The sequence below is a fragment of the Sturnira hondurensis genome, unplaced genomic scaffold (genome assembly GCF_014824575.4).
Source record: "Sturnira hondurensis isolate 20B ecotype Veracruz unplaced genomic scaffold, ASM1482457v3 Scaffold0011391, whole genome shotgun sequence".
Classification (NCBI taxonomy): Eukaryota; Metazoa; Chordata; class Mammalia; order Chiroptera; family Phyllostomidae; genus Sturnira; species Sturnira hondurensis.
In genome coordinates this window covers 1,150,460-1,284,370 of record NW_028084022.1, presented here as the reverse complement: position 1 = coordinate 1,284,370, position 133,911 = coordinate 1,150,460, and the positions used below count along the sequence as shown (strand labels likewise).

The window sequence follows — 133,911 nt, the reverse complement described above, 5'->3', positions numbered from 1 at the left end:
ACACACACACACACACACATATATATATATATATGAAATGATTATATATATACATATATTATATATATATATAGTGAAATGATTACCATATAGTGAAATGATTACCATAAGGTTAGCTAACATATTTATCACCTCACATGAATTACCTTTTTGTGGTAAGAATATGTAAGATCTACTCTTAGTAATTTTCAAGTATGTAATACAATATTATTAACTACATTCACCATAATGTACATTAGATCTTCAGGAGTTATTCATATTCTAACCAGAAGTTTGTACCCTCAGCCCATGGCATCCACCATTCTACTTTGTTACAATGAGTTTGGCATTTTAAGACTACACAAATAAGTGATATCATACAGTATTTCTCTGACTCATTTCACTTAGCATAATGCCCTATAGTTTCATCCATGTTATCACAAATGGCAGGATTTCCTTCTTTCTCATGTCTGAATAATATTCCAGTATATATAATAGTCTATTATATGTATATTTCATTATATATAGTTTATTCACCTGCTAATGGATACTTAGGTTGTTTCCATATCTTGACTATTATAATTAATGTTGTATGGGGGTACAAATATCGCTTCAAGATAGTAATTTCACTTCCTTCAGGTATGTACCCAGAAGTACGGTTACTGGATCATATTGTAGTTTTATTTTTAAATTTTTGAGGAAACCCCATACTATTTTCCATAGTTGCTGCACCAACTTACATTCCCACCAACAGTGCACAAGGGATCCCTTTTCTCCACATCTTTACCAATACTTGTTACACTTTATCATTTTTATGATAGCCATTCTGATAGGCATGAAGTGATATTTAATTGTGGTTTTGATTTGCATTTTCCTGATAATTAGTGATGTTGAGCATCTTTTCCTGTACCTGTGGGCCATATATAAGTCTGACTCAGTGGTCTTTAATATCCCTGCCAACTCTGATCTCCTGTGAGTCTGGAGGTCTATAGATGAACTGGATAGACCCAGAAGTTTTTTTCTAGTTCTGAAATTCTGTCCATCTGTTGCTTTTGAAATAGAGTAGAGTATAATTTCATTCTCTCTCTCCCCATCTTGTCCCTGTCCCTCTCCCTCTTGACAGTTTGAATACAACTAGACCAAGAACTCTGGAATGACCTATGCTCATTCCTAGTCTATCTCTATAAGGGGGACAGACATAGAATCTCAGATGTTTAGTTTTCCAACCCTATGCCTATCATGGGTCATATTAAGATGGGTCATATTTCCAACCCTATGCTAACCCTTACCCCTGCCAAAGACAGCAGTAGTCATGCTGAGGCATTCGTTGCTTCTTCCCTGGGTGTCTTGCTGCTGATTGTTGCTAATGGTAGTGGAAAAGAGGGATATTTTCTTGTCAGCTAATGCAGGGCTCTGGTATCTCCACTGAACTCAGTGACATTTTTCTAGGAAGAGTTGAAATCATGTACTCTAGCTCTCTTTTCACCCCACCTGCTGGCAATTAAGTCATGTTTCAATGCTACCTACTGTTGCACCTGAGGGAAATACTTTGACATGGGAGAAAGCTGGGAGTTGGGGGTAGGTGAGTTGTGGGGAGATAGCCTGAATAGGACCTATACCATCTCACACATCTGGAGTCATGGCCAAGCATTCTGAATATTAACTGCTGCTTTAGGATCCTCTGGTGATGGATCTTCACAATTTGGAACTGGATCCAGTTGAATCCTGATAGCAGGCAACCTGATTCCAAAAGTACCTGGATATGTTTAAGTGGTAAAGACCACCAAATAGATTAAATTCCACTTCTTGCACCTATATCCTCTATGGTTCAGCAGTGAATTAAATTTTTTGGAGGGGCTTGATGTGAGGGGAAGGTTACATGAAGGGAAACCACTAAAGACAAATCTCTTACTTCAAAAGGTATCACAGGTTGTGTCTAAGTAGAAACTAAATTGTCAATATGCTCCACTGTGAATCTTCTCAGTGCATACTCTAGGACAGAGCTCAAGAATACCAAGTCATAGCAGTCCCTTGAAGGGTTGAGCTCTTTATCAATACTTCTGTGTAGAATGCAGAGCTGCTAATGGAGTGGATATATGACAATTCATATTTCTATGCCAGAATAGGTTTCATTATGCTAGTAGATAGAGTCAGCCTTAAGATATGGAACAGCAGAGATTACTCCAGGCCTATGCTCTATGGTCCCAGCCAAAATTAGCAGGTGAAGCTGGCCATATTATATATAATCTCCCTCAAGCTGCTTATTTTCCTCTGTGACATTTCATTCACATGTCCAGCTTGTCATTGCCATTCCTGATGTGTATACTCCCAGTTCCATCAAGTGAAGCTTCCCCAATGCCATTTTAATAAAATTTACCTACATAAAAATATTAGTGGAGAGACAGACCAGTCCCAAATGTTCATTGACCTTAGGCCCTATTCCTACCCCCAGCTCACCCATAAGGAGTATCTCTATTACCTGAGGTTGCTCTTCCCTCAACATGGGTCTCAAGATCATCTGTTGTAGAACCTCACTCATCAAATTAATAAGAACCCTCAGTTTCTTAGGCTGATGTAGAGTATTCACTGTATTGCTGAGAGTAAGTAAATTGAACTTGCCTTCCTGAGCAACACAAGCTGGATGGCTTGGGGAGAGCCAAATACATAGCATTGTTATCCCCCTTAGCGTGGCAACCTTTTGAGGACCAGATGATGGATGGACTCCCCAACTGCAGAAGACAGCCATGCAAATGAAGACATTCATCAGAACAAACTCAGCACTATAAAGTGCTGGAAGGGGCCACTGCACACCATCAGAGTGCCAAGGAGGGAAGGTGGTCTTCCCACCCTAACCCAGTTATCTGGGACCAATCTCAGCCTCTCAAAACAAAGAGAAGAAGGCAGCACTTCACACATTACACCATAGGTGGCAAACACAAGGTCCATGGGTCGAATCCAGCCCTCCACCTTGTTTTATCCAGCCCAGCACCTTGTTTCTAACCAGTGGCAGCACTGAGCTCCTTGACCCAAGTTAAGAAGTAGTTATATTTATAGAGTCTTAAAATTACATTCTGCCCTTTGAACGCAACCATGAGGCTGATGTGGCCCCTGGTGAAAATGCGTTTGACACCCCTGCACTACACAATGATTTGTAACTCTCTAACCAGGCAGATAACCAAGTGCTATGCACTGATAGGGTTCCCACTTGTTAAAATAGTAAAATATTTTCAAACCAGTTGGTAAGTGGTTGCCACTTCAGATTTTCTCTTTGGGATGTCCCCAGACCACCCCAAACTCCAGAAAGTGAAGGGTAATAAGGGAACTGCAGATATTTGCCATACCCCTGCTCCAGTGCTACTGCTGGCATACATTCTTATGGGTCAGTTTCTTAAACAATATGAATACCACTATGGTAAGCAGAATCCTAAAATGCTCTCCTAAGATTTACCACCCCAACTGTCAGGACTATGAATATGATGAGCTAGCATGCTTGTGATTATGTTGGATTTTGTAGATCTAATTAAGGTTAGTTACTAATCAAGGAAATTATCCAGGTGGGCCTAGTCTAATAACATGAGTCCTTTAAAAGCAGAGTTTTCTCGAGCTGGGAGCAGAAGAGACTGTCAGAGGTACCAAGCACAAGGAGGATTTGACATGCCATTGCGGGCTTCAAGATAGAGCCATAAAATCCCAAAGCATAATTAATGTAAAACTCCATTTACATAAAAATAATAATAATAAAGAACTAGATAACTTAAAAATGCATGCTGCCTTTAGGTCATGAGAGTATCCCCAGCAGACAGCCTGCAAGGAAGTATGGGTCTCAGTCCTCCTACCACAAAGAAGTGAATTCTGTCAACAATAGAAATGAACTTGAAAGCATATTCTTCTCCAGAACCCTTAGACACAAGCTCAGTAATGCTGATACCTTACCTTCAACCTCAAAAAGGACACTGACTGAAGTAGAGTAAACAAAGGGACAGAAGTAAGAGTTTAGGTTGGAGAGGTAATGGGGTGAAGGACAGATCAAGTAGGGAATGATAAACCTTTGTAAAGACTTCAGCTTGTACTCTGAGTGAAATGGAGAGCCATGGCAGTGTTTTGAACAGAGGAGGTACATGACTTAACTTTCATTTAAATAAGATTGCTGTGGCTGACTGAGAAAAAAATGAAAATGATTCAGGGGCAAAGACAGATAGACAAATTATAAGATTGTTGCATTAACTGGACAAGAGCTAATGGTAGATTAGACTAGGGTAGTCATAATGGATGTGATGAAAAGTGGTGAAATTCTAGGTATATTTCAAAGATAGATTCAATTTGCCAAGGGATCAGATGTGTAATTTGAACAAAAGAGAAGAGGTAAGGATAACACCAAGATTTTGGGCCTGAGTAGCTGGATGCTTGGAGTTATCCCTTACTGAGTTAGGAGTGTGGAGGAAGCAGGATGTGGGGAAAGCAGAGATCTAAAGTTGACTTTTACACATGTTATGTTGGAAATGCCTATTACATATCTGAGCACAGCTGTGGATTAGGCAGTGGTCCTACAGGTCTAGAGGGGAGGTCCAGACTAGAGCTAGAGATTTGGAAGCCACCAGCATAGTGTTTGAAGCCATAAGACTAGGTGAGATCACTAAGGGAGTGAGTGTGTATAGGAAAAAGAATATGTCCAAAAATGAGACTCAGGGCACTTTAATGTGTAGAAGTTGGGAAAACAGGATAGACTGACCAAAGGGACTGAGAAATAAAAACCAGACAGGTAGAAGAAAAGCCAGAGTAATGTACTATATTACAGCACTCTATTTAAACTCCATTTCACTGATAAGGTTATATGCTAGAGAGTGGTGGAACCTGGGTTTGAACTGAGATCGTTTAAACCCAAGACTCATGCACAGAACCACAGTATTTATCACATAGACACTCTGAAGCCAAGAAACATCTGATATGCACTTCACTACAAGGTCCCTAGCATACCTTCTTTTTTTTCCTGAGCTGAGATTCTCCTCCACCACCACCACCACCCCCCCCCACACATGCCCACTAGCCTTCTTTTTATCCTTAGTGTGCCCTCTAGACTTCCAATTTAAGGTATCTCCTCAGCTCTGCCCCTTATACTCCCAGCCTCCCCAAAGGAACAGACAATCCACCTGAAATCACTACACCCACAGAGAGTACAAAGTCCAGAGCTACCAAACTCATTTGTGTGACAAGAACTCCTTATTCAATTTACTCATCCTGCTTTGGGACCTCTTATCTCTCTGTTCCTTCTCAGAAAGTTTCCACTTGCTCAAAGCCTCTCTTGAAATTGTATCTTCACCAGCAAATTAATATTCACCCCCCACTTTTGGCAGAGGACTGATGAGCATTTTCTCTGCAAAGGCTGCAGGGGACACCAAAGGCTGACTCTTCAGAGCCTCCGCACCCTGCCTGGTCCTGGTCTGGCCCTCCCTCTGGTGGTCTGACACAAAAAGTGATTCTTTTTGTCATTGTGAATCGATGCTAACTCATGGGTTTGTAGGCAAGCTGTCCGAGAGCCTGCCTCTGCTAGGGATGAAAGCTCAAAATGCTGAGGATATACTTTGGTAGCTCTCAGCTGACCAGCAGCCTCTGCTTCCAACAGTAGCAGCAGCAGCCTTTGATGACTTTGGTCACTGACAAAGATGCAAGTGGGAAATGGGAAGAAGACAAATGCAAGGAAGTAGGTTTTCTTTCCCTGTGCCAAATGGCAACCAAACAGAGCAGATAGATATCTATGCTGCTTCTCTGAATTTCCAGTTCACCTGTCCTGGATGGGCATTAGGAACATCAGTAGTTGCCATGGAAACTCTACCTTGGGTAACTCAAACAGAAACAGGACCAACTATGCAAGTGAGCAGAAGGCCTAATGCCCAATGAATACTTCTGCCCATCTGCTGGTGGATGCCCTTTATTCTTCCATCCATTCACTTAACAATAAATATCTCTTGGACAGATGACTGAGTTTAACACATACAGAGGTGGACAACAGTAGGTTTAATGTTGTCAGTATGTGTAACAGAGTTTATTCTTGTATTATTATTTATTAACTATTGTATTATGTTCCATATGAACAACTGTAAACCTATTTTCAATCACGCTGTATTTATTGAGAGACTGCTCTATACCACACATCTTGTTCTTGGCACTGGAGATGCAATAGCTGACAGATGAACAAGATTCGGTCCTTGTTCTCACAGGGTCAATAGTCATGGAACTACAGTTTCAAATATCGCTATTTTCATTTCATTTCTTTACCTTAAGACTGTCCTTAACCTTTTGGGTTTCTTATTGCTTTGATAATCTGATGATTACAAACAAAAAGTGCGTATGTGAGCAAACACACATAAAATTTAGTATAAAATCTCTTAAGATTTATAAAGATCCTCCCATGGTCCCAGAAATCCCTTACCTTAAGACATTGTTCCCAGTTATAATACAAATATGTTTTGAGCTGTTAGTAGCTCACTTATGACTAGATATAAATGAGCCCAATAGCCTACTGATCACATTTTCCTATGAGGCCAAACAAGTAAAGAGATACCATGAAGAAAGTGGAGTTGGAGAAGACTGGAGAGGCAACACCAACAAGAAAAATGTGTCCCAGACTCTGTCCAGCAGTCCGCTTGTTGTGGTTGATGACGAGAATCAATGCATAGGCGACAACAATCCTGTGTGGAAAAGGGGAATAGGCACGACTACTCTCAAGGGGAGAGTGCCTATGGTGCCTCGGCCACTCCCTCAAGAGGGGAGCGCCCCGACCCTTGCCTAGACTGGCTTTGATTGTTTTCCTGGGATCTTACATCAGAGAATGATTTATTATCTATCACATAGAATATTATTGTCTACATTCATTCTAGGCACAATCAAGGAAGTAAAAATAACATGCAGAGGGGGATGGCAATGAGCTGATTAGCTCTGTCCTTGGGAGAGCGCTCACAGGCTTTGGAAATTACCTTGAAGATAGATAATACACGTTTGTTGCTTTAGACCAGAGTGAAGAAGTTTTACCAAGAGCAAGCCATAACAATGTGTAACCATTTTCTAGGCCTGATTCTTACGGGAAAACTCGGTTTGCAAGTTCTGCCCACCACTTTGCATCTATAGGTTTTCCATACAGAGCTGAGTCACATTTGTCAGGTCAAGACAAACCAGTCCCCTACAATCCCCCTGGCCTTTTTTGTTGTTGTTAAGGCTGTTGTGGTGACACATCCTGTAAGACTTGCTACTTGCTAGTCTGTTTTGCGACCCTGGACAAATAATTTGTAAATGCATTGTGATATGCAAAACATTATTAAAATCAGTAAAAAACCAATGGCTCCAGTGACCCACAGTTTTAGGTTGAGTCCATCAAACCAGTGTTTTGGGTTTAATGAGCCAAGATTATCACTAAGGGTTTGAAGAATCTCCTGCTTAGTTAAGCATTGAATGTCCTGAAACTGTTTGTGTAACTCTAGATGCAATTAATTGATTTGCCCCATTTAAATTAGTAGGAAAAGCTTCTCTTAGGTGATGTTGAGTATCACTCTAGGAGTATTGGCTGGAGTTCCATTGTAGTGGGGTGACACACAGTTTGGAGAAACCAGGCTCACAGGTCAGCTGCTGACAGATCACTAGTGCATCCTGGCCTTCACCGATCCAGTTGAGCGCTGATTCAACTGCAGAAAGCCGGATCAGGATTTCTTGATCAATCTGGTCCTGTTGAAGCATTTCTAAAGTGGAATTGGTTAAGAGAATATCAACAGTATGAGTAGTTTGAACTGACTCAATGAGGGCGGCGGTTGCGATGGCTGCAGTAGCTGTGACAACTATACCATAGACAATAAATGCAATCGAAATGCCAACAAACCGTCAGACTCTTAACGAGGCCAGTGCATTGTTAAGCGCTATTATGCCATGGGGATCTTCCCATTCTCTGGTTACATTAACTGGCATCCATATCTGAGTTTGTCTTCTAACTATATAAACTGTAGTGAGACTTAACTAATATTGAGACGAGTAAGACAGCTGGCATATATGGAGACTGCAGGAACAGGCAAAGAATCAATTCTTACTGATTTATTGTAAAAGACTTGAGCTGTCCTTGGAGTTGCCCAAAACAAGTAAGGGTGAGAGGTACAAACTGTGACCCAATCTTGTTTTAAAGGGCCATCCTGATAGAGGTTTTTAAATTTTTTTTATACAGGCATTTTCTAGTAATAAAAGGCAAGCCCATTTTCCATGAGTTGTAATGCCAAGGGCTAGTTTGGTTGGGAGAAACAATTCTGATTATAGGTGCCCCAGTACCAGGCCCCTCCCACCACACATTAGTATATAAGATTTCAGGCAGAGCTGAAACTGCTTTGTCAAACTTAGCCAGTACTTTCCAATTAGCTCCCCAGTTCTCTACTATAAAAGGACTTTTGGGGAGAAAAGCAATGGTAGCATTCAGTCCTCTGCACAAAGACCAAGAGACTGAGTCTCTGTGGCTTATGTCTAAAGTACAAGGTGGAACTGGAGGGGGATTGAGAGTATGATAAACCCTCTCCTGGGTATGCAGGCCAATTACAGTTACTATGGAAAACTGATAGTAATTATTATATTGCTCTTTGCTTGCAGCATAAAATTGTCCCTTTAAAGGAAAACACAAAGTGTCAATAAGAACAGAAAAATAAATTAGTAAATATTTAGCAACATAAACTGTATTTTTTGGCACCAGAACCCAGATTTTGTTTTCTTCTAGTTGGCCAGCGTCAGCTGGGCCACCTGGTCTGGTAGCTGATCGGTTTTCATCTCCAGGTAGCAGAGCTTGATGTCTGTTTTGTTATAAAGCTTCACCCTTTTAGCTGGAAGCCAGACAGGACCTGTAAGGATGGAAACACATGCATATCCACTTCCCAATGTCAGGAGATCTACAGGACTCTGACAAGTACTATCTCCCAGCAGATCTCTGTATTAAACTTGAGGATAAGATGACTTTGGCTTTTGCTTCTGAAAATGTTTCTAAATTGGAGTACAGAGTGATTCATCACAGTTTAGAAAATTATAGGTAAACATAGTTAACATAATCAAATTTCGGGGGTAGACTCCTGACTCCCCCTTTTTTGTTTTTTAAGAAGATTTTTAAAGGTATGATGTGCTCATTTGACAATTGCCTGACTGGTTGTATTATAAGATATTCCTGATTTTTGATGGATATTCCAACACTGAAAGAAAGCTTGAATAGAATAGGCAAGATACCTTGGGCCATTACTTTTTTATTTTTATTTTACTTTATTTATTTTTTAGAGAGAGGGGAAGGGAAGGAGAAAGAGTGGGAGAGAAACATGGACAAAACACATGGACAAAAACTAAGGTGGGCGGGGGGAATGGGAGGGAGGTGGGGAGCACTGAGGAGGGTGGCTGGATGGGAGTAAAAAAAACAGAAAGCTGTACTTGAACAATAATTTTTAAAAATTCCCCAAAAATAAAAATATAAAATTTTAGAGCTAAAAGAGAACTTTAGAGAGGATCTATTTCTTCTATTCCAAACTCTTATTTTACAAATAGAAAGGGGAAAAAAAACAGAGGTCCCAAGAAGGATAATGAGTTACTCAAGGTCACAGAGCAAATCAATAAACTCAAATCTTCTAGATCATAAAAATAAGATATTTATTATTAAGCATATGTATGTGTATGTGTATAACATAGATGTGAAACTGGAATGGCCACTATAGATACCTTTTTGTTCATTTGCTTAAAATGCTGTGAACTCCACAAATCTCAGACTGACATATTTAAATGCAGTTAAAAATGTAGTGGGAAGAAAATATATGTATAAATAGTACAAGAATCATTTACTATTTGTCTAAATATCTATATCATGGTTCACCTCCATTACTGTTGGCTTTCTTAACACTTCTAGATACATGCATTCATTTCTTTAATTAAAGTCCTCCTGATAATTAGTAAGGGCAATACTGTCATGAATAAAATATCTGAATTATACTATACTACAAAATGACCATTGTTGATGTTTCTCTTTCACTTCTAGCTCGAAGTACATTTGAGTGCAAAGACAGGAAAAATTCAAATTCAGAATCATCACTTTGCAAAGATGCCAAATTTTACAGGGATATGAATGCTTCAAGTTATACTTCTGTCCACTCACATGGGAATATTGGAACATTTTCAGTCCTTTCTGCCTTCCAGTCATTTTTCAGTCTACTCTAACCTAATGTAGACTATTTTGGCTAAGTTCAAAACACCTAAATATCTGTCTGCGATTAAAGAATGTAAAAAAAAATGTTCTCTATCTTTTGAATGCCTTAATTAATAAATACCTTTCCAGTAATAACTTTATAGTTCTTATGGCAGTGAAAACACTCCCCTGAAAATTTCAGTGAAAAATATGAGTTGATATTGGCCAGAAAAATATGAATAACCATTTGATATTCCTATTACATTGTGGTTGAGACTCAACTGGTGTTTTGACTAAGTTTAAATTGCCCAGACCTTAATTTGTTGAACCACCAGGTAAAAGAAAGGTACTTGAAGTTAGGCAGACATTCTTTTCTGCTTACAACTACATAAGAAAGATTGATATTATTTTGGTAATCAAGTTTCCAAAACATTGCTAATAAACAGATTGCTTGTATAGACATAGCTAATATTAAGTTCAGGTAATTGTATAATTTAAATAAACTCTTCATAACTACTTTTCAGCTCCCTCCAACTCCAGCCCCGGCAGCTTTATATCAAATCTATGGGTATTTTAGATTGTCTCTTTGGCTTGCTTTATGTAGATAATTGTTCCAAATATCCACTTTGTTGGTATAGAACTAGCCACTGGGAACCAAGTACCCCAATTCAATGTGAGCATTTGTTTAGTAGACAGAAGTGTTATTTTACTATATTTCTAGTGTCCCTTTACATCACTTTTTTCAACAAACGTGGGTTTCGGCTTATATTGCTTCTGAGGAAGTGTTTGTAAAAGTGACAACCTTGTCTGTATATACAAGCAGAAGCACAGGCACACACAAACATACACACATACAATGAAACGTAATACTATTTGATTGCTCTGGCTTTGGCTCTTCATCCCTTTGGTAATTATTAAATCATTTTCAAAGGAAGGCAAGCAGAATAGCTGCAATTTAGAAACAATTCCTGAAAAGAAATTTCCTGAGGTGTGGTAAGGAATTTTTAAAATGAACTGTCACCAAAGCATCCACTATGGTACCAGTTAATATTTGAGCTCCTAGGATTTGAGGCCTCTGGTTTGAAGAAAAAATAGCTTTCAGGTCAGAAGGAAAAAACCACTTTGTAAAAATACTATACATTCTTGTGAATTACAATTAAGTCTGTATACTTCAGATTTACTGTACACTTGAGATATTATTAGTCATATGCTGATATGTGGCCTAGGATTTCCATCCACATGCTGCAAGGTTGGTCCTTCAAGAAGCTACTGGTAAGTAGTTTTGAGAGCTTTATAAGTTGGACTGTCTATTAAGAAAAAAGGAGTTAGTTGATGGAATGACACAGGCAGCAGAGTACAAGGGTGCTCTGGCATTTTAAAATTCATTATCTATTTAATTTCCACTGTACAGTGTATTTTGTATCTCACATATACTTGCTAGTTGATGGATCTGAGTTGTGGTCTTACTTTTTCTAAAGAAATATGTACCATCAGTGTTTGTGGTACTGGAGAGACATGGACATATTAAGAATTACAATGTCTAAATATAAATTTAAGTGGAATGCCCTTATGCCAACAGCTAGTTTCCTTATCAGATGTGAGAAGTTGTGAAAGCTCTGTAAAAACTGCTTGTTACTACACAAATAAAAGGCGAACGATTCCTGAAGTTAACAGAAAGCCTGCTACTTTTGACCATTGCAATCAACCTTCGTAAGTCCATGATTGCAGTACACATCTGCTCTACCTTTATCCCTCAACCCTCAAAAAAGAAGAGCCACATTTACAACTCCAAATGACCAAAAAAGACTAAATGAAGAAGTAGGCAAGAAAGGCCTGCAATGTGAAGGTCATTTTCACCAATTTACAGCCTATTTTTGTCCTTTGACTTTATCTATAAACAGGTTTCAGGGCAACCTAACATCTCAGGAGTTGCACCTCAACATAAGCACAAAAACATACCAAAGCACCATCTTCCATGGCACTTGAATGGGTAGGAAGAAGTATGCCTTTTATTTTTGCCTAAGGTGGCCAACCATTTGCAAGTAGTTAGGCTGGGCTGGGCCATTTTGTTTATTCCCATCAAGTTCAAAACATCCCCCCCCCAAATTCATTGCCAATTACCTTCCAACCTAGAAACCTTCTTGATAGTTCTCTGGTCTAATACAACCACTAAAACTGACCCTTGGAAAACAGGATAAAAGAGAGACTTTACTTTTAGTTCTTACTCATTTTTTTTTTATCTTTTAAATTAGAATTTTTTTCAAAGATTTTATTTATGTATCTTTTGAGGGGAAGGGAAGGAGAGAGGGAGAGAAATATCAATGTATGGTTACCTCTCATCAGTCCCCTGCTGGGAACTGGCCTGCAACCCAGGCATGAGCCCTGACTGGGAATCGAACCGCGATCGTGTGGTTCGCAGGCCCGCGCTCAATCCACTGAGTTACACCAGCCAGAGCAGTTCTTACTCATTTTTAATATTCTTTTATTATTTATGCTATTACATTGTCCCCAGTTTTTTATCCTTTGCCCATCTCCACCCAGCTGTTCCCCCTCTTTCAGGCAATCCTCTTAACATTATCTGTGCCCATGGGTCACAAATATATTTGTATATATGTACACACACATAAATACATTCTTTGGCTAACCCTTTACGTTTTCATCCAGTCCCCCCGCCCCGATACTTGACAGCTGTCAGTCTGTTCCCCATGTATTCATGCCTCTGTTTCTATTTTGTTCATTAGATTTCACATATCATTGAGATCATTTGGTATTTGTTTTTCACTGACTGGCTCATTGTACTTAGCATAATATTCTCCAGGTCCATCCATGCTGTCACAAAAGGTAAGATTTCCTTCTCTTCTTCTACTGCTGCATAGTACTCCATTGTGTAAATGTACCACAGCTTTTTAACCTATCATCTATTGATGGGCCCTTAGGCTTTAGATTTTTGTGGGAGTGCTTGAGGAACTTAGATGGTGGTAGTACAGGGACAGATGGAAAATCTCTGAAAGTAAGGACAAGTATAGATAAAGCACTTTAAAACATAAGGCTAAACCACCAAATTGTCCAACTTTTTGGAAGTCCACATGGAGACGGAGTTGGATTTTTAAAATGCGTAAAATTTTAACATCAACATTTTCTCCTTCAACAAAATCCAGAAGTGCAACAGTATATGAAAATTAGCTCTGAACAACCTATAAACCACTTTTGAAAGGTTGGGTCATATTCAGGCCGAATTTCAAATAGTAGCAAGTTCTCACATGTGATCACTCTATTCCTAAGTTCATATGAGACCCACAGTAAGGTTCCATTTTAAAATGGGACGGGGAGATGGCGGTGGAGTAGGACGAGAAGATTCTACCTCCCCACAACACATGAAAGAAAAACCTGGCCGATCTGTGGAGGAACACAGCAAATAGACAGCAGTGCCCCAGCATACAGGAAAATAGGAGACCAGAAATTTTAACGGATGCTGAAAGACCAGACAGTGAAGAGACAGCTGTAGGCCAATAAGGTCCGAGAGACCAGCTCGGAGGCAGCAAGCCAAGGCTGCTGCCTCCACCATGCCAGGTGCCGGGGGCCTGGCACAGGGTCTGCCACAGACCTGAGAGCAGAGGGCTGGGAGCAGAGTCCTTGGGAGAGAGCCGGGTCATCAGCTCCCTCCCTAACCAGCCGGGCATGGTTTGAACCGGGAGAGACCTGTTTGCTTTAAGTATCAGAGAAGGGAATGGGCCCAAGGAGGTTCACACAGGGACCTTGATCACCCTTGGAGTCTGTGGTCACCGGCTCGCGAGAATTGAGAGTTGCAGTGTCGGGCTCTGACACCAACTGTCACCGGTCTGGCTGGAGAATTGGGCTGAGCTGTGTGGCAGGATTGAGTGGGAGAAATTTCTTGAAAAGTAAACTGCTTGGGGGATCCTCCTGCGACAGCCGCTCAACATACTACCCACCCAGCCTGGCAGCAATCCAGAGGTTGGGCAGAATGCCTTGCACTACCCCAAAGCACTGGGAAAGGTTTGCACCCAAGCCTGTGGGACCGGGGAAGCCTGGCCAGGCCCGTGCACTGGCACCCAAGCCCACAGTGGTGACTACCAGGGAAAGAGTGCTCTGAAGAGGACATGGATTTCCTGAGTGCCACACCAATCGACCCTCAGCCTGCTGTAGCCAGTGAGACCAGAAAAACCGGTTTGGCCAGCTATAAACCAGCAAGAGGCGTTTTTTTTTGTTTATTTAAGTAATCTTTTAGTTTTTTAACTTTATTATTGTTTTATCTTTCAATACCATTTTCCTCTCTTTGCTTCTTTCTTGTTTTATTCCTTCTTCCTTCCTTAACAAACTTACTGCTTTTTCCTCCCTTCTGCTGCCTTTTTTTCCTCCCACAAGTGAGACAAAAAACTTGGAACTGCGAAAAGACCAGAGTTGCACCCAAAGAGGAGGCATCCCAACAGTAGAGACAGAGAGACAAATTTCACTTTGCTATAGCAGAGAAGCCACAAGGTGCTGCATACTGATGTATTATTATTTTTTCATTATTCCCACAACTTTTATATTTTAATAGTATCTTTGTATTCCTCCTCTTTCTGTATAGTCTTCTTTGCCTTGGCTGGATATATTGTATCATTTGACAGGTTTCCCCTGTCCCCTCATTCATAGTATATTGCTAAGTTACTGTCCCTCACTTCACCTGTGCTCCATTTGCACATTATTGAAGGTCCAATACTCCCTATTTCTGGTATCTCATAGATTCTATCATATGACTGTTGATCTAATATTATTGTAAGTAACAGCTGTTCCATATTATTGTAAATATTATACAACACCCCTCCCAGATCTTAGCCCTTGTCATTGTTTCCTGAACTATATTACTGTAGTGGTACACCCTATTCTCTCTTACACAACACTTATTCACTACACCTTTTATTATGACCTTACCTCAGAATCTGACCTCCCACAACCTCACTGCTTTCTAGACCCAACTCACAAACCTTCCCTCCCCAACAAGAGTCTTATCTTCTTTCCATCCTTTCTAAAAGTGGCTAGTGGGGTTGAAGATTATGGTTATTACTATACATAGCCAAAGGGTCTCCTATCTCTTCTCTACCGGCTGTTACTGTAAATATCATTGAATACGCTGCTACTGTCATAGACCATTTTCCCTTCCCCTCCAACTGATCACAAAAATAAAAGAGTAGGTGGAGGGGGTGAACACCAGGATACTTACTGGAAGAGGAAACCCAACAACAAAGGAACCACCAACAGATAACAACATAAAGTGGTGAAGGAGGGAGTGGAAACCATGCAAAGCTCAATCCAGGACCTATCTGAAAATATAATTAAACAGTGGAGAAACTACGCAGTGCAAACAACTGAACAAGAGCAAAAGAGAATCCTGAAAACCCTGTACACACAGAAGAACTAGCTTCAACACAACCTACCCTCACCACCACAACAAACTACAATGGGTGGTGAACAGAGGGACCATCAGTTCACCAGCCAGTGGGAAGGACCCACAAAAGAAAGACCCCAAAACAACCAAAATCCAAAGAAAAACTCAGAGCCAAGGTAAAGGAGAGCCCAAGACCAGTGAGCTGGGGAGATCAAGGAAACTACACCACTGAATCTCACAGGTATTCTACCACAGAAGATCACACAATAAACTGAGGAAGCCAGAACAAATCAATATAAGAAGCTGAAGCTAACAAGAAGAGTTTCACAATGGGAAGACAAAGAAACAGCCCCCCAATGAAAGGAAAGAAGGAAGCCTCAGAAAGAATGCTAGATGAAATAGAGGCAAGTCAGCTCTCACATAGTGAATTCAAAACACTGGTTATCAGGAAATTCAAAGAGCTCACAATGAGCTACCAGAAATTACGGGGGAATTACAATTAACTCACTTCAAATTATATCAACATGAAAAAGGAAATAGAAACCATTAGCAAGGGCAAAGAGGAAATGAAGAATACAATTTCTGAACTGAAGAACATAGTGGAAGGAAGCAAAAGCAGGATCGATGAAGCAGAAGAATGTATCAGCAAGCTGGAGGACAAAAGACAAAAAAATTCTAGAAAGAGAAAGAAAAGGAAAAGAGGCTCAGAAAGAAACAAGAGGAATTAAGAGAAATGCAAGACAATATGAAATGTAATAATATCTGTATAATAGGCATACCAAAAGTAGAAGAAGAAGAGCAAGGGATAGAAAATCCGTTTGAAAAAGTAATGATGGAAAACTTCCCTAATTTGATGAGAGAAACAGTCACACGAATCAAGGAAATACAGAGAGTCCCAATCAAGAAGAACCCAAAGAGGCCTGATTCTAAACACATCATAATTAAAATGGCAAAATTCCAAGATAAAGGGAGAATCTTAAAGGCAGCAAGAGAGGAAAAAGAAATACCATACAAAGGAGCCCCAATAAAGTTAGCTGCTCACTTCACAATGGAAATGCTGCAAGCAAGAAGAGAATGGCCAGATATATTCCAAGAAATGAGAACCAGAGGCCTGCAACAAAAACTACTTTAAGCAGCAAAGCTCTCAATCAAGATATAAGGCCAAATAAAGATCTTCCAAGACAAAAGAAGTCTAAAAGAATACACCTTCACCAAACCAGTTCTGAAAGAAATACTAAAAGGACTGCTTTAAGGAAAGGAAGAAAAAGAGAGAGACAAAGAGAAACCCAGGTATAAAAATGGCAATGAATAAGTACCTATCAATAATAACATTAAATGTAAATGGATTAAATGCTCCAAATCAAAAGACACAGAATAGCTGAATGGATAAGAAAGCATGACCCACACAAAGGCTGCCTACAAGAGACACACCTCAGGACAAAAGACCTACACAGACTGAAAGTGAAGGGCTGGAAACAAATTTTCCAAGCAAACAGACAGAAAAAAAAAAGCCAGGTTAGCAATACTCGTATCAGACAAAATAGACTTCAAAACAAAGGGCCACAAAGATAGACCCAGAAGGTCACCTCATAATACTCAAGGAAAGAATCCACTGAGAAGACATAAACATTGTAAAAATATATGCACCCAATATAGGCTGACCCAAATATATAAAAAAAATCTTAGAGGACTTCAAGAAAGATATTGACAGCAACACAATTATAGTTGGAGATTTTAACACCCCACTGTCAAAAATGGACAGATCTTCCAAAGAAAATATCAACAAAGATATTGTGGCACTGAACAATGTCCTAGATGAAATGGACTTAACTAATAGATATAGAGCCCTTCATCCCATAGAAGCTAAATACACATTCTTTTCAAATGCACATGGAACATGTTCAAAGATAGACCACATGATAGGACACGAAAAAAGCCACAACAAACTTAAGAAAATTGAAATTATACCAAACATTTTCTGCAACCATAAGGGAATGAAACTGGAAACCAACCCCAAAGAAAAAGACCCAAAACACTAAAAATCATCAACATTGAATGGCATGCTATTAAACAATGAATGGGTCAAGAGGAAAATTAGGGAAGAAATTAGAAAGTTTCTGGGAAAAAAATAAAAATGAACTCACAACCACCCAAAACTTAAGGGACACAGCAACGGCAGTCCTCAGAGGGAAGTTCATAGCAATACAGACCTACCTAAAAAAAAAAAAAAACAGAAACATTTCAAACAAACAACCTAACCCCACGCCTATAAGAACTCAAGCAACAACAACAAAGACAGCCCAGAGCAAGTAGAAGAAAGGAAATAACCAAGATAAGAGCAGAATTAAATGACATAAAGACTAAAAGCACAACTCTACGGATCAATGAATCCAGAAGTTGGTTTTTTGAAAAGATAAACAAAATAGACAAACCTTTAAGCAAGCTCATCAAGAAAAAAGATAGAGGACCCAAATAAACACAATCAGGATTGAAGGAGGAGAGATTACAACTAACACCACAGAAATAGAAGGGATTGTAAGAAATTACTATGCAGAACTGTATGCCAAGAAATTTGAAAACCTAGGTGAAATGGACAAATTTTTAGAAAAATATAATCTTCCAAAACTCAATAAAGAAGAAGCAGAAAGCCTGAACAGACCAATAACAGCAGAAGAAATCAAGCGGTAATCAAAATACTCCTGACACACAAAAGGCCTGGACCAGATGGTTTTACAGGAGAATTCTACAAAGCATTTGAGGAAGAGCTAACACTTATTCTTCACAGACTATTCCAAAGAATCCAAAATGATGGAAGACTCCCAAACACTTTTTATCAAGCCAGCATCATCCTAATTCTAAAACCAGACAGAAACACAACAAAGAAAGAAAATTTCAGGCCAATATCACTGATGAACATCGACGATAAAATCCTCAACAAAATATTGGGAAATCACATCCAACAATACATTAAAAAGATCATTCACCACGACCAAGTAGGATTCATCCCAGGGATGCAAGGATGGTTCAATATTCCAAAATTAGTAAATGTCATACATCATTATAAACAAAAGCAAAGACAAAAATCACATGATCATATCAATAGATGTGGAAAAAGCTTTTGATAAGGTACAACAGGCATTTATGACAAAAACACTCAGCAAAGTGGGAATAGAGAGAGCATTCCTCAATATAATAAAGGCCATATGTGAAAGACCTACAGTCAACATCATACTTAATGGGAAAAGAATAAAATCGTTTCTAGTAAGATCAGGAAGAAGACAAGGTTGTCCACTTTCACTACTTCTATTCAATATAGGATTGGAAGTTTTAGCCACAGCAATCACACAAGGAAAAAAAAAGTCATCCAAATTGGAAAGGAGGAAACAAAACTGTCACTGTTTACAGATGACATGATTGTGTACATGGAAAATCCTATACACTCTACTCAATAACTGCTTGACCTAATAAATGAATTTGGCAAAAGAGCAGGATACAAAGTCAATATCCAGAAATCAAAGGCAATTTGTATACCAACAATGAAAGAGCCGAAGCAGAAATCAAGAAAAAAATCCCATTCAATATAGCAAAAAGAAAAATAAAGTACCTAGGAATAAACCTAGCCCAGGAAGTAAAAGACATGTACTCAGAAAACTACACAAAACTGAAGAAAGAAATCAAGGAACACACAAACAAATGGAAACATATACCATGTTCATGGATGGGAAGAATTAACATCCTCAAAATGTCCATACTATCCAAAGCAATTCACAGATTCAATGCAATACCTATTAAAGTACCAATGACATACTTCACAGACACAGAACAAACACTTCAAAAATTTATATGGAACCATAAATGACCCCAAATACCTGCTGCAATTTTGAGAAAGAAGAGCGAAGTCGGAGGGATAGCAATACCTGAAACCAAACTGGATTACAAGGCCAGTATAATGATCAAAACGGCCTGGTACTGGCATAAAAACACGCACATAGACCAATGGAACAGAACTGAGAGCCCGGAAATAAACCCAAGTCTCTACAGTCAATTAATATTCAACAAAGGGGGCAGCAATATAAAATGGAGTAAAAACAGTCTCTTCAACAAATGATGTTGGGAAAACTGGACAGCTACCTGCAAGAAAATGAAACTCGAGCAACAACTTACACCCTACACCAAAATAAATTCAAGGTGGATAAAAGACTTAAATATAAGCCGTGAAACCATTAAAGCCCTAGAGGAGAGCACTGGCAGGAAAATCTCAGATATTCCATGCAGCAATATTTTTACTGGCATGTCGCCTACAGCAAGGGACATAAAGGAAAGGATAAACAAATGGGATCTCATCAAAATAAAGATTCTGCATGGCTAAAAAACAGTATTAAAATAAAAAGACAACCAACTATATGGGAAAACATATTTACCAATGATACCTCAGAGAAGGGTTTAATCTCCAAAATATACAAAGAACTCACACGACTTCACTCTAAGAAGACAACTAACCTGATTAAAAAATGGGGAAAGGACTTGAACAGACACTTCTGCAAGGAGGACATACAGAGGATCCAGAGATACATGAAGAGATGCTCAATATCGCTTGCTATCAGAGAGATGCAAATTAAAACCACAATGAGATACCACTTTACACCGGTGAAAATGGCTATCCTAAACAAAGCAATAAACAACAAATGTTGGAGAGGGTGTGGGGAAAAGGGAACTCTGGTCCACTGTTGGTGGGATTGTAGACTGTTACAACCATTATGGAAAACAGTATGGAATTTTCTGAGAAAACTGAAACTGGACCTGCCTTTTCACCCAGCAATTCCACTGCTAGGATTGTAACCTAAGAACCCTAAACACCAATCCCAAAGAACCTATGCACCCCAATGTTCATAGCAGCACAATTTACAATAGCCAAGAGTTGGAAGCAACCTAGGTGCCCGTCCATTTTGATCCAAATGAATGTATCAAAAACTATGGTACATTTACACAATGGAATTCTATGCAGCAGAAAGAAAGAAGGAGCTCCTACCTTTTTCAACTTCATGGATGGAAATGGAAAACATTATCTTGAGTAAAATAAGCCAGGCGTTGAAAGACAAATAACATATGAGCTCACCTTTAAGAAGAAGCTAAATGACAAAGCAAAGAAGCAAGCAAAATATAACTAAAGACACTGAAATAGAGAACAGGCTGACAGTGACCAGAGAGGAGAGGGAAGGAAATTTCAGGGTATTAAGGACACATAGACAACAACTAAGCGGGATGGAAATGGGAGGGAGGTGGGGGGTGTCAGCTGGGATGGCAGTAAAAAATAGAAAACTGTACTTGAACAATTAAATAAATTAAAATAAAGTAGAAGACAGCTAGATTCTCACACCTGCCTTGCATTCAATATGTTGCAACATCACATGCCATTTAACTTTGCAAAACTCTACTGTAAATTCAGGAGAGAGGGAGAATAAAAAAAATAAGTAACATCTTAAAAAAGTAACCCTGGTTGGTGTAGCTCAGTGGATTGAGCGCGGGCCTGCAAACCATACGATCGTAGTTCGATTCCCAGTCAGGGCACATGCCTGGGTTGCAGGCTAGTTCCTGGTTCCCAGTAGGGAATGCACGAGAGGCAACCCTACATTAATATTTCTCTCCCTCCCTCCTTCCCTTCCCCTCTACAGATAAATAAAAAATCTTTAAAAAATAATAAAGTAAAATAAAATGGGTATCATTGATTGGCTTTTATAAATATGTACACTTGACCAATTATTGGAAGGATAGATTTCTCCAAATTTTATCTAAGAAACTGATTTTTTCAAAACTGTATATGAAAGAAAAATAGAAGGTTAAATTGGGGAAGAGTCTATGGAAGAAAGCTAGAGTATCTGTTATATTTCAACCCAATGAATTTAGAATATATAAAGTACAATTATAAAATACTGAAAGTGATTATTTTCATAAACATACCAGAATTTAAGCTCCCAAAGAAATATTGCTCTTCAAAGTAATCACCATAAGCTGCACCCATATTTGAATGCTGTCATTATTCCAACCTTTGTGGACCTCTGCTTTGGGGAGGATTTTCAAAATCCACAATAAAATCTCTTAATATCTTCAATGGTAAAAATTCACGATCCTATAATTTAATTGTTAGAAAGTGAAAACTAACTTTGGATTCATATTTGGTATAAAAAACTGGGTGATCAAGCTGACTTCTACTTTTTCTAGTAACAAACATTTTCAAGTACTGTTACCCAAGAGGCACTTTATTAGGCACAATTATAAAATAATGACAGTATTTATAACTTGTAAAGTGACCTGAAACTGCTTTTTGGAATCTAGTTTGTTTGTTTCTGTACTTACCAATTTTATTGAAGAATAATTTTTATACAATTACCTGTACCCATTTAAAGTGTACAATTCAGTGAGTTTCACAATTGTATGAGGCCCTGGAACCACCACCAAAACCAAGATACAAAACATTTCCTCCATCCCAGAAAGATTCCTTGTTCCCTTTGCCATCTAGAATCCAGTTTCAAACATGTTTGGGATAGTGGCAGACTAACTGGCTTAAGTTTATAGCTAACCAATGAGTATGCTTTAAAGAACATCATACATATGTATAAAACCTCCACTGATAAAGGAATAACCACACTGAGTTAATCATTGAAATACTTGTGTTTAAAAGTGCAAAGCACATTCCAAATTCCAATGTCTTATGCTGTATGTAAACTCAGAACTGGATTCCCAAACCTTATTTAATCCATAAGAAATGACACTTTATAATATACAGGCTGTTAGCAGGAAGACTGGAAAGTAAGGAAAAGTTCCAGCTTTTATAGAAAAATGGATGGGAGGGATTTGGACTCAGAAGGAAGTCTGGCAGCATTAAGTATGAGGTAGCAACTACCTGAATTTTTAGGTCATTTTAAAATCATCAGTTTAGACTAGGTATTTCCTGTATAAGATTTAATCATATTATTTAAAGTACAGATTCATTATTTGAGTAAAGAAAACACTGAGTTAAGAAAAAGAACTAGGGTTAACGAAAGCCAGATCTATACCATACTTCAAAACAACTAAGATGAAAACTTCTTGGGTAGTTGAAACTGTTTCAGCATATCTAAAGCAATGAAAGTAAAGTCCAACTACTGAAGCAAGCAAAACAACTGAATATAAAAGTGGGGTTTTTTGGTAGGGCTATACATATGTTTTTTATTTTATTGTGGTAAGAACACTTACCATGATATCCACCCTTTTAAGATTTTTAAGTATATAACACACTACTGTTGTCTGCAGGCGTGACCTTGTACAGCAGAGCTCTACAATTGGTCATCTTGCACAACTGAGATTTATCAAGATAAAAATAGTCATTTTGATCTGGCTAATATACCAGCAAGGAAATAAAACATTCTTTAAGTCTGTAACTTTAGTATCCCAGTACTAGGGTAAAATTTCTTTTCTATAATTTCACAAAAGATTTTAAAAACCTGTATTATATAGTTTAAGTTTTGCAAGAAAAGCTTTACTGGATGATTAGGTGAAGGTACTAACCACCCACTTAACACCAGTAAATCACTACTACTAATCAATAATGTTTGGCAAAAATGGATCTTAACATCTTTATTCATTGACTGGCCTGAATTAATAAGAATGGACTCAGTTTAATCTCAGTATTGTTGAGTCACCAACCCCCCCCCCCCAATGTTTAGCCAGTGGCAAGAGCCACCAACCAGAAAAAAAAAACCAACAAAAAGCAAATAATTGTTTGACAGTAATTTCTTTGTTTCTAACCTTCCCTCTGGCAGCCATATAAAGAAAAGTGAGCTCAAAAGTGGTGGTGATTATTAGGGAAACAGTGAAGAAGTAAAATCTGAAATGGTTCACTTAATTAGTTCCAACTACAAATAAATGTCATGGTTAGTAACATTTAGTTTTACTTTTACTGTATATTCTTGAGAATTACAGAATTTTAATAATCAGCCCCCTATATTATAGGCTTCCTAAACACCCAGATATCTTTTTTAAAAGATTTAAAAAAATTATTTTTAGAGAGAGGGGGAGGGAGGGAGAGAGGGAGAGAAAAATTAGTGTGTGGTTGCCTCTTGCATGCTCCCTACTGGGGACCCAGCCTGCAAACCCAGGATATGCCCCAAATGGGAGTCGAACTGGCAACCCTTCAGTTCGCAGGCTGGCACTCAATCCACTGAGCCACAACAGCCAGGGCTAACCCCCAAGATATCATAACAAGATACCTGTGGACCTTATGCAACAGGCTCTCCAAAGTCTTATGTTTAATTCTTTTCACGATTCAAGATGACATTTTCATTTTTTAAAAAGATTTTACTTATTTATTTTTAGATGGAGGGGAAAGAAAGGAGAAAGAGGGACAGAAACATCAACGTGTGGTTGCCTCTAGCACACCCCCTACTGGAGACCTGGCTTGTGACCCAGGCATGTGGCCAGACTGGAAATCAAACTGGCGACCCTTTGTTTCCCAATCTGGCTCTCAATCCACTGAGCCATAACAGGCAGGGCACAAGACTACATGTTTAAAAACCTGAACTCATTTCATAAATGAACCCTGACTCTCCAGATTGCCAGTTACAATGGGAGTTTCGTTTATCATAAAAAATTTCAAACACAAAAATAGAGGGAATAGCATAATGAACCCAAGCTTCAGCAGTAATAATTAAAGTTATTAACATGGAGCTAATCTTTCATTTATAAACCCCCAGATTATTTTGAGGCAATACCCAGACTTGTTACTCTAATGCAGTTGTATTACAACTGCAGTAAAGTTCCCTCAACTCAGGTCCACCTGATGTTCATCTTCTCACACATCCCTGAAAGTGCCTTTGATAATTGAGGTAAGAGAGAAGACAAGTGTTCTAAATCAACGTGATCTGAACAAAACTTATTCTAGGTAAGATGGGGAGAAACAAGAGATTATCTTTTGCTGTTCCCCTGAATTCTTAGTTATTATAAATGGAAATATAAAGGGCTGCAAAAGGCTTCATGTAAGATCAACCAAATCTGTCCCAGAGTTATCTAGATTAAGCACATGGATCACTCACCCCCAATTGGATTATTTCATTATTCATGGAGATTTGTCTGAATTAAGTTCTGAATGTCTGGTGTTCACATAAAAATCATGGTTTGTTTGTACTTTTATTTCCAAAGCTAATTAAAAGGTTATGCCTTGATTATAGGGCCCAAAGAAATAAAAGATGTTTTAAATTCACAGGTCTTGAATTTCAACAGTAAAACAGATTCAATATTTTCATCTGTTCTTAATCAAGGAAGAAAAAACCCAATTAGCTATGAGAATAAATATACACAGCATAAAAATGAATTCTAATAGTTCTCACTATGGAAATGATTCAGCTTTCTACCTCTGATGTGACCGTATTTATCTCAGGAAGGGGGTGAAAATAAAGGGTCCAGAACAAACCACAGTACCTTTATATCTCCTTGCCCCCACAATTCTAAATGGATGAAATATGGTTATAACATGAGAAGGAAGGATGTTTTTTGCAACATCAAGGGCAACTGAAGAGGTAATACGTAAAAAGAAGTTTACCATTATGTTCACACTACAGGTTGATTAAACATTTTAAAGTCTTAAGATTTTTTTTATTACCAGAAAAACCACTTCCTTTTTTATGGGGAAGATGCCTTCAAAAGACAATGTAAACTTCTGCACCAGAACAGGTTGCCTTCATCAGCCCAACCCCTCAAACAATAGCAGGGTTAGGGTACACTACTTGATTATATCTTACAGAAGATTGATAATAATACAGAAATAAGTGGATTACACGCAAATGTTTTAAATAGACCACTATTACTGTTGACTTTAACACTGGTGACAGTAACAATTAGGTTGATCATTACTCTCTAGTTTAAATTAATAATGAGCATCTCATTACATTGCATTAATTAGTAATGGAACTCAAGTGAAGGCAGCAACCTACAAGTTTAAAATAAAAACAAATCAACTAGAAGTCTAAGGCAAATGTGCTTGTCTCGAAACCAAACAATTTCCAGACTCACATTCTCAAGACAGACCCCAATCTTCTAAAACACTCCTTAGAAGCTAATCAGTGAACCATTGACAGTTAAGATACAGAGCAATCACTTGCTGTGAGTTATGTATATTTCAGAAATGTTAGCATGTTTGAAAAATGCTGAAGATGCTCCATATTTTAAGCCTGACTAAAATAAATGTTTACTTTTAAAACATAAAACAATTTGTAGGCTGCACAAATTGAGAACTCAGAGGAGATTAGCAGAGAAAACATTAACACATAGAGTTAGGTTGTTAAAAAGATCAGCAGTTTTTATCTTTTCTTTTTTACCAAAGTTGTCACATGCCAACTTGTAGAGCAAGCAAGCACTTAGAAAACCAGTTCTGTGTCTACTATGAGGCAGAAGCCTGAAATAGCATACTAATTTGGAACTCATTAACATCAAACTGATTTGAAACTCATTAATATCAATCACTGCGAAACAGTATATTGAAGATACAGTATGTTTTTTGCAATGGAGTCCACTGCAGTTCTTTCAACTGCCCAAGCACCTTGAGTTCTGAGGTATTAAATCATTCTTTTGGCATGGGATATAGCTGCAAGTGGAAAGGACAGAGTGATTCACAAGTACCAATAAACATTTAAAAAGGCAATGTAATAGGCTTTGTAACAATGAAAGAACTCTTAAAAAATAGCTGTTTGCCTGGCTGGTGTAGCGCAGTGTATCAAGCACGTGCCTATGAACCAAAGGATCACCAGTTCAATTCCCAGTCAGGGCACATGCCAGGATTGTGGGACAGGTCCCCTGTGGGGGGCATGGGAGAGGCAAACACACACTGATCTTTCTCTCCCTCTCTTTCTCTCTTACCTTCTCTCTGAAAAACAAAATAGCTGTTTGTTGGTTGAGATACAGCAAAGCACTGGTGATGAATTACCCCTCACAGGAGAACTGGTGAGTTCAGAAAATCTTGTGTTCTTTGGGTAGATGAAAGGGAGAAGACAGAAAGGCTGATGAAACATGTCCCACAGAAAGTTAGAGACAAGGCAGGCTGAGAGATACAAGATAGGTCTAAAAACAAAAAGTGAAAGACTTGACAATTATTGGAAGTATAGAACAATAAGAACGTAAGTCTAAAGTTCCATAAGAGAATGAACAAATTTTAAAAAACAGAAATATAACCTAAAAAGGAACATTCTCAAGAAAAAAAGAACGAATATGTAGTATGCATTGCAATGTCTTGAGATTAAATAACATTTCAACTGGCCCCACCAGTTCTATAAATTCATGTGCTTTTGCAACCAAAATACCAGGGTAAGAACATATTAAAACAATCAAATGTTTGGTACTCTTTGTTGCCATGAAAAAGCAAAATGAAGAAAATCCCACTCATTTTAGCAATTTTAAATGCTAATTTTTATTTACTGCTAACTGTGCAAAGGACACCAATTCAATACTGTGCAGTAAATCAGTTACATAAGTCCAATATTAAGCAATATAGCAAGCACATGGGATAAATCTAAAGCTGAGCACCATGTGCCTTCGAAACTGATATAACATCACAGAATGCAAGTCAGTTTAGACAATTCTTAAGAAACCTGAAGAGATCATTTAATATTGTTAGTTATCTAGAAACAAATACTCTTAGTTTTATTTTCTAGAGAAAAGTGGAAGTTAATCGAATTTTGTTGTTTAATATGATGTCTGACAACAAAACCAAGGAAACTATTTGTATAACTTATTCCTTTTATCAATTGGTACCATAAATAATGTAACATTGACAGGCTGGCTGACAGGCAGACAGCTGAATACAACAAAGAATGCTCAGCATGGGGCTAGTTGTACATTCATCTCGATTTCCTTATTCATAGCCCAAAATAGTATTTCTTTATTGTAAAGTACTATTTTAAATCAAAAGATAATCTTAAAGACAGATAATAGTAACCACTCTAAACACCTAAATCACTTAAACACTAACATAAATGTTTTTAAAAAATCAAAACAGCAAGAAAAAAAAGCAGTGCAAGAACAAATCACACTGCAGAATCTTACATATTCTGAGGTACATAATGACAAGCTGAGGAAGGTGAAGTAATATAGCCAACTGGCCCAGGATTCATAGCACCATGAATCTGAGGAGAACCACCATATGCTGCACCAATGGGATTCCAGGGGGCAACATAGGAATAATCTGGCACAATGGGAAGGCAGGAATCAAAACCAGGCAAAGGTGGTTGCCCACAGGGTTCTGACATCACTGGAAAATACACTGCTCCATGAGGGACAGGCACAGGGTCACCATTTGGAAAAGTACCTGAAACAAAGAATACATGTAATACATTTTATATACAAAGATTCATTAAACACCAATATAAATGGATGTTCTTATAGGTAAAAATGAAATTTAGCCTTAACTCTGGGAAAGATCACAGCAATTGCACCAGGAGCACTTTAGATACAAAATGTGATTAAAACAGGCTACTGATACGACAAGATGGCTGTAGAGTAGATGGAAGCTACATTAACTTCCCAGGACCAAACTGGAATTACAAATAAATTAAAGAAAAATTACCCTGAATAACCAACTGAACACTAGCTGAACAGACTCCTTATAACCAAGGACATATGGAAGAAACCATTTCACCACAATGAGACTAGTAGGGAGAGCAGAGGAGGCATGAGAGACTTGGCTGGAATCCCACAACTGGCAACTGAAGTTCTGGAGGGATGTTTCAGAGCGCTGGGGGGGGGGGGGGGTCCCACTAAGCACAGTGGAGTCTAAACTCCAAACTGGGCTCCCCAGCCTATAGCACCAGAGCCAGGAAGGAACCCAGATAACAAGTCAGCTGTGAAAAGCAGCAGGGTTTCTGCCTTCCAGAGAGAGATGGATGGAGATGAAGAGAGTCTCTTAAAGGGCCAACACAAACTTTCACTTGCAGCCACTTACCCTGGGCTGTGGCAGAGGGAGGGCAGAGTGAACTAGACACACTTAAGAAGAGTCTGGGGTTGTTGGCTCTGGGGAGAGAACTAAAAGAATGGCTGCCAGGATCCCAGTGCTGAGTCATTCCCCATACTACGGAAGACATCTTTCTCAGGCAGAGCACTCCTCTCCAAGTAGCATCAGCTGGAGAGGAAGCAGTAGCCCCATCCACAGGAATTATTCTGACCCACCTTGTGAAGTTCAACCAGGCCCAAGTACAGCTGTAGGTTACTATCTCCATGATGACGTTTAAGACCAAAGGCAGGCAGATCTCTGGGAACTTTAGCTGACCCTCCATCAGGCCCAGTTGTTGGTAAAGCAGGCCTGTGTGCACAGTCTGGTTCTTTCTGCACATATCCAGGCCCAACAGAGGGAGCCACAAGCTTTGGGTCACTGATAGCTCCAAACAGGCTTCCCAGGGCCAATCACAGGCAGTGTCTGACATAGGTCTGCACCAGAGTTTGCAGCTCTACCAAGTTTATAAAAAACAAATACAAAGAAGCAGCCAAAACAGGAAGACAAAGAAACAGGCCCCAAATAAAAGAACAAGATAATTGTCCTGAAGACAAGCTAAACAAAATGGAGTCTAGCAATTTATCAGATATAGAATTTAAAGTAATGATTATAAAGAAGTTCAACAGTATGAAAAAAGACACAGAAACCATAAAAAAGACCAATCAGAATTAAAGAACACAATATCTGAAATAAATAATACACTGGAAGGAATAAATAGTAGGGTAGAAGAAGCACATAACTGCATCAAGGACTTCGAAGACAAGGTAGAAAAAAACACCCAAGCAGGGTAGCAAAAAGAGACTTAAAAAATGAAGAGTTTAAGAAACCTTTTAAACAGTATGAAGCCTAGCAGCATCCACATCATGAGAATACCAGAAGGAGAACAGAACAAGAAAAGGATCAAGAACCTATTTGAAGAAATAATGACCGAAAACTTCCTTAACCTGGTAAAGGGAAAAGACACACAAGTCCAGGAAACAGAGAGAGTCCCAAACAAGTTGGACCCAAAGAGGCCAACGTCAATATATATCATAATTAAAATGATAAAGCTTAAAGACAAGAAGAGAATCCTAAAACCCACACGAGAAAAGCAGGTAGTTACTTACAAGGGGGCAACACTTAGAGTGGCATCTGATTTCTCAACAGAAACATTTCAGGCCACAAAGGAGTAGTGTGAAATATTCAAGGTGATGAAAAGCAAGGACTTACAACCAAAGCTACTTTACCCAGCAAGGCAATCCATTTAAAAATGAAGGAAATTCCAAGACAAGAAAAAGGAGTTCATTAACATCAAATGAGTACTGCAACAAATATTAAAGGGCTTGCTAGAAGAAGAAAAGAGAAAGGGAAAAAAGAGGAAAACAGCCTAACAATAAAATGGCACTAAATACATTTCTATCAATAATTACCTTAAATGTAAATGGCTTAAATGCTCCAACCAAAAGACATAGGGTAGCTGAATGAATAAGAAAACAAGATCCATATACACGCTGCCTCTAAGAGACCTACCTCAGATAGAAAGATACACAAGACTAAAAGTAAAGGGATGGAAAAGATGTTTCGTGCAAATGGAAAGAAAAAAAACTGCACTGGCAATACTTGTATTCAACAAATAGACTTTTAAAAAATATTTTATTTATTTATTTTTAGAGAAGAGGGGACAAGAAGGAGAAAGATCAGGAGAGAAACATCCATGTGTGATTGCCTCTCCTGAGTCCCATGCTGGGAACTGGCCCGCAACCCAGGCATGTGCCCTGACTGCGAATCGAACTGGTGACCCTTTGCTTCATAGGCCCGTGCTCAATCCACCGAGCTACACCAGTCAGGGTCAAAAAATAGACTTTAAAACCAAGGATACAGTAAGAGACAAAGACACTATGTAATGATAAAGGGAACAATCCAACAAGAGGATATAACCCTAGTAAACACTTCTGTACCTAAAATAAGAGCACCCAGATATGTAAAACACATCTTGATGGACATAAAGGGAAAGATAGAAATATAATCATAATTAGGGATTTTAATATCTCATTGACTTCAGGCAGGAAAATCAACAAGGAGGCAGCTGCCTTGAATAACAGGCTAGATAAAATGGATTATAATTGATATTTTCAGGGCTATTCACCCCATAGCAGCACAATATACATAATTTTCAGATGCACATGGAACATTTTCTAGGATAGACCACGTAGTAAGACACAAAACAAGTCTTAAAAAATTTCAAGAAGATTGAAATGGTATCAAGCATCTTTTCTGACTACAATGCTACAAAACTAGAAATCAATCACAAGAAAAACACTGAAAAAATACAGAGAGACATGGAAGCTAAGTAACATGGCATTACACAATGAATTGGACAACAACAGTATCAAGGAAGAAATCAAAAGATACCTTGAAACAAATGAAAATAAGGACACCACAATCCAAAATCTATGGGACACTGAGAAAGCAATCCTAAGATGGAAATTTAAAGCATTATAAGTCTATTAAAAACAACAAAAACAACAAGAAAAAGCTCAATAAATAATATAACCTCACACTTAAAGGGACTTGAAAAAGAACAAGCAAAGCCCAAAGTGAGTAAGATGAAGGAAATAACAAAGGTCAGAGCAGAAATAAACAAAATAGGTTATACAAAATGATTTAAAAAATCAATGAATACACAAGTTGGTTCTTTGAAAAGATAAACAGAGAAGATAAACTTTTAACCAGACTCATCAAGAAAAACAGAGAAAGGATGCAAATAAAAAAATCAGAAATGAAAGAGACAAAATAACTGACACCAAAGAAATACAAAAGATTTTAAGAAAATACTATGAACAATTATATGCCAACAAACTGGACAACCTGGATGAAATGGATAAATTCCTAGAAACATACAATCTTCCAAAAATAAATCAGGAAGAATCAGAGACTCTAAATAGATAGATACACCTAATGAAATTGAAGCAGTAACTCCCAACAAACAAAAGCCCTGAACCAGATGGCTTCACAGTTGAAGTTTACCAAACATTCTAAGAAAAACTAACACCTCTCCTTCTCAAACTATTTCATAAAATTCAAGAGGAGGAAAGGCTCCCTAGCTCATTTTATAAGGCCAGCATTATTCTAATTCCAAAAACAGATAAAGACACTACAAAGAAAGAAAATGACAGGCCAATATCCCTAATGAAGATAGATGCTAAAATTGTCAAAAAAAAATTAACAAACCAAATATAGGAATGCATCAAAAAGATCATACACCACAATTACAGTGGGATTTATTCTGGGATTGCAAGGTTGGTACAACATTTGCAAAATAAATAAATGTGATTCACCACATAAAATGAAGAACAGAATCCACATGATCATATCAATAGATGCAGAAAATGCATCTGATAAAATCCAACAGCCATTTATGACAAAAACTCTTAGCACAGTGGGAATCGAGGGAACAAACATTAACATAATAAAGGCAATATAAGACAAACACTACCAGCATCATACTCAACAAGAAAAAACTACAAATGTTCCTTTTAATACCAGGAACAAGCCAGTGATGTCTGCTTTCACCTCTCTTATTCAACATAGTACTGTAAGCCCCAACCATAGGAACAGACAATAAGAAGAAATAAAAGACATCCAAATTGAGAATGAAGAAAACTGTCTTTATTTGCAGATGAACCACTATGTATTTGAGGTACAGAGAGAACCCCAAAATTCCACCAAGAAGCTACTAGAACTGATAAATGAATTTAGCAAAGTAGCAGGATACAAAATTAATATCCAGAAATCAGTTGCATTTTTACGTACAAATAACCAACAAAACTGGAAACTAGGGGGAAAATCCCATCTACAATTGCTTCAAAAAGTAAAATACCTAGGAATAAATCTAACCAAGGATGTAAAAGACCTGAACTCTGAAAATTATAAGACACTGAAGAAGGAAAATGAAGAAATTGCAAATAAGCAGAAGCTCATACCATAGTCATGAATAGGAAGAATTAGCATCATTAAGATGTCCACACTACCTAATACCATCCACAGATACAACACAATTCCTAACAAGATTCCAATGATGTGTTTCACTGAACTAGAACAAGTATTTCAAAAATTTACATTGGACCACAAAGGACCCTGCATAGCAACTGCAATACTGAGAAAGAAGAAGAAAGTTGGAGGAATCATGCTACCTACCTACTTGCAAACTATAAGGCCACAGTAATCAAAACAGCATGGTTCTGGCATAAAGGCACACATGTAGATCAACAGAACAGAATACAGAGCCCAGAAATAAACCCACACTTTTAGAGTCAGTTAATATTCAACAGAGAAAGCAAAAACAAAAAAATGAGCTAAAGATCGTCTATTCAATAAATGGTACTTGGAAAATTGGACAGGTATGTGCAGAAAAAATGAAACTAGACCACCTTCTTACATCACACACAAGAATAAATTCAAAATATATTAAAGACTTAAATATTGGAGTGAAGACCATAACAATCCTAGAAGAAAATACAGGCAGTTCCTGGCTGCTGTGGCTCAGTGAATTAAGTACCAGCCTGCGAACCAAAGGGTCACTGGTTTGATTCCCAGTCAGGGCACATGCCTGGGTTGCAGGCCATGTCCCTCTACTTGGGGGCGCACAAGAGGCAATCACACATTGATATTTTTCTCCATTTTTTCTCCCTCCCTTCCCCACTGTCTAAAAATAAAATAAAAAATCTTTAAAATTTCAGACATTGCTCATTGCAATATTTTTACTGATATATCTCCTAGGGCAAGGGTAATGAAAAAAAAAACAAACAAATGGGACTACATCAAAATAAAAAGGTTTTGCAGAGCAAAGGAAACCATCAACAAATAAAAAGACAAACAGCAGAATGAGGAACATAGTCTCCAATACATCTGACAAGGGGTACTATCCAAAATTTATAAAAAACTTTCAAAAATCAAGCCCCAAAAGAAAACAAAAAATCCAATTAAAAAGTTGGCATAGGACCTGAGTAGGCACTTTTCCAAAGAGGACATACGGGTGGCCAATGCTCAACGTCACCAATCATCAGAGAAATACAAATTAAAACCATAATGAAATATCACCTCACACCTGTCTGAATGTCTATCATCAATTAATCATCAAACAAGTGCTGGTGAGAATGTGGACAAAGGGGAACCCACTTGCACATTCACTGGAAAGGTAGATTGGTTCAAACACTGTGGAATGCAATATGGAGATACCTCAAAAAATTAAAAATGGATCTGTCTTTTGACGACCCAATAATCCTTCTTGGAATTTATCCAAAGAAACCCAAAACACTAATTTGAAAGAACATAAGTGCCCCTATGTTCACTGCAGCGTTATTTACCATCACCAAGATATGGAAGCAGACCAAGTGTCCATTACTAGATAAGTGGATAAAACAATTATGGGACATTTACCCAATGGAATACTACTTGGCCATAAAAAAGAAAATTACCCTCTGCAACAGCATAGATAGATCTGGAAAACATTGTGCTAAGTGAAACAAGTCAATGAGAGAAAGACAAATACCACATGGCTCTACTCACACATGGAATGTCATGAACAAACTGAACAAGCAAAATAGAGACAGACTCATACATAGCAGGATGACAGCTATGGGGGGTGTTTATGGCACAGAGGGATCAAGTAAAATGATAAGAGGTCTCATTGGCATGGACAACAATCTGGTGACTGCATGGGTGAATGGGGTATAAGGGTGCTAAGTGGCAATGGAAAAATACAATAAAAGCTTAAAAAATAGGCTACTGACAGATTATATGAACATTTCCTAATTTAAAAAATTTATACCCCCACACATATACATGCATGTGTATAAAGTATCAAATGTGTTCTATATATAGTGAGAGATATATTTCTGAGATGATTTTTACATCAAGAGACTAAATACATATAAAAACATTTGCTAGAGTCCTCCTAGTCAATTAAGTTCTAATAAGAGTTGGTCACAATTAAATCATCTAACAGTTTTCCAGCATAACACATATCATCCAAATAATTATTTTGTATTACTGTAGCAATTAAAAACTCAGGTATGCGTACAGTCCAGTCTATACTTTAAGGTATAGTTTTGAGGAACAGTTAAACATTTAAGTGTCATTTCCTACCATCATTTTCTTTTTTTTATTAAAAAAAGATTTTTTTTTTATTTCGAGAGAAAGGGGAAGGGGGAAAGAGAGGGAGAGAAACATCGACATGTGAGAGAAACATGGACTGATGATGGCCTCTTGTATGTCTCTAACTGGGGATCTGACCTGTAACCTACGCATGAGCCCTGTCTGTGGTTTGAACCTGAGATCTTTCATTTTGTGGGATGATGCCCAACTTGCTGAGACAAACCAAATGAGGCAGTCCTGGCATGACTGTAATTTAAACACAGTTTGCTACCATGGTATAATTTCACTGGAAATAGATGCTGTTGTAATCTTCCTACAGTAACTATATAAATATTAAGCAAAAAGGAGTACTTCATTACTTGGGATAACTTACATTAGCTCATTCTGTGAAATTAAGACTATCACTGTTTCATGGTTCACTAAAAACAAAAATAGCTGTATAAAAGGTATCTGGTACAGACTTTCAGCCAAGATGGAGGCATTGACAGATATGCTTTGCTTTCTTACACAACCAAAAGAAGGATGACAATCAATTTAAAAACAAAAACCACCCAGAACTTTCAGAAAATCAAAGTGTACGGAAGTCCAACAACCAAGAGTTAAACAAGAAACATTCATCCAGACTGGTAGGAGGGACAGAGACAGAGGGCCAGGGTGGAGATGGACAGCTGAGGTGTGGTCCCACATTCCTGTGTGGATAAACGAGGAGGAACAAGTGGGGAACAAGACAGACCACGCAAACCGCAACCCAAGGTTCCACTGCCAGAAAAGCAAGCCTCAAAACCTCTGGCTCTAAAAATGTGTCAGGGGGTGGAGTTCGGCAGTGAGAGAAACTGCCAGTCTCACAGGACAGTATATCGGAGGGGTCTATGGGGTCCTGGAACACACACAAGCCCACCCACCTGGAAATCAGCATAACAGCAGCACCTGGAAGGGCGCAATTCACTTGTGGGAAGTGGGGGAAATGAATGAAAGCAGGGAGAGCGCCAAGCAAATGGCACTGTTCCCTCTCTGACCCCTCCCCCATATTCAGCACTATAATGCAGCTTAGTGGGTTGCCCCACCCTGGCGAATACCTAAGGCTCTGCCCTTTACAATGTAACAGGTACGCTGAGACAAAGATATATAGACTAAATGAAAGAATGGATCAAAACTCCAGAAAAAGAACTAAGTGATGAGGAGATAGCCAACCCATCAGAGGCAGAGTTCAAAACAATGGTAATTGGGATGCTCAGAGAAATGATTGAATACAGCCGCAAATAGAAGGAAAAAAGTGAAGGCTCTACAAAGTGAAATAAAGAAAAATATACAGGGAACCAACAGTGAAGGGAAGAAAACCAGGATTCAAATCAACAATTTGGAACAAAAGGAAGAAATAACCATTCAACCCAAAGAGAAAGAAAAACAAGAATTCAAAAAAGTGCGGACAGGCTTAGGAACCTCTGAGACAACTTTAAACATTTCAACATCCAAATCATAGAAATGCCAGAAGGAGAGGAGGAAGAGCAACTAACTGAAAACTTATTTGAAAAACTAATGAAAGAAAATGCTCCCAATCTCGTGAAGGAAATAGGCATACAAGTCCAGGAAGCTCAGAGAGTCCCAAACAATTTGGAACTAAAGAGGACCACACAAAGCCACATCATAATTAAATTGCCCGAGATTAAAGGAGAGAATGTTAAAAGCAGCAAGACAAAAGGAGAGAGTTACCTACAAAGGAGTGCCTATAAGACTATCAGCTGATTTCTCAAAAGAAATCTTACAGGCAAGAAGGGGCTGGAAAGAAGTATTCCAAGTCATGAAAGGCAAGGACCAAGTAATCCAAGACCACTCTATCCGGCAAAGCTATCATTTGGAATGAAAGGGCAGATAAAGTGCTTCCCAGATAAGGTCAAGTTAAAGGAGTTCATCATCACCAAGCCCTCATTATATGAAATGTTAAAGGGATTTGTCTAAGAAAAAGAAGAACAAAATTATGAAGAGTACAATGACAACAAACTCATAACTATCAACGAATGAACCTAAAAACAACAACAAAAAAGAAAAACAACAAAAACACAAACTAAGCAAACAACTAGAACAGGAACAGAATCACCGAACTGGAGATCACAAGGAGGGTTATGAGCAGGGAGAGGTAGTGGGGAGAATGGGGGAAAATGTACAGGTAATAAGTAACATAAATGGTAGGGACAAAATAAACAGGGGGAGGTTAAGAATAGTATAGGAAATGGAGAAGCCAAAGAACTTATTTGTTTGATCCATGAACATGAACCAAGGGGGAGAATGATGGAGGGAATGGGGGTACAGGGTAGAGACGGATAAAGGGGAGAAAAAAATGGAACTGTAATTAGCATAATCAATAAAGTATACTTTAAAAAATATATCTGGTATAAAAGTGCAATAAAGATTGGTACTTTAATTTTTACTACCATGCACATCACACAACCATACTAAGAGTAAGATTCTATAGTGCTAATATTTGAAAACCATTAATATGCTTTTAAAAAGGAAGTAAGGAGAGAAGGGAAATTTACATTCCTCACTTGCACCAGGTACAGTATACTTATACATGAGGTCTCATTTAGTTCTTATAACAACCTGGCAAGTTCTTATAAATTCCCCGGCAAGTCAGGTATTTCCCACTTTATATACAATCAGGCTTAGGGAGGCCAAGTAATTTAGCCAACATCATAACTATCAAGTAGCACCACTGGAATGGAAACAGAATTGGTTAGGTTAGTCCACACCATTTCTTCTTAGCTCCTGCTGATTCTTTCCAAGAAGGGTCACCCAAAGATCCTATTCTAATTCCTTCAAAGTTCCTCACCATCTAATTACACTGTGAGCTTTTTACACCATTACATCATTTTTAATGCTCTTCTACTTTTTGGTATTTTGATCTGTTTACACTCTTAAAGACTGAGGATCCCAAATAACTGTATGGTTTATATCTATCAATATTCACTATGTTAAGAATCAAACTGAGAGTGTGAAAAAATACTAATTTGTGTAAAATAAAATCTTTATGTTAACACAACATCTAGGCAAAATGAGTTTATTTTCCCAAACAAAAGAGAATTTTGACACAAGTGGCATTGTTTCACACTTGCGCATGTCTCTAATGTATGGCTTAATATACAAGAGCTGGATTCTCATATCTGCTTCTGCATTTAATCTATTATGATATACTGTTTTGGTTGAAGTATATGAAGAAAATCTGGCATGATACAGTTATATACTTGGAAAAGAGAGAAGTCTTTTAATAATTAGCCTCTCCAGATAATTGTAGATCTTCTTTGATGCTACACCAAAACTAGGTAAGTAGTAGTTTCTCAAATATCAATATAAATGTGAATTTTTCATACTCCGTTAATAATAAAATCTACTGTTTAATCTTGCATTTTGGATAGATCTTCTATTAAATCATGCACACCATGCACTGGTAAATGGGAAAATATTATTTCCCTAAGTTACACAGTTTGAGACTATAAGAATGGTTGCTTTGCCTATAATTTCCCAAATGCTGACATATTTCATTACATGAGGTAAAAAAACACATTCATTAATAGCCCTAAGAAGCTGTCAAGGTCATGGTGGCGGATGCTAATCTTCCAAAATTTCAATGTTTATTTGAAAGCTAAAGTTTTTATCTATGACAACAAATATTTATCAGTTCTTTTTCTTGAAGTGGCAGGCTCTTATTGTTCATTTGAGAAAATGTCTGCCAGATCCCTCAGGTTGAATAACCATTATCTATTATCCTTTTAAGCAAAAATAATGTTCCATGTAAAAAGTTAGCTAGTTCATCTCCCAACTCAAAACCTCACAAATCCTTTTTTAAAAAGATTTTATTTATTTATCTTTAGAGGGGAAGGGAAGGAGAGGGATAGAAATATCAATGTATGGTTGCCCCTCATGCATCCCCTGCTGGGAACTGGCCTGCAACCCAGGCATGTACCAAATCCTTTTCTTTAAGTCAATCATCATATTCAGTATGCAGAGTGCCTGATGATTACTTGCCAATTTTGTCAGGAAGACTATTAAGTGCAATTACCCAGAGATAAATATTTAGCAAAAATAAGAGTATCTTTGATGAAACAAAAATAAGTAAAACTGTCACTTTTATATAATGAGTGTGTGGCAGTGAGGAAGTCTTGATTACTAACACAGTTTTTGGTGGCCCTGCCTTAATATGTGCTTAGGCGCCAGCAGTTTTACCCACCTCTGATTACTGCACCCTTAATACAAATATAACACAGCAAAAGGGACAAAGAAAATCTGTCTAATATGAATAGTTCTGGCCTCCTGGATCCCTTCAGAGGGTCTGAAGGACCCAGGACCCAATGGACCATCCTTTGAGAAACACTGAGTCAGTATTTAGACTTAATACAATATACAAAGGCCACTATTAAATTGCACACAATAAAATCAAATTGTCTTTCTTGCAGGTAATCTCATCACATACCATTTGCTGATGCTTCCACTTGGGTGTCATCTTGCCTCCCCACCTCATTGTACAACAGAGGGACGGTCTGATCTACCAGAGTATGTGTCTCAGTACAGACTGGATAATTCTCTACAGTTAGATGGTGTTGCTGCATCTGTGGCACACAGACCATGGAGTGCCAGTAGTTCTGGTGATAGCACTTGGACAAGAAAGGAAAAAAAAACAAGTAAACACTTTAAAACAATGGACAGTTTCCCTCTAATGTCCATTTCTTAAATTCCTCTCTAAAAAAAACAACAATAAAAAAAAAAACTTGGGCCATGATTTTCAAGTGGGGTAGCAATGATTTTTTTGATCTAAAAGATACGACATTTAGAAAATTTATTCTCTATTACAAGTTTAAGATCTTTTGCACTGTCTGTATTTATTTGGACCTAGGAATTCTCTAAGGAAAGTACTTGAAGGAAATTAGAGATATACACAATGATAGAGATGCCTTTTATATAATTATCTTTAGAAGCAAAACACAATGAACCACCTGAAAATTCAACAATAGGGAACTAGATTAATGAATTATGATATACCTATGATGGAACACAATACAGGCAAGAAAAATCATGCTGTTGAATATTTAAAGGAAAAATGCTCATACTATTAACTGAAGTTTACATAATATAGCATAGTACATATTTTGTAAAATATACTGAAAAAATCTATCAACATATACAGAGGTTATACAGGTGATTTTGATTTTCTTTATACTTTAGTATTTTCCAGATGTAATACAATGAATGCTATTACTTTTAATATGCAAATGTATTTAAATAATTTTCTTCATTTCCTTGTATTCTCATGATATTAAATGCAGGAGGGATATTTAAAAATGCCTTCGCCCTGTGGAATGAGTTACCATGTTTCCACATGTGACTATAATAAACTAATATAACTGAAGAGGCAGGTTTATTTTTCAATTCTTGAACTTGCTTTTATAAAATATAACCTCAAAAAACAAAAACCCACTTTACTAATCTTAATTTATAGATGTGTGGCAGTTGAGGAAGATAATTTTCTGGAAATGATATGTCCAACGTTTTAAGGAAATCAGTGTCTGGGAATATGAACTACTCTGAGTACTATTCAGGAGACAGGTTCTAGCTGCTAAATATTAAGATGCATCATTACTTTTCAGTAAATACATCATCTTGTTGTACCAGAAGACAAGAATATTTCAGGGAGGAAATGATCCCTGAAAGAATAAAATAAAAGAGCTCTTACCTGAAATCAGAGACACCTTTCTGTGGTATTAAGGTATTTGTCAGTACCAATCTTTTACAACTCAGGGGAGTGGTGAAAATCAAGTGTTTGGCAAATATCTATGAATACGTGAGTGCTTAAAAATAATACAGTTCTTTAAATGTCTAAATTATTGTTCACATGAAATGCAGAAATAGTCCTAGAAGTGTTTTAAGCAGGATAAATTACCCACTTATTATTTTGAGACAGAAAAACATAGTGAAGTGCTGGCACATGATGTTAAATATGGAGGCCAATATGTGCTAAAGTTGTACTGCTTAGAGTCTCCACCTACCACAATTTAACCACTATTTTTTAAGAGAAGCTGAAGCACTGGGAGGCTAAAGTAGAAAAGTGACCTATACCATCTTCAGAGATATTTTATAAAGATAGAAATGAAACCTCTGGCCTCCTTACAATGTTCTGGATTCTTAAAGTTCAAGACACTGATTATCGGTATAGCTTATATTTCTAATATACAGTTTATCAAGCAATTTTAACAGGATTCTTACCTGCAATCCCAGGTTGAAATAGTACTGCAAAACTTTTGTATCTAGAATTAAAATGTTTAATTTTAGTGATTAGGTGATGTAAACAATTAGATTACTACTTAAAAGCTTTTCTGTTTAAGTATTAAGGTAGATACTAATGTAGTCTTCCCACATCAACACCATGCTCAATTCTCCCTTATAGTAAATGACCATTTACCTACAGGTAAGATCACTTTTTGATCCAAGGTTTAATCACCAAATACATATTTTATTAATATTAGCAAGTGTTATAGGAATTCCACTCTACTAATATTTAAGAAGAATCTAGTATTTTCTTGCTCATCTCAAGACTAAAATTTTACATCAATACAAATCTACGATATAAGCAGTGGTACTGGTTCATGTACTGGTTATACATGGCTGAAAACCAAGGCACATCAGACCCCTAATTCCAAAAAAAACAAAAAACCCCAAAAACCCCAAAACTAACACTACAAAAAACCTTTCAAGTCTTCAAAATTCACCTGGAATCCTAAATATTAAATATTTACAGTAGGAATTTAAGAAAATAGAGAAAATTTTGTATTGACTCCTGCTTTTTAAGAAAATAGTTGAGAGTGCAAAGATACCTAGTTGAGAATCTTCTCCAAGGCAGACATGTAGATACCAAGAAGCAGCAGCAAGAGTAAGCTCAACCATCCACCTCTTCATCATGTAGAAGATACTCTTAGCTTTCAGTTGTTCCCTTCCCTAGTCACTTACTTAGCATTAGACTCTCAAGTCAATTTCCATTTGGCCCCCTACCCTACTCCTATTGGCTAACAAGAGATATGCTCTACAATTTAAAAAAATCCCAAACCTAAATAATCCTCACTCAAGACTCAAAATCCACTTACCTTGAGGCAGATCGCTGCCACTTGGATCACAGGAATAAGGTGGAGGTGGTGGTGGTAAATTTGAAGCCTCCCCCACCTCAGCAGGAAGAAGTGGAGGTGGTGGAGGAGGAGGTGGTGGTGGAGGAGGAGGAGGAGGAGGAGGTGGCAGCGGTGGTGGCAAAGAGGCAGCAACGGCAGGCAGGGGAGCAGAAAGGTATGGATAGGATGGTGAAACAATCACTAAAAAAGAAACAAAACATATAGTAACAACACAAAAGTAAGTAATTCATCTCCTACTACTTTTGTGCCCCAAACATGGTCAAATAACTCAAATTCTTATGGTTTGACTTAACAAAAACTTGGAAGATGAATTGCTCCACATTGTCTTACACATGCAAGTTGAAAACTGGTCCATTATAGGTTACTTTGAGTTAAGCAAAGTACTTTAATTTAGAAGGAAACACTGGAAGCTTCAGAGCTCTACCAAGATTGTGAACATCAGCTAGCAGGTACATAAATAATGTATCATTAAAGCAAAAGTTTTACTTAGCTTAATACACAGTTAAAGATGTTTTCAGCCATCTGAAACAGTCAAATCACAAAATGCAGAAGCTAATAAGAGAGACTAATTTGCATAGATTACAGGTTTAGGTAATCTTTGAAGGTTTCTACTTCATAGCATCAAAGGAATATCAGGAAACTCTAAGTCATGACAGTTCCATTTCTAAGAACATACAGAATGTAAAACAAATAAGCTAAATAAAATGTTATCCCTTTAACTTTCCATAACTATTAATATAGTTTAAAAATAATACTGAGGAGTTTCAGTTTTTGACATAAGAAATTCAAATATAATTATGTTTAAATATTCCTTTTTATCATTCCTCTATAATAAAAATGTGCTTCCAACCTAATAAAAATATATACACAGTAACGACTTATACCATATAAGTTGTTAAATTTCTTACAAAAGAAGAATGAAATAACCATTCAGATTTAACTGAACATTTTAGCAGGCTTAGAAATTCAAGTACTTCCTTCCATGCATCTTTAAAAAAGACACAAACACAGAAATTAGGATCACTGCTGACTTTATTTATTCTCTAAACTATCAAAACTGTAGCCACTTGAGAAGCCTAATATTGATTTGCATGTAAATTATTTTCCAATTGATCCCTATGTAGAATTTTAAAACTGGAAAACTTCCAGACTTAACCAGCTTACAAATAACGTACTTATTTAGACTAGGTTCCCTAAACACTAACCGGAGGTATTTTTTTTTTTTGCAACAACTGATTCATTTTTTGAGAGCCTGAAGCACCAATGATTTTTCCCTCTACTTCTGTTAATTAGTGTCACAAGAAGAAAAAAGTACTGTTGTGAAAACTCTTTATTCTTGAGGAGGTTACTAATAGCAGAATAGCATTATATGAGGTTACCTACAGCCATGTAATGTTCCTACACTGTAACCATTGTTACTTTACCCAATACAAATGCAATTTTATTATAGCTTAAGTATTGGGTTGGCTAAAAAGTTCATTTAGTTTTTTCTGTATGATAGCTCTAGTACTGCTTAGTTGTCTTTAACTTCATTCAAAATAATTTTTTAGATTATATTGTGATGGCTGTCATATCAATGTGCATTTAAAAAAACTTCTCGAAATTGGTGAATTTTTCTACAGCCATTTTAATACTGAAAATGGAAGATGACGCACATTTTCACCATAGTATGCCCTATTATTTCAAGAATAGTAAAAACAAAACTGAAATGCAAAAAAAAAAAGAGAAAGATTTGTGCAGTGTATGGAGAAGGTGTTGTGACTGATCAAACATGTCAAAAGTGGTTTGTAAAGTTTCTTGGTATTACTGACATTTTGGCCAAATAGGGTCTTATGAAATGGAAGATGTTTAGCAGTACCCCTGGCCCCCATGCACTAGAAGCCAATAGCGGAAGACAACTGACATACTCAAAATATCCAAATCAATAAGGTTTTTGGTAAAAATAATAAATGTGTCTTTTATTTTATAGAATAAAACTAAATGAACTTTCTGGCCAACCCAATAGAACTGTATATCTCCAACTCATGTAATGTTAACAAACAATGTTACCCCAATAAATTTAATTTTTTAAAAAGCTAATGGAGTAAGTTTAATTAGCTAAAGATACTAGAGTGAAATCATGATCAGTAGGTAAAAAACCAACTACTAGGCAAGAGATAGTAAATAACTATTCACGGACATGAGAGAATAAAGGGCAGAAAAATTTGGAGGTTACTTTGTCTTACTTCACCTTTCTTACAAATGCATATTACAATAAGCCCCATAAAAAGGTTTTATAATTTCCAGCTCCTCTAGAGATGTATGAGCACCTCATTCACAGGCTTAAAAGGGATAGTTCAAGCCATGGCTCTGGGACAATGGAAGCAAACTTTTCCAAAGTGTTAACAGAAACCAACATAATGCACTCAAAATGCTTATTTCTCCCTGTCTATATATGTGCAGTCTGCTTCAGGACATTTTAGAAGAAAATGTGAATGTATATATAGCAAGACTTGGCTTCTTTAGAGATCAAAGGGCATGGCCAAGACTAAGGTACAGTGAGGTACAAAATTTCAGCAGCCACAAAATTAATGCCAAAAAAATTCCATGATGAATATCAAAATTCTAAGAAATGGGATACAAGCCTGCACTTGCATTACATAAGCCTGCACTTACATTCCACACAGTAATATACTCACTGATACATCCCTTAGAGCAAGGGACATAAAAGGAAAGAATAAACAAATGGGACCTCATCAAAATAAAAAGTTTCTGCATGACTAAAGAAAACAGCACTAAAATTAAAAGAGAACCAACCATATGGGAAAACATATTTGCAAATGATACCTCGGACAAGGGTTTGATCTCCAAAATATATACGAACACACAGGACTCTACTCCAGGAAGAAAACCCAGTTAAAAAATGGGCAAAGGACCTGAACAGACACTTGTCTAAGGAGGACACAAAGAGGGCCCGGAGACATATAAAAAGATGCTCAGCATTACTAGCCATCAGAGAGATGCAAATTAAAACCACAATGAGATACAATCTCACACAGGTCAGAATGCCCATCATAAACAAATCAACAAACAAGTGTTGGAGAGGATGTGGAGAAAAGGGAACCCTAGTGCACTGTTGGTGGGAATGCAGACTGGTGCAGCCACTGTGGAAAACAGTATGGAATTTCCTCAGAAAACTAAAGATGAAACTGAGTTTTGACCCAGCAATTCCACTGTTGGGATTATACCCTAAGGATCCTGAAACACCAATTTAAAAGAACCTAAGCACCCCAATGTTCATAGCAGCACAATTTACAATAGCCAAGTGCTGGAAGCAACTTAAGTGCCCATCAGTAAATGAGTGGATCGGAAAACTGTGGTACATTTACACAATGGAATACTAAGCAGCAGAAAGAAAGGAACTCCTATCCTTTGCAACAATATGTATGGAACTGGAAAGCATTATGCTAAGTGAAACAAGCCAGGCAGTTAGAGACAAATACCACATAATCTCACCTATAAGTGGAACCTAATCAACAAAACAAACAGGCAAGCAAAATACAATCACAGACAATGAAATAAAGAACAATCTCACAGTAATCAAAGAGGAGTGGGGAGAGAGATAATAGGGGTTAATAGGGGAAGGACCATCAAGGAACATGTATGAAGGACACATGGACAAACCCAAAGCAGGTGGGTTCAAGGGTGGAAGGCAGGGGTAGGGTGTGGTGGGGTGAAAATGGAGACAATTGTACTTGAACAATAATACATATATGAAAATTTAAAAAATTTAAAAACATAAAAAAAAGAGTGAATACCTTCCTTAACTCACCCTAAACCTGGCCCATAGAAGCTCTCTTTAGGGGAAGTGAGTCACTAGTCCTAGCTCTGGCAAAAGCCTTGAGAACAGTTACCAAAACTCAGTTATAACAAGTTTTGATACCTATGAGGAGTCTCGTCTTAAAGGCAATTATGGCATATAGTTACCTGGAAGATAGGAAGTGACTCACAGGAGGATGGGATGAGGCTGCCAGATAGTCACATGAATAACAACAGAAAACCTAAGTTGTTTCATCTAGAGGACAGATAAAGAGCAACTAAAAAGCAGCCATGGCCAGGTAGAGTTATAGCTGAATCTCATATGTGACTCAAAACACAAAAAGTAAAATAAATGACAGCAGTAAACATTTTTAGAAATACCTATATGTAAACATGCTTAGCATTTAAAGGGTAAGTGTTCAACGATTCCACATAAATGAGGCCATTACAATGCTTGATTCACCTGTCACTTGATTTTCTAAAGCTTAGATGTTTGCTTGAAGTAGACAGTAAAAACTTTCCCCTACTGTTAGTCCCAAAGTAGTAAAACCAGGATCTATATTAATATTCAAAATGAAAATTTTCTATGGTAATTAATTAATATTTATTGCATGTTTTTGTTCCAGGCACTGTGCTAGTATTTAATTTTTAAATTATAAGTAAAACAGATACAGAAAATAAATGAATTATTTTAAGGTAGGCATTATCCATGTCAATAAATAAAACTTAACCAGGCACTCCAGAAAACTTCCATGTTGCCTATCCAATTACACATCTTGTTCCTCCCATGATAATTAACCATTACCCTGACTTTCACAGTAATTACTTCCTGTGGTTTTCTTTTTAAGAGTTTTGTTATCCAAATGTGCATCCCCAGACACTTTTTTAAAGTTGATGTCTTGAATCTTTTTTTAATGTATTGGTGCTGTCTCCATCCCTGTCATTTTCTTTCGGTTTTTCTTTGAAAGAATCTGGACCCTGAGACTTCCGCCAAGATGGAGGCATAGGTGGAAACACTGTGCCTTCTCCCACAGCCAAGTTTGAATACAACAAAGGTTTGGAGAACAAAGACACACCCAAAGACCAGAAAAATTGAATTATATGGAAGTCCGACAACCACGAACCGTTCAACAGGGACGGTAAGAGGGGCAGGGCCAGCAGTGGAGCAGAGTCAGGCAGGACAGATCCCCCAACCTAGATGCGCAGGCAGCCCAGAACCAGTCGGGGTGTGGGGCAGACTGACCGCAGCCGCACATTTGCGCACAGTGAGATGGACCGCACAGGCCCCAGGGAGCGAACCCAGTGGTTGGGGGCTGACAGTGGTGGCACACTCGCGTGCAGTGGGACGAACGCGTGGGCTTGGTGACTGTGGTGGCTGCGGCGCCGGTGGGGGGCCGCGGCGGCAGGCAGCAGATGGGCCACAATTGTTCCTCTTTGACCCCGCTCCCACATACAACGTCACAACCCAGCGACTTAGTTGTCCTGCTCTAGTGAACACCTTAGGGCTCCGATCCTGCTACCGAACAGGCACGAACAGCCCAAAGGATGGTGCAAGAAGACCTCAAAGTCCCAGAGCCAATAATTCTCAGCAACTGAGAAATTGCCAGCCTCTCAGAAGCACAATTCAAAACACTGGTCATAAGGATGCTCACAGAACTGGTTGATTATACTCACAAATTAGATGAACATATGAAGGCTAAACTAATTGAAATGAAGGGAGATGTCCAGGAAACCAGTAGCAATGGAAAGGAAACTGGGACTCAAATCAATGGAATGGACCAGAAGGAAGAACGAAACATCCAACCAGAAAGGAAAGAAGAAATGAGAATTCAAAAAAACGAGGAGAGGCTTAGGAACCTCCAGGACATCTTTAAACTTTCCAACATCCGGATTATAGGGGTACCAGAAGGGGGAAAGAAACAGCCGCGAGTGGAAAACATATTTGAACAAATAATAAAGGAGAACTTCCCCAGTCTGGCAAAGGAAATAGACTTCCAGAAAATCCAGGAAGCTCAGAGAGTCCCAAAGAAGTTGGACCCAAGAAGGAACACACCAAGGCACATCATAATTACATTAGCCAAGACTAAAAGGAGAGAATCCTAAAAGCAGGAAGAGATAAGGGGACAGTCACCTACAAAGGAGTACCCATCAGATTGTCAGCAGATTTCTCAAAAGAGACCTTACAGGCAAGAAGGGGCTGGAAAGAAGTATTCCGAGTCATGAAATCCAAAGACCTATAGCCAAGATTGCTTTATCCAGCAAAACTTTCATTTAGAATGGAAAGACAGATAAAGTGCTTCTCAGATAAGGTCAAATTCAAGGAGTTCATCATCACCAAGCCCTTATTATATGAAATGCTAAAGGGACTTATATAAGAAAAAGAAGATGAAAAATATCAACAGTGAAAGGACAGCAAACACACAGTTATTAACAACCACACCTAAAACAAAAGCAAACCAAGAGGACAGCTAGATCAGGAGTGGAACCATAGAAATGAAGAACACATGGAAGGTTAGAAACCGGGGGGTGGGAGGAGAAGCGGGGAGAAGGCACAGAAAATAGCATAGATGGTAGGTAGAAAATAGATAGGGGGAGGGTGAGAATAGTGGGGGAAATATAGAATCTAAAGAACTTGAGACACGTGGTTATAAACTAAGGTGGGGGAGAATGGTGGGGGAGCGAGTGTGCGGGTGGAGGGGAATGAAGGGGGGTAATAGAACAACTGTAATGGTATAATCAATAAGATATATTTTTTTAAAAAAAGAAAGAATCTGGACCCTTAGACCTGTTGAGTTTCCCACAGTCTGATTTTACTGTATATTCATGTAAACATATATTCAAATATATATTTCAAAGAATTACACATTGTATTGCTCTTCTATATTTCCTGCATATAGGTAGCTCGATCCAGGAGGCTTGATCAAACTCAGGATTAATTCCTTTGACACATATATGGGTAATGTCTTACTGTCCCTTGCAATCTTAGCAGCTCTTGCTGTGTAATACCCATCCATTCAGTAAGGACTGCAAAATGATTATATTCTACCACTTCTTTTTGGATGATTAGTTAGAATAGTAACATATAGAAACATTTTTCCCTCATCTATTTGGTTTCCTAGTAATACAGTTCATATAAGAAAGGAAGGATAAATGATCCTTTCACTCTTGTTTTCCAATTTTCGAGAAAAGTTTCTTATTCCTTTAAGGTGACCAATTTTTAAGTTATCATTAGAAACCTTCAAATTTAACATATTTGATATGTTCTTGCAATTATCACTGTTGAGGCTCAAACTGTTCCATCTTCTGGCCACCGGGAACCTCTTCAAGATGGCTCCTGAGTCCTTTTCACATGACCCTAGTAGTCTCTGGCAGTTTCCTTGCTATCTGGCATGACAAGATGGTCCAGGCTCACCTGAACACTTCATGCCCAGGCCTCCAGACCTAGAATCAGCAATTTCTCCACAAACCTGCTGCTTTTTTTTTTTTTTAGAGAAATGTTATTTCATGTCCACAAACTGAGTGCTAAGGATACTCACTGTAGGCCTTTCCAGTGAACAGAGCTAAGTAAAATACAAATATATCTAAAGATAAAAATACCTCAAGCTCATACTGATACTTCTAGTTCAAAATTGAGACCATAAAAGCTTTTACTTAGCCATTTTATCACATCTGTATTATTTTCCTTCCATACTGAGACTACTGGTTTGTAAGAACATGGGATAAAATTAGAATAGCCAATACTCACTTATGTGTTTTAGCCAACATTACACAGTCTTAGAATAATAATCTGAATATCTAGATAAAAGAACTTAAAGTATGATTGAGAGCATAAAAAATGCTTGACAAGTTGTATCTCAATTTTGTTGTTTTTAAAAATAGCTACGTTATATCCACATTGTCCAAACATAGGGGTGCATTACATAGCAGTCTCAACCTCCCAGCCTTTGTTTTGCCTTAATTCTGCAGGTAAATATATATTTAATGCTTACCATTGGGTCTTATGTTGATGTCTCTAATTATTTTAGTAGTCTAAAGGTCAATTCATTCTCTAATACAACATTGTCCATCCAATACAATTTCTTGTGATGACAGAAATACCATATTTTGCTGTGTATAATGCACTTTTTTGCCCAAATGTTTGAGGGAAAAATAAGGATGTACATTATACACGGGTATGATTACATACCATGGGTATAATAACCCCAGGTATAACAGGCACAAAAATATAGGTACCCATTATACATGGGAGCATGTTACACACAGCAAAATATGGTATCTGTACTTTCCAATACTGTAGCCACCAGCCACATGTGACTTTCAGCATTAGGCATGACTTTAGTGTGACTGAGCAACTGAAGGTTTTTTTAAAAAATATTTTATTTATTTATCTTTAGAGGGAAAGGGAAGGAGAGAAGGAAAGAAATATCAATGTATGGTTGCCTGTTGTGCATCCCCCACTGGGAACTGGCCTGCAACCCAGGCATGTGCCCTGACTGGGAATCGAACCGCGATCCTTTGGTTTGCAGGCCTGCACTTAATCCACTGAGATACACCAACCAAGGCAAACTGAAGGTTTAATTAATTTAGTTATAATTAATATCAATTTAAATAGTTGCATGTCACTAGTGATGACCTCACTTGACCGTATAACTTCAGTAGATTCTTCAGGAAGGGCTCATGTGAATAATACATTTTAAATTCTTATATATTGCCCATTAGGCTTGAAAATGTTTGGCTGAATATAAAATCTTTGGTTCACACATTCTTTCATTATCTTAAATGTTATTATATTTTCTTCTATTAAGAAGCATTGCTGCAAAAGTATGACAGTTATTTTACTTCTTTTATACCCCATAGGCTCTTATATATAGGTAATCAAAGGACTTTCTATTTATTTAAATTCTGGTCTAGAATATCCTGGTTTTGGTTGTTCTAGGTCAACAGTCTCATGTATGCAGAGTAGTAATATTTTAGTAGGTACTTTTAAAGCTTTTTTACTTTTGGGCAAGTCTTCTGAATTATAATTTTTAGTATTTATTCTCTTCCCTTACTTTGGTTTTCTTCTTCAGGGGCTTGTCAGTCTTTGATCTCCTTTATCTAACTTCAGTATGTCACTTTTGAATCTTTCTTTTTTCTCTTCACTTTAGATACCCCCTTTTCTTAACATCTTCCTCTTACAGCATTTTCTGTTGTATAATATACAGTCATGTTCTTTAGTCTTGAAATGACTTGCTTCCATTTCTATTGCTTTCTTAAGTTCTATCACCTCATCTGAGTTTTTCTGATTCTGACTTGTTATTCTTTTTTACCTAACAAAAAAGTATCAAATTTATTTCAGTATCTACTTTCACTTTTAAATTAAAGCTCTTGGGCAATTTCTGTAATTTAAAATTCATAACCAGAGATGAAGAAAATATTAATAAGCTATTAAATACTGACAAGTAAAATTATTGGACCACGCATTTATAAAGCCTATATTTCATGGTAAAAAGTTCCAGTTATAGCCCTGGCTGGTGTGGCTCAGTGGATGAGTACTGGCCTGCGAGCCAGGGGGTCCCTTGTTCAATTCTCAGTCAGGGCACATGCCTGGGTTGCAGGCCAGGTTCTCAGGGTGTGGTACTCAGGAGGCAGCCATGCATTGATGCTTCTCTCCTGATCTTTCTCCCTCCCATCCCCTCTCTAAAAGTAAATAAATAAAATCTTTTTTAAAAAAAAGGTCCAGTTACACTTAACTAAAGGAAGTATCCCTTAGTTTTTTTTATTTCTAATTATAACACATTCTTATTTTGACATAATTTATCTTTTTAACCCAATTACTACTATTCCAAAAAAAATTTTCAAATGTTAAGCCTTTCTTTACCAGTTATGAAATGACTTACTCTTTTTTTACTTACTCTTTAAGAATTCCTTAAAATGAATTTGAAATTTTAATTTTTAGTATGAACTTGTTTGATCAAAAATTATAGGAAATCAGGAGTTAAAACAAATGGAATAAAAAGTCAAAGTGGTATCCATATAACCAGCAAATTATCAGATACGACATTTTAACTACTTCACATTTCTACTTAGCACAAGTAAGACTAAATTGGTTCCAAATTACTACAAGGTTTGGGTTTTTTTATTGTAAGCTTTAAATCATAGTGTTACTCTATTCAACAAGTTATCTCTATGTAATGGCAGCATTCATAAGCAATGAAATTTTTATATCCAATAGGTGGTATTCTATATCGTCAAGATGATAGGAGAATTTGTTTTAAAATTAGCTTTTAAAAAGGCAGAATATCTGGTAATTACCAGTATCTCAAAAAGCTAAAATTAGAAAAATGCAGAAAATTGAAGTACTCATTGATTAATACTATTCTGCTTTGAGAAAACCAGAAATGGTTCTAAGACATAAGCAGTAATGATAAAAGATAGAATTAATATACTGGATCTCTTTTAAGTCAAAGTGCACCTTCACCTTAGGGCAATTCTCATTTTTACATTCTTAGTTTGCTTCATCCAGAACAGGACCCCATTTTGAGCCAGTATTTGAATACAGTTCACAATCTAAAGTCATTTTCCCCCCACAGGATGTTTCTATCTCAGTACATAAGCTGCAAAATGACAAATGACTAAGTCAGTTATAAAGATTTTATAATAACTGTCAACAGACTTCTTATACCAAAGCCTAAAAGTTGCTATAGTAGAGGTCAGAACTAAAATGAATTTTCCAATGCTCAGACTTCATTTACTAATCATAAATCCAAAAATAAACTTTAGAGCAGGGGTCTCAAACTCATTTTCACCAGGGGCCACATCAGCCCCATGGTTGCCTTCAAAGGGCTGAAATAATTTTAGGACTGTAAAAATGTAACCACTCCTTAACTGTTAAGGAGTTGAAATTACATTCTGCCCTTTGAAGGCAATCACAAGGCTAAAGTGGCCCCCAGTGACAATGAGTTTGACACCCCCCCCCTTAGAGGGTCCTTCAAAAGCTGCATAATTTCCCAAATAAGTTTTCTATGGTAGCAGAGCCTGTGCATTCTTTTAATACTTGCTTTTGCAATATCTTCTTGACATTTTGGGGTTTATTTTTTGTCCTTCCTTTTCCCTGGCCTCAATCATCTTGGCCAATTTCCAGTACAATACAGCATTTGCTAGAAATAGAGTAAAGGCCAAAATAACTGTTGTAAGAAAGCCACTCACCCAAGCCTTTGTATCAAACATCTTTGTAGTGGTCTTAGGAAAGGCAGGCTTAGGCCTGAGTTGTGATCTCTAACTTTGTCCTGGGATTATTAGTGAGCCAATTACAATTTCAGATGGATGGCCTTGGGTTGACTGTCGTCTTCTTTAGCTCTACTACACACTTTCAAGAGGTTTATATTTTATAGGCTGACAATGTTGGCCCCAGTGAGTGCAGACTCTATGGGACTCAGAGTGGCCATCCCGGGAAACACAGGGTAGACCCTGCCAAACCTTGTGTCTCTGGTGCCATGGCTGCCTCTGCTAGGCAAAACCCCAACCCATCATTCACCCTGATTTGTCATTCTTTAATGTCTTATTTTATTAATGTCTTTATCTCATTCTGAAATAGTTATTAGTTTACTTTTAGTTTAGTTCCTTTTATTTTTTTAAAGATTTTATTTATTTTTAGAGAAAGGGGGAGGGAAAGAAACATTGATCAGTTGACTCTCATATGCACCCTGACCAGGGACCAAACTTGCAACCCAGGCACGTGACCTGACTGGGACTCAAACCAGTGACCCTTCACTTTGTGGGATGACACCTATCCAACTGAGCCACACCAGTAAGGGATGTTTAGTTCTTTTTAGTGAGCACATTTCTGACATGCTTTTACTGTCTATAAGGATGTTATTTTTAAAAAACATCTTTGCAGCCCTGGCTGGTGTAGCTCAGTGGACTGAGCACGGACCTGTAAATCAGAGGATCGCGGTTCGATTCCCAGTCAGGGCACATGCCTGGGTTGCAGGCCAGTTGCCAGCAGGGGACTCACAAGAGGCAACCATACATTGATATTTCTCTCCCTCTCTCCTTCCCTTCCCCTCTAAAGATAAAGACAAGTCTTGCCAGTCTTAGCTGCTCCTTCCTTCCAAATTGGCATGCAGGTCTTATAACTGGTGGTGTGTCCTTACCTGCTTACATTTTTGTCACCTAGTTTTGTTGTAAATATTTTCTATGGGTCTTGGTTTTATTATTTCCATTTTTATTTGGAGACTCAGATTGAAAAGCTATGCTACTGTTGCCAAAAGCTATGCTATAGTTGCCACCACCTTCCCAGAGTTCTGAAAAATTTTAATTAAATTATCTCATTGAAATTCCACAACCACTTCATAAATTGGTACTATCAGTACCCATTAGCTCATAAAAAAGACAGGGTCAATAACCTGTCCAAATTACATAGCTAGTTAAGTTGTAAAACCAAGATTCTAACCTAGCTCTCTTAAATTTTAGCACCTATACTCTTTACAACATTCATGAAAAAATGGTTCGTTTTATGTAGAAATGTATTTAATAGCCAATTTGTCAGGAGTTAATTCTGTAAAGTATGAAAGCACCTCTATCTTAATTCCTGTATAATAAAGCTTAACTTAAAGTTAGAGAAAATAATACAGTCCTTTACATTTTCAGTAAGTGAAATAAGCTAGTCAGAGAAAGACAGATTTCACTCATACGTGGAATCTAACAAACAAAATGAACTAACAAGCAAAACAAAATGAACTAACAAGCAAAACAGAGAGGTGTTCAATAAATAGAGACTCATAGAGAGCAGGCTGACAGCTTTTAGGGGTGGGGGTCAATGGTTGGCAGTTAAGGGTGAAGGAGTCAGCCAAAAAAGAAAACAAATAGAGAAAGAACTCATGGAAAAGGACAACAGTATGGTGACAGCTGGGGTGGGATAGAGAGTTAGAGCAGGATATGGGGATAAACAGTGATGGATGGAGATTTGACTTGAGGTAGTGAAAACGCAATATAGTATACAGGTGATATGCTATGGAATTGTGTACTTGAACCCTGTATAATTAATTTTGTTAACTAATGTCATCCTAATAAATTCAATAAAAAGGAAAAATAAATAATTTTCAGAGGGGTAGCAAAATGACAGCTAAAAATCACATCAAAGCCGCATTTGTAAAAAAAAAAAAGAAAGAAAGAAAAGAAAAGAAGAAAAAAATACTGGCTCTCTCAAATCTCATAGATTGGTTATTTATAGAAGATATTTTGTTAAGTAGGTTAAACAAATGTAATCCTGAAAATTAAAGTAATCCTATCTAATCACTAAAATTGTTGTATGTGCATGTTCATGAATAGGAGAAGAGGCTTCCAAAGTAAGGAACCACTAACAACCTACCTGGCCTGCCTTGTGTAGGTGAAGATACATATAGAGGCTGTATAGCATTCTGTGAGGAAACTGAAGTGGCACTACTAGCTTGATTAGCTGCTGCACAGTTAGATAAGACTGGAGCTGGAACATTATTGGCACAGGAAGTTGCAATTGCTGCAGAATTTACCATCACCTGTAAGTGTGGAAGAAAGTTTAGAATTCTAAGTTTGGTTTCTCAAACATTATTAGTCTCTTCCCTGATCCAAAATTTCAGGAAATAGTATTTTGATAACTAAAACATGGGGAAGTCAATCTTTATGTAAACCCTGTATACGCAGGTTATTTATTTTAGAAGACCCCAGATTACTTTGAAAGCTTTAATTTTTCAATTATTTTTCTAGAAAGGTAATATATTACTATGATTCAAAAATCAAGTATAAAATTGTGTAACAATGAAATTTACCTCCAGCCCCTACCGGCTATCTACCTTGTTCTCCTCTGCCCCAGCAGGTAACCTGTACGTTTCCTGCGTATTATGCAGAAATTTATACACACTTTTTTAAAAACAGAAAATGATTTTTGAATGTTTAAAACTTTTCGGACTCTAAATTCTGTTTCTGATTAGGGCACAGGACCCAATAAAGGGCTATGCAGAGAGAGGTGTTCAATAAATAGTAGCAGACTCTTCTTGAATACATTATCCTCACTGCAGTCTCCATTTCCTTACAACCCACTGAAGTATTGCTACTACCTACTCTGGTCCTCAGAAACTGTATTCAAAGTCACTAGTGGTCCCCATGGCAAAAAATTCTAATATACTCTTGTTAGATCTTATGTTGTTTGACCTCTTGGAACAACTGACACTTGACTGCTTCTTCAAACAGTCTCCTCCTGGGCTTTCCAAAATATGCTCTCCTGCTTTTCCCCCATCCCTGGCTGTCCCTTCTCTACTCATCTTCTAAAATTTAGTGATCCACAGACTCTACTCTAGGTGTTCTCAATGTCTTCCTTTTCCCACAATGATGGTATTCACTCTTATGGTTTTAGCTACATTTTTATGCCAATTCCCCATTCTATAAGAGAGCTTTACATTTGTGACACTGACTTGACAGGTGATTTATATTAACTCACTCATTACATAAGAAGTTCAGAGTCGATTGGCTGTGAGTAGTTTAATGCCAGCACATAGAGCAGTGTCTGAAACACGACAGATAGTTTGTTGACTGAATTCACCAATCACTGTGCAAGGCACCACAAGGTATAATACTACTTAAGATAGGAACATAAGCAGCTTCTTTGAAGTATGATGAGTGAAGAGAAAATCATTTTCCTCTGTTCAGACCACTGCAACTGACCATTTAATAACACTATAAAGATTACCTCCTGAGGGTAGTTGTATGAGGTAACTGTGTCCTGAGGAGACATAGAACATGGTCCTCTGTCCTGAAGAGACTTTAGTGAATACAGAAATACAGTTAAGTACAGAGAAATGAAGAACCAAACAACATATCAATAAAACATCTGCTTCACTTTTAAATTTCCTAAAATCAATAAAGATGATTTATTCTGAAAGTACTCAAATTTGGAAGTGACTACTAAGATAACACTCCAAAAGGTATCACTGCAGTGCTTGATTTAGGTGACTACTCTATTTCCTATCTATCTATATCCAACTCTAGTCCCAATGCAGATACTAAAATACACCAGTGTATTATAATTTGAACACTTTCTCAGTGGACTCTCTTGCTTTAAAAGCTTCAAAATCAGTAGACCAACAAGTTTTGTTAAAAGAAAACATTCCATCTAAAGATGTGGCTTAGAATAAAGGTGGATAATTGGTTGTTCAGCTACATCCTATCTAAACAGGATGTAGTATAATTCAAATACCACTCCCTCTGTCTCAAGACCTTGTCTTTGTAAAAGCAAACATGATTTTAACAGGCTCAGAGGTATGCATGACAAATTGTTATGACAGTAAAACAAATAACCAAACAAAAAACCAGCAGCAAAAATTGGTAATAATGATAAGAACAAAGAGGGAATCAGGGAAAGTAATAACAGAAACAAGGGGAACCATACTGTGGCAAATATGAGCCCAATTTAACATGAACTTAAGATCACATATTTCTAAAACTTTAGTCCTGATTCAGAATGCCGAGTGTAAATACTAAACAATTCTAGAGAAGAATTTGGATGAGAGAGGGACACAGAAATAAGAAGTAGGAATAAATGTTCATGGTTTCTTAGAAGGCTCTGTGCCTGAAAATCTTTAAGTCCTGCATTTGTCCTTTCTCCTCAGAAGGCCTTGAGAAAATTACTTAGAAACTTATTATGGGTTTCTAAGTAATTTTCTTATTATGAGAGTGGATTTGGAACATAACATGAAAAAAATGGAAGTTAATGGGATGCATGATAAAGTAAGTTAAGAATAAAGAGGGATGTGTGACAAGTGAAATTAAAGGATCTGCTCTTGTTATGTCTGATGGTGAGATTTTTACTTGCTTTTTCAGTTGGGAGACTATTTCAAAAAATGGTATAAATGGTAATGTGATATGAGAATAGTAATTGAAGAAAGATGGGACACACTATTTCTCTAGAAGGGGCAAAGGAAGTGAAGGAAAAATAAGTGAGAGAATTACACATCAGTTTTCTTCATCTTCCTAAGATGTATTGCCTAAACAGTAGAAACAAAAATATACTACCTGAAGCTACCAAAGTTAAGCTTAAATCATAGTTAGGGAACACAGAGTAGTTATTCATGTTCTTCACAAATATTCCAGTTCTCCTTGTGTGTACATGGTAAGCTTCTCTTCCTGGCCTCATCTAAAGTTAAGTATGGCCATGCAACTTGTTTGTCCAATGAAATACAAGCAGAAATATTAGAAGCCAGCATTCAATTTTCCTATCTTTAGTCCTATGCCAAGGTCATTGTGATAGCTCATTTCCATCAGCCTGGGTCCCTGAGTGACTATGATGAACAAAGACCTACACTAGACATGTAACACCATCAAGAACAACTGTCCTATGATAAGTTGCTGAAATTTTGGGGACTTGTTACTGCAGCCTAACCTAGTCTGATTAAAACAGTAATTGGTAACTAGAAGTTGGGTATTGCTATAAAAAAAACCTAACTTGGGATGGAGATTATGAACTTGTAGCTCCTAATAAAAGAGATAGCTACTTCTACCCCAAACTGTAGAAGACAAAGTGGATAAATGCTTTGAACAACAAAGAGCAGTTAAAACTTGGCCTTGAAGCCAGAAATCACATCATTGTTAAAATCTGATTGCATTAAGATATGTCAAAGCAAGAGAGCAACTAATGATACACAATACCCAGTGAATACTTGTACTTGAACAAAGTGGCTCATGGAAAAGCATCCAAAGGTATGGGCTCTTCCATCAATGCCTGATAAACTCCTGGTACTTTCAATCATGTAGAGAGAAACATTGTAATTAAGAAAGTAAAGCACTATAGCAAATCTGTGCAGTGTATCTACTATTAAAAAGAAATTGTGAGTAGGCATATTGGCACATGAAACTAATAAAAATCAGAGAAGCTGCATAAAAAATTAATCACACAGCCAGAGAAACCATGAGCAAAAGTAAAATGACCCTTGGATTTACCAATTTTCTATGAGTAAAAAGCAGGCTAAGAATGCTGCTCAGCTACCAAAAAGGATTATTCACCAAAACCTATGCCTATTTCTAACATGGCTGAGGAAGGAAGGGACTGAGTAACCAAGAGCCCCAGAAAACAAATCAGGCCCCTCCAGGGAACAGTTCCCAGATTGGAGGCCTTCATAATGTATGTTCATCATGATGTCAGACCTGCTACAGGCAAGTAACTGTGTTTCTCCCATTTCTCCCCTCTGAGTGGGAATTTTACTGCAATTTTGTAGTTCCTGCTCCACCACTCCCAATTGGGTTTGTAGTGGGTAAATAATTTTGTATCTTTGGTTTTATGCTTCCAGATCAGGAAGAGCCACATCTGGACCCAATACAGAGAGTATGACACATTTCTCAGAAACCTTGGGCACTGAGTTTAATTACACTGAATGGAATTTTCAAGTTGTCTCCTCTGACATAGAAGCAAGTATTTTGTCTGTAAGAGGGAGTTTGAAGTGAATGCTGTAAAACTTATTGCTGTTAAAATATCGCCAACTTTTTGACTTCCATGACCAGTGAAATTAATTCTTTAGTGGGATATGCTCTGGCCAATGGAAAAAAAAAAAGAAAGTGACACAAGTCATCTCCAGTTGGAAGATGTACAAATCAGTGCACCATTCACTACCTTTTCTTTCCTGCCTTGGCAATCATGGACAGAGCTTCCATAAGCCTGAGTCCCTGAGCAGAGAACTCCTATAGACCTCCAATGGACATGGAATGTACACAAGAAGCAAGATTTTCTTATATCAAGTAACTGAGATTTATGGCCCTTTCTTACTGATAGAAAAGTCCTAATAAAATCCTCTAAAAAACCTTCACTGCCAATGTTTGAACTTCCTTATGTGTCAACACATATTAGGAGTATCTCTAAATAAATTAATTTCAGAAAGGGAGAGTGAACTTGGATGAGTTACTTAATTTCTGGGTCTCAAGTTCTTCATCTACAAAACGGGAATGGTACCCTGATTACCTTATAGGTTTGTTCTGATTTAAATACATTTTTATATATATTCTTAGATTACTGCCCTAATACATAGGAGGAGCTATAAGTGCTTGCTGTTATTATTAAATACCTACCAAATTTGCTGTAGATTCAGTTGTGCTATAAACACCTGAAGTTTCATTGTCTGGTTCTAGAGGATATTGCCAAAGTAAAGTAAAAAGTGAGCATTATTTTATAGTTTGAAATTTTATCAACAATTATGAATGTCATAGATTCTATCTAGATCTCACTGACCTGAAGGATAAATATATTCTTCATGATATCCCCCTAGAAAAAAAGACAGAAGAAGTATGTTTATGGTAGAGCTTTTTAGCTCAGCCAGATGGCCAGCACTTGCTCTGTTCTTAAGTTTTATGGACATATATGTTCAAAAGTAAAATGTATACATTTGCAGTAAGTGATTTGGGCTTTCATATTACTCAAAAGATACTGAAGCCAGAGATTGGCTGTAAACAGCACAAATTTCTCCTCTGAAATTTCCTTAGTTCTTAAAGTTCAGAGAGAGGTGAAAAATCCAGCTGTGTCCAATTTTCCAGTCAGGCAGTAGATTATGGCGATTAAGTTTGCTGACTCTGGAGTTAGGGCTAGATTTGAATGCTGATTAACTACATCACTCTTTGTGCCTTACTTTCTTCACTATAAAACAGGGATGTAATAGTACCTAGAGGAATGAAAAGAATATAGCATGATGCTTAACATGTAGTAAATGTTGACTTTAATCTAACTATAACCCATAGTTTTCTTAGGTGGACATTAAAGGGGTATATCATGCCTCATTTGTTTTTCAGCCTGTCATGTAAATAATGTGTTTAACATTGACTCAGTATACTAAAGTAATTTGCTTTAAGACTGTTACGCCATTGAAATGCAGAGAAAGTCAATCTCCAGTTGCACAGTTTTTCACCAAATAAACACACAAGTCAAAACTGGATTTGATTATTGAACACATTGCTTTTCAAACACACATGCATTAACCCCTCCAGACAGCAGGATTTAAGGTGAGAAAAAAGATTTGGTTACTCTGAAAATGCCACTGCAAGTGAGCAGTACATCTGAAGATGCCCACCACTTTAAAGGGAAAAGACAAGAGGGTCCTGTTGAGTAAAAGAGCAGAGCATATACATCCTTAATCGCATGAATGCCCAGCCACGTTCAAAATGTTGTATTATCCTTGTGCTAGATTTTTCCTAGGAATATTTATTTTCTTCTACGTAAGTAGCAAAAAGTAGACCATCTCAAGAAAATAAGGAACTTGACCAGTAGAGTTGAGTCATTCAGACTGCCTCACATCTCCTTAATACACCCAACTCCTCTAGAATTGTTTAAGTAGGCATATATGATTTTATAGTAAAATGGTGAAAGCAAGCAGACTCTGTGGTAAGAGACACTATAACAACTGTTGAGGGCATATACATACATACACACATATATATATACATATACACATATATACATACATTTATATATACATATATGCTTTAGAGTCATACAAACCCAAATTCAAAACTGATCTATGCCAGTCACAAAGGACCACACATTACATGATTCCATTTATATAAAATGTCCAGAATAGGCAAGTCCATTAAGAGAGAAACAGACTGGTGGATGCATATAGCTGGGAATTAGGGAAGGGAAATGGGAAGTGGCTGCTAATGGGTACAAGATTTCTTTTGGGGATGACAAAAATGTTCTGAAATTTTAATTGTGGTGATGGTTATACAACTGTGAAAAACTAAAAACCAGAGTTTTACACTTTAAACAGATGAACTGTAGAGTATGTAAATTACATCTAAATAAAGCTGTTACAAAAAATTAAATCTGCCACTTACCAAATATGACTTTGGCCATGTCATTTACCCTTCAAACCTCAATTTCCTCATATATAAAATAAGGATACCATACACCTCAGAGGGATACAGTTTAAGTATTACATTAAATTATAAATATAATTACTTAGTACATTGGATTCAATGAATAGTAATTAGGGGGGAAGCCCAAAAAACAGAATTTATTTATAAAAAGTTTTGTATTTATTCTTACATGTTTAAACTTCAGTCACCTTCAATGTACTCTCCATTTGATGCAGTACACCTAATGAGATGGTTTTTCCACTGCTCAAAACAGGTTTTTAACTTGTTGATTTTGAAGCCTTTTAGTGCTACTGCCATTTTTTGCTTCACTTCTACTGCATTGGCAAAATGTTTCCCCTTGAGGACTTTTTCAATTCAGGGAAACAAAAAAGTTGCTGGGGACAGGATCAGGTGAATAGGGAGGGTGGGGCACAGGGTCATGCTGTTTTGAGTCAAACACTGCTGAATACTCAGCTTGGTGTAGACAGGTGCGTTCATAAATCACCCATCATGAAATGGGCAAGTGTGTTGGGTCTTCAAAAAAGTTCACTGAAGCTGAATGCAGCCTCTCACAACAACACTGGCTGATACACTGATACAAATGTTTCCTAGAACACTCACCCTGCAGGGGAAGCCTGCACTACAAGGGGCCAACCCTCAGAAGATAATTCCAGGTTTTTGGGGGTCTCCCCTTGCATATTAAATTGCAAATATAATTATTTAGGACACAGAATTCAATTAATAGTAATATTTATAGGTTAAATAGACTTCTTTGGGCAATGAAATTATTTCATAGCAGTCTTGGAAAATAAGTCACATGAGGAGCCTAAAGTAGTTATTGGAAATAGTGAGGACAACATGAATAGTACCTTATTAACAAGGAACAGATGTTTTCCATACTGAAATTCCACCAAATCAAAACTCACTATAAAGCTATGTGAAAAACTGAAAATAGGTTATAATAATGTAGAGGGCCTTCAGAAATACCAAGATATCTTCAAAAACCTAGCAAGCTTTGAGACAAAAACTGATAACTGTTTGAAAACAAGCTACCAAAACAGAAGGAGACACCCCCCTCCAAAACAAAAACTTTAGGTCTACTTCACAGCCTTGATATTTTAATGACACAAGAATCATCTTTAAGAAAAACATTTAACTGTAATTGACTCACCGTTGTTACTCTGGCCATCACCCTCCTCTGAGCTCAAAGTCTGTTTGCCTGAGTTATGTCCTCGCCTTGCAACACAGTATGTCGAAGTAGGAGGAACCATTGTAAAGGGCCTTCCATTATTCTGTACCAAAGAGACACACACACACACACACACATGCAGTTCTCCCTCTATATTCAGAAAGTGTGTGTATATATGAGGTCTGTCCGGAAATAGTCCAGCCATTCTTAATAAAGTGAGAATGGTTTGCACAACATTGATGTAAACTGGCAATCAAGGAGAGTGGATTGGAATGCCCATGTGCGAACAATGACGACTTCGCTGTACTAGTCAGTGGGGGTGGTAGATGCCACCGAGTGAGGATGTATACTGTGTGGCCATCACATTTAAAATGACTGAGCAAGTAGAGCAATGAACTTGCATCAAATTTTGCATTAAGCTTCAGCATTCCTCCATGGAAATTGTTTGGATGATTCAGAAGGCTGCAGCTATGGACAACTGGTGACTGGCAGCTTCAACATGACAACATGCCTGCTCACACATCACATCTTGTGCAGAGGTTTTTAGTGAAACATCAAATCACCCAGGCGACTCAGCCCCACTACAGCCCAAATCTGATGCCCTGTGACTTCTGGCTTTTCCCAAAACTAAAATCACCTTTGCAAGGAAAAATTTCAGCCTGTTGATGAGATTCAGAAAAATGCAAAGGGGCAGCTGATGGTGATTTGGAGAACTGTGTGAGGTCCCAAGGTGCCTACTTTGAAGGTGATTGAGGTGTCACTGTCCTATGTACAATGTTGCTCATATCTTCAAGAAATGTCCCTTTTTCGTAGCAAATGGCTGGATATTTTCTGGACGACCTCATACATACCTGTATATGTTTTAATGTGCTTTAGAATTTAAAATGTGGGGCAATGACCCAGAAAAAACAACCCCCAGAAAATATTAGCCTATGCTACTAAATAAGCAAGATTATTTGTCCACCTCTACCTCCTTCTCTAAATACAACTAAAAAATATTTTCTTCTCCTACCTTTAAAAGTGCTGAGATGAAATCTTGTTTTTCAGGAAGGGCTTTATCTCGTCATTTGTACAATAAGCTAAAATTTATCCACACTGCTTTATTTAAAGAGAGAAAACTAAACAGCTTTTTGTGTATATTTTTTAACTACTTACAGGTAAAGTTGGATAAGCAGTCTCATCCCCTTCTTCAATTTCATAAAAAGTAATGGTTTCTTCCAAGCCCTGGGGCATCTGTCCATTTTCTGGGGCAAAGCTATATTGGCACTCCTTATTCACACACTGCATCTGGCGGTGACTACGTCTAAAGGAACTTAAGTATTTTGGAGAATGAAATGGAGAAAATTATAAAATATGGTAGTAATTTGTTTCTAATTTCTAAATAACAGTTTAAACATCTCAATGTTGACATTTAAAAAACTTAGTCCATACATTTGTTCCTCAACAATGAAGCCAGACTTACCTATTTCCTCTGAGTTTTTACACTTAAAATGCACTTACCGAGATCTATAGGAGAAGTTATCATAGCTCTGGCAGCACTTTTTCCCTGGGCCAGGGTAAAAACCAACTTTAAGGTCTGCCACGTTAGGCCTGTTTAGAAAGCGAGATGAGTCCCTAAAAATAAGGGGGAAAGAAAAGAGAATTCTTTATTCACTAGTGTTTGAGTAGTCAGTCTTAGAATTAACTCATCTTTCTAAAAATGTACACATACAAAGAACTTGGTTCTCCTTACTGTCATTAGGCCTATCCAATATTAATGGATACAGGACTATATACATGGCACTCATATCTTGATGGCATTTTATCTTTTAGCATCTCTTCAACTGTTCTTTATTTCTCTAGATTGTGAGAATATGAATCTTCCAACAAATGTTTTTAACAAGAATTTAAATATACATAAATTTCATCCTCTATGCTCTCTGTAGGCAGAAATTAACAAGGAATCTAAACAATTAAGATATTTCTAAATTCTAATGTAATTCTGTCCAGGAATTATTTTCAATATCTAAACAGAGATGTACATTATTTTGAAACTTACCTAGGCATCCCAAATCCCCGACCTTGTCTATGAGATGAATGTTGAAGATGAAAATGTTCATTAGCCATAACATTGCCAGCTGTCTGTGAGTAGTGCATTACAGGGTCATGCCCGTAGTGCATAACACTGTGCTGAAGACTGGACGGAGGCAGGGTGTCTCCCCTGCTGTAAGCCATGGACATATAAATTTCTTTCCCTCTAACTTTCCTGAACATCTTCTTCTGTTGCTTCATGTCCATCTCAGGCATAACTTTCAGGCAAACAAAGAAGTAGCAAATAAGCTTCATTACCACAAGTAAAAGATCCTGTGTCTCCCCACCATACCCACAAATGCCAAAAACTCTCAAATGTTTTTCTTAGGAACAAAAAAAAATACAAGGAGGGAACCTATGTATTTTTTAAAGATTTTATTTATTTATTTTTAGAGAGAGGGGAAGGGAGGGAGAAAGAGAGAAACATCAATGTGTGGTTGCCTCTCATGCACCCCCTACTGGGGACCTGGCCCATAACCCAGGCATGTGCCCTAGACTGGGAATCGAACTGGCAACTCTTTGGTTTGCAGCCTGTGCTCAATCCACTGAGTTACACTGGCCAGGGCAGAATTTATGTATTTTTTAAGGATTTTATTAGATATTTCATTTGGAAGGGAAAAGCCAGCAATTAATTTCTATAACACTGGACATCTCAGCACTAGGCTTAGGATAGGCAGCTTTGGTCATTAAAATGCCAAGTTAATGCCTATTAGTATCTCTGGCTGCTTCTTCTGTGAGGTGTTTTCCTAGTTCTCTGAGAAATCATTTCCCTTCAAGTTTTAGAATCTAAAATCTACTTCAGCTTAAGTGTACACAAAGTACCTCGAAACAGTGGTTTTCAGCCAGGGACACTTCTGCCCCTCCACACCTTGGAGAACACGTGGCAATGTCTGGAGCCATTTTTGGTTGTCAAAACTGGGGGAAGTATGCTATTGGCATCTAGTGGATAGAGGCCAGGGATGCTCTAAGCACCCTACAACGCACAGGACAGCGCCCAGTGAAGTTATTAGCCACCCCAAAATGTCAGTAGTGCCAAAGTTGAGAAACTCTACCCTACAAGTCTTATTTATACCCTTTAAAAAATTATAATGTAGGATAAAACAAGGGGAAATTTTTAGAATTCAGTATACAAACCTATTTCTGGGAAATAGCCCCCAGACATTTTCTGGTAACCTCTTCCTTTTCGGGGAGGCATAGCATTCCAGGCAGGAACAGGTGTCACTTGAGTAACTGGTTTTAAGTTAGCCAGTGGAACAACATGCCTTGAAGGTAATGATACCACCATGAAGTCATTGCAACACAGACTTAATTCTCATTTGATACACAAACCCCACCCCTTCTGCTACATTTTCAAGTGCATTCTACTTAAAACTATTGATACTAGTTTCCTTGTAGAGATCAATTTCTTTTTAAATTTAGAAAACCTAAGAGTGGTTTGTACAATTTCACAGATGTTTACAGCACAAATCATGTTCCAAAGAAAAGACTGCAGTTGACCAGTTTACAAATATTTGTCGTCTCTCTTTGGAGGAGAATTATATTTTCCCAGCCCATTGACTTAAGGCTAATAAGCTATGTAACTGAGAAGATGCTTAAGGTCCAGCACATGGTTTGCCATGGTATAATTTTTTTATCTGTCTGTAATAAAGTTTTGTTGGCCAGGGTCTCCTTTGCTGACCCACTATGAACATGATAAATGAACAAGAAGTGATTTTATTGTTCTAAGTTGCTAAGATATTTTGGTCATTAGGGCAGTATAATGTCATTTAATGGCTTTCAAGGTATACTAATGGCATCAGTATTACCTGGAAACTTGTTAGAAGTTCAAACCCCCATGACAGTCTTACTGAATCAAAAACTTTGGGGGTGTAGCTCATCAATCTGTACTTTAACATTCTCAAGACAATTCTGGAGTATGTTTAAAGTATGAGAAGGATCCAATTATCTGGTTGCTGTGATACTGGCAGAGGCTCAGTTGGCAAACCAGTTTTCCAATTAGTATGAACAGTTTCTTAAAAGAATTCTTTTGTACTTAATATAATAAGTAATAAGTTGTCAAAGTTGGCTAGTGCCTAGAATTTATAAACTTTTGTACATACATATACAGTCATATGAAGCACATTCTCAGAAATGCATCATTAGGCAATTCTGTCATTATGTGAATATGATAGAGTGTACTTACACAAACCTAAATGGTACAGCCTATTGCTCCTAGGCTACAAGCCTGTACAGCATGTTACTGTACTGAATATGGTAGGCAACTGTAACATGATAGTATTTTTGTATCTAAACATAGAAAAAGTAAAATATGGTATAAAAGAAAAAAACTGGTACATTCTATAAAGAACTTAATGAATGGAACTTGCAGGACTGGAAGTTGCTCTGGGTGAGTCAGTGAGTGAATGTGAAGGCCTGGGACACTACTGTAGACTTTATAAACACTGTCCCACAAGCTCTGCTCATGCTTCCTTCCAACAGGGTCAGAAACAGCATCGAAGCTGTTCATGTCATCGAAGATGTCCATAAACTCTGTTGGCTGGATGAACATGAACATGAAGCTCCATGTGGACTGAATTAATTGGAAATATCAAGGAGAAACTGGCTGGGTAAAACATAGATCACCACAATAGTGACTCAGGAGGGAGTGAAAAGTGGCCTGAGGATCAGCAGGAAGAAGCAGCAAGATGGACAGATAAAGGAACATAGGCGTTGTCGTGGCAATGTGGTTTGGGCTATCACGTGTTGGAGCAGCGGCAACATCAAGGAACTTTGTGCTATTCATAAAACAGAGGGTATTTAACACAGAGAGGGTGTAGACCTGGGACTCAGTAGCTTGACTTTGGACATTTGTTTTTGGTTCCATTGACGCTACCTGGCACAAAGGGCTCTCTCTGGCATGGAATGGATGGAAGAAATGAAATTTATCTATGCTTTACATTACAACCTGAACATATTTTCAAAGTATAGGGACAGGATGGCTCCACACTAACACAGACAGCCCTTACTGAAATGTCGGTGGCACTTAATACTTGTGAAGGTAGCTCCTGTGGACTTGTGTCCTTCTCCAGAATCTTAGGTCCTCAACAAACAATGTATAGCAATGTACACTGAAGACATCATGCTAGATCCAGGAGAGCTGTAGCATCCTCTCATTATGTAGTGATGGGGGACAGGCTTTTCTGGGCTAAAATAGGTTAACAGCTGACTGATGAGGATGTGATCTGTGCTGTAAGTGAGAGGAAATCTACTACCATGCTCCAGATATTGCTCCCATCAGAGGAAAAAAAAATTTGTCCTGAACCACATATCCTTCCATTTGTGTAAGAAAAATCAGCTCTATTATAATCTTATAAGACCACTTTCATAGACTGAAACATCATTACACAGCACATGACTGTACTGAGATTTCAGTTTAGCATAAACCTTTATAGTTTAAGATAAATCATCTTAGGCTAGTACCAGATGTAACTTTGGTTTTCTTACTAGCATCCTGGTAATTCTCAATTTAACATTACAAAAAGGCATCAGGAGCCAAAGATTTTAGTAATTCAACACATTATTATATTCTTACTTTTCTGCCAATTCTTCAATGAAGACTGTTACTGAATTGTTCTCATTTCCAACTTCCTGAATATGAGCATTATAATATTTTCCATCTGATTCCAAACGAACCTGAAAGAGAAGAGACAGAATACATCTAGTCTCAAGTCTACTAGCAGATCTGGCTTCTGCCAAACAAAAATACCACAATTCCCCAAATGGGGTTCAGTGTCTACTTATTAAAAGCAAGTTGATAATCAAGACTGCCAGTCTGGTCTAATGGAGGCAGTACATGCTGAAAGAGTCTACATATATTGACAAAAGTTTGTAGTTAAAATTTAATACAAACATTAAATTTTTTTCTAGAATTCTGTAAATTAGTTTTGTTGAACACTTATTAATGACTGAAACCATAATCTTGGAAAAACAAATTACTGATTCTTTAAAGAAGGAACTAACCTGACACTTGTCTCCCAAACAGTAATGTCTTCCAGCATACTCCATGTAATCAGTTTTTTGAAGTTCTATTTAAAGAAAATGAAGAATCAAACTCAAAGTGTTTCCTTTCCTATTTTATATCATTTAATATTCTAATTTACTTTTACCACAGAGTCTTTAAAATGCTACCTCCATAAGTAAAAATTATGGAGGTGGGGTGGGGGGTTCCTTAAGGGTCATTCTATCACTCCTGATGGGTTATTTCTGTGATCAATTTAAGGAGACTTGCAAATACAGTTTTGTGCTATAAAATGCAAGTAAGTGGAAATTAGGAGGTTCTAATCTTAGAGTTGGTCAAACATTAATAAGGTAAAATTTGAAAGTAACACACCTCAATAAAAAAAATACATAGCTTTTTCAAAGCAGGCCATTATTTTTAACAACTTATTGTGTTCCACTAGGTCTTAACCTCATTGTATATTGTTAACTACACCTAGGTTCATGTGGTTTAATGTACTAAATATGAAACATTAAAGACTACCTCTCAGAACTTTAAGACCTACTTTAACCAAACTACTCAACTCTGTCACAAATCTTTACTTATGAACACTAAAATTTGAATTTCATGTAATTTTCATTTGGATTTCATATAATATACTGTTATTTTCATTTTTTTCTGCAGTTCAAAAATTTAACATCTGTTCTTACTTAGCTCACAGACCATATAAAAAACAGATGGCAGGTCATACCTGGTACACAGGCCATAGTTTGCCAACACTTGACCGGCTCATTTATTAATGAGGGCAGTCTTTTAAATTTAAAGGGCAAACCCTTTAAATTTAAGATGAGCTTAGTTATAATTACTACATGTTTCTGGCACTCTGAGTTATCTAAGGACTGTCTCTACACAGTCTGCTAAGCTGAAATCCCTAGTAAACATCAGACTCTAAATGATCCCTCCCATGTCTAAACCTACCATATTTTCAGACTATAAAACGCACATCCGGTTCCCCCAACCCCAATTTGGGAGGAATAATGATTGTTAATGCTGCTGTTCAGTTCTGCTTACAGTTAATTGGCGAAATATTATGTTATGTTATTAAACATTTTAGCACATTTTTTCTTCAAAATTTTTCCTGTTTTAATCCTCTAAAACCTAGCTGCATCTTATGGTCCAAAAAATGTTATTTGTCCTCCTTTGGATTTAAATCATGTTACTGAATAAGGCAAAAAGTAAGTACCTGGCTGTTTTTCATATCAGTATAATGGAAATGTCTCTTATTAGAAACAATTTGCAAAATTATTCTCCTGGATCTGTCAGGATTCAAAATCACCCTACTGATATTTCATTACCTTTTCTGCTGTCCAACCAAACATCAAATTCTACATTACGATAGATTTCTGGATCCAGAGCTTTGAGCACCTTATAGGGGAAGAGCATCTTTGATGGATTTTCTGGAGACTAAAACAAAAATAATCATGCCACAAACTCACCATCTTTAGTTTAAGTCTTCCTTGTAAGAAGAAGAATTAAAGCTCTTTTTTTCCTTAAAAAAAAAAACTGTACATATGCCTCCCTTTCCTTATTGCAAGAAATAAAAGAAATAAATTCCACAATAAATTTTACTATGCATTTTAAAAATTGGGAGGCTAAAGAAGTAATATGCAAATAATCTAAAAAGTTTTTAGATGGAAGAAGGGAAATATTGCCTCAAGCAGCCCACAACTCAGGATATACCATATGTCAATCAATGCAACACAGACCAGGATTAAAGATTCAGTCAGAGCTATTTAACAAGTCTCCTCTTAATATGCACAGAGGTGCAACTGTTTCTATACTCTAAAATCACCTGGAAAAATCTAAAAACTTTATTTCATTTTGGTCAAAATCTCTTATAATTTTCAAAGGAATTACCTTTTTCTTCTGCTTTTTCAGAATCTCACCATATTCAATACTGTTCTCAAATTACCAGCCCTTGGGGCATACATAAAGATTGTTACAATACAATAATATTTGCCCTATTTAGCTAGCCTAAAACTTTAGGTCTGCTTAATTTTAAGCCTATACAGATGATAAAATTTCTCCTGTTTCTCCAACCAGGATTATTACCTATTTTCTTTGAGTAGATAAAGATAAGTATTATATTCTTTAATGACAAATAGAAACCTCAGTATTGTAAAACTGATTATGAACTAATTATCTACTGGGTTTGTAAATATAACTTGAAAACAAACAGCTTCTGAAATGTAAGTGTTCAGTCTGCTTTGAAAAAAAACCCTACAATTCCAAAATAAAAATTCAGAGATGATTAAGCATATATTTTTACATTTTCAGATTAAGACTTCCATAAAGAAAAATATCAACTCCCTCCTGACCCCATACTACTAGAATGGACCATTTGACCTTAACTAGTTTAAGTTATAAAGCTGCAAACCAAAATAATGAAAAGCCTTTGCCCTAGTAAATATCAAACCTTTGCTTCTTCTGTTCCTCCATTGCACCCCTCTGGTGTATTTTCAACACTACAGGAATCACCCCACTCGTCAGTCCTAATTGAAAAGATTTAGAACAAAGAGTTTTATATAATGTACTAGCTAAGAAAATCTTAAATCTAAGGAATATCCTACCACCTAGTGGTACTAAAGTAGGTCAGTTCTAAAAATGAGGCAAATACTTTTCTATTCAATATCTGCATTTATGCTTCCTTTGTATAAGTATGTGCTACAATACACTTAGCAGATCACCTCCTATATTTCATAACTCCTGGGGAGGGCAATGCTTAAGATGGGAGGTTCCTATGATTTCCTGCCCTCCAAACATTTACACCTGTGTGTGATTCCCCTCTAAGTTTACTTCTAACCAATAAATAGGATGTATATCATTATTTTATGTAAGAATGTAGTACGTGTCTTACTAGTCACTCACTCTTAATTATAAGGAGGAAGAAAGCAGCCATGATCACCAATCCCATGTGGCAAATAGCTGAGGGTTACCTCTGACTGACAGATAGTAAAACACTGAAATTTTCAGTCCTACAGCTTCAAGGAACTGAATGCTACCCAAGAACCACGTGAGAGGGGAGGTAGATCCTCTCTGCAGTCAAAACTCCAGAAAAGAACTCAATCTTGGCTAGCACCATCAGTGCAGTCTTTTGAGATCCTAAGAAAAAGACCCAGCCAAGCTGTGCCCAGAGTCCTAATCCACATAAATTGTGAGATATGTGTGTTGATTAAATCTGCGAAGTTTGTGGTAATATTGTTATGTAGCAATAGAATACAACCTGCCTTCCTAGCACCGTAGTTTCTGTAACCCTGAGTCCTTTAAAACAAATCAGAGAATGAAGCAACTTATTTAGGAATGGAGGGTGCTGTCTCCTGCACTCCCAAGTAAGTTAAAAAAAAAAAAAAAACAGACTTCCAGCCAAGATGGAAGCATAAGTGGAAACACTGCCTCCCCACACAACCAACTTTAAAGACAACAATTTTTTAGTAACAAAAATGCAACTAAAACACAGAAAATTAAATTGTAAAGAAGCCCGACAACAATGAACCATTCAGCCAGACTGGTAAGAGGGGCGGAGTCAGCGGCTGGTGGAGCGAGGTCAGGCAGGAAAAAGTGGCCAGACCAACCCAGGCACACGGGTGGTGGTCAGCAGATCCCAGGTGTGGGGTGGCAACAGGCGGACCCAGTGGGGGCACAAGGCTGCTGGCTTACTGTGGTCACACATTCACACTCAGATAAACCAGGCAAAGGAAAGAGCAGTGAGACAGACCACACAGGCTAGGGCCCCAGCGACAGGAGTTAAAGCCTAAAAGCACCAACTGGAAAAACTTTCGAGGTCGAGGTGCCGGGAGAAGCTCCAAGACTCAGAGTCCTGAAGGGTGCACAGGCCCACACACCCAGGGGCCAGCACCAGCGGGGCCCGGTTAGCATGCGGGAAGCAGCAGAGTGGACCGAAATCCTAGAGAGAGTATGGAACAAAAGCCCTTGCCCTCTCTGACCCCGCCCCCACATACAGTGTCACAACCCAGCAACCGTGTCACCCCACCCTGGTGAACACCTAGGCTTCGCCTCTCATACATAATAGGTTCAAACAGACCAAAACCTTATGGCTCAAGAAGAACACCTCAAAGCCCCAGAGCCAATACTTCTAAGCAACCAGGAGATAGCCAACCTATCGGATGCACAGTTCAAAATACTGGTGATCAGGATGTTCAAAGAACTGGCTGATTTTAGTCACAAATTAGAGGAACAAATGAAGACTAAACTAATTGAAATAAAGGGAAATGCACAGGAAACCAATAGTGATGGAAACAAAACTGGGACTCATATCAAAGGAGTGGACCAAAAGAAAGAAAAAAAATGACCAAACAGAAAAGAATGAAGAAACAAGAATTCAAAAAAAATGAGGAGAGGCTTAGGAACCTCCAGGACATCTTTAAACGTTCCAACATCCAAATTATAGGGGTACCAGAAGGTGAAGAGGAACAGCCACAAGTGGAAAACTTATTTGAACAAATAATAAAGGAGAACTTCCCCAATCTGGCAAAGGAAATAGACTTCCAGAAAATCCAGGAAGCTCAGAGAATCCCAAAGAAGATGGACCCAAGAAGGAACACACCAAGGCACATCATAATTACATTAGCCAAGATTAAAATGAGGGAGAGAATTCTAAAAGCAGCCAGAGATAAGGGGACATTCACCTACAAAGGAGTTCCCATCAGACTGTCAGTGGATTTCTCAAAAGAGATCTTACAGGCAAGAAGGGGCTGGAAAGAAGTATTTCAAGTCATGAAATCCAGAGACCTATAGCCAAGATTGCTCTATCCAGCAAAGCTTTCATTTAGAATGGAAGGACAGATAAAGTGCTTCTCAGATAAGGTCAAATTCAAGGAGTTCATCATCACCAAGCCCTTATTATATGAAATGTTAAAGGGACTTACCTAAGAAAAAGAAGATAAAAAATGCGGACAGTGAAAGGACAGAAAACTCAGTTATTAACAACCACACCTAAAACAAAAACAAACTAAGAGGACAGCTAGATCAGGAGCGGAACCACAGAAATGGAGATCACATGAAGGGTTAACAACAGGGGAGTGGGAGGAGGAGAAGGGGGGAGAAGGTACAGAGAATAAGTAGCATAGACGGTAGGTAGAAAATAGACAGGGGGGAGGGAAAGTATAGTATGAGAAATACAGAATCTGAAGAACTTGTAACATATGGACATAAACTAAAGGGAGGGAGAATGGTGGGGGGAGGGGTGTGCAGGGTGGAGGGAAATGAAGGGGGAAATGGGACAACTATAATGGCATAATCAATAAACTATATTTTTAAAAAAAACCTCTTCTACTACCAAAGGGAAATAATTCAAAGCATTAACTATCCAAGAAATAGAACTGTGAGAAAAAAAAACAAACAAACAAGGTGAGACCTGAATGGCACCAAGCTTATTTGAATTTCCAGGCAGAATAATTGGGAAAAAATACTTCAAATACCAAGTTTTTTATTAAAGCTGCTCAATAATAGCTGCTTCCTCAGAGGCCTGTTTATATTCCTAGTGAGTATAAAAGACAGACCTTCAGCTGCTAAAACTCCCCTTAGCCTGAAAGGGGAGACTTTTTTGTACTAGCTGGATGTGCCTGTCAAGTAATCACCCTCAACCTCAATTATCATCTACAAAACTATGGTGCTAGTTTAGAATCAGCTTTTTTCTGAAAGTGTGATCCAAAGCCTATCTACATCAGAATACTTGAGTATATATATTTGTTAAGAAAGCAGATCCCTGTCCTTACTCTGACCTGAAACATCGTGAAGGTAGTCCCAAGAATCTACCCTTTCTGACAAGTACCCTAAATAATGTGTATACAACTTAAGTTTGAGAATCACAGAATTAGGCAGTTTTAGAGTCTCTTCCAGCAAAAACAAACAAACAAAAAAAAAAACCAAAACCTGATTCTGACTTGAACTGAACCCCCAAAGCCTGAGCATCTCATAATACAACATATCTCTTTGGGCAAAACTTCCCTTCCCCCATTAAAAAATGTATCTCTCTATATATACATACATACATACATACGAGAGAGAGATTTTTAGAGAGCAATGAATGTGCATGTATCTTTGTGTGTTCTAAGTCATAAAAGCTTGCCAGGTCTCTTCCACTTTCAAATGACACAGAAAGATGATGATCTGATAGTTGATATCCCCTTTCCTTTTATTACCTATCCTGAGTTAAACTCTTGTAGGCAACATGGGTATCCTCACTACCAGTGACAGCATTGTTTCTGTTCTTCTTGGAACTACTTCGAAACAATTCAACTGCAGTCTTCAATGCTTCTCCATCCACAACAAACACATCTTTATAGAGAATTTCATACAATACAGCTGAAGAAAAAAAATGGTCAAAACTCCAATTATCCAAATAACATTTAACAATGTGAAAAGAGCCATAACCCAGGATACAAATTCAATAGGTACCAATTCAAGGTTTTAAAAAGAGTTATTTATGGCAGGTCCCACAATTTAAAGACTGGCAACAAATCACACCCAAATATTTATGAAGCCTTCGCATACCTTGACAAACAGCTGCACTTGACTGAAATTGTTTTGAGTACACTGAATCATAATGACCATTACTTGAATAGCAGAGTAGAATCTAAAGAAAAACACACAGAATGACAATGAATGTTATACATCTTACACCCATGAAATACTTAAAATTAAGTTGTAAATCAGAAAGTAATGAACTAAAATGAATGTTCTACTTAAAAAGTGATTTTTAGATTCTACATAAGTGATATTATACAGTATTTATCTTTCTCCATCTGACTAATTTCACTTAGCACAATGTATCGATTTTATCTCAATAAAGCTGGAGAGAAAGTGATTTTTAAAATCTAAGCATAGATAAATGCAAGCTATACCTCAGAGATTTTCTTGACAGGGATATTTAAATGCTGAGATTAAACCACTAAGGCTATACTGTGAGCCTCAATCACATTCTGATTAATATAGCAAACAAATACTAATTTACAACTTTGAAAAGACAGGAACTTTTATAAAATGAATGAATGAATATAATGGAAAGCCTAACAAGACAAAAGACCCAGCTCAACTTCTAAGAATGACTGGACAAATTAATTCAAATACCCAAATACCTCAAACTCTGATATGGAAGGCTTCAATTTATTCAAAGTGTTATCCATTGTATTGAACAGCAATATATAAGTATACTATATAAGAGCAACACTGCTCAAGAGACTTCCTTGATGGCTACAAAATCAGTTTCTTAGCTGATTCCTTTGATTGCTAGTTTTTTTCAAACAACAATTCCAAGGCAATACTTACTAACCAAATTATTTCAGTAAAAATGCTCCCTGGCTCCACATGATGAAATTTGTTTAAACACTCCAAAACTGTTTTGAACTTTTGTTTAAAAACCTCTGTCTTGTGTAAGGGATATAATCCCTAGTAATTAAGTCTATTTCACTTGAAGCCATTTCTGGCATCAGCAACATGAGGTACCAAAGATGATTCGCTGTGATCTATGGGAGGATGTTGCCACAAAGCTTCCCTGGCAGAAGATTACCCTAAAGACTCTTTTTCTACCTCCCCATACTACCCTGGGCTAACTTCTGCTAATTATTAAGTTCTCTGAAACTAGATCTATTACTCTGATACCAGGTCTATTATTCTTCTGTAGCCTTTTTTTTTTTTGAAATCCCACTCCCAACTCCAGCAGTATAATCCATTTCAAAGCACTGAGGGCAAGTATCAGGTTAAGGTTTACTCACAGTAGAGTTTAAGTTACGAATTTTCACCCACCCTGAGGGGCATTCACATTTAAGTGTTTATTAATACCAACGAACATTGAGCAGAATGTGAACAAAGAAGCCTTTTTAGAAGAACTAGGAACTCCAACTAAGAAAGATTAATAACTGGAGGCAGTTGTTAAGGAGTAAAGGAACCCAGCTGACCAGAACTGATGAATAAAAAAGCAGGAAAGAAAACAGGTGACCATACAATTTCTCTATTCAGTTGGCAATCAGTTCCATTTTGATTGGAATAGGAAAAACTAGGCATGATAGTTTTTATGCTCCTGGTAGTATCTCAACATAAAATAATAATTCTCTCACAAATTGTGTGTGATGTGTTTGTTGGGGGTGCCAGGTGGGGTATAATGGCAGTGAATTAATTAAAAGAATGAGGCAGATCTACATTACTGAGGACATCTAAAAAGAACATATAACAGAATGTTAACTGTAAATGAGCCTACCTACATTAAAAAATGCAAAGAGAATCATATAGAAGTATATACACCAACACTTAATAATTGTCACTATGAAGCATATGAGAATGAAGAACGTGGAGTTTTACTTTACTTTTCCAGATTTAATTTTTATTTTGTTTTTAGTATTCATGTCTATTCTAGAAAGATAGAGCAAATGGGCTGAGTGAAGATGGCTAGCTTCCAGTAGCATTCACTTTGACATTAAATAACCTCAAAATGCAGAATTCAAGGTCAGCAGAGAAGGTGAAAGGTACCAAGGTGAACATTAGGAATTTATTTCCTTGAAAACTGACTCCGAAATATATTTTATGGAAGGCTCATTAATAATGTTTACTGCTTTTAATAAAGTTCTTTTTGAAAACCCAAACAATTCAAATATAAATGTTACAACGTGAACTGAGATACAGCAACTCAGTTTTAGGCAAAGCAAGGTGATACATAAGGCAAGTACCTGCTGCCACCTGGCTTTTCCATACTTAAATTTCAGTACGAACAAACACACTCACTTTATATATGTATTCCCAAATCAGACATATATATACTATCCTGTGCATGGAAATACCCAATGGTTGATAAGTATTAGCTCTGTGTATATGTATAGATGGTAATTATACATGATATTCTCATGGTTGCACACACTCAAAAGAACTTATTAGATCAGTATCTCTGAGATATATAAGACTCCTTTGAAAATGGAGCTGTATAATTTGTAGTAACTAGGAGGTGGGTATATAAAGGTTCACTATAAAAGTCTTTTAAGTTTTCTCTATATGAAAATTTTAAGAATAAAATGTCAAGGCAAAATATTGAACTGCAGGTTTAGAGTCCTGGTAAAGATCTAAATGTCTAAATCTCATCTCAGGCAATGTTGCACACAATGCTAAAAGTTAATGGTCCTCTTCCTCAAACAATTCTGATTATATACCTCTATTTAAAAATTTTGAATGAGTGTTTTAGAGCAACTGTACTAATATCTAAAATTTATTTTGAAATACATAAAAATCAAGATGGATTAATGAATGGATAGAGGGATAAATATATATTTGATAAAACAAGGATACTAAAATATTAACAGTAGACTGTAAGTGGCAGATATGGATGCTGATTGTAGATTTTTCTTTAGCTTTTCTGTGTGTTTGAAAATTTCCAAAATATGCGGGAAAATTTTTAATTAACTATTCTGTACAGTAAAAATGACAAATTCTTAGCATGGCCTACTACACCTCTTATAAGTCTAGCTTATCTTTTTATCATTGCCCTCCCTCCACCAAACTATTTGAGTCCCAAAGGATCTTTTGCTTCCATGCCTTTGCATATAGCGATTCCTATGAGTAGAGTGCCCTTCATACTCATGAGACTCATCTTTTGACACTCCACTTACATGCCACCAATACAACGAAACTTTCTAAATTCCTGTAAGCAGAGTAAAGTGCTTTTTCTTCTGTGGTCTTTGCACATACTTCTATTATACAACTTGTCACTTTCCAAACACTTACATGTCTGTTTTCATAGCCTCTTACACCCTTGCAGAGCAAGAATTTTATTATATTCATTCTAGTATCCCCAAAGCCCAGTAAAATGCCTGGCATACTACAGGAGCTTAATGTTTGCTGAACAAATTAGATGGCGGTACCACTGGTAAAACAATTAATGTGCCCCAATTTATACTTATCATTTAAATTATCTCTTGCATCCTAATGCCACTTGCCTAGTTCAGGTCTTTTGTCTACAGCAGGGGTCCCCAACCCCTGGGCTGCAAACCAGTACTGGTACAGGTAAGTGGTCTGTTAGGAACTGGGCAGCACAGCAGGTGAGCATAGCAGGCGAGGGAGCAAGCTTTACTCTCATTACTGCCCAAGCTCTGCCTCCTGCCCAATTCCCATCGGTGGAAAAATTGTCTTCCGTGAAACTGGTCTCTGCTGCCAAAAAGGTTGAGGAAAGCTGGTTTAGATTACTACAACATCCTAACAGTACTTCCAATGTCTAGTCTTGTTTTACCATCATCAAAACATCACCTAATTTCACTCCACAATGTGAAACAAGATTTAGAAAGTCAAATATTGTGTAATCTTCATTCAATAATCAAATAATCAGGATAAAATATTTTCTTAAAACTTTTTGGAAGCAAAATTTCATGCTGAAGAACAATTTGTTCACCTGCTGAAAGTTGTTAACCTACTACTATTTGAACCTTACTTAGGCAGTAGTAGCACACTTCCACTGCCCTCAAGAAACTTCCAGACTAATGAGAGAAACAGATATGAAAACAAAAACAATGCGATAAATACCATAATTGCTTGGATGATGCTAGGGTAATACAAAGGAAGGAAATGCCGAATTTTTGGACCATAGAACACACCTAGGTTTTAGAGAAAAACAGGGAAAAATTTTTGAAGCAAAAAATGTGGTAAAATATTTAATAACATAAATAACATATTTCACCAATGTAAGTGTAAACAGAACTCAAAAGCAGCATTAACCATTATTCCTCCCAAATTTGTTGGGGGGAAGTATGTCTTATAGTCCAAAAAATACAGTAACTCCAGAGGAGGTGGAAAAGTTTCACAGGAATTGATACATTTGAGACACAAAGGAAAGAAAAAAGTATAAAAGTCTATCTGGAAGTGTGGTATAGTAATGCTGGAGAAAAACAAAGTTGGAAAGAAAGGCTGCAACTCTTTAGAGCACTGAATACGTAGCTTCACAGTTTGAACCTTACTTTTCTAATCAATGAGGAGCTGACTAGGGTTTTCTATTATAGAGGAGTGACAAGATCATGTCTGTTCCAAAGAGTAGCTAACAACAGTGATAATGATTCAGTGGAGAGGAAAAGGCTGGTGGCAGAAAGGCTTTACATTTGGAATAGGATTACTTTTTTTAAAACGTATTTATTTTTAGAGAGAGGGGAAGAGAGGGAGAAAGAGAAACACTGATGTGCGAGAGATAGAGCGATCAGTTGCCCCTTGCATGCCCGCAAGTGGGGACCCAGCCCACAACCCAGGCATGCGCCTTGACTAGTGACCTTTCAGTTCACAGGCCAGCACTCAATCCACTGACCCACACCAGCAAGGGCAGAACAGGCTTTTATTTTTTTAACTAAATAGGTATAAAAGGATGATTGCTTAATATCCTGGTAAGCCCACAGCATCATTCAATTTCTTTTTTCTTTTAGTAAACATTCACTCATCTTACCTTGTCTTCATAGCCATTATCTGTGACACAAGTTGGAGGTTTTCCAGGATTGCGATAAAGAATGAAATCTCGACTATGTGAGTAGAAAACAAAGGTGGGGTGAAAAGACATAATTTGGCATATGAGATAGTTATAAGAAATAAGTATTTGTTCTTTTAAACTGCAGACCTTATTCATATAAAGTAATCCAAGTGCTTAAAACATTAAATAATGTTAATTCAAGGTACAGAAGCTATTGGCCAGTAAAGTCCTATGGATTTTTTAAAATGTATCTTAATTTAGGGGAGGAGGAATAAAGAAGATAGAGTACCAATTATATGTACATTTGTGAGTTCTGGAGGCTCCCACTTATTTAGAGCAGATAAAAAAACAGATAATAAACATTTTTCTTGATAAAAGACCAGCTAATAAACATTTCAGCTTTTGTAGGCTTTTTTCAACTTTCACTTTGTAGCATGAAAGCAACCATAGACAATGCTAAACAAATGCACATAACTGTGTTGCAATAAAACTTTATTTATAGAGACTGAAATTTGAATTTCATATAATGTTCACATACCATGAAGCATTATCCTTCTTTTGATTTGTTAACTTTTTGAAAAGCACTCTCAGCTCGAGGGCCATACAAAACCTGACAGCAGGCCAATTTAAGAGCTGGCACCTGATTTAAAAGCAAACTCTGCCATTCCACCTGTTGCTGGATTTAGTGAGAAAAGTGGAAACCAAAAAACACTAACTTGAAAAAGTGCCCATAACAAAAGGGTTCTAACACTACCAAGGTATATGCCATCTCACCATCAGATTTGGGAAAGAGTCTTATACAGATCAAACTTCTCAAATGAACAATATTCCCACTAGCCTCTAACCTGTATTACATAGCTTTTTCAAATCCCTACAGCTTTCAGATATGCCACTTCTGCAATTTCAAAAACAAAAACAAAACTTCCAAAGCATTAGAACAGTGTTACTCAAAATTTCTTCCATTATCACCTCCCTAAAGAGCAGCTTTAGACTTTTCTTAATTTCCCTAAGAAATTTTAATACCACAGTTAAACTGTAAACCATTGTAATATCTGGTTTTCTTGTCCTAAAAAAACAAAAACGATTTCTACTCCCCTGGAAGAAATGCAGCCCTAACAAGGATGCCCCAATGAGGATGCATGCAAAAGAAGCACAAACTTAAACAAAATTCTAAGATAAATATTCTAATTTTCCTCAGGAATAATAATAGCAGTTCTTAAAGTTCTTTATACTTCCATTCAAACGGACAAAAATGCTAGAGATTCTTCACCTAAAAATTATACTAATTTGACTTGGCTTAGACTTCTTCATTCTATTTATCAATACATCACATCTCAAAATTTTCCCAATTCTAAAGGGACGTTAATAGGAACCAAACACACATACACTCTTTAAAAAGAGAGAGACTCAACTTACTTATAAATTAGAGAAAGAGCTCTTAATTCCAGCTGGCCAGCACTTTCCTAAACAGAGTTTTTAAAAAACATTGCATAATTAGAAAATACAAGTTTTTGCAAGTTCATGAATTATTTTTTGGATGCAGAATTTGTAGAAACAAATATAACTTGCTTTGAGACTTGAAATACTTGTTAACATAAATTTAATTCAGAAAAAAAGGACCTAAAGACCTTAGCCATTAAGTAAAAAAGACAGTTAATACGGGAGATTTAAAAGGCACAATAAAAATGGAATTAGCGTTAAGAATATGAAGTTAGCAGGATATTTAGTACATGTGTTTTAAACCCAGAACTATGGACTTATTTTAATCACATAAAATTTTTAATTAAATGTGTGTTTATGGATTTTACTCCCGCTTAAAAGAAAGATAACTACAAATCAGGAGAATTGTTTAATAAAAAATAATAATGACTTCCTAGTAACATTCATTACCCTCCTAGTAATATCCCCCTCCCCCTTTAAAATGAAAAGGCTTAGGCTTGTCCTGTTCCCAAACAGCAGGTACTCTTTCACTAATCTATGGATGGTAAAATTGTTAAACACATAATTCTCAAGATTTAACACAAGAAAACAGTATGTTGACTGCCAGCCTCTAAACTTTTGCAAGAACTATTTGATTCAACACAGCTGGCTACTTAAGACAATAGATTGGCTCTAGCTAAAGCAACACAGCTGAATGATTACTTAGGTTCTTATTCCAAATACTTTGAAAAGATCAAACCCACATATTTTATCTTACCTTGGGATCTCCCAACCGTTCCAGGTATTTCTCAAAAGATCCCTCCACATACTTCAAAAATAAAACAAACTTGACTTAACCAAATACATAACATTACTGAAATCTGATTATATTCTGCAATGTTATCCTATCCTTCAATGGGTTTTTGTTCAGCTCAATAATTATGGTATTAAATTACTATCTTGCACAGCACCTCAATAAGATTTGGACATATACAAAAGCTATGAGTGGAGAAAAGCTGGACCATAAAAGTATACTAGGAATTGGTCCTGGCTTACCCAAACACCAGTGCATTTCCTCAAATGCTATGTACCTATGAATTTGTTTTAAAATGCCAACTTGACAATTTTCATAAATCAATCAAGCCCAATAATTATAAGTCCAACACTTTAAATTTTACAGGAAACATGCATTTACAAAGTTAAACTGAGGTACTTTAAAAGGAATTTCATTAGGTTCAAAAAAGGCCAGGGCACAAAGAAACTTTTGGAGGCGATGGAAATTTTCTACATCTTGATTGCTACATAGCAGCTACATGACTGTTTATTATTGCCAAAACTAAAAGTGCTAAATTTAAAATGGTGAATTTTATTGTTTATAAAATATACCTCAATAAAAATTAAATTAATTAAACTCAGGAAATAGAAATCTAATTCCATGTATATCCCATATAGCTAGAATTAAATATAACTAGAATTTTAAAAATTAATTTTTAATTTTTCTCAATCCTTTTCTAAAATAGTATTGAGGTATAACTGACATACAATAAACCACAAATATTTCTTTTCTGTATCTTTATGGTTGACACTATTACAGATGTCCTCTTTGCCCACCTCCCCTCTCTCTCCTCACTCCCACTCCTCTCTGGCCAACACCTCACAGTTGTCTGTGCCTATGGATTATGCATGTATGTTCTTTAGCTAATCCCTTCACATTCTTTTATCCGAGCCCCCTCCCTCCTCCTCTCTGACAACTATCAATCTGTTCCATGTCTACAAAACATACAATAAACTGCACATATTTAAATGGGACAATCTAATAAGTTTTGACACATGTATGCACCCATGAAACCATCATGATAATCATGATGGTGAATATATTCATCATCCCCATAAGTCTCCTTGTGCCCCTCTCTAATACCACTGACCCTAAGCAATCACTGACCTGTCACTACAGATTGGTTTGCATTTTCTTGTTTTATATAAAGGAAATCATACAGTATGTACTTTTGGGGAGCAGTCTGGTTTCTTCCACACAGTAAAATTATTTCAAGATTCATCCATGTAGTTTTAAAATTTTACACATGTACTTTTGTTACTCAAAATGTGGTCTACAAGTAATAGCAATTATTACTTGGGAGTTTGTTAACAAGGCAGAAATCTTGGGCCCCAGCTCAGACCTACTAAATAAAAATCTGTATTTTAACAAGATATCCAGGTGATTTGTATGCACAAAAATACTTGAGATGCACTGCTTTACACCACGATCTTGCATTTGAAGTAATTCTCGAATAATCTTTTTCCCAGGTGTGGTAAAGACTATAATTAACTTTATGGTAATAAGCTTAAAAGTCAAGAAGCCTTTACATAGTTTTAAAATTCAATGAAACCTGTTGAAAAAAAATTAAGAGTAAACCTCAAACAGCAGGCAAACATCCATAGTATACAGCTAGAAGAAAAAAGTACTGGGAGGGCTGGGGTATAATAAAAATATAACAGACACATGAAAGGGCATACTTCCTATTACACCGTGATAAAAACCTAGGTTTGTTAACGGGAATTCAAATACATCAACTTACAGAAAGGTGCCTTCTAAAAGTGGTTTTAAAATCAATCGTTAGTGGCAGAACTCCAATTACCACAGTTTGTTACAAGGAAAGATGGATGTTTAGGACTAATTTGTTTACTTACAATTAAGTTTTACAAGGTTTTTCAAGCATTGCAGAATTAAGCAAGAGAACAGAGGGTGTTTCCATCTGTACATATTTTAAAATATACACTTAAAAATATTAACACAGCCAAACCTTTCTTAAACTATGATTAATTGTTCAAGAAAACAGTGGTACAGATAATACAAAACAGAAGTCAAAGTGTAACTTTTTAAGGTTTGGGAGTTTTTTGGTATGTGAGGAAAGAAAGTAATGGAAGAATACAGGTTGTTTTTCCTTAAATTTTAGAATACAAAACAATCTAATTCTGGAACGAGGTCCAGAAATATATTAGCTAGATGGAAGAAGTTAGCAGAAAGTTAAATATCTGCTACTGAGATTACATGATATAATTTTCATATGTAGGTACTCAAAATTCATTTCCCGTCTACTACGTGCTCTAATGACAACTCTCCCTTGGGTGTGTATTCTACTTACAGACTCAAAAGTTTGTTGATTTTCTCTCATATATGAGACACAAGCCTTTCTGATTTCCAAATGATGGACCTGGCTGCAAAACAACTAAAAAGAGAAAAAACAGCTTACTGTCAGCAGTCATTTAAAACAGAAGCTTGTAAATTAACACTATGAACTGGACATTTAAAGAACCCCTCCTTGAGACCATATAAAGAAACTTGGGAAATTAAGTCCTGATATTATTAAAATCTGTTCTTGTCACCTCTAATGAGACTGGACAGAGATGATTCTGTTAAGCCCCCCCCCCCCTTCTCTACTCCTTATGGACACAGCCTGCATTTTTCCTTAAGCAAATTTACAGGAAGCAGGGGCTGCTTATAAAGGATCAAGATAAATTTCAAATTTTCCTTTCACCCCATTATCGTATTTCCTTACATTCCAAAGTAGTATTCAGAAAACAGAAGAGATAACAAAGGCACAGCAACATATTAGGACTAACTGGCAAAGGTATGCACCAAGCTAGGCTGTAGGTCTTTCAGCTACAGTATCACGCCACATCTCAAACTCTGAAATCTCAGTATAGGAAGATATATTTGCTTTCCTTTTACCTGCTCCGAAATAGCCCGAAAGAGGCAAGAGGCATCCTTAGCAGTTAGCTTTCGAAATAGTCCTAAACTGCCTAAATATTCATCCATTGTTGCCTCACTTGCAGACTTCTGGCCGGAGTACTTTTTCCATCCTTTATGCATTGTGCCCAGAGGGTGGAGGTGGGGAGGGAAACTAACACAAGTGTAGCCAGAAGGAAAAGGGAGGTTACAGGTAGGAATGGGGTAGTAGAGACAAGGGCTTGCTTATGCAGGTATCCTGAAAGCAGCCCAAAGTCTAGGTATGAGAAGGCAGCTGAAATGAGCGTTGCAGAATCTTGGCACTTCTCAGGAGCAGAAGCAAAAAGCTGGCTTGCTCAGGACAAGTTGAAATCCTGTGAAAAGAAGAGGAAGAACCAATGATTCTAGGAATAGAGAACTCCAATTGAGAAAGACATAGGAGGGAGAAGGTACTTGCAGAGGTACCTTATTGGGGAAGAGAGGAATTAACCCAATCAGCCTTGAGAAGTCTGCACAAGCAGCTGAGCTTTGGGACCAAAGGGAAGCTTAGTTTGCAACTTAACTCAGGGCAACTGCTGCACGAGGCTGCAAAGGGACTGCAATAACACCCAGGTGTATATGATGCAGCCTGGCCTGCATTACATTGCTGTAAGACCTCTACCCAAATTTTCAACTCCAGTCTCTGCCCAAGTTCCCTGCTCCGTTCATGGTTTCATGGAGATAAGAGGAAAAAATCTGAACCTAATTTAACTAGTCGATTTTTGTAGTCAGAATTATCTTCTTAAAACATAGAAAGGTGGCACCCTTAATATACAGGCACAGGGGTCACAGTTCAAGCAAAGTAAAGTGCCAAAGCAGTTATATGGATATTTCAGGTATGGGGTTTAAGTAATCTTCTCATTCAGTTCTCCTAGATAATAACGCTCTACTAAGATCACAGAAACTAAATCCATTAATTATGGTAGGCAACAATGATGGAATTCTTGACTAATGTCTCCAAAGTACTGGAGAGCATTAATAAAAAGAGAACATGCAAAAAGTGTTTCTTAAACACTGAAGATGAAAATTTAAATTGAAGTATCATGAAAGGAATAACTTAGCCAGAAGCTTTCTAATATATTGACTGCATCTAAAATCCTGTGGCACAACACTAAAAGTGTTAGACACGAGAGGCATGTTTCAATGTATTATTAGGGTACTTTCCTGAAAAAAAAAAGCCACTCTGGATTATGAGATAACCAAAGTGAAACATAACTATGCTTTGTAAAGTTCAAAGACAGGACTGGTCACCTGTATTACTTGAGTCCGCGGTCAAGTGCCTCGTTTTTATTTAAATGCCTAAATTCAATTACTTATTTTTCCTAAATGTTAAAAAATAGATCAAAATAGATCAAAATCTGTGCTTGAAGAAGTTGCAAAATTCAGGTGCTCTGAAAATTGTTTTTCTTTTACTTATGGATTCAATAGTAATCATGACTGTACCCTACAGGGACAGCATAAATGACCAACTTCATAATTTAGGGATGAAATAAAGGTATGGTAGAATAAAAAATAAAATATTGACTTCCTTTTAACATGCCAGTCTGAAATCACCTTAACTAATTTAGTTTTTTAAAGAAACCATAACCATGTAGACATTATTCCTTTTGTAAAAGTTTGAAACATGGTTTGGGAAAGAGGAATCACCATCTTTCTTCAAGGCCACAAATACACTGAAAATTCTTCATGTTTATTGCTGTTTAAACTAAAACTAAGGTATATAAAACTTCAATAAATACTAATCTATATATGTAAGTTTAAGGAAGGAAATAAAGAGAAAAATGGGAGAAGAGAGAGAAATTAAAAAATAGGAGAAAGAACAGAGAAAATTTCTCATCTTTAATTTTCTTAAAGAAGAAAATTTAGAGCCAGGAAGACAAAGAGAGACAAAGAGGAAAGAGAAAGTAGCACAGAGAAAGCACAGAAAAAGAGACCCACACAAATATGGCCAACTGATTTTTGACAAAAGGTTCAAAAGTAATTTAAGGGAAAAGATGGTATTTTCATCCAATGGTGCTGGAAAAATTGATATCCATATGCAAAAGAAAAAAATTGATCCTCAACCTGTACCTCACATTTTCACAGTAATTAATTCAAAATAGATCAAAGACCCAAATGTAGAACAAAACTTCAAAACTTTTGGAGACATCCAAAAGTCATTAGAAAAATGCAAACTCAAACCACAATGAGACATCACTACACACCTACTAGGATGGCTATTAAATAGCAAGGTTTAGCAAAAAATGTGAAAACAAACCTAAGTAAAAGAAGCCAGATGCAAGAAAAAAGAGTATTATTCCATTATTTCACTTATATGAAATGCATCAAAAAGGCAAATCTATAGAGGCAGAAAAAGTACCTGTGGTTGCCAGGGGTTGGAGTGGGAATAGGTATTAGCCACAAACAGGCAGAAGAGGTCTTTTTTATTGTGATAAAAATGGTCTAATACTGATCTGGGATGATGTCTGAAAAATATCTGTATATTCATTAAAAATTATTGAATTGTACATTTAAAACTGGTGATTTTTAATCAGTTTATAATTCACTCAAAATGAACAATTCGATGGTTTTAATAAATTAACGGAGTTGTGGATTCATCACCACTATCAATTTTAGAACATTCTCATTACCCCAAAATAAAATCCCATACTGCATAACCACCAACTTCTAATCTCCCTACACCCAGCAACTCAAGACAACCACTAATCCACTTTCTGTCTCTATATTATTTGCCTATTCTGGACATTCCAAATAAATGAAATTGTGCAATATATGGTCCTGTGTAACAGGCTTCTTGCACTGAGCATGAGGTTTTCAAGGGTCAGCCATGTTGTAGCATGTATCAATCCATATTTCAATTCTTTGTATAAACTATATTTTACTTACCTATGCTTCAGTTGATGAACACTTAGATTGTTTCCACTTTGGGGCTATTATAACTAATCTGTTATAAACATTCACATGCAGGTTTTTCTCTGGACAGGTTTCTATTCTATTGGGTAATACCTAGGAATGCAGTTGCTGGATCATATGATAAATATGTTTAACTGTTTGAGGCACTGCCAGACTGTTTTTCACAGCAGCTGCACCATTTTACATTCTCATCAGTAGTGTCTAAGCATTCCCATTTCTCCATATCCTATCAACACTTGTATCCATCTCTTGATGATAGCTATCCTGACGGGTGTGAAATGATATCTCAGTGTGGCTTGGTTTTGCCATTTCCCCGATGGCGAATAATGTTGAGCATCTTTTTCACGGGCCTATTGGCCATCTGTGTATCTTTTCTGAAATACCATTACATACATCTTACAATAACTAAAATAACTTTTTTAAAACTGACAATAGCAAGTTGTTGACAAGGATGCAGAGCAACTAGAACTCTCATATGTTGCTGGTAGGAATATAAGCTAGTAGAGCCTCTCCGGGAAAACAGTTTAGCACTAGTTTCTTATAAAGTTAAACACAGAATTACCAATGACACAGCAATCCTATTTCTGGATATCTCTCTAAGAGAAATGAAAACTTAAGTTCACACAAAAATCTATATATGAATGTGTATAACAACTTTTTTCATAATCATGGTTCACCTAAAACTGAAAACAATCCAAACATACTTCAACTAGTGAATGGACAAAGTGAGGTATATCCATTTAATAAAATACTCCTCAGCAATAAAAAAAGTGAAGCATTGATAAACAAAGAACATATATGAACCTCAAATGCATTGTGTTACCGTATTTTCAGACTATAAGTTGCACTTTTTTACCACATTTTTTGCTTGAAAATGTTTTTCTATTTTCCTCCTCTAAAACCTAGGTGTGTCTATTTTTTGGACCATAACACAAACCAAGGTTTTAGAGGAGGAAAATAAAAAAAAATTTTTGAAGCAAAAAATGTGGTAAAAACATGCGTCTTATAGTCCAAAAAATATGGGTAAGTGAAAGACGACAGATTCAAAAGCTAACTGCTGCATGATTATATTTATATGACATACTGGAAAGGCAAAACTGTAAGAAGGAGAAACACATCAGCTTCTACCAGTAGGCAGGGTCACAGAAAAGGGTTGACTACAAAATGGCAACAAGGGATGTATGGGGTGTGTGTGTCAGAAGTATTGACTGTAGTAGTGGTTACACAATTACGCATTTGTTGAAACGTATAGAACTGTACAAGAAAAAAAATCCTAATTTTGCTTTACTTAAATTTTAAAATAAATATAATAAGAAGCAGTAGAAGGAATAGAATTTAGAATTGAAGAGCTCACAAAACAAACACAATTGGACAGAAAAACAAGCAAATTAGAGTATCATCCAGGGAAGCCAACATCTAACCAACAGGAAGCCCAAAAAGAGACGAAGTAGAGGGGAAGAAATGACGATGGTGATGTAAGGAAAATTCCAGCTCAGCAGGATGAGTATCTATATTTAGACTGAAAGTATCCATGAAGTAACCAAAACAATGAAATAAAAAAAGATGATCAGCAATGCACATAACATTTCTGAAGTCAGGGGATAAAGATTCTAAAAGTTTTCATAGAGGAAAAATATGTCATATACAGAAGATCAGACATGCATAGCAATAAACTCAATAGAACTATTAATAGAAGCTAGAAAACAATAAAGTTCAATATTTGAGGGGAAAGAATTTCCAACCCTGAATTCTGTACCATGCTATCAATCAGATAGGAAAGCAGAAGGTGCTTTCAAGCATTAAAGATAAAAATAATTTACTGAACTTTCTCAGAAAGCTATTGGAGGATATTTGAAACCAAAATTAAAAAGTTAAACCACAAAAAAAGGCAGGAGGGCACATAGAATTCTAGAAACAGAAGATTCAACACAAGAGAGAAGCAGAGGAATGTACGGGATAAGGATGAAGAGAAAAACCCAGGACAAACATTTAGTAGGACTAAATAGAGAACTACCAGTTTAGGTAAAAGGACAAAGAACTCCAGTGCAGACAGTTCAAAAAAAAAGCTTTTATAAATAAGTAATACAAATTATAGATAACCTAATGTATTTTTGTTTGTCTGCTTGTTTGTTTTTAAAAGATTTCATTTATTCATTTTAGAGGGGAAGAGAAAGAAAGAAACATCAATGTGTGGTTGCCTCTCATGTACCCTGCACTGGGGACCTGGCCTGCAACCCAGGCATGTGCCCCAACTGGGAATCGAACTGACGACCCCCTTGGTTTGCAGCCCACACTCAATCCACTGAGCTACACCAGCCAGGGCAATCTAATGTGTTTAATCATACCAGGAAAGACAGACATCTCTGTTGGAGAACTTGAGAATGTTTCTACAGAAAACTGAGCAAACAAAAAAAAATTTAAATAAAGAAAATGTTTTATAAGAAATGTTATCAATGAACACATACTACATGGCTCAGATGTGATCAAAATTGTACTTTAAGTAATTGTAATAATGTCAACACTGGAAACATCTCAAGGAACTGATAAAACTACATTTGTTTTTGTTTTTAAAATTTGTGTATTGTCTATAGACTTCCTAATGTGGAAGAAAGGGAGAGAGAGAAAGCCTCCTCTTCCCCAGCAGGAAGTCTATACATGACATTTAAAATTAAAAAAACAAAAAGTTTTAATATATTAGTTATAAAACATCCAAGATAGCATAATATGGTCACCTACAGGAAGCAGTATCAAAGATGGAGAGAAGTGGGACATAAAACTGTTTTCTTGGTATAAGTCTTGTAGAACTAATTAATATTTTATATTACTTTCGTGTATTAGCTTGAGAAATAATAAAAATTAAATTTAAAAATTATTCAGTATGTGAGCAAGAAACAGAATAGGAAAATAAAAAAATAAGTACAATTTTATAGCTACAAGGAATCTCTTATTTTACAGATAAAAAAACTGGATTTCAAATAATTGTAAGACTTGTCCAAGTTTTCACATCCATTCAGCAGTAGTACTATACATTGTTGCACAATTGTTATACAGATGGACTGTATACCAAAATAAAAGATATGAACAAAGGCTCAGAAGTGGTTAAGCACATATTATATTCCCCAAATTATTACAATAGGGCTTTAAATAAAGTTATTAAATAATAATGTCCTTTGAAATATCTACTGTACTTGAAATCCCAGTTGGCTAACTGTTCTCCCACAGCAAATCACTCTAATCCTATAAAATTCAACAGTGGTTCTCAAATAAAGGGTTTCATAAAACACAGATGGCCCCCACCCTGAGAGATTCTGATTCAGGTCAGGGTTGAGTCTTGAGAACTTACATTTCTAACAAGTTCTCAAGTGATGCTGATGGTACTGGTCCAGGACCACACTTTGAGAACAAGTGCTTTAGAACAATTTGTTGCACAAGTTACTAATAAGTCTTCCTAAAAGAGTTTCAAAGGCAAAAAATTCAGAAACACACTGCATACTATCAGGAACACCGCACAGTATTTGAGGTTCACAATGCCCATTAGCAATATCAAAGGATCTAAAGCATAGGAGGGCAAACACAAGGCCAGAAAGCTGAATCTGGCCCTCCACCGTGTTTTATCCGGCCCAGCACCTTGTTTCCACCCAGCAGCAGCCCCTAGTAGGGGTAGGAGCTCCATACCCCTACTTAAGGAGTAGTTACATTTATACAGTCCTAAAATTACATTTGGCCCTTTGAAGGCAACCAGGAGGCTGATGTGGCCCCTAATGAAAATGAGTTTGACACCCCTGATCTAAATAATGCTAAATTTACTTGCTTAACTTTGACCTTGCCTTTCCCGTGGTCAAACGTTTTGGGAAATGCCAGGTCAAAGTTAAGTAACTCATACCATTCATATCACTAATGGTGTTTAATGCACTATAGATGCTTTTAAACTGTTTCAGAATTTGAGAAATGTTGCTCTAGAAATTTTTCTGTGACCTTATACCTAAAGTTTTGGGATAATTACGTAAGAAAGACATTGCATATCAAGTGTGCAATAACTGATTAACTAAGTATTGACTAATGTTAGCTGCCAAATAAAGCTGGTTAACTAAGAAATTATTCTTTGTTCAAAAAAACAGAGATAAGAATCAGAACAATTTCACCCAAATTCTATTGGAAATCAAAAGAAAGTTCAACTATAAGTCCCCAGAAAAAGTTTCCCCCAACCCTGCTGGAATGTCTCTCTTCAATATCTGAAAATAATGGGAAGGAAATGATTGCCCTAAAGACTTTTTTTAGGTACTATATTCTAGATGCTGATTAAAATAAAACAAATTGAGAAAAACAAAAATAAATTTAAATTAATATTTGAACTGTCAGGAAACTGATGTGTTTTAATTTTATTACTACTTTTTATACTGTAATTTAATTTGAAAATGTGATTTGTTGTTTTAACTACTAGAATTGCCTATTCTTTCAATGATCAAATGGGGGAAATTCCTTGTAATAACAACATATGAATACAATGTTAATAATTCTAAGATAATTATAAGATATTCCTAATTTTATATTACAAATACATATAGATAATTCTTATATAATTCTAATATTTTAATTCTAAAATAACACCCCATGTTTCAACCAATTAAATGAGGTATATGCCTGAACTTTTTAAGCATATGTTATCTGCAACATGTGAAGTATAGTTGTAAATATATATATGACATGATGCTTTTGATTCATTTTAGAGTCTGAGAGGCTATATGATACCATAAAAATATTATGACAATCTCTCTGGGTCAGTTTCCTCATCTGCAAAATGAAGGAGATAGGCTGTATGATCTCTAAACTCTCTTTAAGGTCTATGGAACTGGGATTCTCTGATTCAGTGGTGAGGAACAGATTTGCCCTCCCTTCAGTTCTGTGATCAAGATTAACCATAAAAATAGCTTTTAGGGGATTAACCTATTATTCTGGCAAATTGTGGGGTTGACTAACCCATACAGAAATGAATATAAATCTTATCTTACCAAATGAAATATACAGAACTAGATTTTTAGATGAAAATATTTGTAACTATGTGTGGTGACGAATGTTAATTAAGCTTACTGTGCTAATTATTTGGCAATATATGCATATATCAAATTATGTTGTACACCTTAAACTTATACATGATTACATATCAATTATATTTAAATAAAACTGGGAAAATAAAGAAAATACATGTATATAACTTGTGACAGAACCTGCTATAAAAGGTAATTCATATAAAGAAAAGTTAATACTGAATCATTTATTTCAATTATTGTTAGCATTAAATAACTGGAGGCCAATTGGGGGAAATAGCTCCTCAACTCCATAGAACAACTTTTAAAGGTCTTTCATTACTTAAAAATGTAATGGTAAATTATTTAAAAGACATTTTTAACAGCATCCTAGAATTAGAACATGCCACTTCTTTTCATGGTGGACATTTAAACACAATTACTGGCTTTTTTTCTGGATGGCGCAGAGGAGTGAATGGAAATCACACTAACCTCCTCCCAGGGCAAATGAATATGAAATTAACAACTCAATTGTGGAGAAACCACCTGGAACAAACAACTGAGAAATAGCCAGAGAGAAGCCATAACACTTTGGACCACAGAAGAACCAGCTTTTGCACAACTTGTCTGGTAGGGAATGCGGTAGAGACTCCAGATGGCTGGCTGTGTTCCCACAGGTGGCAGTGCCAGAGGGATAATTAAGTGACCAGTTCGATCCCCTTGAGAAGAATGGGTCTAAATCCTAAGTTGGGATCCCCAGCCTAGAGCATCAGAGTCCAAAAAGTACACAACTAACAACCAGCAGTGAAAAGCAACAGGGCTGCAGAGACAGACAGCTGGTGACTCAAGACCTGTTGTTTAAAGAACCAACACACAAATTTTCACTTGAGCCACTTACCCTGGACTCGGGGGGTCCAAAGGCAGGGGCAGAGTGTGCTGCTGACACCAGTGAGAGACAGGATTGAACCCTGGGGAAGAGAACTGAGAGTAGACAGCAGGATCCTGGTGATCATCACCCCTCAGACCTGGGCAGTCATCCTGCTCAGTCAGACCACTCCCCTCCCAGCAGCAGCAGCAGCAGCAGCAGCCGCTGCTGCCAGAGGGGAAACAACAACCCACACCCCAGGAGGAATTCCACCCAGCCCTACAGTGCTTAAACCTGTCTGCAGAGTGCAGAGTAGCCAGATTAACAATTGAAGGAGACAGCCAGGGAAAGCAGATCACTGGAAATATCAAACAGGTTGCTTAAGGTAAGACAGGGTCAACATCTGACATCACCAGGTGCGGATCAGAAAGAAAAACAGCAGTAAACTCAAGAGGCTACTGCGACCAAAGCCACTATGGTCTTCCTGATTCGTGATATTTTGTTTCCTGAATACCTTTTTAACACTTATTTCTTGTCCAACAAGTTTGTACATTTTAAGTCAATAGCTTTTATACTATAGTATATTTCAATTTATATATTTTGCCCCTCCCTCCTCTTAGCCCATTTTACCTTCCTCTTTCCTTGCATTCTCATTTCAAATTCGGTTTTCTCTCAAGCTACAACCTCTTTCCATTCGGCACTCTTACTATTTCTCCCATGTCCAAACACAAAAAACCAATTTTCTTCTCAAGGGTCATTTCACATCCTTTTGCCCTGCTCTTAAAATACCCGAGTGCTCCTTTCTTTCACCTTTAACAATCTTTGCTAGTTGGTTGTGGGTAAGGGAGTTGCTGTAGCATTGTTTTTTATTTTTGTCTCTACAGCTTCACTAATTCTATACTTCTAATATTAAGTTTTACCGCTCCCCTCTATTACATTTTTCTGTCTCAATTTTAATTTTACTGTCTTACCCTTTTTTTGTCTTCTATCTCTTTCATCCTGCCCTTTTATTTTTTTTGCTTTTTCTATCCATCCCAAATTTTAATTTTTCCCTCCTTTAGCCTGATTTTTGTTCCTCACTCTTAGTATTCCCTCTCCTCTATCATTTCAAAATCTCTTCCCACTCCTCTAAACATCTCATGCACTTTTGTTTCTTTGTTCCCTCTTATTCCCATACCACCTATATTAATTTTAGCTCATTTGTTGTTTATACTACTGTGATGGATCTTCCTCTCCAATTAGGCTCCTATATTTTTATTAATTATTTACTTTTTCCTTCCTTTTCCTCTCACTCTTCCACTTCATTTTTATATCATTTTAATATCTCTTTAAACCTAAGACTATACACTTCCCGTCTCATACTCTATTTCGCATTCTTCATTCCCTTTCTTTATTCATGAGGTAAACTTTACCTTTTCTCTCTCCATTGCTCCAACTCCCAAACTCTTACTAGTGCTACTCCTTCTACCCTCTCAAAAACATTTTTTCCTCAGTAGGTCATCTCATATCCATTCTCTTTTCTTATAATAGTCTTAACCCTGTTACACCCTTATTAATACTAGTTCATTTGCTGTTGATAGTGGGATTATGGGAGGGAGTTATATTTACAGGTGTGGGTTTGTTTCCTGGGCTTTTACATTTTCTTCTAGTACCATCTGCATGATAGCACATAAGACACAGTGGGTGGCGTGACCCTCAGTCAACCAACAGCAGGGAAGGACCCACAAAAGACCCAACAATAAAAACCCAATTATATCCAGAAAACCAGTATAAAAGGCATAAAGGGCATCCTAAGAGCATCAAGTTAAGGTGATCAAGGAGACTGCACCACTGAATCTCACAGGTCTCCTACCATAGAAGTTTGCACCACAAAGTTAGGCAGTCAAAACATACCAATTTAAGATGCAGGAGCAAACAAGAGGAGTCCCACAAATAATGGGAAGACAAAGAAACAACCCCCAATCTAAATGGAAGGAGGAATCCTCAGAAAGAATGCTAAATAAAAAAAAAATGCAAGTCAACTATCAGATATTGAGTCCAAAACAATGGTTATAAGGAAACTTAAAGAGCTCAGTACGAATTACAAAAAATACAGGGAAACTATGAGGAACTTACTGCAAACTATATCGGCATAAAAAAAGGACATATAAACAATCAACAAGGGCGAAGAGGAAATGAATACAATTTCTAAACTGAAGAACACAGAAGGCATCCAAGACAGGCTCAATGAAGGAGAGGATCAAATCAGTGAGCTGGAGGACAAGGTAGAAAAAAACTCCCAAAAAGAGCCAAAGGAAAAAAGACTAAAAAAGAATGAAGAGGGATTAAGGGAAATGAAGGACAATATGAAACGGAATAATATCCATACAATAGGAATACCAGAAGGAGAAGATGATCGAGGGATAGAAAACCTGTTTGAAAAGGTAATGATGGGATATTTCACTAATTTTATGAGAGAAAAAGCCACACGAGTCCATGAAGCCAAGAGTTTCCCAATGAAGAGGAACCCAAAGAATCCCAATGCAAGACACATCATAATTAAAATGGCAACATTAAAAGACAGAACTTAAAGGAAGCAAAGGAGAATCAGGAAGTAACCTACAAGGGAACTCTGAAAAGGCTAGCAGCTGACATCTCAACAGAAACAATACAAACCAGAAGGGACAGGCAAGGAATATTGCAAATATGAAAAGCAAAGGTTTGCAACCAAGACTACTCTATCCAACAAGATTCTCAATTAAAATGGAAGGATTAAAATGGAAGGACAAAAAAGGAGCTTTACACACAAAAGAAGACTGAAAGAATGCACGGCCACCAAACCAGTATTACAAGATATGCTAAAGGGACTGCTTTAAGGAGAGGAAGAAAAGACAGCGAGAGAGACAGAGGAACATAGGTATGAATGGAGTAAAGTGGCAATGAATAAGGACCTATCAAAAATAATCTTAGCCCTGGCTGGTGTAGCTCAGTGGACTGAGCGCGGGCCTGCGAACCAGAGGATCGCGGTTCGATTCCCAGTCAGGGCACATGCCTGGGTTGCAGGCCAGTTCCCTGCAGGCCAACTCCCAGCAGGGGACGCACAAAAGGCAACCATACATTGATGTTTCTCTTCCTCTCTCCTTCCCCTCTAAAGATAAATAAATAAATAAATAAATAAATAAAATCTTTAAAAAAAAGAGTTCATCTTTAAAAAAATAATAATAATCTTAAATGTAAATTGATTAAATGCTCCAATCAAAAGACATAGGGTAGCTGAATGGGAAAGAAAACATGATCCACAAATATGCTACCTACCGCCTCAGAACAAAAGACCTACACAGACTAAAACTTAAGAGTTGGGAAAAATTTTTCCAAGCAAACAGACAAAGAAAAAAAGCTAGGGTAGCAATACTTATATCTGAAAAAACAGACTTCAAAACAAACGCCATAACAAAACACATCGAAGGACATTTCATAATACTCAAGGGAACAATCCATCAAGAAGACAAATATTTTATATATATAGAGAGAGAGATAAATATAGATATATTATATATATCTATATATATCTCCATCCAACATAGGAGCACCCAAATATATAAAGAAAATCCTGGAGGATGTAAAGATATAGACAGCAACATACTTATACTAGGGGATTTTAAAACCCCACTGTCAGCAATGGATAGATCTTTTAAACAAAATGTCAACAAGGACATTGCAACATTAAACAATGCCCTAGATCAAATGGACTTCACTGATAAATATAGAACTTCTCATCCCAAAGAAGCACAATACATTCTTTTCAAATGCACATGGAACATTCTCAAAGATAGACCACATGATAGGACACAAAACAAGCCTCAACAAATTCAAGAAAAATGAAATCACAGAAAGCATCTTCTCAGACCACCAGGGACTGAAACTAGAAACCAACCTCAAGGAAAAAACTAGTAAAACACCAAAGTAAATGTAGACTGAATAGCATGCTATTAAACAATAAATGGATGAATAATGAAATCAAGAATCAGGAAAATCAGGAAACAAATGAAAACACACTCACAACAGTCCAAAGTTTACGGGACACAGCAAAGGCCGTCCTGAGAGGGAAGTTCATAGCAATACAGGCCTATCTGAAAAAGACAGAAACGTGAAATAAACACCCTACCCTACATCTACAAAAACTGGAGGAACAAAAACAAAGACAGCCCAGTGCAAGTAGAAGGAAGGAAATAACCAAGATCAGAGCAGAATTAAGTGACATAGACACGAAAAGCATGCTTCTAAGGATCAAGGAATCCAGGAGCTGGTTCTTTGAAAAGATAAACAAAATTGACAAGCCTTTAAACAGGCTCATCAAGAAAAAAAAAAGGACCCAAATAAACTCAGAAATGAAAGAAGAGAGATTACAACTGATACCATAGAAATACAAAGGATTGTAAGAAATACTACAAACTCTATGCCAATAAATTTGAAAACCTAGGTGAAATGGACAAATTTCTAGAAAAACATAATCTTCCAAAACTGAAGAAGCAGAAAGCCTGAAAAGACTGGTAACAGCTAACGAAACTGAAGATTATTATTTTAGATTATTACTGAAGCAGTAATCTAAAAATTCCTGCCACACGAAAGCTTTGGACAAGACAGTTTCAAAGAAAAATTTTAGAAAACATTTAAGAAAGACTTAACCTCTATACTTCTTAGACTATTCCAAAGAATCCAAGAAAGGGCAGACTGCAAACTCCTTTTATGAGGCCAATATCATCCTATTCCCCAAACCAGACAAAGACACAAAAAAGAAAGAAAACTACAGGGCAATATTGCTGGTGAACATAGACACTAAAATCCTCAACAAAGTACTGGTGAACTATATTCATCAATACATCAAAAAGTTCATACACTATGATCAAGTGGGATTCATCCCAGGGATGCAAGGATGGTACAGTATTTGCAAATCAATAAACATAATATATCACGTAAAACAAAACACAAAAATCACACAATCATATCAATAGATGTAGAACAGCATTTGATAAGGAACAGCACCCATTTATGATAAAAACACTCAGCAACGTGGTAGTAGAGGGAGTATATCTCAACATAACAAAGGCTGCATATGAAAAACCTACAGCCAACAGCATATTCAATGGACAAAAGCTAAAAGCTTTCACACAAAGATCAGGAACAAGACAAGGATGTCTGCTTTCACCACTTCTATTCAACATAGTATTGGATGTCCAAGCCACAGCAATGAGACAAGAAGAAAAAAAAAGGAACACAAATTGTAGAGGAGGAACTAAAACTGTCATTGTTTGCAGATGACATGACAGTTTATATAGAAAACTCTATAAACTCCACCAAAAAACTACTCAGCCTAGTAAGTGATTTTGGCCAAACAGTAGGATACAAAGTTAATATTCAGAAATCAAAGGCACTTTCGTACACCAAAAATGAAATATCAGTTACACAAATCAGGAAAAAAATCCCATTTGCTATAGCAAGAAAAAAAATAAAGTACCTAGGAATAAACCTAACCAAGGAGGTAAAAGATCTGTGCTGAGCACCAAAGAAAGAAATTAAGGAAGACACAAATAAATGAAAGCGTGTACCATGTTCTTGGATTAGAAGAATTAACACCATCAAAATGTATATACTACCTAAAGCAATTTATAGAATCAACACAATCCCTATTAAAGTACTAATAACAGTGCCTAGCTCGTGTAGCTCAGCGAATTGAATGCTGGCCTGTGAACCAGTCACCAGCTTGATTTCCATTCAGGGCACAGACCTGGGATGCGGGGCAATGTCCCAAGGAGGGGGCACGTGAGAGGCAACCACAAACTGATGTTTCTCTCCCTCTCTTTCTTCATCCCTTCCCATCCTTCTAAAAATAAATAAAATCTTTTTTAAAAAATGAAATACCAATAACATATTTCATATATAGAACAAACATTTCAAAAATTTACATGGAATCATAAATGACCCCGAATAGCCACGGCAATTTTAAGAAAGAACAAAGTAGGAGGGATCACCATACCTGATACCAAACTATATTACAAGGCCACAGTAATCAAAACAGTCTGGTACAGGCATAGAAACAGAGACATAGATCAATGAAACAGAACAGAGTCCAGAAATAAGCCCAGGTCTCTATGGTCAATTAGTATTTGACAAAGGGGGCAGAAGCATAAAATGGAGTAAAAATAGCCTCTTCAACAAATGGTGTTGGGACATCTGGACAGCTACATAAAAAAAAAAATGAAACTACCACCAATTTACCCCATATGTGAAAATAAACTCAAGATAGATAAAAGACTTAAATATAAGTTGTGATACCATAAACATCCCAGAGAACATAGGCAGGAAAATCTGATATTCCAAGCAGCCATATTTTCACCAATATGTCCCCTAAAGCAAAGGACATAAAGGAAAGAATAAACAAATGGGATTTCATCAAAATAAAAAGCTTCTGTACAGCTAAAGAAAACATTAGCAGAATGAAAAGGAAACCAAATGTATGGAAAAATATATATTTGCCAATGATCTTTCAGACAAGGGTTTGATCTCCAAAATATACAAAGAACTCACACAATTCCACACCAGGAAGACAAACAACCCAATTAAAAAATGGGCAAAGGACCTGAACTGACACTTCTCCAAGGAGAATATACAGAGGGCCCAGAGACATATGAAAGGATGCTCAGCATCACTAGCCATCAGAGAGATACAAATTAAAACCACAATGAGATACCACTTCACACAGGTCAGAATGGCCATCACACATACAGCAACAAACAAGTGTTGGAGAGGTTGTGGAGAAAACAGAACCCTACTGCATTATTGCTGAGATTGCAGACTGGTACAACCACTGTGGAAAACAATATGGTTTCCTGAAAAAACTAAAAATGGAATTGCATTTTGACCTTGCAATTCTACTGTTGGGATTATACTCTAGGAATCCTGAAACACTAATTCAAAAGAACCTATGCACCCCAGCGTTCGCAGAAGCACAATTTACAATAGCCAAATGCTGGAAGAAGCCTAGGTGCCCATCAGTAAATGAGTGGATCAGAAAACTATGTTACATTCACACAATGGAATCCTATGCAGCACAAAGAAAGGGGCTCCTACCCTTCACAACAGCATGGTGCTGAGCGCATTATGCTAAGTGAAATCAGCCAGGCAGTGAAAGACAAATACCGTAAGATTTCATCTACAAGTGGAACCTAATCAACAATACTAATAAGCAAGCAAAATGTAATCAGAGACACTGAAATAAAGAATAAACTGACAGTAACGAGAGAGGAGGAGAGTGGGAAATAACAAAGGGAAGAAGTGAAAGGGTCATCAATGAACATGTATAAAGATTCCAGGGACAAATCAAAAGGGGGGTAGGATTGAGGGTAGGGTGGGTGGGGCAGGAGAAAGAGGTGGTGGGAAAATGTAGACAACTATATTTGAACATTAATAAAAATTGATTAAAAAGAAAAAAGAAAACAAAATTAGAAAAGCATAATTTATCAAGGAAACACAATGGTTCTAAACCAAAATTTGGCCATGGGACCCTATTCAACCTCCTCTTCACATTTAAGAAAGACAGTAGAGACAAGAAAAAGAATTTCCCAGAGCAGTGATCCTTGTTCAGAGATGCAAAACTAAAGAAATATTACCAATAGCCACTTGTTTTCATATCCTTCTCTTCCCTTCTTTGACCTAAAGCATTCTAATATAAATTAGAAAAAATGAAAATAGCACTTTGTTTTAAAACATATCATATTGGCACAGAAATAGTGAGGGTTGTTTTTGGTTGGTTTTTGAGTTAAGAGACTTGCACTTTCTATTCAGTCTATAGACAGGAGATTGAGGTAAGGTAAATAAAGACCAGAACATTCTTTTCTGTTTTGGTACACTGGAAATATTCATTCACCTAAATCTCTAAATAAACTATAATTCTCTAACTGTAACCCCAAATAGACACAGAATATGAAATTAAATATGAAATTCCATAAACACTTTGCTTTCTGTAACATGTAGGTCTATGCATTGTACTTTGATTTCTAGGGAAATATCTCTAAGTGTATTCCTACTTCTTAAAACAAAAACTCTAACCAAAAGTAAATGTATTATTTCAATGAAATTTTTTATTTTCAAACATGCCACATAATTGGTTTTGTCTTAGAAATCACCTATGAGGAAAGTTAGTTTTACAAATAACAAATGGGAAAAATGAAATTCAGAATACTGAGGCAGAGGACTTAGGAATCTTTTTCACTCCTAAATTTTTGGAGAGGGTACTACCCACTGACTTCATACTAGTGGTGGAGAAACAAACATACCCTGTACAAAAAGGGAAATGCACAGTAAAAAAGATGTAATATATGTTCTCTCACAGACATCATTCCAACAGTATCAGTTCAGCAAAAACTTTAAAAGCACACTTGACAATAAATGAATAACTTATAATATGTATTGCCTTACCAAACAGCCTAGTGTAATATACCCTAAAATAATCACTACAAATGGAAAAAAACCTCCATTTAGTTCCTTTTATCAATTAGAAACATTGCTACACAAGACATTATGAGTAACAGATACTGAGGTAATAGTGTATTAAGGTTAGTTTCAAAACATGTTTGCTGTTTTCAACTTGAGCAAAGTTTACAATGTTATAAAAACTGGGAATTACTAAACTTAAAGGTATTTATTCAGAAGGTTTAATTATCTTCAAAAGTCTAGTAGTTATCACCAGAATATTAATGAACAATGACATAAGAATGAAGTTACTGAAGTTGAAATTCATGGCAAAATGTGTATATGTGTAAGTAGAAAGTGAAGCAAATTTCAAATAAATATATGAATTAAGGGGGGAAAGAGAAATAAGTTTTAAATACTTTGAAGGGTTCCATGTCCCAAAGAATCTAAGAGAGCAGGACTGTGGCCATAAAATAAAATGATAGAATACCAATATAAATATTTGCAGCAAGTAAACATTCATAAGCAATCAAAATTTAGAAGTGAAATACTAAGAGAGATATATAATGGTACAAAGTACCTCAAAATATGTTTCAAGAATATAAAAGTTAGGAACCATACATGCTACATTCCTGTTTGAAGCTAGCTATATTTATTTGCCCACCTTCTGTCTAGATACCTACAAAATCTGTTAAGAATTAAAGAACAATTCAATACAAAGACTGTGTTAGAATGTTCATATAAGAATTAACCATTGAACAAGGAATTGTGTTTGGTGGTTATCCTAAACCTTTCTCCATGTAATCTTTCAGTGGAAAACATTACAGCTACTGGTTTTAATAACTCTCTAATTTTTAACATCACCAAGTTTTACTAGAAATTCCCAATAGGTAGCATTATTTGACAGACCCTAGAATACCACTAGGATATTACACACGCTCAGCACTACTGTTTTAGGTGCCATTCCTATAAAACCTTGATATTACAAATTTCACTGTACAATGTCATACATAGTCACATCTTTCTTCTCAACAAGAGACATACTAGATACTTTGAAATCAAAGACAATATGAAACAAATCAGTGTTTCTGAGAACCAATGCCTAACCCTAAACAAGTTAAAGAGAAAACAGTACTAAATTATCATTTATGGAAAGCCTACTGTGCTTCAGGCAAAGAACTCAAGAATGAGTTCCTTCGCAACTGAACTGTAGAAGTCCCTCTATAGCAGAAATTATGTCCTCTGATAGCAAATGTAGATTTTATTACACTTACATTAAAAGACAAAAGGAGTAAGTAGGTTTGACATATTTAGCAAGTAAAGCTGAGTACCTGGTAGCCAATCACATAAAAAGGGTTGGAAACTTGCGTTAAAGCCTATAGGACTAAATGGTGACACCATTAAGAGATAAGGATCTCAGAAAAGTGAAAAGGAAAAACAGAATTTTGGTTTGGGGCACATCGAGTTTAAGGTGCTTAGATAATTGACAGACATGACCAGTAAGCACCTGGAAAATATTGAGGAACTCAAATCAGAGTTGGGGAACATACATAGAGAAGTCAAAAGTAAAAGGTCTAGGAGTGATGAAAATACCAAGAAAAATATATAAAGAGGAGAGGATCAAAAGTAGAATCTAAAACAATTATTTAAAGAGAAAAAGAAGTGGCAAATAACTTGCAATCAGGTAAACAAACTAGGAGTTTCTCCACGTGGATTTTATGAGTAGAAATCAGTATGTTTTGAAACAGAAATGTCAGAACTGAAATAGGTTATTTACTTGTAACTATCACACAACTGAAATTTCTTGGAACAGTCCCAATTTCAAAAATCCTGTCCCCCTGTTCCCATAAATGATGGAAATACAATGTAATTCAGTGTTTCAGTTACAATTCCCAGACCATGTCTTGGTCACTGAAACAGCATAAAAATCCTTTTTTACACTATGGTCTGGTCTATTTCCTCATTTGCAAAACAGAACAGTGACTAACAATTTCATAGGATTATAAAGATGAAATGAGTTCACACTTATAAAGTGCTTTGAATAGAACCTGATACATATTAAACATTTAATCAGTGTTCACTTTTATTGTTATTTATCATGCCCCATTCCATCATAATGTATACTAATTGCACAGTAGAAAACCAGCACATAGCTGAGGACCACCCATTCCAAATCTTTCCCAAAAATCAATTTCAAATAATTTCCCCATACAACTCATTTCTCAGACTGTATTCAGGTTTTTGGTTCTCTCGAAAATACTGAACTTTCTCTTTTGCTTCCTTATTTCTGGAAATCTAAATACCTCTAACAGAAAACTGCTGAATAAACTACATTCCACTTACTGATTTTAAGTACCTGAAGCCCTGTCAGGTAATAAAACCAAATTTCACTTTTTTGAAAAAATGTTTTTAATAGAATTTTGATTACAATTTATCTTTCCTAAGGACCAATAAGACGTAAACTTGGCAATCAACTTATCTTGGCCCCTTTCCTCATCTGTAAAATGAGTTTCACTAGGCATTTTTAAACTAGTTCCAACTCCAAAAATCTACAATTGTCTTGAAGTCTTCATTCATTCAATTTAGTATCAAGTCAATGCTTGGCATTTTACTAGATTCCAAAAACTCAGGAATCAAGGTTCCTAAATCGGAGTTAAGGTTGTCATAAACCAAAGGAAAACCAAATTGACTTTGTAATTCCTACTACAATTAAACAACTTCTGGAAATGAACAAAACTTTCCTTGGAAAGCATTAAAGTAACCAAATGCTATGCAAAGAAATATAACAAAAACCTTACACCATATCTCATGGTGTGGTAAGAAAAAAGCACAGGAATGAAGTCAAGGAGCTTCTTCCAGCGGCAGCTCTGCCAAAGGCTACTTATTTCATACAAGTCCTAAGCTTTGGCTTTCTTCCTCATTTGAGAAATGATAGGATTGAACTAGACGATCTTTAGGATTCCTGCCAAATCAAAATGACTAAGATACCCTTTGATTTTTAAACCCCGTATTTCATAAAGGTATGGTCAAGAGATGTCACTACACACAAATGGCACCACTAGCTTAAGCAGAAGCTAAATGAAATGGAATCTGGGTTTTCTATTCTAGTGAGAAAGAAGCATAGGACTTGAAGCTACATATAGTTTTTCATTTGTCTGAAGTTTGAGTAGACCCTTTCATTTGTTTCTGAATCTCTACGGTTAGTCCCTCTTGACATAAAATAACTAAAGACTGAGGGATCAATGTCCATTTTTAGCCAGTTTTCCTCAAGTTAGAGAAATACATTTAAAAGACATCCCAGAAATGTCAAATTCTCTCCATGGACTTAAACAAGGCCTTTCCTATAACTGTAATATTAATATTAATATACAATTATGATTATGGTCCTGTGAATTTTCAACTATGTAAATTACTTTTTATTATCAGCAAAATCTTAATCCAAATTGGCTTCTTCCTGCTACCTAGAATATTTCTCAGCCACCACCTTCTACCATTAGTTAAGAAGAATTTATTTTAATATTAGCCTAAGCAAAACATAATCAAGAAAATAAATCTACAGAAATGTTATACAACAGATCCCAAGTAAAATGTTTAGAATATTCAACATTGGGAGAAATGTATCTGAAAGTAGCTGTTTATAGTGAATGCTCTATTTTTACTGATGAACAAAATCTAAACTTTCTACCAGAAAACCATGAACACTTAAAGACAATCTAGTTTATTTTACAAGTCTTGACACCACTTACAGTTATCAAAATTTCATAAAGTAGGCTGGAGCAAAAGTAGGTTTACAGGTGTTCTTGTGAAAAATAACACGTAACAAGAATAAACTGTTTTGAGTACTCACAAGTATAAACCTACTTTTGCCCCACTGCATGTCTACCTTGAGTTATATGAATTGGAAAACCATATATTTAGTTCATTGTACAAGCACATTTACTCATTTGCAAAACTAATTTTAAGTACATAAATTATATACAAACTCCTCTATGATGTTATAGTAAATGTTTCAAATACCACTGAGAGAGGCTTCTTAAAACACCCCCAGCAAATCCTATTGACTTAAGTCCTTTGGATTTACTCTTCTCAGACTAGTTAAGTTTTTGACATTAGACAAGATTATTGTCATTATTTATATTCTAGAGCAAAAAAGTGAATACATCCACTCCACCCTAATCTTCAGAATAAAAGTTTCTCCAAGTACAATGGATCAACTGACTTAAGTGTTCATATTTTTAGATATTTATTGAGCATTTTATTTCATAGAACACAATCGATCATTTTTGCTTTTTAAAACTTTGGTTTCTAAAGATCCAAGACTCTCAAGAAATTTTTACAAGTTTGTTAACTGTTTCATTTTCTTACTCTTAGAAAAATCTAACTACATTCCAGATTCTTGTCAAAGTTTTTGAATTTAAATCTTTTTTTCATAATTCCAATTCTATCTGAGAGTCTAGGATAAAACCTGTAAATGCTCATTACATATTTCTAATACTAAAGTATGATGATTTGGGGAAAATCTAACAAATTTACTGAACTATAATTACTATTTGAACCCAAATGTTTATATTCACAGAATAAAATTTTCTAACATTCTATAGATGTAGGAAGTTTATTAACTTATATTATTCTGCAAATATATATTTTATATTTAATTTGATTTAATCACATTCCATAGGTTGGATTTGGGGGGGGGTGTTTTTAAAGTGTTGAGCATTTAGTGTTTATTTTTGTAATCCAACAACTTTATCCAAAAATGCAGAAAACTTTTCTGGCTGGCCAGGAGGAAAACATTTCAGTGTTGATAAGTCCATTGACTGTAACAGCCCAGGAAGCGTGCTAAAACAAAAGAAGAAAAATGTTAGGTAACATGGGAGAAATTTCCAGAATTCATCTGCTGCCCATTTGATGAGTGAATATAACTGCCAAGAATACCTGAAGCTTCTGAAACTATACAAGTGAATTTAAATGTATTTTAATATTATGTTTTCATACTAAAACTAAAGCAATACAAAGAACATTACATGTCAATATCAATTCAAAAGATATTTTATTTCTTATGTCAAATGAAATATTTCAGAAATGTCATTTCATGAAAGATGTGGTTACATAGCTTTGGAATACTTCTCAGGACTGGGCAAATAAAAATTGAAGCAAAATTAATTAGTGAAAACAGAATAAATGAAATCAAAAGTAAAAGTTTGTAGACAAAAACAATAAGCTGGGGAGACTACTAGACCATGCATGGAGATTGTGAAACAACTTGTTTTTCCAGTAATTTATTATCATTAATCCAACATCAATGTACAATTCCCTTATGTCTTAGAAATAAGGTTCCAAACCACAATATAAAAATATTACTTCAGGAATTTTTTTTATTAAACTAGCCACTTAACTCAGAACAGGCATAAAACCACCCAGTCTAGATTTGGTGCATATAAATCATATACCTAAGATGAAAACACAACCAATTATTGATTCTTATGGCATTCATATGTGTGACTTTCTTGAAATTAATATAATAAATGACTTCTAAAACTTTAAAAAAATTAATAAGATAGAAGTTTGTACAGCTTCCTTTTCAGCCTAAATAAAGAGATAGGATGTGTTCATGAAATCAGTGTTTTTCCTTTTTGAATGTACTTACATAAAATCAAAGACGATTTGACATTTAAAATGAAAATACCCATCAGATGTGTCTGGAAAAATTAACTTTCATAAAAAGATTAAAATTTATTTCTCTTCAAAAATGATGGTAACCCCTAACAATATAAACTACCCAAGGACAGATATGCCCATTATCTGAGATCCACATAAATTTTGACTATCCAGATTCTTCCAGACTTGCAATAATACTTTTAAGAATGGCTCTGACATCTGGTCAAGATGGTGGCACAAGCAGACATGGCTTGCATCTTTACACAAAGACGCAAAATTATGACTAAAATATTGAACAACCATCACTCAGAATCATCAGAAATCTAGTTAAATGAGTTAAATGGAAGTCTAACAATCACAAAATTAAAGAAACCATATCCACCCAGACTGGTAGAAGGGGCACAGAAGCAGAATGGGCTGATCCCACACCCACGTGTGGTGGTTAAATTTGGAAGGGATATCTCGAGAGCAAGGAGTCCCAGACCCACACCAGGCCCCCCAGCCCAGGGTTCCAGTGCCAGGAAGATAAGTCCCCACAACTCTGGCTGCAAGAACCAATGAGGATTGAGTTGGTGGAAGAAACTTCTGGAGCCTCAAGCAGTTCCTCTTGAAGAACCCTACATGGACTCACTGACTCAGACTCACCCCCCACTGAGCTCCAGCACCAGAGAAGTAGCCTGAAAAGCACCAGTAGCATACTGGGAAAAAAATGAAGTGTCTGACATCAAGGTAAGCAGGGGCCATTCCCCCTTTTGTAAGCCCTCCTCCCACAGAGTGAACAAGCTGGTGCCATACATGAGACTCCATTAACCTCCATTAATACTGTTTGATCTTATTTGGAGATCCCCAGAGACTCCACCCCACCCCACCCCACCCCACCCCACTCAGGGGCCCAGCCAAGCTTCTTTTCCATACAGATGGCTGGTCATGGCTCAGGCTTTACGGCATCTTAAAATCCTCTCAAATAAGCAACAGCTGGCTTCAGTGAGCCCCAGGCCCAGCATTAGCAGCAGCCAGGCTGGATTCACAGCTTGGCTTCTCCTGAGAATATCCATGCCCGGCACAAGTGGCAGCCATCTCAGATTCCTTCAGAGCTTAGGTAGCATGGTCCTGGGCAAAACACAGGTGGAAGCTGACCTGGCCTGTACCACAGGGAAACCCCAGGGCCAGTGCACCCAGTGGACAGCTACAGACCACATCCAGACACTACCACCTTCCCCCTACACAGCTGATCCTCCACAGAGGGTGGAGATTGGTGTAAATGGTCACAGACAGTCATTACAGCTGACTGTCCTTGGTAAATCACTCCCATTGACCTCCCAACAGCAATCAAGGTCCAACTACAAGAGAAAGGTGTACTCAAGCCCATACAAAGGATGCACCTCAAGTACCCGGCTTGGGTGATAGGGGAGGCCATGCCACTGAACCCTACAGGACACTTACATTAGGCCACACTACCAATACATGGAGTCAAAGCAGCTCTACCTAATACATAGAAACAAACACAGGGAGGCTGCCATAATGAGGATACAAAAAAAAAAAAACATGGCCCAAATGAAAGAAGAGATCAAAACTCCAGAAAAATAGCTAAATAAAATGGACATAAGCAAGCTATCAAATGCAAAGTTCAAAACACCGTTTATAACGATGCTCACTGAACTTAAGTGAGGACCTCAGCAGGATAAAAAAGACCCAGTCAGAAACAAAGGGTACACTAATTAAAATAGAGAACAATTTATGGCAGGGGTGTCCAAACTTTTCATGTCTCTTTCCCACACTGGAAAAAGAGTTGTCTTGGGCCATACATTAAATACATTGTGACAAGTAATCACCAAAATATGTCATAATGTTTCAAGTAAATTTATGATTTTGTGTTGGGCCACATTCACAACCATCCTGGGCTGCATGTGACCCATGAGCCACAGGTTGGACACTCCTGATTTACGGGGAAAAAACAGTAAAGTGGATGAAGCAAAAAATCAAGTCAATGATTTGGAACATAAGGAAGAAAGAAAAAAGAACACGACCATGCAGAACAAGAAGAAAAAAGAATCCAAAGAAAGAGGACAGTATAAAGACAGTGGGACAACTTCTAGAGGTCCAACATTGGCATTATAGGGGTGCCAGAAGAAGAGAAAGAACAAAAATTGTAAATCTACCTGAAAAAATAATGAAAGAAAACTTCCCTAATTTGGCAAAAGAAGTTACACAAGTACAGGAAGCACAGAGTCCCAAACAAGGTGGATGCAAAGAGATGCACTACAAGACACAATTAAAATGCCAAAGGTTAAATAAAGATAGAGAATTTTAAAAGCAGCAAAAGAGAAGAAGTTAATTTCCCATAGAGGAGTTCCCATAAAACTGTCAGGTGAATTCTCAAAAGAAACTTTGCAGGCTACAAGGGATTGGCAAGACATATTCAAAGTTATGAAAAGCAGGGACCTATAGCCAAGATTAGTCTACCTAGCAAAGATATCATTTAGAATCAAAGGGCAGATAAAGAGCTTCCCAGTCAGGACAAAACTAAAGGAGTTCCTCATTACCAAACCATTATTATATGAAATGTTAAAAGGACTTATTTAAGAAAAAGAGGAAGATCAAAGCTATGAACAATAAAATGACAAAATTACATTTTATCAACTAATCTAAAAAATGAACTAAGCAAATAAAAACAGAGATATAATCACACATACAGAGCATTTTGATGGCTATCAGATGCAAGGGACGTGTTGGGTAATGGGTGAAGAAGTGAGGGGATTAAGAAGTACAAATTGGTAGTTACAGAACAGCCATGGAGAAGTATAGCACAGCACAGGAAATAGAGTAGCCAAAAAACTTATAAGCATGACCCATGAGCATGAACAATGGTGGGGAGGATTGCCTGAGGGAGTGGGGGATGCTGGGTTGAAGGGGGCAAAGGAGGAAAAAAATCAAGAATCCTGTAATAGTGTACTCAATTAAAAAAAGGAAAATAAAAGAATACGGTGTATATTGCAAAGCCACCCTGACACACCCTCTCCTCCATCATTACAGGGATTAGAACAACAACAATTGCTCCTGAAACAATCAACGAATCTGTCTCCTCTCAATGAGAGCAGGAATCTTTGTTTTGTTCACTGATGTATGCTTAGTACCTAGAATAATGCCTGGCATATACTAGGTGCTTAATAAATATTTAACAAATGAGTAAGTACTTAGTGAGTGCCTAAGGGACAGACACAGCAAAGTTAAAAGAAACTATGTTCGAACCTGTTTCTTCTAAAGTTTATTTTTCTTTTCTAATTCATTTCAGCTTATTATGAAAAAAATACAGGGCAGGCAAATGTATGTTTACAGTTGTATGTGAGCGTTTATTCTTGTGTTACTATTTATTAATTAAAATACATATTTGTATTACAACTGTAAACCTAGTTTTGCCTATACCTGTATGTATTTTGCAATACTTCTATGAGGTCTTTGCTTTTTAAAACATCAAATTAGGATAGCTTTTAAACTCAAACAACTGGAAATTACTGACCTGACTTTTTGGCAAGCTTCTAGTGTCTGAAAAAGAAATAATAGAAAACAAAGCAATTTCCATCGTTCTACTGTGATGTTGATCAGTTCCTGTTGAATTCTAATGTACTTCTAGAAAATAATACTCCTTATCATAAAGTAACTCCCCTGCTTAAAATATTCCAATGACTTCTCACTAAACATAGAATAAAATCAGAACTCTTACATGAGCTATCCCAGCCCAAAATCAGCTTATACTACATTCTCTCTTGCTCACTATACTTCTGCCACACTAACCATCCCTATTCCTCACACACACCAGACTCAAAGCTCATCCCTGACTTAGGGCCTTTCCAATTGCTGCTGTTCCTTCTGCCTGTACAGCTTCACATAACTGGCTCTTTCTCATTATTCAGGTCTCAGCTCAAATGTCATATACCACCATGCCTTCCCTGGCCATTTTATCTCATTAGTTTTCACTCAAGTTATCACACCACCATGCCTTATTTTCTTCATAGCACATTTCACCATGTGAAATTATATTGATTGCTCGTTTATGAACTGTTTACTATCTCCCACCAGTAGAACACAGCATCATGGGTCTTTATCTCATGTTTACCACTATACCCATAGCACCAAAAACAATGCTTGCCATATATTAGGTACAGCTGAATTAATGAATAAGCAAACATGAGATTCTAGTGGATTTACTGAAGGAAAAATCTGAATTAAAAATAAGCATATGCCGCCCTGGCTAGTGGAGCTCTGTGGATTGAGCGCAGGCCTGAAAACCAAAGGATCGAGGTTCAATTCCCAGTCAGGGCACATGCCTGGGTTGTAGGCCAGTTCCCAGCAGGGGACGAGAGGCAACCATACACTGATATTTCTCTCTCCTTCCCTTCCCCTTTAAAGATAAATAAAATCTTTCAAAAAAATAAGCAAATGCCTTCCTTGAACAGTGAAAATCTAAATAATGAATTCAAAAATTATATTCTTGGAGATTTGAGCACTCAGATAAACATACCTTACATGAGCACACACACACTCAGATATTTACATGCAATGAGACAGGCATTGATCACAGTCAGAGTGGAAGAAAATGAGAGTCTGATAAGTGGGGAAAATCAAAGAATGTCTGATAACTGGGAGAAGGTGAGAGATCTAAGAAACAGATGAGGTAGGTAAGTAGATAAGAACAGCTAGGGAAGACTTAAGGCAGGTCAAATAATCAGTCTCTAGTATACCTGCAGGTACAGTAGAAGAGATGCCCGTCTTTGTGTAGCTGCTTTGCCAATTCTAGCTGATGGTTGTTCATCAACTTTTCATTTACAACTACTATAAGAGGCTTTCTTTTTTCCAGAGTCTCCAAACAGCTTCCTGCACCTACAAAAATACATCAAATTTGTTAATATAGTTAAGGTATTCCACCAAGTTTTATGGTAGAACTCAAAAGATGAAAAACTCAGTAGGCAAAACTAAAAAGGACTTTTAATTACACATTCAAAATACCAAAGTATCGTTATCAGCTGCGCTCTAATATGTGTTATAAACCTAACTTGAAAAATACGTTTTCTAACACTGCCAACAATATCATAACCTGTAATTCAGTGATCTGCCACTTGCCCTCTAAAAGGATGCCCCAGGCATGGGTCTCAAATGCAAGTAAGATTCAGGTTCAACATGCTGTCCCTGAAACTGTACTGCACAGCTATTCAAAAAGTAGAAAAGCAAGCTTTCAGAATGGCAACAGGCACCAATGAAGAAAAACTCTGACCACTCCTTACGAGCCTGCCTGTGAGGTACCATCCCCAAAATAGCCAAGGGTCAATCTTCACTAATGAGCATACATACAATGTTTAGGTAGATTCAAGTTTAAAATCTAAAATCATCTGATACTTTATATGGGAGTGAGGAGATAAGTCAGCAGACAAATCCTTTCTGTGTAAAAAACGCTGGGATAGTAATAAAAACAGACTCCAGCACCAGACTGTTAACTGTCTACCACTTACTAACTGGAAGTTACTTACTCTCTGTGTCTCCGTTTCTTCATCTGTAAAATGGACATACTAATAGTACTTAGTTCATAGGATTGTTTGGGAGGATTCAACCAGTAATATACACATTTCTGACTTCATGTATTTTACATCCACATTTAACAGAAACACAAAACATCTTTCCAAGTCAATTTCTCCATGACTAATCCAACCAATTAGATGGCTTAATATTACTTCGGTTCTAAACTCAAATAGTAACTTCAACGGACAACTCTTTACACACATCATTAGGTAATTTATTTTGCCCATGGTTAAAGTTGGGCCCTGGTGATTAATTTCCCATCTTCCTACCATCCAGAAATAATAAATTCTACCAATAATATTCTCAATTGTTATGTTCAGATATTATTCAAGAGGGCTACACTAAGTTACTTTAGTGATTTTATTTTACCTCCAAAAGGTACAAGCTTCTGTTCTTATTTACATTCTATAAAAAAATCAAATCTTAAGGTTCAAAGGCACTTTACCTGCGTGACTAATAATTAGATCTGCTTTCTCAAGGTCTTCTTTCAAAGAATCTTTGTACCTGTAAACATCCAGAGTGAATGACTCAGTACTGTATGGTTCAGGTACCACCGTTCCTCTACCTATTTGTAGGATGAGTCGGTTGTAACCAAGGCTCTTGATGACCTGAAACGGGGTAAAAACAAAAGAGAGAGAGAAAAGAAAGAGCGGGCCTTTTAAATAGGTTACCGTAAAAAACGGAGTAACAAACAAATCCTAAAGTAGGTGTTCAGATCGGAACACCAGCTGCCAAACAGTCTAAATGCAGCCGATTTCTGTTAGTGTTGCTCAAAATGACCTATTTTCCCTTGTCCCGGGCCCTCATTAAGTACCTCACTACTAGTCCTAAAGCATCTAAGCGACCCACCTCACTGAACCATTTAAGAGCTGGCCCCACAAAACAATCTGAGACCAGGCAAGGATACTGGCAAAAGCGCTGAAAACTAGGGGGGAGAGCAACTAAGAGGTCCGTTCTGCCTCCCAGGTCTGGCTGCGGGAACGAACCCTGGAGAGACGCCACGCACCTCAGACCAACGTCCTGCTGCGAGCGCCAGAGAAGGCAAGGGGCAGGTTATGCTCCAGGGTGGCTAGGGAAAGACGACGAGGGAAAGGCGGCTACGCCAGAGGGATGAACTGGGTCCAGCCGGTTTGAGTGAGAACCGGACCTGGCGCAACCAGCTCTGGAGTCCCGGTTTCCGGCGCGGCTGCAAGGCCCACCTAGCACCGCGGGAGAAGGAGGGGAGGCACATCTAGGCCCTAGAGGTGGAGCCGCTGAAAGGAGGGGCGAAGCATGAGAACAGTGAGAAGGAGGCGGAGAATATGAGGGAAAAGCCCGGGGGTGGGGGGAGGAGCCAGAGAAAACACTGGGGAGGAGCGGCACGGACGACGCTTGGGGAGCGAAGAGGGGCGGAGGACCCTGAGGTACGGGGGAACAGGAGGAGGGCCCAGACGGGCACGGGGAGGAGCCAGCAAAGGGGTGTAGGCACCTGAGGTAGTGCTGCGAAGCTTTTTCCCTAGCGAGGCCGTTGAGCAAGGTTACGGAGGATGGCGACCGCGGCGAGTGGTGAGCCAACCCTCCCGCCTCCCCCACTCACGTGCAGACAGTCGGGCGCCAAGACACACGCAACGAGGTCGTCAAAGCTGGTTGTCCCAACTGTAACAAACACGCACTTCATCGCGAGGGTTACCAAGTCAGAACCGCAAGGGCCGGATGTGACGTACGAGACCACGTGAACTGTCGCGTTCAGTGCGGTAGGCGGAAGTTGTGCGTGGCTGCCCTGGGGCTTCGGGAAGTTGGTTCACTTGGCTCGGTTAGGGGTGGGGCCAAACACTGCCTAATGTCCTGTGTTTCAGGCGCTGTTGGAAACGCTTTGCATGTTGGAAGAAGTTGGTGGAACCCTCGCATTAAGAGGGTGGGGAATTGACAGACTTATTTTTTTCAAAAGTGGCAGTTGGAAAATAATGATGCCTCGCACCTTATGCTAACAATCATGTCTGATTCATTGCTTTGGGTACCGCAAATTTTAATGCTATAGAAGTTTGAAATTCTTTATTTCCTATTATGTTTTGCCAAGGCATATACATAAGAGTGATGGCTTTAGGACTCTCTGGAGGACCTATGAAATAAAAAGTGCTTTTCTAAAATCGCTCATTAGCATGGTCTCTTCCAACTGTGGTTCTCAAGAAGCCAGAGTTCTTTGGCGTCTCTTTGGAATCTGCAGCAAGACAATTAGGTACCTCCATAAACACTGTGTGTAAAATAGAGGCATTAAGGCCTGAAGTTTACATCTATAATGAACTGAAACCATCCATTGAACCATTGAAAATGTGAAATTAAGATCAATTTAAATTATAATGAAACGTAAAATTATACATTAGCATGACTATCTACCACAGATACATTTCAATTAGGCAATCAAGTACAGGAGTGGTGATTTCTCAAGACACCTTTCTCCTACCACTATTAAGATTATTGTCCGCTTTATATGGTTCTAATGTTTTCTGTGTTTCCTACTTAATATATCACTTTGGCTCATATTTATACTTTGCCTGCCTGGTTATATGCACCAGGGAAACTGTGAGAAGAAATTCTTTTAAAAGAGGAAAAGGATTGGAGTTGAATTAGGCATAGATCATAGAATGAAAAAAAAACCCTCTCTTTTACCTTTAAGTCGTGTAGCTTGGGTAATTTTCTGAGGAATGACCTGCCAGCTATCCCTCTCTTGGTACCAAATTTCACAAATTAATGATACAGTGAAACTACAGTGTCATAGCAAGAAAGATCATGGTTAAATAATCATAAACATAATCAATCATGTTTTCTGCCCATTAAGAGGAATAAACTTTTCATTAATATAAAAATAAAAATATTCCAAAATACTCTGTAAATCAGAAAGATCTTTACCTCTTGTGTGTCTGAAATCTTTTCCTATGTCTGGAAGATATGAAATTTAAGGAGCACTGTTCTGGTTAGCTCACAGAGAGAATAAGCACATATATAAATTAAATGTTCTTAAATTCCCCCCAAATAAGGAAACAACTTCTATTACTTTAAATGTGCTGCACTTTCATAAAATCTCTTCCAGAAATTGACCCAGAACTATTTTAAGAATCCAGGGTTACATAATTGATGTAACATTTTGGCAGTTAAGTCTTTTATCTGTTTATTAATGTTAAGTATAATAACAGCATGCATTTTATTTACTTGGGTATGTTTTCCCTAAATTTATACAAGCTTACTGATCAAATAAGTTAACATTACTTCTAAAAATGGTGATAATTATGAAAAGAGTAAATTTGCATGGATGAAGAAGGGGCCACATACTAACCCTGACAAGCTGAGGGGAGACCTGCATGGTGGGCCTTACAAACTCAGAGACTGAAAGCAACCACATAGGATGGTCTGAAATTAAAACTTTCTAAAGGCAAATTATGGTGTGTACTCTTGTGCTAGGCCATTATCTTCTTTGACAAAGGTCAATCCTTACCTTAACTGAGGCTATTGTCTTTTTGAAAGTAAGATAACACATCTTTTGAATGTCAAAGTAATGTCCTTTATCCAGGCCCCTATTCACACCCTGCCCCTGTATCCACCACACCAGAGCCCAAGAGCACAGCCCTTCATTGTTATCTTATTCTCTGAAAACCATCTCTATGTGCTTTAAATGCTAATTGTTATCTACCCTATACCCACCAATGTAAAAGAAGTATGTGTCTCTTCAGTTTACTCTTTTTCCAATCTCAGAGATTTTGTGGGATTGGATTGGATGTCCCACAAAATCTGCTGTCTCCTGCCTCCCTAATCTACCACCAATGAATTTCATGTAATCCCCCCTTATATCTCCTCCTTCAATTGTAATGTATAAAATAAGCTTCCAAACTGCCATTATTCCAAGCATTTTGTGAACCCGCTGAGATTTTGCTTCCCAGCAATTGTCATCAGTTTGGCTCAAATAAATTCATAAAAATTCTCTACAGGTTTGGACATGTCTTGCCAGCATTTGTTTTCAACTACATTGAATTCTGACAAACTGTTTCAACAGCAAAAATGCTTTGTATTATGCCAGCTTGAAAGTGATTTCCAAGATCTTTAAGCAACTTAAAATCATGGACTGACATGAAATTGAGTTAATTGAGTCCAAAGTCAGATAATATCTTAGTACTATTATGAAAATCATTTTGACCTCACCAAAAATCTGAAAGAATATGAGAGACTATAAAAAAGACAAAACTTAGGAAGTGAATTTTCTTTGTCTTGATTTACAGCATCTGAGTCTGAAAAGAAGCTATGAAATACAGGGATGGGTAAAATAGGTTTACAGTTGTGAGTACACAAATCACAGAGTTTGTTCTTGCATTATTACTAATCATTGTATTATTTATTTGTATAACTGTAAACCTACATTTTCCCACTGCTGTATATTAAAAATGTTTACAGTACTAAGTTTACATTGTCTTGCTTCCTTTATTTAGTAATGTTTCTACCTACAATAGAATGGTTATTCTTTACCTTATGTAATCTGCCTAGATAGCAGAGTTTCTTGTGTCTTACAAGAATAATTTTATCTGATTTGTTTCCTTTATTATGTCCATGATTATTTCAGTGAAAAAAAACCCTCAGAACATAGGCTCTTCACTTACAACAGTGTTAACATCTGTGCTTCTTTTCAAATGCTTTATTTGTACTTTGAGTAAATAGGTTTGGAAGTATTGTTTCTCAGTCATTCAGGTTCCTATCTAGTCAAGTACACAGATCTCCTCTGACAATTCTTAATTTTGCCTTCCCCAGATCAGTTCCTAAATTTAGAACTAAAAAAAATCATGATGTATTTTATACCTAAAACTAAAACTCTCACACATAAAACAACTAAGATTTTTCAGAGGGCCTTTGGAATCACAAAGACTTGCTCTGTCACCTTGTAAGAACAGATATTGGGAATAATTAGGTTTGTTTAATGCATTACTATTGTAAAGTTGATTGGGGAGAGTTGTCAGATCAAAAGGGACACTCAGCCTGTAAATAAATTTTGGGGTAAAATATTATTAATTTGAGCATTTCAGTAATTGTGTGCTTTATGGGAAGTCCCTGGCAATTTGTGATGCCCTATGTGTTCATAATTGTTTTACCTTCAAAGGTAAACCTCATCAAAACTCTTATGAAAAATTGGGTTGACCAAAAAGTCTGTTTAGTTTTTTTCCTCACAATGGCTCTAGTAGTGTTTAGTTGTCTTCAACTTCATTTGAAACATTTTTTAGATTGTATTGTGACAGCTGTGATATCAGAGTTCATTTAAAAAATTATCATCAAAGTTGGTGAATTTTTGTGCAGCCTTTTTAATATTGAAGATGGAAGAAAATACTCAACATAAAGGTATATTATGCTTTATTATTTCAAAAAAGGTAAAAATGCAACTGAAACACACACACACAAGATGTGCGCAGTGTATAGAGAAGGTGCCATGACTGATGGAAAGTGTCAAAAGTGGTTTGCAAAGTGTCTTGGTACTATTGACCTTTTGGCCAAACATTTCATTGCTGTGGGGCAGTCTTATGCATTGAAAGATATTTAGCAGCAACCCTGGCCTCTACCCACTAGAAGCTGATAGCAGGATATAGCTGACATGCTCAAAATATTCAAATCAATAAACTTATTGGTGAAAATGAAAAAACTGTATCTTTATTTTGTAGGAAAAAAACTGAATGGACTTTTTGGCCAACCCAGTAGTTATGCAGACAGGAATACCTCATTTTATTGTGCTCCGCAGGTGTTGCATTTTTTCACAAATGGAAGGCAAGACAATCCATAACCAAAAGATTACAACCAGCTTTATTGTGATACTTGCTTTATTATTGTGGTCTGAAATGAAGCCTACCATATCTCTGATGTATGCCTCTGTACTGGATTTCAGTACAGAATTTCACCCCTTTCTATTATGATAGAATTGGCATAACTTAAACACAGCCAATAAATTTCTTAAAGTTCTCATGTTACTCAATGCTTACCTGAAGGTCCTACCATAAACTGCAAGACAGAGTTTTAATTTTCAACAAAGAAGAGCAATCTCAGAGTCTCATGGGAAAGACAAATACCATATGATCTCATCTTTAAGTGGGACCTAATCAACAAAACAAACAAGTAAGCAAAATATAACTGGAGACATTGAAATTAAGAACAATCTGCCATGGCTGGTGTAGCTCAGTGGATTGAGCACAGGCCTGCAAACCACACGATCGCGGTTCGATTCCCAGTCAGGGCACATGCCTGAGTTGCAGGCCAGTTCCCAGCAGGGGACTCACGAGAGGCAACCATCCATTGATATTTCTCTCCTTCTCTCCTTCCCTTCCCCTCTAAAGATAGATAAATAAATAAAAAATTTTAAAAAAGAACAATATGACAGTAACCAGAGGAGAGGTGGGAGGGAATAATGTGGGGAAAGGGAGGGAGTGTTTTCAGAAAATACCATAAAGGACGCATGGACAAAACCAAGAGTGGGTAAAATCAGAGGAAGGAAGTGGGGATGGCTGGGGTCAGGGTGGGGGAGTGGGTTGGGGTTACATGCAGACAACTGTACTTGAACAACAATAAATAATTTTTATAAAAAGAAGAAAAAAGGCCTTCACCTGATTGCCACTTGAAAGAATAGACTTTGGTGGCAGGCACCTGAGTTAATATCGCTTACATATCTTTCAGATGGTATCAGTGGACTAAGGCAATATTTCCAGTTTTTTTTAATCCAATGAAAGATGCAGACTAGTAGAGAATCAAATAACCAAGAGGATGTGCTAGATAAATGCTTGGACTTCCATAAGATACCCAGTAAGACTTTTATTCTTTTTTTTCCCCTTTCAAAATATTTTACACTTTTTCACATGAAACCAAGGATTTCTAATGTGCATTTTAGAAGAAATATACATATTGGCCCAGATAAATATGAAGCTATTTATTGCTGAAAATCTAAAGGAAATACGAAACATAAACTAGCATGAGTTAACTTTATGAAAAGGGTGGTTTCATACTGTTTTTTTATACCTGGTATGTTTCCTTTTTTTCAATATTCAGAAGGAAATTGTAATGAATGTATAACATTAATTTATTCATATCAATTTTATACTTTTTTGTTTCTGCTGTTGCTATTTCTCTTGCCTTCTCATAAATATAGATAAATAATCCTTCAAGATTCAGCAGAGGTGGAATTTCCCAAAGGAAGCCTTTCTCTGAGCCTCGTAAAGTACGCACATTATGTGCAAATACTACTCTTTGACTAACTCTGTCATAATTCTTAATGTTTAAATAACCTATATACTTCTTTCCTCCTCTGGACTATAAAATCCTAAAAGGGAGAGACCATATCTAAGTCATCTGTGAATTCCCATACTTTAGTGCTGTCTCCTAAACGTAGCCAATACTCAATAAATGTTTATTGAACTAAAAAGAGTTAAATTATTAGGTACTGACTAAGCCTTGTGGGAAATAAAAAGAAAAAAAAAAAAACATGTTTTCTTTTCTATCCCAACAGTAGATTACTTGTTTTCCATAGGTTGATCAATGTTTTGTGGACTTTTAGAATTCAGAAACCATGAAATCCATTCTTTTTATTTTAGGAACAGGAAACAGAGGTTCAAGTAAGATTGTGATTTCCCCAGTCCCAAGATTATAATAACTAATAATAGTAGCAGAGCTCTCCTATGCTATGCTGAGCTATCCTTTAATGATGAGCCTACAATACTGACACCTGCATTATAATATAAAGCATTAAGAGCAATATAATTTTTTTCCCTGGGCTGGTGTGGCTCAGTGGACTGAGCACCAGCCTGCAGATCAAAGGATCACCATTTCGATTCCCAGTCAGCACATGCCTAGGTTGTGGGCCAGGTCCCCCTGGGGGGCACACAAGAGGCAACCACACATTGATGTTTCTCTCCCTCTCTTTCTCCCTCCATTACCCTCTCGAAAAATAAATTAAATCTTTTAAACAAAGAGCAACACAATTTTAAAGAATGATAAACCACAAATGATTCTTATTCTTTTAAATACAGCACAGTATAGAAGCCTTAAACCTAACTATTCTTTTTAGATTTATTTTTTAAATGGTTATTAATTATCAGAAGTTTTTTATGTCCTTTTTAATTTTTCAATTACAGTTCATATTCAGTATTACTTTGAATGTGAAACCATAGCTGTACACCATAGTAGATAGATAATTACATAAATTATGAAATGATACTCTCCATAATTCTTATATTCATACACAATGAATATGGTACCATACATAATTATTACTGACTGTATTTCCTATACTGTACTTTATATTCCTGTGACTATTATGTAACAACTAATGTGTACTTTTCAATTCCTTCACATTTTTCACCCAGCCCCACCCCAACCTTTGTCCTACCTAGCAACCCTCAGTTCGTTCTTTGTATCTATCAGTCTGTTTCTGTTTTGTTTGTTGGTTTATTATGCTCTTTAAATTTCTTTTTGAATATATTTTATTGATTATACCAATACAGTTGTTCTATTCCCCCCTTCATTCCCCTCCACCCTGCACACCCCTCCCCCACCCTTCCCCTCTTTAGTTTATGACCATGTGTCTCAAGTTCTTTAGATTCTATATTTCCCTCATTATTCTTGCCCTCCCCCATATCTATTTTTTACCTACCATCTATGCTACTTATTTTCTCTATCTTCTCCCCCCTTCTCCTCCTCCCACTCCCCTGTTGCTAACCTTCCACGTGTTCTTCATTTCTATGTTTCCGCTCCTGATCTAGCTGTCCTCTTGGTTTGCTTTTGTTTGGGGTGTGGTTGTGAGTAACGGGGAGTTTGCTGTCCTTTCACTGTTCATATTTTTTATCTTCTTTTTCTTAGGTAAATCTCTTTAACATTTCATATAACAAGGGCTTGGTGATGATGAACTCCTTGAATTTGATCTTATTTGAGAAGCACTTTATCTGCCCTTCCATTCTAAATGAAAGCTTTGCTGGATAGAGCAATCTTGGTTGTAGGTCTTTAGATTTCATGACTTGGAATACTTCTTTCCAGTTCCTACTTGCCTGTAAGGTCTCTTTTGAGAAATCTGCTCACAGTCTCATGGGAACTCCTTTGTAGGTAACTGTCCCCTTATCTCTTGCTGCTTCTAGGATTCTCTCCTTCATTTGAATCTTGGCTAGTGTAATTATGATGTGCCTTGGTGTGTTCCTTCTTGGGTCCAACTTCTTTGGCACTCTCTGAGCTTCCTGGATTTCCTGGAAGTCTATTTCCTTTGCCAGACTGGGGAAGTTCTCCTTTATTATTTGTTCAAATAAGTTTTCCACTCGTGGCTGTTTCTTTTCCCCTTCTGGTACCCCTATAATTGGAATGTTGGAATGTTTAAAGATGTCCTGGAGGTTCCTAAGCATATCCTCATTTTTTTGAATTCTTGTTTCTTCATTCTTTTCTGCTTGATTGTTTCTTTCTTCCTTCTGGTCCACTCCCTTTGATTTGAGTCCCAGTTTCCTTTCCATCACTGTTGGTTTCCTGTGCATTTCCCTTCATTTCAATTAGTTTAGCCTTCATATGTTCCTCTAATTTGTGACTATAATCAACCAGTTCTGTGAGTATCCTGATCACCAGTGTCTTGAATTGTGCATGTGAGAGGTTCGCTATTTCCTGGTCGCTTAGAGTTATCAGCTTCTGGGGCTTTGAGTTCTTCTTGAGCTATATTTTGGACTGTTCGTGCCTGTTACGTATGAGGAGGAGAGCCCTAGGTGTTCACCAGGACCGGGCCACTCAGTCGCTGGGTTGTGACACTGTATGTGGGGGCAGGGCCAAGAGAAAGCAATGGCGGGCCCCCTCTGCTGCTTCCCGCCACCACCATGGGCCGCGTGGTCCGTCCATCCCACTGCGCGCAAAAGTGTGACCACGGTCAGCCACCTGCTGGGTTCGCTGCTGGTGGCTGCGCAGTCCATCTCACTGCTCACTTCCTTGCTGGTTTATCTGTGAGCGAATGTGTGACCACAGCCAACCCGCCGCCCTGCGCCCTCACAGGGTCTACCCGACACGGGGCTGCCTGGGCACCTGGGTCGGGGGATCTTTCTTGCTTGTCCCTCGTCTGCTGCTGGCTCCGCCTCTCTTACCGGTCCTGGTTGAATGGTTCGTTGTTGTCGGACTTCCATATAGTTCAATTTTCTGTTCTTTGGCTGTGTCTTTGTTCATCAAACCGTTGTTGTATTCAAACTTGGTTGTGGGAGAAGGCACAGTGTTTCCACCTACGCCTCCATCTTGGCGAAAGTCCTAAATTTCTCATATAAGTGAAATCCTATGGTATTGGGTTTGCCATAAAGTCTATATGGTTTTTTTCATTTTCACTAATAAATTTATTGATTGGGATATTTTGAGTATGTCGGCTATCTCCTGTGTTATGAATTGCTCTCAATTAATGTCTCGATTTCATTGCTACTAACTTCAACTGGTCTACCCAACTGTGGAGCAGTGTCCAGTGAGAAATCTCCAGCACAAAACTTTGCAAACCACTTTTTACATGTTCCATCAGTCGCAGCACCTTCACTGCAAAAATCTTTCTTTACATTTCAGTTACTTTTTAACCTTTTTTGAGATAATAAAGCATAATGTACTGAAAATATTGCATATTTTCTTTCGTTTTCAATATTAAAATGGCTACACAAAAATTCACTAATTTTTTTTTTAAATATTGTATTTATTTATTTATTTATCTTTAGAGGGGAAGGAGAGAGGGAGAGAAACATCAATGTAGGGTTGCCTTTCGTGCGTCCCCTGCTGGGAGTTGGCCTGCAGGGAACCAGACTGCAACCCAGGCATGTGCCCTGACTGGGAATCGAACCGCGATCGTCTGGTTCGCAGGCCCGAGCTCAATCCACTGAGCTACACCAGCCAGGGCCAAAAATTCACTAATTTTGATAAGTTTTTTAATACAATCTAATAAAAGTGTTTCTAATGAAGTTGAAGACAACGAAGTGCTATTAGAGCCATCACAGGAAAAAAACAAATGAACTTTTGGCCAACCCAATATTTATCTTTCTCTGACTTATTTTGCTTAACATAATACCCATTAGATTCCACCGTGTTGTTGCAAATGGTAAGATCTCATTTTTTATGGCCAACTAGTATTCTATTGTATATATGTACCACCAATTTTTTATCTACTGTGTATTGATGGGCACTTGAGTGGCTTCCATATATTGGCCATTGTAAATAATGCTGTAGTAAACATATGGGTGCATATATCTTTTTAAATTAATGTTTCAGATTTCTTCAGATATATACCCAGTAGTGGAATTGCTGGGTCACAGGCAATTACATTTTTTATTTTTTGTGGAAACTATACTGTTTTCCAGAGTGGCTGCATCAATCTGCATTCCCACCAACAGAGTGTAAGGGTTCCGGATTCTCTGCATACTTGCCAACACTTGCTGTTTGTTGATTATTTGATGATAGCCATTTTGACAGGTGTGAGGTGATATTTCATTATACTTTAAAAGATTTTATTTATTTATTTATTTATTTATTTATTTAGAGAGGAAGGGGGTAGAAAAAAAGAGAAAGATCACTATGAGAGAGAAACTTTGACTATTTGCCTTTTGTAAATGCCCAGCTGGTGACCAAACCCACAACATGGGCATGTGCCCTGACTGGGAATCAAACAATGCCCAACCAATTGAGCCATATGAATCAGGGCTAACTGTGGTTTTATTTGGCTTCTCTGTGATGATTAATGATGTTGAGCATATTTTCATATATCTGTAGGTCATCTGTGTCCTCTGGAGAAATGTCTATTTAGGTCCTCTGCTCATTTTTTAAATTGGATTGTTTGGGTTTTTTGGTGTTGAGTTTTTAAAAAAATAAATTTTGGATATTAACCCTTTATCTGATGTATCATTAGCAAATGATACATCTTCTCTTATTCAGTAGGTTGTCTTCATTTTGTTGATGATTTTCTTTGGAGTAAAAAAAGCTTTTTAGTTCAAAGAAGCTGGGCAGGTGGGCAGGCACATTAAAGGGTGGGCTACAGCAGGGCAGGGAAACAATTGTCCCTGGTGCCCCACCATGGCAGCCTGATGCACATGGCCCACATGGCTCCCCCTTGGCCTTGATGATCCATGGCTTCCAGAGCAGCCACAGGACTTCTACTTCAATCTGGAAGCTGAGGATGCTTAAAACCAACATCATGAAGTCAGTGGAGGTATAGAAGTTAGCTAATTGCATATACCATCTCTCCCCAAAATATTTAGAGACAACATTTTAAGAACCCAGATTGGTTCTACCTTTGGGATTCCCAAAGATGTTCTAAGATGTGTAAAGAAAATACCCCCAAAATGCTTGAAGTAGTCTGTGCAGAAGAGTGGCAGGAAATCAGGACAGAGGGTTAACACAGCAAAGACATTATTAAACCATACGATTAGACCTATATAACAGATTATAAGGGAACATTATTTGGAGAATCACTTAAGCTAAAGACTGGACCTACAGCAAGTCATGTATTAGATACAGAGAAATTGAAAGCCAGAGAACAGATTAAGATTTTTGATGAAGTTCTCTTATTTGAGGATATACTTCATGATCATGGAGTTTCAAGCATAAGAGTGAAAATTAGACTAATGCCCTCCAGATTTTTTCCACTGTTGCAGTTTTTTTGAGAATTGATGCAGTGCTTATCAGAATAAATAATAGAAGACTTTACCATGAGGCTCACAAGACCTACGCATTATGAGAATATATGTCACAAGAGAGCAAAATTGCTAATTTAATGCATATTTCACCTTCCCTCTTCACAGAACCTAGTGAAGTATCACAGTATTCACCAATCAAGGAAGCAGTTTGTGAGAAACTAATACTTCCATAACCTTACAGACTCACAAGAAAATGCATCTCTGGAATAGAATGTGATGTACCATATACTCACCATGGAATCTGATGGAGATATTGGCAATGTGGACAGGGGTATTTTTATTATGAGTTATTCTCCACCTCATCTATGTGCAGATTTTCTGTGGCCTTAAAGGAAAAAAATGAAATATTATTTCAGGGAGGTCCCCCAAAGAGATATTTTAATTTGATATAGCTCCATTTGTTCATTTTTTTCTTTTGTTGCCCATGGGGGTATATCAGAAGAATATTACTAAGAGCAATGTCAGAGACATTATTGCCTATGTTTTCTTCTAGGTGTTTTTTTTGTTTTTAGGTCTAACATTTCAGTTTTTAAACCATTTGAGATTATCCTTTTATATGGCATAAATGGTGGTCTGGTTTTAATATTTTAAATAACTGTCTAAATTTTCCCAACACCATTTATTGAATAGATTGTTTTTATCCCGTTATATATTATTCCCTTCTTTGTCATAGATTATTTGACCATAAAGGCATCTGTTTATTTCTGGGCTCTCTATTCAGTTCCATTGATCTATGTATCTATTTTTTATGCCAGCACGACACTGTTTTGATTACCATGACCTTGTAGTACAGTTTGCTATCAGGTAATGTGATACCTTCAATGTTGTTCTTCTTTCTCAAGATTACTGTGGCTACTTGAGGTCTTTTGTTGTTCCATATAGACTTTATGATTATTTGTTCTAGTTCTGTGGAAATACCATTTGTATTTTAATAGGCATTTGAATCTATAAATTGCTTTACATAGTATGAATATTTTAACAATGTTAGTTCTTCATATCCATGGACAGGGTATATGCCTATATTTATTTGTATATTTTTCTATTTCTTTCTTCAATTCCTTATAATTATCCAAACACAAAATATTTACCACCTTGGTTAAATTTATTCCTGAATGTTTTAATGCAATTGTTAAAGGGATTGTTTTATTTATTTTTATTTTAAGTATACTTTATTGATTATGCTCTTATACTTGCCCCATTTTTTCCCCTTTACCCCTCTCTGCTTGGTACACCCATTCCCTCCAGCATTCCCCTCTCTTAGTTCATGTCCATGGGTTGTACATATAAGTTCTTTGGCTTCTCTGTTTCCTACACTATTCTTAACTTCCCCTTGTCTATTTTGTACCTACAATTTATGTTTCTTATTCCCTGTACACCTTTTCCCCCACTCTCCCCTCTCTTCATCCCCACTGATAACCTTCCCTGTGATCTCCATTTCTGTGATTCTGTTCCTGCTCTAGTTGTTTGCTTAGTTTTTGTGTCTTTAGATTCAATGGTTGATAGTTGTGAGTTTGTTGTCATCTTACTGTTCATAGCTTTGATCTTCTTTTTCTCAGATAAGTCCCTTTAACATTTCATATAATAAGGGCTCGGTGATAATGAACTCCTTTAACTTGACATTATCTGGGAAGCACTTTATCGACCCTTGCATTCTAAATGAAAGCTTTGCTGGATAGAGCAATCTCGAATGTAGGTCCTTGCTTTTCATGACTTTGAATACTTCTTTCCAGCCCCTTCTTGCCTGTAAAGTTTCTTTTGAGGAATCATCTGGCAGTCTTATGGGAACTCCTTTGTAGTTTTCTCTTGCTGCTTTTAAGATTCTCTCCTGCCATGGCTAGTGTAGCTCAGTGGATTGAGCACAGTCCTGTGAAGCCAAGGGTCGCCAGTTCAGTTCCCAGTCAGGGCACATACCTGGGTTGCAGGCCAGGCCCCCAGTGGGGGACACATGAGAGGCAACCACACATTGATGTCTCTCTCCCACTCTTTCTCCTTCCCCTCCCCTCTCTCTAAAAATAAATAATTAAAATATTTTTCAGAAAGATTCTCTCCTTATCTTTAATATTAGGTAACTTAAGTATGATTTGCCTTTATGTGTTCCTCATTGGGTCCAACTTGTTTGAAACTCTCTGAGCTTCCTGGACTTGTATGCCTATTTCCTTCACAAGATTGGGGTAGTTCTGTTTCATTATTTTTTCAAATAAGTTTTCAATTTCTTGCTCTTCCTGTTCTCTTTCTGGAATCCCTATGATTTGGATATTGGAATGTTTAAAGTTGTCCCAGAAGTTCCTAAGCCTCTCCTCATTTTTTTGAATTCTCATTTCTTCTTTCTGTTTCAGTTCAATGTTTATTTCTACCTTTTGTTCCAAATCATTGATTTGAATCCCAGTTCCCTTCCCTTCACTGTTGGTTTCCTGTATTTTTCTTTTTTTTTAAGATTTATTTATTTATTTTTTAAAGACTTTATTTATTTATCTTTAGAGGGGAAGGGAAGGAGAGAAATATCAATGTATGGTTGCCTCTCGTGAGTTCCCTGTTGGGAACTGGCCTGCAACCCAGCCATGTGCCCTGACTGGGAATCGAACCGCGATCGTGTGGTTCGCAGGCCCATGCTCAATCCACTGAGCTACACCAGCCAGGGCTATTTATTTATTTATTTTTATTTAATTCTTGTTCAAATACGGTTTTCTGTCTTATATTCTCAGCCCTGCCCTCCCCAGTTATTTATTTATTTTTAAACAGAGAGGAAGGGAGGGAGAAAGAAAGAGGGAGAGAAACATCAATGTGTGGTTGCCTCTCATGTGCCCCTTACTGGGGATGTGGCCAACAATCCAGGCATGTGCCCTGACTAGGAATTGAAGCAGCAATGCTTTGGTTCCCAGGTCGGCATTTAATCCACTGATTCACACCAGACAGGGCTTCTTACATGTACTTTCAAGCAATCCTCTTTTATCCCTCCCTTCATCCTATACCTAAATTTATCACCACCAGCCTTAGCTTTTAGCTTTCTCCAATTTAAGTTATCTTAGTGTTCACCTCAACCATTGCTTTCCAACTGCCAAAATTTTTCTACTTCAGTTGTCTGCAGTTGTCTCTTCTTGTTACCAGACAGACACCTGCCAGGAGCAGGTCTGCCTCAGCCCAGCCTGTAGTTTGTAGGTTCTTGACTTCATGTAGGAAAGATTTCACAACATGAATCCAGGTGGTTTTGAGAATGCATTTATTAAGGCTGGTGACAGTGAAACAAAGAAAGGACTTAGGGTAGAAGAAATAGCAACAGAGAAAGCCTAGGCAGGGCTGCATTGGCTCCCTACAAAACTTTTAGGAAAACAGTGAGCCAAGGTGGGGCTGCTGTTAGCTCACCTAGAAGTCAGAGAAAGGGGGCCCAGGAGAGAGGATTGGGGGTAAGGCCAGTAGTGTGCAGTGTAAGCACACTACTGCCCTAGCTGCAAGTCTCCTTGGAAACCTTAGAATTTAGGAAATTAAAAGTTCACATCTGGGAAGGGTCATGGGCATGCTCCAGGGCAAGCCTGTACTGTGTCTTTGTTCTGAGGACTTTTCATCTTCTTTTTGTGTGTGAGATTTTGGGGGGTTTAGCATAATATTCCTTATTTTTCTAGTTGCAGTTTTGATATACTGATGTGTCAAAATAACTGCATGGGGGTTTGGGGATATTCTTTGGTCTGCTATGTTGTTTTACTTTTATCTCAGGTCTGTCCAGATTTTAATGGGGTTTTTGTTATTTGTTTCCTTGACTTCATTTGTCCTTGGTACAGATGACATTATTCAGGTCTTTGTTCTTTATTTCCCAGGTCAGGGAGATTTAAGCTATGTATTCTTTGGCTAGGGAGGAGAGGTATAAGCCAGTCACTCTCAAGTGTCTGTGGTTAGAGGAGATAAGGTCTTGCAATTCACCAGCTGGCAGCAAGTGACTCAGACAGTTTGGCTTTGTTTGATTTTCAAGTCTCAGTTTCCCCATTCCACTTGCCTAGGAATTGTACTAGCTTCTTACTATCCTGCCTCACTCTCCTATTTCCATTTTACTTCTCTATTTATGCCTTTTAAAAAATCTTCTGTCATTTTAGTGGAGCTTCACGAGGCAGCAGTGATAAATGCATGTGTCTAATCTGCCTTGTTTAACTGAAAGTTTTATAACACACTCCATATTGGGAAATAATGCAGCCCAAAGCTAATAACACTAAAAGTGAGACAATAAGCATACTTTGCATCAAGAAAGTAAAATCTGTCTCAGATAAACATGATATTAATAATTATATAATATGTAAGCCATAAATATTATGATTCCTGCACCATGATAAAGGAAAAGGTCTGTTGCTACAGAAAATTGACATATAAAATTTCAAATACTTAAAATTATAGCTACTTTAGGTTGATGCATAAACATAAGATATATGGGCTTCTCTAGTATTTTTTGGATATAGAATGCATTTTTATGAGAAAATGCCTGTAGACATTAATTGCCTTCGTTAAAGAACCTTAAAAGAAGTACGCCATTCAGTGACAAGTTGGAAAGGTTCCTGACTGGAAGGATGGAGCAGGGAGTTTAATGTTGTAGATTTTATGAAATGGGTGGATTCAATATACTATTTTGTAAAAATGATTCAGACAGACCTTAAATATTTTTTAAACCACTCTGCATGCTCCTCCTCTATTCCAGCCCTGAACAACACACCATGCTTATATGTAAATTTGTGAAAAGAGGTTAAAGTAAGGGCAAAATGGGGTTGCATACCACAATAATATTTGCTAACAATTATTAGCCTTTATTGAGTGTTTGCTATGAATCAGTAACTATGAAAAACACTTTTCAAATTTATTTCATAGTAAGTGGTTAGTGATTATTTGACAAACAAATTTAAACAGTGAAAAAAGAAGGGCAAATGGGTAAGGAGGAGGGAAGGGGAAAATACCACCAAAGATTCATAATGTTCTTATTTCCTTTCCCTCTCCCATCCCTACCCTTCTAAAGTACTGCTGTTCTAGATATACAGGGTTTGGCAGAAAGTTAAGGCCTGCTTAAGTGTAGTTGGTATGGTAATAATATGGGTATAATAATGTATAGTTTTAATTTGAACATTTCACCTAAAATCTCATATGGTGTGCTACGTGTGATATTTTTATGTTACAGAATTACATGCCTATGATTTTATAATAAAATTAATTTTGTAGTTAACATGACAAATATATGTTATTTCTTTGTATATAATTCATACATGCTAACCTCTGACAACAGCTGCAAAACATCATTAAAACCAGTTCAAGTGCAGCAAGTCTAGAAAAAGCTGCCAGCCATGGCACATTAGGGAAAAAATTTACTGGTTTGAAAGAGATATATGCATATGTGTTTCTTTTAATGGAGTATATATATAACTCGTTGATTATTTACTAGATTCCATTCAGCCAAGGGCACTAGGTATACATTTTACTTAATTTTTACAATAGTCCTATCAGGTCAATATTATTTTCATCCCCATTTTATAGATGAAGAAACCAAGGCTCAGAGAAACTAAGTAATCTGTCCAGTGGCACATAGTTGGTGAATGATGGAGTCAGGAGTTGAACCTAGTCTGTTTAACCACTAGTCTGCACTCTTAACCATTTGACTCTTCCATTTTTCTTGTGGAACATACTAGTGGAGATGTCTAGGATATATTTAGCTCCCTGAGACTCTGGAGTTCAAGAGTTCACTCCCCCCTTCTTTGCCCGTAGACATATTACTTTTGCCTTTCTCTCTCCTAAGCTCCAAGGACCCTTCTTGCTTCTATAACTTGTTTCATGAGCCAATATAGCTCAGCTGGCCCACTTCTACTACCTTTGTAGCCTTCTAAATAAAATTTGTCTTACAATTTGAAAAAAAAAAGAAAAGGGGTAAGGCTAGAAATACAGATTTTGTAGTCATCAGTGTGTGTTACATATCCTCAGATATAAGTAGACCTCAAAAAGAAGATACTAAAAAAATTTTCTTGTCAATTTGATTATAAAATTTTAAGGGATATAGATGAATAAATCAAATATATGCTAATGGCATTTAAATTTTCAACTTAATAAAACAACTAAAGTTATATAAATATATTAATTAAGCTATACTGCTTTTCTCCCCTCATATTTCATAAAATAAGTTTAGTACTTTACATTCATTTTCAACATTAGTATCTGCATCATCACCAGAGCCTATTCTGGTCATCTCACTGTTTTTCAGAGCTCATTGTTCTCACTTCTGCATACAAAACTATTTGCACCATCTTACTATCAAGCCAAATTTATCCCAAGTCATAAAGACCCATTCACATATCACATTTGCAATTGTGATGTCGTATCCCTTGGGGTAGTCTCTACATTTATATTAATATTTATATTAAATTTATATTGATATTTTTATGTATGTATGTATTTGCTTCCTGATTAACTTTTAGACTAGCTTTGATGTAGGTTATTTTATGCAGACATGGTAGTATTGATTAAAATCTTCAGATCATGCGAACGAGAGGATCGCAGTTCGATTCCCAGTCAGGGCACATGCCTGGGATGCAGGCCAGTTCCCAGCAGGGGATGCATGAGAGGCAACCATACATTGATATTTCTCTCCCTTTCTCTTTCCCTTCCTCTCTAAAGATAAATAAATAAAATCTTTTTAAAAAATCTTCAGAGCAGAAAAGTAGATAGGGCTCCAGGGTTTTGTTTTTTCTTTTTCAGAAAAAGAGGTATAGATCAACATGGTGACTATACAAAGGCAGCAAAGTGTAGGGAGCCATTCAGAGTGGTGTGGGAGTGTAGCTCAGCCCCCACTCAGAAAGGCCAGTGGGAAGCGAGATCTGGCACACAGGAGCCAGGCCCATGGAGAGGTTTTCCTGTGGAGAATCAGGCCTGCATTGTACCTGGGCTGCTATGAGACTTGCTTTTGCTAAAACTCCCTCACCCTGTATTGAAGCAGAAAATGCTAACTGCATATCTGTAAAGTAACTTCCTGAAGTCTGTGCTAATTCTCCCAAGTGTGGAGTGTAACCAGTTCAACCACTTTTCCCCTAGATCTGTAACATCCTTCTCTTTGCAGTAATTAGAAACATTCTTTCCTTTGTTATCTGTAAAAGGTAATCACCTACAGTGAACCTGTGGATAGTAAATGAAGACCATCCTCGATGCAGTGTACCCAGAAAAGCAATAAAAGCCTGTCCAAGCAGGGGTCGGGGCCCTCTCTCTCACTTAGAGAGCAACCATGCCGTCCATTTTTCTCCACAGGACTTTTGTTGTCCGTAGGAATTTGTCTCTCACCGCCACAACACACAGATTCTGCCAGCCAGGGTCCGCATCAGCAAAGTACATACTTTCCTAA

The 133,911-nt window shown here is 37.1% G+C and overlaps 1 protein-coding gene and 1 pseudogene across 1 annotated transcript; one reads left to right on the top strand and one right to left on the bottom strand.

Annotated features, from left to right (window-relative positions):
• Positions 1–26,953: 26,953 nt before the first annotated feature.
• ALG13 (ALG13 UDP-N-acetylglucosaminyltransferase subunit) lies at positions 26,954–115,610 on the bottom strand. The gene is given in 30 exon segments (XM_037060165.1): positions 26,954–27,870; positions 39,152–39,332; positions 40,939–40,979; positions 41,814–42,032; positions 55,003–55,168; positions 56,356–56,427; positions 59,721–59,776; positions 59,881–59,913; positions 62,668–62,788; positions 63,841–63,997; positions 64,186–64,299; positions 64,724–64,973; positions 65,890–66,017; positions 68,327–68,427; positions 68,755–68,819; positions 70,087–70,195; positions 71,208–71,283; positions 74,953–75,115; positions 75,305–75,386; positions 80,214–80,286; positions 81,651–81,697; positions 82,432–82,482; positions 84,797–84,880; positions 85,384–85,599; positions 85,602–85,727; positions 94,985–94,998; positions 109,271–109,284; positions 113,067–113,205; positions 114,344–114,506; positions 115,475–115,610. Coding segments are annotated over 30 exon segments (3,408 nt in total). The 5' UTR covers positions 115,556–115,610; the 3' UTR covers positions 26,954–27,604.
• Positions 115,611–125,949: 10,339 nt separating this feature from the next.
• LOC118996640 (TIP41-like protein) lies at positions 125,950–126,926 on the top strand (annotated as a pseudogene).
• The last annotated feature ends 6,985 nt before the right edge of the window (positions 126,927–133,911 follow it).